The following is a 127,968-nucleotide window of genomic DNA, read 5'->3' as shown; positions in this document are numbered from 1 at the left end:
TTTCTACTTTCTTGACAGATTCAGCTAGTTCATTTTCAACAGATATACAATGTAGCTTAGTTTTCTCTAGGTCAATCAACTTATCTTCTAACACAACATTTCTATTACTTAAAAACAGATTGTTCTCTTTAATCCTACTATTTTTTTTAGCAAGAGATTTAAGAGACACACGCAAATGATACAATTCAGTAGACATGTCATTAAAAGCATCATTGTACTCTTCTTTAGTAAGCTGTGTTAAATCAGTAGTGATTACCTGGTTGCTTGATGAACTAACTTCATTTTCCTCAGAATCAGCCATGAGAGCCAAGTTGACATATTCCACATCTTCATCCTCTTCTTCTCCATCAGCTGCCCAATCCTTTTCTTGAGTAATGAAAGCCCTCTCCTTTTGTTTGAGCAGATCAAAATATTTCTTTTTGTAATCTACTTGGTCAAATTTCTTCTTTTCAGAAGTTAGCTTTCTGCACTCACTTGTAAAGTGTCCACTTATACCACAATTGAAACACTTGAACTTGGATTTGTCCACCATGTTCTTATGAGGGTTTAGTGGCTCTAGTGTTTTTCCTAAATTTCATCTTTGCAAATCTCCTGGACAGAAATGCAAGATGCTCATCAATACCATCAGAGTCATCTTGGCTGGAGTTGTCTTCATTCTCAGCAACTTGCTCCTTACCCTTGCTTGATTCTGATTTGCTTGTGCCATCTTTGGAGTTTGATGTAGATCTCACAGTTTCTTGTCTGCATTCTTTCTTATTTTCAGCTACCAAGGCAACTGAACCTCCTTTCTTTCTTCCCTTCTCCAATACCTCATCCTGTTCCAGCTCTAGTTCATAAGTCTTCAAGATTCCATATAATCTTTCAAGAGTGAAGTCCTTATAATCTTGAGAGTTTCTCAAGGAGACAGTCATGGGTTTCCATTCCTTTGGCAAGGATCTTAAAAATTTAAGATTTGAATCCTTCACCTGGTACACTCTACCATACAGCTTCAGTCCATTCAACAGCTTTGGAATCTATTGAATGTGTCATTTAAAGATTCATTTTCTTCAAAATGAAAATACTCATACTGTTGAATGAGAAGCTGTATTTTGTTTTCTTTTACTTGTTCCGTACCTTCACACAGTAGCTGAACTGTGTCCCAAACCTCTTTGGCAGTTGTGCAATTTATCACATTATCAAACATATCCTTGTCAAGACCATTAAACAAAATGTTCATAGCCTTCTTATCCTTGTGGACTTCTTCTGTGTCTTCCATTGTCCATTCTGCTCTAGGTTTTGGAATGGATTGACCAACAGCAATTGTGGCCGTAGCAACTGTGGCTACTTTGTGGGGAATGTGAGGACCATTCTCAATGCAGTTTACATAACCTTCATCTTGGGAGAGTAGATGAAGGTGCATTTTCACATTCCAATGGTGATAACTGTCTTTGTCAAGAACTGAGATTTTTACTCCAATATCCTTCTCACTCATCTTTGTTAGTTACCAAGATCTTAAACTCTTTGTGTGTCAAGAGCTTGCTCTGATACCAATTGTTATTCCTAGTGGACTAACAATGAGATTTACAGAAGGGGGGTTGAATGTAAATCTCAAAACTTTTTCAAGTTTTGAGCAGTTTTGAAGGCTTTGTGTTCAAGATAAACAAGTGTGTGAATTGCTTTAAGCTAATATAGACAGATATATATTCAAGCACTAATGTAAAGAACACAACAGACCTTAAAAACTTTTCTGGTGGATTGTTGTTCCACCAGAGATGGTATTTCAGAAAATCTGTGATTCAAGATGTTGATCACAGCTGCATCCTAGTACAAACTAGATAATTTTTCTCTCAAGATTTTTCTAAACAGCACTGGAAAAATTCCCTTCTAATTACTAGCTGCTACTTGGTTTATATATCACCAAGTGTACAAGTGAAGACAAAGATAAAAATACAATAATAAAATAAGTTCTCCACTTGTTTCTTCTCCATATCACTCAAGTACTTTGTTGACTATTGCCTCTTTGTACTAGAGTAGAACGGCTGCTTTTTCTGACGTTCCTGAAATTAGGCTTCCACATTTCAGTTATCTCTGTCAACCCATGTGCCTCTGTCTGCTGTTACAACTACCACTTATCAACTGCTATTTAACAGAACATCCGTTGAAGCCTTCATCCGTTGATGGCTTTATCCGTTGATGTGTTAGCAGTTGAAGCTCTATCCGTTGAAGCTTTAGAGACATCCGTTGAAGCTTTGTTTCTCATCCGTTGAAGGTCTTTAAGACATCCGTTGATACCACTTCATTTATACAAAATTACAAGGCATGAAATATTTATAATTGGCCTTCCTATTTGCATATCTTCTAGTAGTCAACATGACTTATATTTTCTCTCAACTTCTAAGAATTATATCTTAAATACAGAGACTGAAATGTGCTACAACACTAGACTTATTTCTAAGTAAAGCTGCACCATCAACGGATAGCCAAAGTGGTCTTATCCGTTGAGGCTGCAAACTCTAAACTTCTACTTAAGTGTTTTGTTAAACATATCATCAAACTAATGCACATATATTCCTAACACCAATAGAGTGAAATCAGTTCTCAATTTGATAATTTTGGACAGTTAAAACACATTAATTCTGGATAGACTGATTACATATAATATCATGGTGGCTTACGAGATAATGTACTACATGAAATGAAAGTCTAAAGGGAAGGAATGATGAATGACATTGAAGCTCGATATGAGTAAGGATTATGCTCATTTAGAATGGGATTTTCTTGAAGCCGTTTTAACAAAAATAGGGTTTGAACGCATGTTGACAGAGATGTTCATAACTTGCATCACTTCTGTTAGTTACCAAATTACTTATGCAGGTAGAAATTTTGGCTCAATAATCCTATAGAGGGGAATCAGGCCGGGTGATCATCTCTCATCCTATCTTTTTCTGATTTGTATGGAGGGTTTCACTGTATTGATAAATGATTTTAAAGCAGGAAATTGATTAAGGGATTACGTGTGGCTCGGACAGCTCCTTCCATATCAGATATTTTTTTATAGATGATTCATATACATTATGCAAAGCTAATAGGGAGAATGCCAATCATATGATAACTATGTTATTCACTTTTTAATCAACATCAGGTCAACAAATCAACATTGAAAAACCATCAGTTGTTTTCATCAAAATACAGGCATCAAGAAGCACGTGACCATAGCTTGTACGTGGCTTACCAAATGCATTTGGGAGAAATAAGAAGGCAGTCTTCAACTTCTTAAAAGATACTTACTCCATCCCAATTTACTTGTTCATTTTAATTACTGCACGTAATATAAGGTGTATTGACCGCATATCTCCGTTAATTATTTTTTAAATTTTCTTGTACTAAATGAAAGTTTAAGATTTAAATTATTATTCACAAAAGAAAAATTAAAAAAAAAAGTGGTCAAGATACCTAAAAATACGCGTAAAAGTCAACGTGGACAACTAATTTGGGATGTGGGGATCAGATTGAAAGAGCGGATTCAGGGGTGGGATAAGAAGACATTGTCAATGGGTGGAAAAGAGATAGCATTGAAGATAGTAGCTCAAACTCTACCTAATTATGCAATGTCTGTATTTCTATTACCTATAAAATTGTGCAAAGAAAATGAGAAGTTAATGTGAAAGTTCTGGTGAAGTTCAAATGCATAAAAAGATAAAAACATTCATTGGAAAATTTGGGACAACATGGCTATGAAGAAGTCTTTAGGTGGGATGGGCTTTCGTAACTTAAGGGATTTTAATGTTGCTCTTTTAGGAAAACAGGGATGACGCCTTCTGTTATTCCTAGTGGACTAACAATGAGATTTACAGAAGGGGGGTTGAATGTAAATCTCAAAACTTTTTCAAGTTTTGAGCAGTTTATAAAGTTGTGTGTTCAAGAAGAACAAGTGTGTGAATTGCTTTAAGCTAATACAGACATATATATATTCAAGCACAAATGTAAAGAACACAACAGACCTTAAAAACTTTTCTGGTGGATTTGTTGTTCCACCAGAGATGGTATTTCAGAAAATCTGTGATTAAACAACGTTGATCACAGCTGCATCCTAGTACAAACTAGATGAATTTTCTCTCAATATTTTTCTAAACAGCTCTGGAAAATTCTCCTCTAATTACTAGCTTCTACTTGGTTTATATATTACCAAGTGTACAAGTGAAAAACAAATATTAAAATACAGTAATAAAATAAGTTCTTCACTTGCTTCTTTTCCTGTTCACTCCAGTACTTTGTTGACTATTGCATCTTTGTACTGAAGAAGAACGGCTGCTTTTTCTGTTGTTCCTGAAATTCGGCTACCACATCTCAGTTGTCTCTATCAACCCATGTACCTCTGTTCGTAGGTACAACTACCACTTATCAACGGCTAATCATCAGAACATCCGTTGAAGTTTTCATCCGTTGATGCACTCATCCGTTGAAGGATGTTATCCGTTGAAGCTTTCATCCGTTGATGCACTCATCCGTTGAAGGATGTTATCCGTTGATGACTTTATCCGTTGAAGCTTTAGAGACATCCGTTGAAGCTTAGCTTCTCATCCGTTGAAGGTCTTTAAGTCATCCGTTGATACCACTTCACTTATACAAAATTACAAGGCATGAAGTATTTACAATTGGCCTTCCTATCTGCATATCATCTAGTAGTCAACATGACTCATAGTTTCTCTCAACTTCTAAGAATTACATTTTAAATACAGAGACTGAAATATGCTACAACACTAAACTTATTTCTAAGTAAAGCTACACCATCAACGGATAGCCAAAGTGGTCTTATCCGTTGAGGCTACAGACACTAAATTTCTACTTAAGTGTTTTGTTAAACATATCATCAAACTAATGCACATACATTCCTAACAATCTCCCCCTATTTATGTCTATAAGAATTGTAGGCATAAATTCAGGGTTAACTTGATGATAACAAAACACTTAACAGATATATGAATTGAAGCTAAGTAGAAATTTAAAAATGCTGCAAAAGTGTATGTACTGGGAGGTAATTGAAGATTTACAGTGTTTCCAAGGACACTCCTTTAGTCTGAGCAGATCATCTTTTTCTTCTTTGTTCCCTGGTTTTCTTTCCTAGCCTTTTGTCATTTTCCTCAATTTGGAGTTGGAGTTGTCTGAAGAATTCAGCTTCATCTTCAACACTGACATCCAACTTAGATTGCATTTCTTTGAGAGTTTCATTGCTGGCAATCTTGAGTTGGTCTTCAAGTCTGAAAAATCTTCTGACTCCTTTATCATCTCTAAATTCCATCAACCAATGAGGTGATTTGTGAATTGTAATTCCCCTTTCTTGAATGAGTAAAGTCCTGGGTAAAGCATTGGGCTCCCTCCAAGTTTTCCTTATATTGGCTATCTTGTTGAGAATTTCAGTCTTGGCAGTTCTGGTAAAGCCAGAATCCTTTTGTATGGCTGAAAAGACTCTAATCAAGGTAGAGTAGCCTTCATCCAGAATCCTGTGGAGAGGCCATGTTCTTTCCCCAGCTCCTTTATATCTGAACACTAATCTCTCTGGTAGCTGTCTGTAGGCAGCTATTCCCCTTACATCCTCCAGCTCATCCAGATAGAGTTCAATGTCTGAAATTTCTTTTATGTCACAGATGTGAACATAATCATCTTTAGAAATGGGTGACTTAGGCTTAGGTTTTTGTTTTTGAGTGAATTTCTTAGAGGTTATGGGAGGTGTAGATTTTGGTTTTCTTTTCTGTTTCTTTGGTGGTGGAAGAGTGGTTAGAAAGGTAGGCAATTTGATAGTGTCCCAATCAATAGGTTCCTCTTTTGGAATGATTGGTTCACCATGGATGTTTATTGTGGGATCAGCAACAAGGGGTTCAGGTATGGAAGATAGTGGTTTAGATATAGATTTGGTTACTTCAGTGTTATCTCCACTCCTTCTATGTGCCTTGACCTTTCTTCTGTTTCCCTTCTGCCATTCCTCTCTTTCTTCCACACTCTCACCAAATATACTCCCTAAAACCTCATCTAGGTTTGTAGACTTGTCTTCACCCCTGACTTCAATCCCTTTTTCTTTTTCAACTAGACTTGACTTTAGCTGTTGTTCAAGCTTTGTTTGTGCTCTTTTGTCAGCCTTTAATTTCTTGGCTTCTTCCTTCTTGGCTATTGAGAATTTGGGATGTCCTTGCATCACACATATGCTCTTTCCCTCTCTTATGATAATAGCTCTATTTCTCCTTACAGCCTCATCCATGGACTTTTTGATATAGGCAATACTCCTGCCTAAAATCTTGTTCTCATCATCTTTTGGAGGAGGAAAGTCCACTTCTTTTAAAGGATTCTTTGTTGAGTCCTTATTGGATCTTTCATTGGGCTTGAGGATTATAGCTTGTAGTTCTTTGGAAGAAGCTTCTCCATCCTTATGACTCCCTACTGGCATGAGCTCCATGTTGATTGGTTCAATTTTTGTGCTGTGTTTCACAGATGTTGATTTGTCTTGTGTAGAACCAAACAACAGTTGCAACCTTTCATCAATTCTCCTCCTTTGCTCTTTCACTTGGATTTCAGCTGCTGCAAGCTGAATCAAATCAATTCCATCAGGCTTGCCCTTGATTTGAATGATTGGAGAAGTAGTGATGGCAGGAACTAGCACTTTAGATATTTTGATTTTTGTAGATGGCTCTCCTTCCCCTTCCCTTTTACTCTCCCCCTTTTTGTTATCATCAAGGAGAGGGGTCAAGCCTTGTGCTTTTGCCAGCTGCATTAGGAGACTGGTTTGAGATTGTTGATTGTGAAGAATGGTGGCCACAGAATCTTCAATAACTTGAACCCTGTCTTCTAACTTGGCCAACCGTTTTTCAGTAACAGATTCTTTCTTCAATCTCAAAACCAAGTCCTGCAATGTACCATAGGGCATGACTGAATCCAATTTATCTGAAGTATAGGTTTTCAAGTCAGCAATATCCTTCCTTAGATCATCCATACCCAGATTCTGCTTCACTTGCTGCAGCTTCATGAGATGCAGTGAGTCCAGGTGAGCTTGAAGGATAGCCTTAATACTTGCATGTGAAGTATTCTGAATGGCCTGTTGAATAGTGTTGATTTGTTTGACTAAAGAGACATTGAATTCCCCTGATCTATACTCCTTAGTCAAGGCCCATTCAGGTAGATTTGGAATTGAACTAGGGCCTTCATCTCCCCCTAAGTCCATGCTTCCATCAAAAGAAATAGAGTCATCATCATCAGAATTTGCTCCAAATTCCTCAGATGGCTCACCAGCTGTAGAAGGCATTTTGTTAATGGCAGCTTTATCCCTTTGAAGAGATTCTGTTGTGTGCACTAGATGTAGTGACCTTTCTGCCTCCTCATTGCCCTGAGCAGCCAACATTTGATAGGCTGTCACAGGATGAGTAAAAGTGTCAGCATCCAAGGAAATATTATCAATTACAGCTTTGTAAAGTTGCTGAAATTGTCTTTCCTTTTCAGCATCATCCACAATCATTGACTCATTAGCAATGGCTGGTTCCACCCTTGTATCTACTGTACCTGCTTTTCTCTCTTTATCTCTATGTTCTTGCATCAGGGGCTCCCCCTGGCTCACACATCTCACTCCCTCACCTTCACCTACTAAGGTGGTACTCCACTCACTCACTTTTGCCATGCTGGAAGAAATAGCATGCATTTTTGAGCTCTCAATCTCTCCTTTTGCCTGGGAGCAACCCAGCCTCTCACTCAAATTTTCACTCCCTTCCCTCAATCCTAAGAGTGATTGCACAGTATTCATGTCTTCTACACTTGGGATTAATTCAGTTATTTGTGTAGAGACTGTCAACGGATGTGGAATATCCGTTGAAGGTGAAACTGATGTTATCAACGGATGACTGCTGTTAAGCTTATCCGTTGAAGAACAACCACTTGTCAACGGATGAGTGATATTCGTTGAAGAAGGAAAAGAAGTTGAAGTTGAAAGTGATATAACTGTTGAATCTGTGTAGATTGATTTGAGATGTGGTGACACAGATCCTTCAATTATATCTGAAAGAATTTGCGGGTGATCCAACAAATCATCTAATAGATGATGATCACTTGTATTTGAGTGGGGCTTCTCCCTGAGTTGTAAAGAGGGAGAATCAGGAATTGATGGGAATAACATATCCACATCCAGAGATGGTGATGAAGTGTTTGGTGATTGATGTGTGATTATTGTGAGAGAATGGGGCTGTGACTCCACATTTATTGGAGTCACATCAAACTGAGTTTGAGAAGGCATAGATACAAATGGATGTATCTGTGCAGTGTGTGCACCCTGTGTAGAAGATTGGGTTCTGGCCTTCTTTCTTCTAATAAAGGCTTTTGTTGGTGAGTGTTTGGCTTTAGTGTCCCTCCCTCGTTTGTTCTTTGTTCCTGGTTGGGAACTATTTTCAATAGTAACATCCTTTTGGGAGGATGCTACTAGGGATGTGCTAGATACCTTTTCAACCACCACAGCTTTTTGAGAAACTGTGGCTTGGCTAGCTTGGGAAGCACTCAACTTTCCTTCCTTATCCTGGGGGTTTCTTTGATGTTCACCCCTCCCCTCACCACTCACACCCTGTTCACTCACCTCAGGGTTAATAGTTGGTGTTACAACTGTTGTCTTTTGAGAAACAACAGAGGTGGATTTCTTTGTCTTGGATTTTGAAAGTTTAGTTTTGGTGACCTTGGTAGAAATCTGTTGGGGCATCACAGATTTCATGGCCACACTAGAAGATAAAGAAATAGAGGGGTTGGAAGAAGTAGGAGTTGTAGAAGCAATTACCTCACCTACCTGAGGTGCATTCATGATTGGTAAATATACCAATGGCACACTGCTGTTAAGATCCATTCTCTTCAAGTCTGCAAGAACTCTTTTCTCTTGTGCCCAGCACTTGAGTTTATTATTCTCATTGATTATGACTAAACCTTCAGCAACATGGTTAGCCAATAACATAAAGAATCTAGCATAATAGATGTTATTAGGTCTATTAGCTTTGTTACCTAATCTAGTACCTAATTCTAGCATCATATAGTTGCTAAAGTTAAAATACCTATCAGAAATAAGCATATAGAACATATTAACCAGAGATGAAGTTATGGCATCAAAATTACTAATTTTCCCAGAGAAAACCTTTATAAAGGCATCCCCAAGGAAACTCCATTCTTTACTAAGGCCTTTTCTTCTAATACTCCCTAAATTAGCAGAGTTAAGAGAATAACCTATGGAATCTAACATGCTGGATACATCACTATCAGTGTGTGGTGTCATGACATTGTTTTCAGGTAATTTAAAACATGCTTGTAAATCATCACAGTTAATACAGTGAGTTTTACCTTTGAGAGTGAAGGAGATAGTCATATCCATGGAGTTGAACTCAGCAGTTGTCCAAAACTCCTCAACTACTTCACAGAAAATTGTTGGGGCTTCCAGCATTGCATAGCTAAGTTTGCAGTTTTTGATGAAGTCCATCATTTTGTGATAATCTGAGTGGGCTTCATTCTTCTCTACCAAAGCTATGAAATTGTTCTTTTCATAGATGAACCCAGATTGAGACATAATCTTCACGACTGGTGCCATTTTTGTGAGTAGAAATTGCAGAGAATAACTTGAGGTTTTTGCAGAGAGAAAATGGTAAATGCTTGAAATTTTAAGAAAGCGTAAAGTAAAAATGAACAATCAGAAGGACTTATATGCTCTCTCAAATTAAAAAAAATAAAAGAAAGATTTATCAATAAATATGCGTTAGTGAATTTCAGTCGTTTAAGAATAAACTGTAAGTATTCTAAAAACTACCTTTAAGACCAATACATACAGATGTATGTATGAGTATCAACGGTTAAGAGAATAGAATCAACGGCTGTTAAACACCTGAATCTATTGATGTGACATTTCAACGGATAAGGCAAATTGTCATCCGTTGAAAGGTACTTCAGTTTTATCCGTTGACGGATAAAAATTCCAGAAATGTATTTGTCTTTCAACGGATAATGACTATCCGTTGATAGAGCAATTTTGACTTTCAACGGATAGGGAACATCCGTTGATGAAATAAACTATGTTAAAAGTCAAATTTGTTCTAGCAACTAATATATTTCAGGCTTCAATTCAAATTGCAATAAGGACATGAATTTTAAGAATAATTAAGCATACCTAGCTCACTTACCAATCTTGTGAATGTTGATTCATCAAGTGGCTTGGTAAATATGTCAGCAATTTGTTGTTCACTTGGAACAAAATGTAGTTCCACTGTACCATTCATGACATGCTCCCTAATGAAGTGGTACTTGATATCAATGTGCTTGGTCCTTGAGTGCTGCACAGGATTCTCTGTTATGGCTATGGCACTTGTGTTGTCACAAAAGATAGGAATTCTATCAACATGAAGTCCATAGTCAAGGAGTTGGTTCCTCATCCATAACACTTGAGAACAGCAACTTCCAGCAGCAATGTATTCAGCCTCAGCTGTAGAAGTAGAGACTGAATTTTGCTTTTTGCTAAACCATGATACAAGCTTGTTTCCCAGGAATTGGCAGGAGCCTGTTATACTTTTCCTATCTATTCTGCAACATGCATAGTCTGCATCTGAATAACCAATTAGATCAAAGCCAGATTCTCTAGGATACCAAATACCTAAATTTGGTGTACCCTTGAGATATCTGAAAATCCTTTTGATAGCAATTAAGTGAGACTCCCTAGGATCAGCTTGGAATCTAGCACATAGACATGTAGCAAACATTATATCTGGTCTGCTAGCAGTTAAATATAAAAGTGAACCAACCATGCCTCTATAACTTGTAATATCCACAGACCTTTCAGTCTTATTTAATTCAAGTTTGGTGGCAGTGGCCATGGGAGTTTTTGCAGATGAACATTCCATTAAATCAAACTTCTTTAAAAGATCATAAATATATTTAGTTTGACTAATGAAAATTCCATCACTAACTTGTTTAACTTGTAAACCAAGAAAATAGGTTAGTTCTCCCATTAGGCTCATTTCATAATTACTTTGCATTAGCTTAGCAAACTTTTTGCAAAGTTTGTCATCTTTAGAACCAAATATTATGTCATCTACATAAATTTGAACAAGTATACTAGAGCCATTAACATCCCTAAAGAAGAGAGTTTTATCAACAGTACCTCTAGTGAAGTGATTCTCCAAAAGAAATTTTGATAAGGTCTCATACCAGGCTCTAGGTGCTTGCTTCAGTCCATAGAGTGCTTTCAACAGATAATACACATAGTCTGGAAAATTTGGATCTTCAAATCCTGGAGGTTGACTTACATAGACTTCCTCCTCTAATTTCCCATTTAGAAATGCACTCTTGACATCCATTTGATAGACTTTGAAATTGGCATTGGCTAAATGGGCTAGAAATATTCTGATGGCTTCAAGTCTTGCAACAGGAGCATATGTTTCATCAAAATCTATTCCCTCTTGCTGAGAATAGCCTTTAGCAACCAGTCTGGCTTTATTCCTTATGATAATGCCATTTTCATCCATCTTGTTTCTGAATACCCACTTTGTGTCAATAGGACTCTTGTTCTTTGGTTTGGGTACCAGCTTCCATACTTGGTTTCTCTCAAATTGGTTCAGCTCTTCCTGCATAGCTAATATCCAATCTGGATCCAATAGAGCTTCTTCCACTTTCTTAGGTTCCTCCTGAGACAGAAAACCACTATACAGACATTCATCTTGAGTGGCTTTTCTTGTTTGCACTTTAGATGATGCATCACCAATGATTAGTTCAAAGGGATGATTCTTGGTCCATTTCCTTTGTGGTGGAAGATGTGCTCTAGATGAGGTGGCCTCAGTATTGTCATGATGTGAGACAGAGTGTTGACTAGTTGAAACTCCCCCTGAGTTGTTGGTCCTTTGCAGGGAACTTGGAGTTCTATCAACTGATGATGTAAATCGATTATCCGTTGATGAACCATGATCAACGGATGCTTCATTTTGTACTTCAACGGATGATGCACTATGTCTTTCAACGGATACTGCATTGCCTCTATCAACGGATGCAGTATTTTGTGCAATATCCAAGGGCAAGTTTTGAATCCCTTTTGAAGTGTCATCTCCATCAGTCTCCTCTTCACTATCATCACAATATATCTCAATGTTGTCAAATTTGAGTCTTTCATTATGTCCCTCATCTGTTAGTCCATCAATCTTTTTATCATCAAACACAACATGCACAGATTCCATAACAATGTTGGTTCTTAGATTGTAGACCCTATAAGATTTTCCAGCTGAGTAACCAACAAATATCCTTTCATCAGCCTTTGCATCAAACTTCCCTTTATGGTCAGATTGATTCCTCAGTATAAAGCATTTACATCCAAAGACATGAAGAAAGTTTAGAGTTGGTTTTCTTCTCTTGAACAACTGATAAGGAGTCATGCCTTTAGCTTGATTGATCAAAGAAATATTCTGAGTGAAGCAGGCACAATTAACAGCTTCAGCCCAGAAATATGTTGGTAACTTTGATTCTTCAAGCATTGTTCTTGCAGCTTCAATTAAAGATCTGTTCTTTCTTTCAACAACCCCATTTTGCTGAGGTGTTCTTGGAGCTGAGAACTCATGCATTATTCCATTTTCTTCACAGAACAGCCTTAATGTCAAATTCTTGAACTCAGTTCCATTGTCACTCCTGATATTTCTAACCTTCAAGTCAGGATGATTGTTGACTTGCCTGATGTGATTGATAATGATTTCACTTGCTTCATCCTTTGATCCAAGAAAATAGACCCATGAGAACTTTGAGAAATCATCTACAATCACTAAGCAATATCTTTTTCTTGCAATAGACAATACATTGACTGGTCCAAACAAATCCATATGTAGCAGCTGTAATGGTTCATCAATTGTTGTTTCAAGCTTCTTTTTGAATGATGCTTTCCTTTGTTTGCCTTTCTGACAAGCATCACACAAACCATCCCTTGAGAATTCAACTAGAGGGATTCCTCTAACTAAGTCCTTTTTGACTAGATCATTCATTGTCTTGAAATTCAAGTGGGATAGCTTCTTGTGCCATAGCCAACTTTCAACTGAGCTTGCTTTGCTGAAGAGACAAGTAATGGATTCTGCATCTGTAGAGTTGAAGTCAGCTATGTACACATTTCCTTTTCTAACTCCAGTTAGAACCACTTTGTTGTCTTTCTTACTAGTGACAACACAGGCTTCAGAATTGAAGGAAACTGTATTCCCTCTATCACATAGTTGACTGATGCTCAGTAAATTGTGCTTGAGACCATCAACTAATGCAACTTCATTAATGATGACATTCCTTGTTGAAATCAAGCCATATCCCATAGTAAACCCTTTGCTGTCATCTCCAAAGGTTATGCTAGGGCCAGCTCTCTCCTTGAACTCTGTGAGCAGGGAGAAATCTCCTGTCATGTGTCTTGAACAACCACTGTCCAAGTACCATAGATTTCTTTCATTTCCCTGCACACCATAAAATCAATCAATTTGATTTTGGTACCCAAGTTTCCTTGGGTCCATTCTTGTTAGCCTTTCTCCTAGACTTCATTCCTCCTGCATCTTTAGACTTAGGTGAGTTTGAGTCAACCTTGGTCTTAGATGTAGTTGGTTGAGGTGTAGGGTTAGTCACAGAATCATTTAGCACATTTGTAAAATTATTAGGCATTGATTGTGCAAACATGTTATTCCATATGGGCATATTGTATGGCATTTGAGGCATACTACATGCAGCAAGATAAGGATTGTTAAAATATGGCATGTTTACAAAATGTGCATAAGGATTTTGTTGAGACATAACAGGCATAGCATGCAGAGGTGATGCAGACATATTAGGCATAGAAGAGGGTACAGTTATGGGAGTCTTCTTAATGGATTTACAATTAGCAGATAGATGATTAACACTACTACAATGCACACAGCTTTTTCTAGGAGCATACCTATCAGGTGTGTAATTGTTGTGTTTATTAATTCCTACCTTCCCATTTCTGTTGGATTTTCTTTTAGATTCCTTTTTATCCTCAACCATCTTGAGCCTATTATTTAACTGTTCTAAGGTCATGTGCCCTACATTCACCTTACTGACATCTTTGGATGTGCTTGCTTCTTCTTTGACAAAGTTCTTTGAAGTTGAACCAAACTTTTTGTTGAGTTTCTTTAGATTCTCTCTTTTAGAAACATCTGCCTGTTTTAATTGAGGAACCTTCAACGAATGCTCCTTTTCTTCCTTCAACGGATAACTTTCATCATCCGTTGATTCCACATCCGTTGACAGTCCATCAATTAATTCTAGTTTCTTTTTATTTTTATTCCAGGCAGTTTCACAGAATGATTCAATTCCTTGGACCTTAGCAATTTGAGCACTTACATCCCTAGATGTCTTCCAGGCTTTAATCACCTCTTGCTCTTTCTCTAATTGATTGGAAAGTATTTCTACTTTCTTAACAGATTCAGCTAGTTCATTTTCAACAGATATACAATGCAACTTAGTTTTCTCTAGGTCAATCATCTTATCTTCTAACAAAGCATTTCTATTACTTAAGAACAGATTGTTCTCTTTAATCCTACTATTTTCTTTAGCAAGAGATTTAAGAGATACACGCAAATGATACAATTCAGTAGACATGTCATTAAAGGCATCATTGCACTCTTCTTTAGTAAGCTGTGTTAAGTCAGTAGTGATTACCTGATTGCTTGATGAACTAACTTCATTTTCTTCAGAATCAGCCATGAGAGCAAGGTTGACATACTCCACATCTTCATCCTCTTCATCTCCATTAGCTGCCCAGTCCTTTTCTTGAGTAATGAAAGCCCTCTCCTTTTGCTTGAGCAGATCAAAATATTTCTTTTTGTAATCTACTTGTTCAAATTTCTTCTTTTCAGAAGTTGGCTTTCTGCACTCACCTGCAAAGTGTCCACTTATACCACAATTGAAACACTTGAACTTGGATTTGTCCACAGTGTCTTTGTGAGGTTTAGTGGCTCTAGTGTTTTTCTTGAATTTCATCTTTGCAAATCTTCTGGACAGAAATGCAAGATGCTCATCAATTCCATCTGAGTCATCTTGGCTGGAGTTGTCTTCATTTTCAGCAACTTGCTCTTTCCCCTTGCTTGATTCCTGACTTCTTATACCATCTTTGGAGTTTGATGTAGATCTCGCAGTTTCTTGTCTGCATTTCCTCTCATTTTTAGCTACCAATGCAACTGAACTTCCTTTCTTTCTCCCCTTCTCCAATACCTCATCCTGTTCCAGCTCTAGTTCATAAGTCTTCAAGATTCCATACAATCTTTCAAGAGTGAAGTCCTTATAATCTTGAGAGTTTCTTAAGGAGACAGTCATGGGTTTCCATTCCTTTGGCAAGGATCTTAAAAATTTAAGATTTGAATCCTTCACTTGGTACACTCTTCCATACAGCTTCAGTCCATTCAACAGCTTTTGAAACCTATTGAATGTTTCATTTAAAGATTCATTTTCTTCAAAATGAAAGTATTCATACTGTTGAATGAGAAGCTGCATTTTGTTTTCTTTCACTTGTTCTGTACCTTCACACAGTAGTTGAACTGTGTCCCAAACCTCTTTGGCAGTTGTGCAATTTATCACATTATCAAACATATCCATGTTAAGACCATTAAACAAAATGTTCATAGCCTTCTTATCCTTGTGGACTTCTTCTGTGTCTTCCATTGTCCATTCTGCTCTAGGTTTTGGAATGGATTGACCAACAGCAACTGTGGCTGTAGTAACTGTTGCTACTTTGTGGGGAATGTGAGGACCATTCTCAATGCAGTTTACATAACCTTCATCTTGGGAGAGTAGATGAAGGTGCATTTTCACCTTCCAATGGTGATAATTGTCTTTGTCAAGAACTGGGATCTTTACTCCAATATCCTTCTTACTCATCTTTGTTAGATTCCAAGATCTTTAAACTCTTTGTATGTCAAGAGCTTGCTCTGATACCAATTGTTATTCCTAGTGGACTAACAATGAGATTTACAGAAGGGGGGTTGAATGTAAATCTCAAAACTTTTTCAAGTTTTGAGCAGTTTATAAAGTTGTGTGTTCAAGAAGAACAAGTGTGTGAATTGCTTTAAGCTAATACAGACAGATATATATTCAAGCACAAATGTAAAGAACACAACAGACCTTAAAAACTTTTCTGGTGGATTTGTTGTTCCACCAGAGATGGTATTTCAGAAAATCTGTGATTAAACAACGTTGATCACAGCTGCATCCTAGTACAAACTAGATGAATTTTCTCTCAATATTTTTCTAAACAGCTCTGGAAAATTCTCCTCTAATTACTAGCTTCTACTTGGTTTATATATTACCAAGTGTACAAGTGAAAAACAAATATTAAAATACAGTAATAAAATAAGTTCTTCACTTGCTTCTTTTCCTGTTCACTCCAGTACTTTGTTGACTATTGCATCTTTGTACTGAAGAAGAACGGCTGCTTTTTCTGTTGTTCCTGAAATTCGGCTACCACATCTCAGTTGTCTCTATCAACCCATGTGCCTCTGTTCGTAGGTACAACTACCACTTATCAACGGCTAATCATCAGAACATCCGTTGAAGCTTTCATCCGTTGATGCACTCATCCGTTGAAGGATGTTATCCGTTGAAGCTTTCATCCGTTGATGCACTCATCCGTTGAAGGATGTTATCCGTTGATGACTTTATCCGTTGAAGCTTTAGAGACATCCGTTGAAGCTTAGCTTCTCATCCGTTGAAGGTCTTTAAGTCATCCGTTGATACCACTTCACTTATACAAAATTACAAGGCATGAAGTATTTACAATTGGCCTTCCTATCTGCATATCATCTAGTAGTCAACATGACTCATAGTTTCTCTCAACTTCTAAGAATTACATTTTAAATACAGAGACTGAAATATGCTACAACACTAAACTTATTTCTAAGTAAAGCTACACCATCAACGGATAGCCAAAGTGGTCTTATCCGTTGAGGCTACAGACACTAAATTTCTACTTAAGTGTTTTGTTAAACATATCATCAAACTAATGCACATACATTCCTAACACCTTCTCCAGTATATGGACAAGCTAATGAGTAGAGTATACAAAGCTCGTTATTACTCAGATAATACTTATTTGAATGCAAAACTAGGATCCAACCCTAGTTTTATTTGGAGGAGCGTTTTGGAGGCTCAATCTTTAATGAAGAAAGGCGTAAATTGTCGAGTTGGTAGTAGCAATTCTATGAAGATACTAGAGGATCATTGGCTACCAGTGGAACACAACCCTTATGTTCAATCATATAATGCTGGTGTAACTAATCAAAAGGTTGCAACTTTGTTGGACATTGATAGGGTCAATTGAGACATAGATATACTATTTGATGTGTGTTGAAGAAGAGGAAACTAATTTGATTTTGTTAATTCCTGTAAACGTAGAAGAAAAATATAGTTGGTATTGGCATTGATATGGGCCAAAAATAAGCCTAGAGACATAATAGTTGTTGTATTAATTAAACCTAATACGGTCTAATGATAAAGTCCAATTAATGAGGCCTGAAACCCTAATTATTTGTTAATTTCGTAACTAATAAATAGGGTGAATTAACAGCTCATTAAAGGTGTTTAATAAATGATATAATTCTGTGAATAGTAGCCTCCAAGGCACCTAAACCAACAAGGAATCTGATTTCTACATCTTAGGACTCTAATGTCCATTCAAAGACAGAGACTTACTCACCAACTCTTCTAACCCTAGTCCAATTCGTGGACATCCAACATCTATATGAAAGGTCTTATCCCATCATTCATAACTATATTTTGGCTTGATTCTCTAAAAATACAGAGATACGTAGGCATCTTGTTTATTTTCAAGATGTTCACACACCCAGCTTTGTCCTTCAATTTGTTCATTTCCTTCTCGAAATCATCCGAGTTAGATTTCCAGGATTTGTCCTGGTGGAGTGCCTCCTGATAGTAGGCATTGCTCTGCACACAGAAAAGGAGAAAAAAGGAATTAGTCAAGAACATACAAAAATGAAAGTGAATAAAAATGAGGAAAGGTAAGAAAAATACCGTAGCTTAAGCCTATGCGCCCATGTGATCGATCCTCTCGATATCACATTATGTGGCTATATCAGTATAATCACAAGGAGTGATGAAGTGGAAAGACCAATATTTGGCGTGTTTAGTGGATCCCTCCACAGTGTCCCCCTTGCGAAAGCCCCATTTGGGCCTATAGGCTTGCCCCTTCAAAGGGAGATCCACATCATCGCCCAACTCCACCTCGGGCACATGGGGCTTTAGAAAAGACGACCCATCAGGCTTGCCCCTTGGGTCTAGGTTAAGCATGTGTTGCTTTTGGCGGCCCATTTCACCATCTTTGGGCTTGTTGATGTTATTTATAGCCTCACATGCTGAAAGAAGAGCATGCACGAGATAAATGTTAATACACAACTAGTTAAAATTAAGTGAAAAAGAAAAACATGGGTAATTGAAATTACCCTTCTTCGAGGCCTGGGAAATGCCAACTCTCTTCAACGAAAATTCTTCTAAGAGAGTCCAAATATATGTTTGGCCGTTATCCGCAATAAGGGCTTGGTAAGCGGTTTCCTCCTCATCAGTTAATCTGATGGTGCCTCGGCTAACGTCGACCACCTTACAAAAGGACCTATGGAATAAGGTGGCCTAATCACCTCCAGTCAAAGTTAATCTAACAAACCCATCCCTCCATTTGAGATTATTCTCATGGATTGAATTTCTATAAAAAATATGGGGGCATTTGGGCCTTTGACGAATCAGAACCTAGCCCATTTGTGTCAAAGGGCTATTGTAAAATTTAAAGATTTTTCAAAAGAGAGGGACTAAAAGAGGGAAGTTATTCCTAAGACAACGAACCATGAAAAAAATTATGTTCCTCCAAATGGAGGAAGCTGACATGGGTTAACTTGAATGTCATCTAACATACGACGTATAAATTCATGAAAGAGAAACCTAAGGCCATCTACTAGGGTCCCCCTATAGATGAACATTGTGTTCCCTTCTCATTGACAAGTTCGGTCACCATGAGTGGCTGGAGTAATTCTAAGGTTAGGAGGAAACTTATATAAACGATTGAAATTCTCTATCCTACCATATAATTCGTGAAAAGTGTTCCTATGATTGTAAGAATATAAGCTAGATAGGGAAAGATATTCATCCCCTCTAACATTAATCATGTCAACGAGAGATGTGTATACAGAAGAGTGAATTTCAATGAGGGTACCTCGTTTGGATGTATTCATCTGTGCCACCCTAGCGAGGTCATGATCCGCCATTAAAATGCTTTGGGATGAAGGCTTGAATTTGTAGGAATACGTGGAAAGGATAAAGATTGTTGAAATTTTCAACAAACTTTCCCAGAAGGTGGTAGGGAGAATGCCGAAAATCGCCTAACGGTGGAACCCTAGATGATGATCATTAATATCCTTGCTAGAAATTGCCTTCTAAATGAGAGAAATGAGAGAATTCTACTAAGAATGAAGTGAGAAATGAGTAAGTCACTCCACTTCAGTCTTACATAGCCATATGAGTGGTAAGTGAATCGACGAAGGACAAGGAAAAGCTGTTAGGGATTCGAGCACAAAACGCAACGGAAAAGCTCCATAAATAAAAAAAATTGAATCCCTACCGCAGGATATATGTATAATGATAGGATAATTATGGAGAATAGGATCATATAACTTAATAAAGCTTTCTGTATGATAATAATGGAAGTCCTGATCTTGATGAATCACAACAGCCCTCCTTGCAAAGATCCGCTCTCCAAAAATATCCACACGGACGTACGATCGTCCAACGATCACCGGAGCTGGTACTAGCCGATTAGATTGCCTCTTTCTCTCTCTTTTTCTCTAGCCTCTCTAAAATGTAGAGCTGCTAGGGTTATTCTTAAAAACGAATTATCACTAGTAACCCTAAAACTATACATCATAATGTATATATAGAGAAGAGATATAATAAGGCTTAACCCTAAACCTAATGGGCTTCTAAAAAAAACCATTCTGATTTTGGGTTTTTATTACTATTAAATTCGAATTCTAATATTTATAATTAATCAAGTCTCACTTAATTAATTTAATAATTAAATTCAAATTAATAATAATAAAATATTTAAATTCATAATTTAAATAACACTCCGTTTTAAACGTTCTTTGTGTGTGACCCTTTAGGTTATTATTACGTTGACAATAATTTTATTTTATAAAAATAAAATTATAAACAATGAGTGGCATCTAATAATACATCATTGCTACCCAAGTAATAATAATAATTGGTGATTCAATTAAACCTTTCGTGAATAATGTACAATGTAATATAATCCATTTAGCCTTATATTATAGATCAAACTCGAGACATGCATTGTGTCATCCTCTGTTAACGTTTAATCCTTGTTTTTCTTGATCAATGAGTAGACTATTAAATAAATCAGTATTTGAGCACGACCATGTATTTTATATTCTTACTCAATCAAGAGGCCAAAAAATATCACTCCTTAATATAGGAGGGCTAAATCTCATCTAGATCATTCATATTTCTCATACGATTCATAATATACCCAATGTCTACTTGTATTATTACGGGGTCAAGGATAACTTTCAATATTATCAAATTGTATTAATTCTCGTATAGAAATATAATGACTTCAGGTCTAAGGACCAATACATCATTATCACTGTGATATTAGCTTAAGACACTATAAACATGTAGTATCTCACAACGGGTCAATCCAGCACCATGTATCTAACACATGTGCCTGTGTTTTGACTTTAGTATCACCATACTTATGATCAATGATATGTGATCATCAGTCAACAAACACACTGGTCTCAATGAATTTATTATCGTCCCTTAACAATAATACTTGACTAGGGACCTTTAGGAATATAAATACTATTCTCATAATCTCATTTCTTAGTCCCGCGCTTAGAGATATAGATTTACATATCATATTCTATGGACATTTATTAATCTAACATTTTATCACAAAAAATAAAGGTATAATAAATTTCTAAAGAATAATCCATAGAATCATAATTAATAATCCAAATACCTCATAATATAAACATAATAGCGTTGTCTTTAGGGCACACACTAACAAAAACCCACAAAGCCAGGGCCCAAAAAGAAAAAAAAACTCGTAAGGTAAAAATATCTAGAACAATCTAGAAGATCTAAGGACGAACGAAACGACAAAATAGGAATGTAATAATTGGACCATAAATCGACTAGAATCCTGGTCGATTAAGAGTAGAATTCTGGTCGAATTTTTAAACGACCAGAGTGTCAAAATTGCCCATAAGTCGACTAGAATTCTTGTCGATTAAGGACATAATTCTGGTCAAATTTCCCCCGACCAAAGTGTCAAAATGGACCATAAGTCGACGAGAATCCTGGTCAATTAAGGGCAGAATCCTGGTTGAATTTCCGCTCGACCAGAGTGTCAAAATGGCCCATAAGTCGACGAGAATCCTGGTTGAATTTTCACTCGACCAGAATGTCAAAATGGCCCATAAGTTGACGAGAATCTTATTCATCTTAGGGCAGAATCCTGATTGAATTTTCACTCGATCAGAGTGCAAAAATGAGCCATAAGTCGACCAGAATCCTGGTCGAAATTGACAAAAAATCCTGGTCGATTAGGGATACATCCTGGTCTAAAAATAGGAAAATCTTGGTTATATTTTTGACATAAAAATGGAAATATTAATGGAAAAAATTCCTGAAAATCAGGGAATTAAAGAGTAATTCTTGAAAATTCCCGAAGGTCGGGGGCGTTGCCCCAGAACCCCCATTGGGGACCACGATGCGTCCCTAAATCCCTAAACCAGGGCGCTACGCCCCTGGACCCGGACTCGCTGACCGGGCAGCGAGACCTCCGAAGTCCCATCATCGGGGGGCATTAACTGATTCAATGCATATTCTAGCGGAGGAAATATATAAGAAAAATGAGTATGGAAAATTTCCAAAAAATTGTTTGAAGCCTCGAGAATGACAAATCGTTGTGAGTGTGTATGTCTCTCCGCACTTTATGATAAAATGATACCCTGAAAGGGCACGAAATGACTTAACTACTACGCAATCCTGTATTAAGGTTTCCTAGAAGTTGGGAGGAAAATGATATGGGTCGAAAATAAGCCTAGAGATATAATAAATATTGTATTAATTAGACCTAATACGGTCCACTGACAAAGCTCAACTAATGAGGCTCAAAATCCTAATTATTTATTAATTTTGAAATTAATAAATAAGGTGAATTAATAGCTTATTAAAGGTGTCCAATAAATGATATAATTCTGTAAATAATAGCCTCCAAGGCACCTAAACCAACAAAAAATCTGCTTCCTACATCTTAGGACTCTAATGTCCATTTAAAGATGGAGACTTGCTCACCAAGTCTGCCTACCCTAGTCCAATTCTTGGACATCCAACATCTATATAAAGGGTCTTACCCCATCATTCAGAACTACGTTTTGACTTGATTTTCTACATACACAGAATACATAGGAATGTTGTGAGGACAAATTTAAGCCATGAAACACAAGCGCAACCATTAATGGCCTAGAGCTCACAAACCCTATTATTAAATAACATAATAAATATAACCTACTTTTCTACCCATACCAGGCGTAAGGACTAATTGAAAAACTACTCTGTTAAAACTGTATATGCTTTATATAAATTTTAATTCTAATCTAATAGCCTTGGAAAAAAAATAATTTAATAGCTAATATTATTTCACGGGGATGGTCCATGGCAACGGTTTTTCAGGAAATCCTTATACAACAAACAACTTTTTAGCCGTTAGATCAACCATCCAACGATTATGATTAAAAACAATAGTTACAGGGACAATGTCCGCGGTCCAGAGAAATTACCTTTTTGCCCGTAGTCACGGACCGCAGACATTGTCTGCGGCCCGCAAGGGTTGACTCAGTCGGTTAAAGAAGAGATAATTATCCCGTTGGTCACATGTTCGAATCCTATGAGAGAAGAATTTATGATTATGTTTTTCCTAAACGAGAGCATGTCGCTTAAGTGAGATTTACCTTGATTCACGTGGTTTGCAGGCTATTGCGTGAGTCCGTAAGTTTTACGCAGTACGCACCCGAAGATATCAGCTGCGGATTTCCTACGATAAAAAAAATATTTATTATATAAGGACTACCTAACAAACCGTTGTCAGGACCATCCCTTGTTTCACACTTGTTCAAAATTTTTACATTATTATCCATCTTAATTGCACAATCCATTTCGACCCATAAGAAATATGAAACAATGAAATAACACACCACAGAAATCACACAACCAAACTACACTTATAAAACTAAGCGTATAAAAGCCGAAAGGTGAGTGACAAGGAGAGATGGACGTTGATTATTAAAAGAACCCCCAGCTTATTTAATTTAAACAACAATAAAAAAAAATGGGACCAAACAAAAAACCGGTTAAACCGGTAATAAACACAGATACATTGAACTTGTTGACATGCAAAGTGCGATGGACATACACACAATGCAAAAGTATAATGTATCTATCATATGTACATAAACGCACATCATCCATCAATCTACATCATAAATCTATACATACATTGTTGTGCAGTTCAGATTCATCCCCTCTTAAACTTGTCGGAATAAAATAGTATTATTACAACAATCTTAAATATATATACTAGTACTTATATGTACATGTACTCTGTGTCTTAACAAAAACTCAACTCTTTCTTCTTCTCTTATACTTTCATCTGCTTTCTCTTCTCTTTTTTCCCCTGCATCCTGGTGGGGTTTTTCTGATGCTTTCAGTGTTGTTGCAAGATCAAATCTTTTTGTTTTTCTTGAGTTTTCTTGTTTTCTTTCATTTCTGCTTCATTTTAGCTCTGTTTTCTGAGGTTTTCATCAAGATTCAGTTATGCCTGCTCTTGTCAACTACAGAGGTATGTTTCTGTTCAAAGATTGTATCTTTTTGTGGTTTTTTTGTGGTTTTTATGTTATGTATTGATATTTGGATGTTTGAATGGTTAGTTTATGTGCTAGGCCATTATTTTGGTGTTTGAATTTATGCTCAGATGATCATCTGTTTGTTGTGTTTAGAAGTTTGTGTTTGGTTAGATATGTAACATATCTGTGCTTGTGCAGTTGTGCATATGATTATATGAATGAAATTAGAATAGTTTAGAAGTTTATGTTTTTTTAATGTTGCTTTGATGGGTAATTAGTATTCTGAACAGAAATGTGAAATTGAAATCAAAGACAGTTTTAGGACTATGCTTAAGTTATTTGAGAAATTGAAAGATAAAAAGTGAAATTTGATTAGTGAAGTATTTGAGTGATTGTATGGACTGGTTTTCTGATGATGTTTGTGATGAATGGTTTTCAGGGGATGATGAATTCTATTCTGCAGGCTCAGCTTGTTCTGCTGATTCAGCTCTGTTCTTTTCTATTGGTTCCAATGTGGATGTTTATGGCCCGTCCAGGAAGAGGGCACGCATTAGCAGCCCGTTTGCTTTTGAAAGCCAGATGTTTGAGGAGAAGAGATCTTCCATTGAAATTCTTCCTGAAGAATGCCTCTTTGAGATTTTCAGACACTTGCCAGGTGGCCAAGAGAGGAGTGCTGCAGCTTGTGTCTCAAAGCAATGGCTTATGATCTTAAGCAGTGTCCGAAATACTGAAATTTACAAGAGCGAGAGCACTCAGGCAGGAGAAGAAGTGTGCAAGTCTGCGCAAGATGTTGAGATGACTACTGTTGATGAAATTAAGGAGGATGACTGTGAGGGTTATCTTACTAGGTGCGTAGATGGAAAGAAGGCAACAGATCTCAGACTTGCTGCTATTGCTGTTGGCACAGCTACTCGTGGGGGACTTGGCAAGCTTTCAATCCGGGGAAGCAACTCTATTCGTGGAGTTACTGACTTGGGTCTTTCAGCAATTGCCCACGGGTGCCCTTCTCTTAGGGTTCTCTCATTGTGGAATGTTCCCTCTATTGGAGATGAGGGTTTACTTAAGATAGCTAGGGAGTGCCACCTTCTGGAGAAACTTGATCTAAGCGAATGCCCTTCAATCTCTAACAAGGGTTTAGTTGCAGTTGCAGAAAATTGTCCCAATTTGACTGCAGTAACAATTGAATCCTGCCGAAAGATAGGTAATGAGAGTCTCCAGGCTATTGGACGGTGCTGCCCTAATCTGCAGTCACTCACTATTAAAAATTGCCCTCTTGTTGGGGATCAAGGTGTTGCTAGTCTGTTGTCCGCAGCTTCTGCTGTTTTATCAAAGGTCAGGTTCCAGGCTTTGAATATTACTGATTTCTCTCTTGCTGTAATCGGGCACTATGGAAAGGCTATTACCAATCTAGTTCTTGGCGGACTTCAGAATGTGAGTCAAAAGGGTTTCTGGGCATTGGGTAGTGCTAGGGGCCTGCAGTCTCTTGAATCATTGCTTATTACTTCATGCCGAGGAACAACAGATGTAAGTCTTGAAGCAATTGGAAAGGGTTGCCCAAATCTGAAGCAAATGTCCCTCAAGAAGTGTTGCTTTGTGTCTGATAATGGGTTGGTGGCATTTGTGAAAGTTGCAGGATCTCTTAAGAGTTTACATTTGGAGGAGTGCAACAGAATCACTCAGTTTGGCATATTAGGCACACTTTCAAACTGCGTATCAAAATTAAAATCTCTAGCTTTTGTGAAGTGCATGGGAATCAAGGATTTAGCTCTGGAAACACCTACTCTAACCCCTTGTGAGTCTCTTAGATCCTTGACCATTCAGAATTGCTTGGCTTTTGGTAGTGCTAGCTTGGCTATCGTGGGGAAGTTGTGTCCTCAGCTTCATCACTTGGACTTGAGTGGGCTTTGTGCGATAACAGATGATGGCCTTCTACCACTGCTGGAGAGCTGTGTGGATGGACTTGTCAAGGTGAATTTGAGTGATTGCCTTAACTTGACCGATAATGTGGTTGCAGCCTTGGCTAGGTTGCATGGTGAAACCCTCGAAGTGCTGAATCTTGAGGGGTGCAGGAAGGTTACTGATGCAAGCTTGGCAGCCATTGCCGACAACTGCTCGTTGCTCAGTGATCTTGATGTTTCAAAGTGTTCTATCAGTGATGCTGGAGTTGCTGCTTTATCCCGTGGAGTGCAGCATAATCTGCAGATCCTTTCTTTGTCTGGTTGTTCCAATGTTTCAAACAAGAGCATGCCTTCCCTTGGAAAACTAGGCAAGAACCTTGTAGGGTTAAATATCCAACTCTGCAATTTAATCAGCAGCAGCGCAATTGAGCTGCTTTTGGAGAATTTGTGGAGATGTGATATCCTCTACGGAGTCAACACCTCTGTGCCCATTTAAATATGCAGATAACGGTGTTGTGTAAGAAGGTGACGGATAGCTCAGGCACATAACTTGATACAAATATAGATAACGGGACAGCAGTAACACTTGCGGCACATCATCAGTGTGATTTCTTTTACCTCAGTGGCTCGGTTGTTTAACAGGAGACTATGGCGGATTGTTTTTTCTCATCATTTTTTGCAGGCTTCCTTGCCGAAAGGAATGTCTAATTCAACTCTCTTGGTCCCCTTCACCGGAGACTGATCCGTTTCATGGCCATTGGTTTTCTGAGAATATCTTCACCCTGTCCTGGTTCGAGGTCTCCACTGGTGGCCCTCAAGTATGCAGTACTAGTCTAGTGTTCTTTTTTACTAGTCCACAGCTTGACTGAGATCAGGTCTGGGGTTCTTGTATAAGTTGTCAATCTTGTTCTTGTTTTTTTCTTGTTGGCTCTGGCCATTTCTACAGCTTGGGTTGCTCAGTCTCAGGGGTTTTGGACATGGCAGCTAGTCCTCTTGTTGCCATCACAACCTTTTTTGGTTGTTTTTTGTGCCAAACCCCATTTTTTTATAGGATGTCTAGTCCTATTTTCTTGAGCATCTCATTGCTGGTGTAATGGTTAGTTATAAAAAATAAAAAAAATCAAAAAAATTAAAAAAATCAAAAAATCAAAATAAAACTACTTTTTAAGTAGTGAATTGATTGTGTGTTGTGCTTTCCTTTCCTTTATTATTTTATGAAATGCATGGTTTATATACGTTTCATCTTTGTTTCTACTGCTGTTATGAAGCTCTATACGAGGGAGCTAATCTATGTTTGATTTATAGGATGATTAACTGTTAACAAAATGTATATTGAGACCTCGCACCCCGACTCCAAATTTAAAAGAATTGGAGTTTGTGAATTGAAAGAAAGGTTTGACGACAAGACAGACCTTTCTTTCGACTTATAGTCATTCTATTGTATCATTTCAAATTCCTATTCTTATCGAAGAGAAGGAACGAGAAAAACGGAAATCTTCCTACCCGAACAACCAATATGAGCTCGAAGCTTCCTTCGTAACTCCCAGAACTTCTCGGTAGTGGCCCTTTTCATATCTTTCTGACTCATTTGGCTCTCATGCTGTTTTACTCAAATTACTTATGATTGATGGCATGGTTTTTTTGGCTCTCTGTAGGATTTTTCAAATAATAACGCAAGTTGAGGGGAAAAGAATAGGCTGCAGGGAAAAATGGCCAAAATTTCGGTGAAGGCAACCCACTCTCCTATCATTCTCTATAATCAGGCACCGACGAGAGCCTCAAGTGTTGAAAGGTGCAACTTGTGGCAACTCACCTGTACTGATGGAAAGAATTGTTTGACCAATTTTTGGTCCCATCTTTTAACTTTTTTTTGCCCTTACAGATGTACATGATTTTGGTCTCTTCAAAGAAAAAGGTATGTAAATAGTAGATAGATTTATGCATAGTAGATCAAAACAGTAAAACAGGTATTGGTGCACTCTTAATAAGTAAGTTTTTAAACACTAATCCTTCAGCTTGTTATTATTAAAATGTGAAAAGGAGCGATAATTAGAATTCGTTGATAGTCTAGTGACAAGTCCTTTTATCGGCCCTTCGGTTTGAGGTAGGAATCCCTCAATCGCTCTTTTAGCATTCAACATTTTCTCGGGGTTTAGTGGTACAGGTTATACTGCTGGGGCAATGGCAGCTAAAAGGCCTAAATAATCTTTCTCTATGGTGGAGTATAAGTATGGCTGTTTCTTGTAGTCTCAGGTGAAGCATACTCATATAACTGACTCCTCATTCTATCAGGGCAATAATGATACAGGAGGTGAAGAAAGTAAAGAATGAACTTTTTGATTGTAATTGATAAACAAACAGTTACAGAAGACCAGATATGGTAAAAAGTAGTTGCCACCTTCAATTATTTGAAAACTTGTTCCCTCACATTGTAACTTCTGTCAAGTCAATCTGAAAATTATGGGTCTAATCTACTGTTTCTTGACTTTAGAGATACCAGTAATATAGTTCAAAGTTCTTCACCAGAGGGGTCCCTTAATAAAGGTTGCAAAACTTATCTTTTTCAGGGCACTACTGCTATTTTGATGGCCTTTCTCATCTCTCCAAGTACAAATTTACTACAGAACTCTCATGCATGATACTGTCATACACATATAAATTAGTACATTCTGTATTGTCATACACATCATAACTTGCATACATGGCTAAATTAAGAGAGTGTCTCAGTTCCCTGAATGTGGTTACTGTGGTGCTTATTCTTCATCTCCTAATGCTTCCTTACTGTTCAGGTGAACATCTTTTCTTGGCCTTAAGGTTCATGTTTACAAATTTATCTTATGCTTTGTGTATGATCTTGTTAGGAGAAAATGATGTGCAGAGTTCGAAGTTACCGGTGAAGATGGCAGTAGGTTCAAGTCCACCTAAATGTGTTAACAAATGCTTAGGTTGCAGGCCTTGCATGGCTGCACTTGTCATTAGTCCTCCATTCAAGGCTTCATCGACATCTATATACGTACGAGATGAGAGCTATTATCTTCTTTCCTGGAAGTGCAAATGCAGAAATAAGTATTATACCCCTTGATACTCAGCTACATAGATTCTTTAGAGCTATATACTACTATTAGTACTCTGCATCAGGTTAGAGTAGAGATTCTATAATTTTCTTGTGTAAATATACTATCCATCGGATTCAGATCATGTTCTTTGCATTTGTATGCTGATTTCGACATTTATTTCTTTATTACAATAATAAAGTATGTTCAAGCATCAGTAATCCTTTCAATGAGGCCATATATATTTACATAGTATTTGAAAAGATGATCTACCTTGATGTCTTTTAAAGAACTTGATCAATCATTACACCGGAACATAGTATTAGGAAGCAGGCTAGGGTGGATTCTGATAAAACAACATTTTGGTGCAGACATTGTGAGACGACACTCCTTTAAAAAAATCAATCAATCAACTGTATCCGGTAAATACTATTTAGGAGGACAATGTATGGAAAGGGTGTATCGTACGTACCTTACTCACTTTTAAAAGAATGAAGAGGTTGTTTTCTAAATTATCTATAACTCTCCCTATTTTGTTCAATGCTGCAATTATCTGCTTGATGATTAGCTTCACATCTGCAGCTGGATGATCTAGATCCAACAAGTTCCCTAATTTAGTTTTCAAATGATATGATCAAGTTCATAGCATAACATTTTTCATCCAAATAATTACTCCCTTTGTCCCATTTTATATGAACCATTTTTTTTGGACGTTTCAAAAAGAATGAATCTCCCCTTACAGTATTCATTTAAGATTCTTCCGACCACACATATATATATATATATAATACACTTGCTTTAACCTCAACTATCTCCTTTTTGTGGTCTATATTAAAGTCTATCGTAAATTTCGGGACGGAGGGAGTAGTAGAGTATAACTTGTAGACCCTTACTTTGTACTTTAATAGACTTGCAAAGCTTAAACTCAATTACAAGAGCAACAGATGTATCACCAAGAGAACAATAAGATACAAATTTCTGGAATTGTTTTGTAAAGTTTACTTCACCCAGATATCTTTCAGCAGATTTAGATTATATGAGGTAAACAAAATTAATAATGTAAACGTGATCAGTGTCATCTTCACAAACCTAATCTTCATTGTTCCATGAATAAAGTTTTCTATCTGATGCATAACTATATGAATATCGAATGTATCTTAAACAGAAAATTATCAGCGCGCAAACGTCTAGGTCAACAGCATACATTATCAGCGCGTTCTAAATATTTCCAGATTGCTCTGCTACATACTTATGCTGCATTATACAAAGAACTGGCCTAAAACAGAAAATTTTCAAAGCTACCAAGTTTTCTTCTTCTGAAGTTTTCAGAGCTGTATCCAAGTCTTTAGCTCGACTTAACGTCGAAAAACAAGGACCTCCTTCTAATCTTTTCTTAACTATCTTTTCTTTAACTGATAATTTCAGGATTAATGGTGCTGCAATCATTTCTTGTCAATCTCCTGTCAGTTTTGGATTCAATTTCAGTTTTGGACTTCACTGTGAATCGTATGTTCCATCCGAAGAAGTGATCGTGTGCTGAAATAGAATTTTGTGTAATTTGCTCACTAGACAGCATATGAACCTCTTAATTGCAACTAATCTATGATGTAAAATATGATGGTGGATATGTTTAATGCATCATCAAGGTAAGTTGCAATCAATTGAAGCAACCAAAGTCTAACTACATTACCCACTTAACTAGAAACTTACTTGACGTACTGAAACACACTTGTCTTATTTAAGCATAAAACTAAAATCATACACAACCATAAAACATTACCAAGAAGACAATTAGACCAAGATGGCACAACAGCAGCCTTGATGAGTTTAAGCGATTCTTCCAAATCATCGCACAGGCTGTAGGGATCAGGTATCGTGTCTTCATCAGTTGATATTACGAAAGTAATTTTATCAGTATAACTGATTACATGAATCATCAGTGCCTGCAGAGTATAGATGTAATCAAACATTAGGCTTTTAATGAAGGCCTAATTTGCTAAAAACACGCATTAGGCTCTGTTAGTAGTCGTGTTTTAGTATAACTCACATTTGGCTGACCGTAACAGCTACAAGCAGGAAAAGCCATTTGATGACCATACAACGAGACTTCCTCTTGAGGATCGGGCACGTTGCTGAACCACAATGTTGTGTTAAAGACGATGTTATGGCAAATAACACCCACAGCCTGTTCATCATTCACACAAGTCATAACATAAGAAAATAATCCGCACTCGCACACACACTATTCACACTTCATAGTGAAGCAAAATTGCAAGAAGATATACAGACCTTGATGCCAAAGAACTTGATAAAATACTTGAGAAAAAGATACGTGAACAGAGGTCCTAAGGAAGCCTTCTTGCGATCAATGACAGCCTTAGCCTGCCGAATATAGTCTAGAGGATCAGCTTGAATTCCAATATTAAATGGGAGGATGACGTAACCAATTTTGTTTCCAAATCTTGCCATTTTCGCCTGTTCCTTGATCCCTTCATCAGTTACTACAACCTGCATTTATATCCCAATAGTCAGCCATAAGAGTTCCAACACAGAAACACACATCATGTGCCTGAGGCTGAGTACTGCGCACTGGGGAGGGAAGCCTATACTTTTAACAGGGTCATCAATAAGTTCTATTAATTGTTAATATTCTAGCCGAGATTGGTAAAATGCCTCTCTGGGGCTAGCCTCCCCTAGTATCTCCAATGTTGTCAGAGAAATAAACTACATATTAAAATGACATAATTTTACATTGATCTTAGTAGATGCTCGTAAGTTGAAGAAATAAACTACATAAGAAAAAGGACATAATTTTATGTTTTTTTCTATTGAATCTTTCGATTACTTACTTGAACTAACTGTAATTGCTAATAAAAGTTGTAAATAGAATATAGATAAGATAAAGAAATAGAAATTTGTATAATACACAAACACACACTCTTTGAAAAAACTAATATATAGCAAGAATCCTGGACTAAAAAGCTACAGAATTACTTTGAAGAAAATGTACAGCAAGGATACCAGAAAGAATCTGATAACTCTTGCTTACTGAACAGCAGATTATAGACATTTTAGACAAGCTCAATGCTCAATGTTTTGCTAAATTATTACCCCGGCACTGGCAGCAGACAATAGACATTCATTTCACGGTCTTCATATTAAACTTTGAGACAAAGAGGCAAATCATGTATATATGTACATTTAAATTTTAAATTACATTTATATTTCAAAATATTGAAATCCTAGAAGCTCAAATAGTTCATAAACAATTGTCGCAACGCAGTAATGGCCCCAAGAAATTTGCTCGAGTATTAACTCAAGCTGATTAAGACAACCAAGAGAGAAACTGAAACCGGAAACTTAAAATATAAATATCTTGCAGTAACAAGAGAACCCCAATGCCAATAAATTATAAAGGCCTGGCAACAAAACCTCTAACAACCATTTTCTCTACCAATTCTTCGTGCTTCTTAATCTGTCCAGCTTTCCTCAGCTGCTGCAAAACCATTTCATACACTGCCTGACTAGGCTTCAAGCATTTTTCTTCCAACATCTCGCAGAAAAGCTTGTAAGCATTATTCCAGTGTCCCATCCCACAATATAGTGATATCAGAATCCGGTAAGTATTTACATTAGGCTCAATCTCACCCTCGTCCATCTCTTGTTTAAGCTTGATAACCATGTCGGCGGACTTTGAATCAGCAAACATCCGCATCAGTATATTGTAAGTCACAGTATTAGCCTTACACTTAATCTCTTTCATCCTTGCAAACAACCTGTGGGCAGAATTAACATCCCCCGCCTTCAAAATACACCTAAATATTGGGTTAAATGTAGAAGCATTTGGCTCGCACCCTTTCCTAACCATTGTATTAATAACTTTAATAGCTTCATCACGATTCTCATCCCTACAATGAGTCTCTATAAGAAAATTATATGTAATAGTATCGGCAGCACAATTAAGCTTCCTCATTTGATTATACACCTGCAAAACCCTCTCCGTCCGTCCAGCCTTCACATGTACTCGCATCAAATTATTAAAAGTAATAGCATTTGGCTTGCATCCAGCATCAATCATCTCAGGCAAACACATCATGAGCTCGAGTAATTTGCCCACACCGACACAAAGCATCAATAACAATAGTATATGTATACACATTCGGCTGAATCCCAATCTCCTTCATCTCCCTAAAAACCCTCTCCGCTTGGGAAATATCCCCAGCCCTACACCAACCATTAACCAAACTAGTATACACAACGACATCGGCCTCAAACTTATCCTTGAAACCATCGAAAAAAGCCTGAGCCTCCACGGCCCTCCTCTTCTTGCAAAGAATAGAAACAACATTGGAAAACGCAATCTTATCCGCTACACAACCAAATTCCCCCATTCTATTAAAAGCATGAATAGCCTCAGTAGCCAACCCAGCTCTGACATACCTCCTAATCAAAACGGAAAACGTAAAATTAGACACCTCAACGTTTCTCGATTTCATAGCCTCAATCAAATACCAAGCCACATCAAAACGACGTAGTTTTCCGCAAAGGTCAATCATCTCGTTAAAAACAAGGGGGGAAAGGGAATTAACAAAATGACCAGCCCACCAATTAAAAAGAGAGAGAGTCTGCGTGAACGGAATGCCATGGCGGGTGGCACCGCATCGGTGAATGACGTGGCGAATAACGTCGGAAGAGAAAGCAGTAGTGTTGATCTGGGAGAAATGGAAAGAGAGAGTGGGGATGATGAGATTGGGGGTAAAATTAGGGTTAGGAATGGGGTTATTGCGGTGGTGAGTTTTGATAATGGAGTGAAGTTGATCTGAAATTAGGGTTTCGGATGGGGTGAGTTGGAGAATGGGTTTGCTTATTTCGGAATCATCATCATCAACAACAAGGTGTGAGTGTGAGTGGAGATGATGAACAAAGTAGCAGTAGTTGTTCATGTACTTGTTTACCTTTGCCTTGTTCAGCATTGCCATCATCTCCATTTGGGTCTAGGGTTCAACATTATACTCTACTTAAGTTAATATTTAAACTATGCAACTCGACCCGACCCTATCATCTCATTTGTCCTATTAAATCACGGCATGCCATGACATCAATTAGTTAGATATGCACTTTCATAATTTGACATGTCTTTTTACTATTTTTTTTATATTTTTAATAATTATTTTAATATTATAAATATCCAGAAATAATAAATATAATTCTAAAATATTTACATATATTTAAATATCTAAAAAATTACTAATATAAATGCGTATTATGATGGTATTTGGTTGTTAGTATCAACTAAATTTAATTTTATATTAGTTCACTGTGTATTAGTAAAACAATTATGTTTTAAATTTTATTATATTTAATTCATAAACGGCATGCCATTTTTTTTTATCGTAGGTAACCCGCAGCCGCTACCCTTCGGGTGCGCACTGGGTAAACCCTACGGACTCACGCAATAGCCTGCAAACCACGTGAACCAAGCTAAACCGCATTTAAGGGACATACTCTGACTCATGAGGCATATTCATAAATTTTCCTTCCGTGAGATTCGAACATGTGACATAAAGGATAGTTATCCCGCATTTGGGCATGCCTTCGAAGAGTCCCGTGACAGGTACTCTAATTAAATGGGTTGCTTTCATGTCATTAACTCTTAATAATTCTATAAATTAATATTTTATAAATTATATGTAATTAATAATTTTTTTTAAATTCAAATAAAAAATTGTTAAATCCTAAACTAATAAAAAAATTTAAATTTATTTCTAAAACCCAAAAGGGGATTGGTAAATCCTAAAATGTTAAAAATTATTAAATTAAGTTACACCCTTAAATTTTAAAATTAGATGATTTAAAGTTTAAATTTTTGGTTTTTAGGGCTTAAACCCTAGATTAAATTATGGTTTAGGCTCTACAATTACTCTACATCCTAAACCCTAAATCATCGTATCTTTCATTAATTTATTTCTTTTTTAATATTTCCAAAATCCAAAAGGTGTTTGGTGAACCTTAAAATGTTAAAAATTGTTAAATTATGGTACATCATTAAATTTAAAAACATTAATTTAAAAATGATTGTTAAAATGTAACATTAACTAGCGTTTTTGGCCCTAAAATAACACACAAATAAAGCTTAAAAGATAGATTGAAAAAACAACACATCAATGCTACTTGAAGTAGCGTGAGGTGAACTGTGCATCTTAAAATGGCTCTTAACGCTACTTCGTGTAGTGTTTTGTCTTATTTCCAAAACCGTTATTGTTGTGCAAGACATGCCTGTACTATAACAAGACTAAGTCAAATTGACAACCCTAAGTAAGTTATATTGTAATCTTAGTTTGCATTTTGTATTGTAACATTTAAAGTTGTAAAAATGTCAAAGGGCGGACTAGAGTCCTTTTTTGTAAACAGTATCAAGCCTATGAATTCTATCTGAAAGAAGATCAAGAAGATCATGCCTTAGAAGAATTATGAAGAAGCTTGGAGTTGAATAAATTTGTTTTGAGAAAAATGTTCTAAGTCAAGATCTCTACAAGTCACAGATTTAGTGTTATAGAGAAGTCATTAGAGAACTCCAGAATGACTTATAGAGAAGTCAGGAAAGCTACTAGAGAACTCAGAGATATCGACAAGTCAAATTGAAGACATGAAGATTGGAGACATCGACAAGTCATTTCTTCACTAGAGAACTCAGAGATATCGACAAGTCAAATTTCACTAGAGAACTCCGAGATATCGACAAGTCAAATATCACTAGAGAACTCTGAGTTATCGACAAGTCAATTAGTCACTAGAGAACTCAGTGATATTGATAAGCCAAAGTGAAGACATGAAGATGAGAGAGCTCGACAAGCTAAATTCTCTTATAGAGAATTCAAAGACCTCTACAAGTCAAAACAATTATAGAGCAATGAGAGATCTCGATAAGTCATTATACTTATCGAGATGTCAAGTTCTCTATATACCAAACTGGAGATGAGGTAAAACTCAAAGTACAAAGTGCAGACCAGTTCAATATCCAAGATTAACAATCAACAAACAATCTAATCAAGTTGGATTGACAAATCTACAAAATGCCGCTTGAGGTGTGCAAGATCAAGTGTGAAGATTAACTGACAAAGGAAGATTAAAGTTAACACAGTATGCAAAGATATGCTAAGCCATGCTAAGCCAGAAATGAAAGATATGTTTTTCCTAAAATGGATTGATTAATGACAGTTTACTAAAGTGAATAACATCTCTTATTATACACTGTGTAAACCAGTAGTTAACTATCATATGAAGTTAACCATGGTCCTTTATTAGAAGTAACAATTTAGATTAATAAAATCTTGTATTCTCTCAAGGAAGAAGGTAAGCTCTTTAGCAACAAAGAGCCTATAAATTTTGTAACAAAATATTCTTAATTTTAATATAAAATTAAGTGAGTTTTGAAAGATTTGTGTTCACTGTTATTGCTTGTTTAATCTCAATATTAACACATCTCACTGCAAGATTTAATTTACTTTGTTCATAACCATAAACACTTCAAGAAAAGTATAAAAACACAAAAACACATTCACCCCCCTCTGCGTGTAATTCATTATCTAACAGTTATTTTTCAAAAATAACATTTTGGGCATTTTTTACTAAAATAATGACATTTAGATCCATTTCTCTTTTTAACTTCTCTTCCGATATGAGTTCCGAGTAACCGGGTTCGAAAATGATTTTATACGAATCGGAAAAAAATGGTTCGACTCCAAGTGCTTGAGGTAAAACCCGAGTTTTACCTTCTTAAATTTTTATTATTTATTTTAAAAAAATCCCAAAAAAGACCAAACATGATTTATATATGTTTTAGCTTTTTTCCCCCTAAAGTAATGATATTTATTAGAAATGATATGTGGTTTATTTTTAGAAATTATGTTTGATATCAAAAGTCATCTATATTTGAACTTTATTATTTCCGGTGCGTTATTAATTTACTAGGGTTGAACCATTCAGTTGTTACTAAGGCTCTTTTTGATATTATTATTAAAAATTGTTGTACTATTAAAATAAGTGTTGGTAAAAAAAGTGTTATAAAAGTCAAATGACTGTTTGGTAATATTTTTGATATGTAGATATTTTTTTTTATCGTAGGTCACCCGCAACCGCTGATGTGACAAATTAAAAATAATAATGTTTTTGATGAGTTTTGATGGTAAAATCTTTTTTCAAAAACATGGGGACCGGCTTTCTCCAACGTCAGCTTTTGGGTCAAAAACACTTCTCACAAATCATCTTTTAAAATTTGCCAAACAATTTTATAACTATTTGAAACAACAATAGCAAACGCATCCTAAGCAATCTATATTTGAACTAAGGAAATAAAATGGTAGATTATAGTAAGTAAACATTTCCTTAATAGGGTCTACCATTTCCTTAGTAAATAAAATGGTAGATTATGCTAAGTAAACATTTCCTTGGTAGATTAATTATACTTGGTAAACATTTTATTAGTAGGATTATATTAAGTAAATATTTCCTTAGCATGATTAATTTCCATCATTATACTTAAATCTTACTAAGTTTCCTGAGTAAACATTTCCTTAGTAGGATTATTACATAATTTTACGTTTTATTAGTATATAACTATATATGAGAGAAATAATTCATAAAAAAAATAGCCAATGATAGCCGATTAGTTATCCGAGTACTCATTCCGAGTACTTTCCGAGTTCAAAGTACTCATTTTTCCAAGTCGCACCGATTTCCGACTATTAAAACCTTAAATTTAATAGACTTGCAAAGCTTGAGCTCAATTACAAGAGCAACAGATGTAGCACCAAGCGAACAATAAGATACAAGCTTTTGGGAGTTGGTTGGTATTCTATCCGTGGTCAGAGTCATCTTCACAATCCTAATGTTCATTGTTCCATGAATAAAATGTTCTATCTGATGCATAACTAAATGAATATCGAAAGTATCTTAGATAGCTGTAGAGTAAACGTCTAGTTCAACGGCATTCATTATCATCGCGTTCTACATACTTATGCTGCATTGTACAAAGAACTGGTCTATCAGCTGAAAATTTACAAAGCGACCAAGTTCTCTTTTCAAGAAGTTTTCAGAGCTGTATCCAAGTCTTTAGCTCAACTTAACGTCGAAAAACAAGGACTTCCTTCTAATCTTGTCAATCTCCTGTCAGTTTTGGATTCAATTTCAGTTTTGGACTTCACATGAATCGTATGTTCCATCCTAAGAAGTGATCGCGTGCTGAAATAGAATTTTGTGTAATTTACTCACTAGACAGCTTATGAACCTCTTAATTGCAACTAATCTATGATGTTAAGTATGATGGTGGAAATGTTTAATGCATCACTAAGGAAACTTGCAATCAGTTGAAGCAACTAAACTCTGATTACATTACATTCTTTACTAGAAACTTACTTGACGTACTAAAACACACTTGTCTTATTTAAGCATAAAACTAAAATCATACACAACCATAAAACATTAACAAGAAGACAATTAGATCAAGATGGCACAACAGCAGCCTTGATGAGTTTAAGCGATTCTTCCAAATCATCGCATAGGCTGTAGGGATCAGGTATCGTGTCTTCATCAGTTGATAATACGAAAGTAATTTTATCAGTATAACTGATTACATGAATCATCAGTGCCTGCAGAGTGTAGATGTAATCAAACGTTAGGCTTTTAATGAAGGCCTCATTTGCTAAAACACGCATTAGGCTCTGTTAGTAGTAGTGTATTAGTATAACTCACATTTGGCTGACCATAACAGCTACAAGCAGGAAAAGCCATTTGATGACCATACAACGAGACTTCCTCTTGAGGACCGGGCACGTTGCTGAACCACAATGTTGTGTTGAAGAAGATGTTATGACAAATAACACCTGCAGCCTGTTCATCATTCATACAAGTTATAACATAAGAAAATAATCCGCTTCATAATGAAGCAGCTCAATTGCAAGCAGATATACAGACCTTGATGCCAAAGAACTTGATAAAATACTTGAGAAAAAGATACGTGAACAGAGGTTCTAAGGAAGCCTTCTTGCGATCAATGACAGCCTTAGCCTGCCGAATATAGTCCAGAGGATCAGCTTGAATTCCAATGTTAAATGGGAGGATGACGTAACCAATTTTGTTTCCAAATCTTGCCATTCTCGCCTGTTCCTCGATCCCTTCATCAGTTACTAGAACCTGCATTCATATACAAATAGTCAGCCATAAGAGTTCCAACAGAGAAACACACATCATGTGGCTGAGGCTGAGTACGCGCACTGAGCAGGGAAACCTATACTTTTAACAGGGTCATCGATAAGTTCTATTAATTGTTAATATTCTAGCCGAGATTGCTAAAATGCCTCTCTGAGGCTAGCCTCCCCTAGTTTCTCCAGTGTTGTCAGAGAAATAAACTATATATTAAAAAGGACATAATTTTACATTGATCTTAGTAGATGCTCGTAAGTTGAAGAAAAATGTTGCTCTGAGTCGAATGTTCTTTGGAAGATAATTCTTCTCTTTCTCCTGGTCAGTCACTCCATTATACTTCTGGAGCTCACCTGCATAAATGAATGCATAAAATTCAGTTTACACTCTCTTTATTGAAACTGGAAGCTGGAGTTCTTAGTATTTTTTACCGTATCGCCTATTTAAATACCGAGACAGACCAGCCTGTGTTACCCCGAGCACCACATCGTTTATCGTCTGTATCCATAAACCCCAAAAGAATTGTTAGTCATACCAACAAACACTCACGCAATGCCTTAACGCATGCACATAATTGAGTCCTGATCCAAAATCATGTAAATTTGATTTTTGAAAGATTAAACGAGACTCGAGTCAGGTTATATGAATCTTACGCAATGCAGGGCACTCTTCACTGATTTAAAGTCCTGTAAATTTAAGGTACGGCGAACAAAACGCCGGGGCTTAAGCTCAACTCCTGCAGGCCCTTTAAGTGGAGTCTGAGTGTCTTTGAGAAAAAATGCAGTAAGAACAAACACGAAAATCGCTACGAGTGAGTTCCACAAAATGTAAACAAATCCTAAACCCGTACAGTTAAGATGATTGGATTTTTTGTTCATGCCAGGAAGCGTAGGCAAGACGGAGGGATCGGATACTTGTCGAGAATGAGCAAGTATAAGAGCCATCAAAGACATGCCATCCCCAATCGAGTGGTGAATGCGGTAGATGATCAGAGCTTCGGCCTCCGAGGTTTTGACATTGAGGAGGTGAATATCCCACAGAGGCTTAGAGTTTGGAATGTTGGTTTTGCTTAAATTCGATAAATAGTCTTCGACAAATTCATCAGCACCGTCCATGTTAGGATCCAGCTCCGGAACTATAACATGATTTTCGATATCAACTTTTGTAGGAATCCATTTCAGCTCACCACTATGTTTGTCTTTAACCTGCACTCAAACATATGAATGTACTTATTCATGCATGCATTTTAATTACGTTAAGATAATATGTAGTGTATCACTACAAGAAACAGTCCTTTCCGACCGTTTTAAACCCGACCGACCAAAGTCCGAGCACAAAACCGAGACAAAACCGACCGAGACTTGCAAGCTAAAAAAATAACATAATTTTTACACTAGTTCCGTCCTAAATGCCTCATTTACGTAGTGGATATGGAGAAACGTACTTGCAAGCTAGAAAAGCGAGGGTGTTTGAGAAGAGCATGAATCAAAATGGGTTTTATAACATCAGGTTGGAGTTTAATTTTGGAGCCCATGATAGCTACGATGTACACATTGGAGCCAGGTTGGTGAAATAAGCGAGCAACAGGACTCAATGGCTGTTCATCTTCATCATTTCTTTCAGGAAATCTCAAATTTTGTCTGACTTCTACTTTTTTAAGAGTTCTCAGACTTGGAAATGAGTCCATTGATAATTTGATAGATGATCTGAGAAATGAGTCCTATATACTTGAAAGTGAGTCCTAGGTATAATAAGGAAAATGATATAGACACAACCCAACTCTTTTTTAACCTAAAAAATCCTACCCAACATAAACCGAATTATAAATGAGTTGTTTCTTGATCAACCCGACATAAATGGGTTGGGTACGGGTTACAAATATTTTACCCTAACCTAACCCAACCGATTTATTAATATATCATCCATAATTTTATATAATTTTTTAAGTTTGATATGTATTTACACATCTTCTCATATGTTTTCACGTAACTACTAAAATAGTAAAATATCTAAAATGGGTCGTGTATTCTTTTTTCCATCTCCAATATCATATAAAGTGTCCGTTTGAGAAATTTTAAAATAAGTAACTAATGATTTAAAATGAATAAGAGACTCGTAAGTGATTAGTAGTTAGTAGATTATTACTTATAAGTTATATTACTGTTTGGATAATATTACTTATAAATCATAATTTTTTTACTTAAATGAACTATAATGAATAATTTTTAAATACAATTATCTTAATTTATGAATTTTAAATTATAAAAACATTTTAAAACTTATATTTTAAAATCAAATTAAAAAAGGTAAAAAAATCAAAATAAGTTGAGATAAAGTATGCTGTTACTAACTTTCAACTTATGAGGTTATAAGTTGCAAATTCAACTTATAATTTGGGTCGACAAACACTTGTCGATAAGTTGTTATGGGCTTATATGTCATAAGTCGACTTATAAGTTAGAGCTAAACATGTGACAACCCGGGTCAAATCCCGAGCCTTTTTCGAAAACCTAGTCAAGTCCCGATTACGAGTCCGAAATAAGCTGAAGCATACTGTCCCGAGTGCAGCCAACTTGGGTTACGACAAGCCCACCACAAGCCCCCAAAAGATCATGATTTGTTGGTGCACATAGTAGTAGTACTTTGTCTTATAAACTGAACAGAAGTTTCAAATCTTCTCGATGTGGGACTGGGGTGTTACAAAACAGGCCCAAAGATTCCTAATAAATATGATAGAATTTTATTTATTCAAATAGTAAATTTGCTGGTAATGTATAACAATTTTTTATTTTTTTTCCCTTTTTCTCAGTTAAAATTGAATTATTTCTTACCATTTATAAATTATATTTCGTTGATTACATTAATTTAGGTAAAAATTTCTAGATATACAGGTGTAGGTTGAAAGTCACTATTTAAAAGTTATGTCGTTAGATTAGGACGTGTAAGTAATATATTAAATATGTAAACATGTCATTTTCATGATAAATTCTGGGAGTGATATAAAAGTTATATTTGGAACTAAGGTCAAGTAAAAGGCTTGTCTCTTTAAAAGTGACGTTTAAGTAATATATTAAATTTGTAGACATGTGTTTTTTGTGAGGGTGCATAATTATATTTTTTTGAAAATGTGTGTAGATGTCAATGATATATTATGTCTTAAAAATGACTATGGGGTGGCGTAGTTGTGCATGTTGATGGTACCTATGATTTCATAGATCTCGTATATTTAGAAATTTGATATCAACAAAATTTGAGTTTCATCGTCGGAATCAAGATTTACAATAGTGGTTATTCACCGGAAAGCCGCCGAATTTTGTTAAAATTTGAGTTTTAACAAAATTTGTGTTTCTCTAGTCAGTGAACCTCGGTATAGCCATGGTTTACCCAAATGTTGGATGCATCCTTATCCCCTGAATGAGGATCCCCCACCAAATTATAAGACAAGTGATCCCAAATTTTTGTGTGTAAAGTATATAATACTCCGAAATCTCCCAACGAGAAGACCCATTGATAAAAAGACAGAACTCCCAAAGAACACACTATAGTTTACCCCACATCCCCAACGAAGACACCCATTGACTACAAGAAGATGCCTTTCTTCCCGACATACCCCTGGAGGTCTCTAATCACGGACACCGCCTTTCTAAAATTGCATTATAGTAAGGAGTTTTTCAATAAAGTACCTGCAAAAATATGTTAGTAATAATCATCCATTGTCTTCCTAAAATCACGGAGCATCCAAGGAAACCGCCAATTAAAAGCCCATTCTTGTCCATCAAACCTTTAGGGCGCACCCTAAGTTGTTTAAGGAGAAGGGCTCACCCTAACTCTGTCCACAAAAACTTAATTTCTCGGTCGTCCACCCAAATTGAGTTCAATTGACCCGTTTTTGACCCAAAAAGTTCTAATACCAAATTTTGGTTATAACATACTCCCTCTGTCCCTCTCAATTCTTTATATTTGAGAGGGATGGTTCGACATACATTTTAAGGCTCCTATATAGTATAGTTCCATAAATTATTATTTCTTTTTAAAAAATTTCTTAATAAAAATTTAATGTTTAAATTTTATTGAGAAAAATAAATTTTTTAAAATAAGTTATGGAATTATACTTTAATACGCCTTAAGATACATGCCGAGCAGTGAAAAAAAACGTAAAGAAAAAAGGGGGACGGAGGTAGTATAACTTTTATATATTTTATTTTGTACATTTGGTTTTTAAATAGTATTTATGGTTTAAAATGTGAATTCCTTTTAGTTTAAAAAAATGAACAGGTATGTAGTGTTTTTAAAACTAAACATTTACTTATAATAAAATAGTGAGATTGTTAATAGATTTTGTATTTTTAAAAAAAAATAAATTGTACTATTAAGATTTTTAATATAGTATGTCTAAGAAGTTCAAATTTTTTCAAATTGGAATCATTTTGTGTTGTCAAAACTTGGTTTTTATTTCAAGAGTATGTTTTAGAAATTTTAAATGTTTATAAATTAAAATTATTTTATGTTGTCAAAATAACAATTTACTTACTTTTCCTAAAATGATAATATTTTTTTACAAGTAAAACACATAGAAGGATATGTCATATTGTAATATATAGGGCTCAAATGAATATAGTCATTTGTGAACCGAATTTGGGATCGACTCGTTTAACTAAACTCGGCTTGGTTCGTTTAATTAAATGAGCCAGTCTTAAACATTAAAATGAGCTCAAATAAGTAAACGAGCTGAGCCGAGCTTTTTGTTTGTTCGGCTCAGACTCGTCTCGTTTAGCTAGACTTGGCTCGGACTCGGTAACTCGAACTCAGATAAAGTTCATATATATTACAAATAATAAATTATTACTAATCATTTAAATATTTTTATTAGTATATTTTTTTATAATTTAATAATAATTTAAATTATTTTAAATTATTTATATATTTTCCTAAATTTAATATTTATTTTTTTTCGTAAGAAAACTATTAAATATTGTTATCATGATATATTCATCTCCAATTCTTCACATTTCTGGAAACACCAGTAAGTAACTTGTAATTTACGTAAACAATATTTAAGTGAAACATCAAAACGTAATAAAACCTTGACATCAACAGTTTAAAAAATAATGTACGATTTCTAAAGTTACGAATATCTCAATAATTTAAAATAAAATCAGATATATTCTTAAAACTCGTCTTGAAAAAATAAATGATAAGATTAATAAACAAGTGTATAGGGCTGTCAAATGGATAATTCGGATACGGATCTGCATCCGTAATCATCGGATTCGAATACGGATAATATCCGCTTTATTTCGGATACGGATAATATCCGCTTTTTCTCGGATACGAATGCAGATATTTTGGACGAATATTAGATTTTTTAAATTTTTTTTGTTACCCTTACCGTTTTGACGATGATTATAGAACATTTTCTACGATTAAATACGCATAATATATTTATATATGTATAAAGTAAGTGTATAATTATATAAAATTTGTATAAACATATTATTTAATACATTTACACACACTATGTATAAACTTAAAAAAATAAATTTTAAATTATATATAATTTTATATTTATATAATTTAAATATCCTATATGTATTTAGTTTCGGATTCGTATTTCCCGAATTCGGATACGGATAATATCCGTTTTTTCTCGGATACGGATAATATCTGTTTTTTCTCGAATACGAATGCGGTTTTTTCGGACGAATATCGGATTTTTTGAATTTTTTTGACAGCCCTACAAGTGTAGAGTGTGACTATGCGTATGTAATTTTAATATAAGACTAGTATTTGATCTGGATACAACTTGTAAATTTTAATTATACTTTAAAGTTAGTCGATTGAAAATACATGGGAACTATTAGGGGACAACTCGACTCGGCTCGAGTTGAACTCGGATCGGTTCGATTATTCGTGAACAAACTCGTGTTCGGCTCAGGCTCGGTTCCTTTATAAAAGAGCCGAGATTGAACATCATTTCGTGGTACTACAAATTAGTGGTATAAACTCAGTGGAATGAACATTAGTCGTAATACAATTCATGGTATTGCAATCCGTAGTATTTAGGTCCGTGGTATTATATTCCTTAGTATTTAGGTTCGTGGTATTATATTTCGCAGTATTTAGGTCCGTGGTATTACCTATCAGTGATATTTGAATTCGTCAAATTTATTTCCGTTGAATTAGTTCAAATACAACGAATATGTTATTTATTACCCCAATATATGACACGGTTGGAGAATCGGTCGAGTTTAGTCTAATATGCTTAATACCACCGGTTTTGTCCCATGGAAATAACCCGTTTTTCTTGTAGTTTATTCGTCTCAGTTCGGCTCATTTTATAAGAAAATTAAGCCCTGCTCGAGCGGAACTCGGTTCGGTTTTGATCGTTTGCAGCTCTAGTAATACATGTATAAACACTAAAAATGCTTATTTTAAAATAAAGTAATAATTTATATAATATGATGAATTTTAGAATTCACCAAACACTCTTTTGCCTAGATCATCATTATTAAATGCTCAATATATTTTGAGTTACTCAACCATATTCGACCCGTAATATTTATTAAAGATTAGTTTTTCAAATATTTTTCACCATTGTTGTGAAAAGGCCAAACATTATTGATATTTGATTAGCCGTGCTAAATTGCTAGTTGTGCATTGCATTATTGTGTAATAAATAATAATTGCTCGAACAAATTTTTGCGCAACTCACACATCAATTAGAGACAACCACATTCAAGCTCGTATGTAGAACTGAATCGATCAAGGGGTCCATGATTTTATTTATTACTAGCTTACGGCTAGTGCGATGCACGAGTCTTGGTTAAATATTTATATATTTTTATTTTTATTTTATTTAATTTTATTAAAATTTTATATAAATAATTAAATACTAAATAATGATTAAATAATTATACTTTGATTGTGTATAATTTTAAGTTAAGTTCAAATAATATAAATAGTATATGATTAATGAGATCTATGTAAATTTTTGTTGTTAGTGAAATTCAAATCTGAAAACTTATATGTATCTTTATAAATAATAATATAAATGTTTTTTGTTAACGGGATTCGAACCTGAGAACTTTTATGTATCTTTATAAATAATAATATAAATGTTTGTTGTTGACGGGATTCGAACCTGAGAACTTATATAACACATTTTTTTAGTTTTTGGATCTAACGGTTCTGATTATTTGATGATGAATATCCGACGGTCAAGATGGAAAGGGATAACCAAAATGAGGATTAACCAAACTATAAATTATACCCCATTCCGGTTATTATAGTATAATATAGATTGAAAAAAATATATCAAAATAACCATTATGCAACAAGGATGGTCCTAACCACAAACGAATCAAGGACAACACCTAGAGCCCTCTGCAGTTAATGACCTCTTACATGTATATTTTTTTTAAATATAACATGCACCAAATACCTAAAACACAAACATGAAATAAATTATACTCACCCCGTCTCTTTTTTCTAGGTAATATTAAATTTAGGTAATATAACATGTTCCTAGTACTGCTAATAAAAATAGTAGACTAGCATGAGAGGTAGGATCTGAGACTTGAGAGGCAGTGAGGGATAATGGGCAGGTAGGTTATTAATGAACTTCGCTTGAAATCATAACAAAAGGGTTGTTAATCTATTGATCTTATAATAGTTAATAATATTTTTTGTAACAAAATAAATGTATTTACTTATTAGTTTATATACTATAAAATATATTATATTTTAAATATATTTTGCAGTTAACAATTGCGATTTTATAATTTTAAAAAATTTAAAACTGCATCCAAATTGCAAATAAGCGATCATAAAAATTTTAATTCGCAACTAACCCGCGTTTAAAGATTATCGGTGCAAACGGTTAATGCGGTTGAGCGGTTCGTCTGTACATCACTACTAGTAATTATATTTCAGCATAACTCACACTTGGTTGGCCATAACAACTATAAGAAGAGTATGTTACTTGATGACCATTAAATAAATTTTCTGAACCAGGCACATTGCTGAACCACAGAGTCCTGTTGCAGAATATCTTATTGCTAATACACGCGCAGTCTGTTCAGTATTTACACCAGTATTAGACAATAGGGACTAAATCATATTATGCGATGGTCACCAACAACCGATTATTAGCAGTATACTGTAGCGCATAAACAACTGCTGTATCTAAAATGATGGACCCCATACATGCACACGAAAATTCCTACCGTACATATATCATGAAAACTTTGCGCGACATAATATGTTGCAACAATTGCTTTCCCTTTTCCGTGACCAATCGTCATATTATCATGTATATTTTACTTTTTTCATAGACATTCATCATAAATGATTAGAACCGGCTAAAACAGTCTTGTCCACACATAAAAATAGTCATCATAGTTAAACAAAAAAAGATGTTCATTAAAAAAAATGTTTAGAGATACGTAAACCTAACTAGTACTGTAGTATCAAATTTAGGTAATGTAATTATGTGTACGGACCTTGACACCGAAGAACTTGATAAAAAAACCTTAAGAAAAAGATAGGTGAGTAAAGGTTTTACGGAAGCCTTCTTGTGATCGCAGACTTATTATCAATATAAAGAATTACTGGACCTGGAAATACCTCAGAAATTTGGCTCAAAACTTTGTGTAACCATATACCCCGACACGCAGCCGCGGTAGCCGCCATGAAGTCTACTTCACAAGACGATAAAGCCACACACCGCTATTTTTATGAAACCAAAGTGATCAAACTCTCGTTTAAGTAGAAAACCATTCCAGCCACCTATGCTTTTTCTATCATCAACATTGCCTCCACAATCCCGTTAACAGATAATCTCCTCGACTCTTCGTGTATACCAATCCATAATTCAGAGTCCCTTTTATCCATAATCTGGGATCCATCGGGTAGCTTACTGGTTTGCACCCTGCCATGCCAGCTCGTTCCAGGATTTTCTTTGCATAAGCACTCTGTTTGATCTCGATATACCCTTGACCTTGTTCAACCTCTATCCCAATGTAGTAAGCTAGCTGACCCATGTCACTCATATCGAATTCCTTGTTCATCTGCTTTTTAAAATTTGCTATGCTGTCAACTCGAGTTCCAGTGATCAGTAAATCATCAACAATCACTCCGATAATCAAAACATCACTCCCTTCGCGTTTTATATAAACTGCATGTTCAAATGGACACTTAGCAAAACCATGGTTAATAAGATACTTACTAAGGCGCACATACCAAGCACGGGGTGCTTGCGAAGGCCGTAGAGAGCTTTGAATAATTTATAGAATTTCTTCTCTTCTCCTGCCCTTTCGAAACCTTGAGACCGAGCAACATACACTTCTTCAAGTAAGACCCCATTTAAGAAGGCTAATTTCATATCAAGATGATGCACCTCCCATTCGTTGTTTGCAGCAATACCTAATAGCAGTCGTACCGTCTCCATTCTTGTCACCGGTATAAACACATCTTGAAAATCCACTCCAAATTTCTGTACATACCCCTTCGCAACAAGACGTGCTTTGTGCTTTATCACCTTCCCATTTGTATCTTTCTTTGCCTTGAAAACCCATTTTAGGCCAATTGCTTTGTGGCCTGGGGGTAAATCAGTTAGTTTCGAAGTGTCATTTTTCTCTATAGCTTCTATTTCAGCTTGCATAGCTTCTCTCCACACTTTTTTTGCTGCTTGCTCATATTAGATGGCTCATCAACTTCAACCAACAGTAACTCTTCTTCAACTGCTTCAATTTCCTCCGTGGTATTGTAAATATTAGAAATACTTCTATATCTACGTGGCTCACTGCTGCTGCTGCTCGAGGCCTCAGAACTGTAGCCTCCTTCATTTTCACTCCCAAGTGAACTCATACTCCCAGACTGAGAATCATGCAGTGGGCTCTGTATCTGATTTCCTTCATCTGTGTCATAGCTTGGTGTATCACCTTCGACATCAAATACGGTAAAATTACCTGTAACTTTACTAACTCGAGCATCATTATTTTCTTCACCATCCCAAGGCCATTTTTTATACTCCTCGAAAACTATATCTCTGCTAACATGGACTTTGTCTCCAACCGGATCAAAAACTCGATAGGCTTTGGTGCCTGCCTCTTTGCCAAGATACACAACTGGTTTACTTCTATCATCAAGCTTTCGAGCATGAATCCCTGGTGTTTTCATGTGACCAACGCATCCAAATATTCTAAGATGGTCCAGATTTGGCCTTTTTCCCTTCCAAGCCTCATATGGAGTCTGTTTTGACAATGCCCTTGTGGGCAATCTGTTCAAAATATAAACTGTGTGCCAGACTGCTTCTCCCCAGAAAACTAATGGCATTCCTTTCTCTTTTAACAAACTCCTAGCCATGGCAGCCACGGTCCTATTTCGACGCTCAGCCACACCATTTTGCTGTGGCGAGTATGGCGCCGTATAGTGTCTCTGGATTCCCATAGTCTCACAAAACCGCGTGAATTCTATTGAGCAAAACTCTCCTCCTCTATCAGTTCGAAAAACTTGGATTTTTCTCTTTGATTAATTTTCTGCAGCTGCTTTAAACACCTTGAAAGCACTCAAAGCCTCGTCCTTCGTTTTAATCATGCACACCAACATTAAGCGACTAAAATCATCAACTAGCAGAAGAAAATACCTTTTTCCAGCAGAGGTGGGAGGAGAAATAGGCCCACACAAGTGTTCATGAACTAAAACAATTCCAGCACTTTACCCTACTTCAGTCCTCCGCTCCTTGCTCTGTTCTCATCGAAGCTTACGGTACTCAGCGGCATAGAGGCCATAACCAAAACAATTCCAGCACTTTACCCTACTTCTATCTCGTACAAAACGTTCACCATCTCGAGCACGTATTTTCAACCATTCTTCTCTAGTATGTAACAACTGCCCCTCAGCATTTTCTCGTTTCTTCCATTCCTCCTCAGTAAGGAGAAGCTTCAATTCGCTTGTTTCAGTTACACCTCGCAATCTTTCCTCATGGGCCTTCAGGGAACCCACAACTTCCTCCATGGTCATAACTTCCAAATCCCCAAACTGCTCAATAGCTATTTGGAGGAACTTTGACGGAACCGCCCTAAGCAATTTCTTGACCACGTAAGTCTCTTCTACTTTCTCTCCAAGAGCTCGTATATTAGTAACCAAGCCATTTAGTCTCATACAAAACTCGTCCAACTGCTCCGTATCCTTCATGTTTAATGACTCAAACTCAATCCTCAAGTACTGAGCCCTAGATTTTTTTGCTTTATCAGCACCCAAGCATACTGTTTTGATTGCCTCCCATGCATCCTTTGTCGTCATTTTGTCAGCCAGCGACAACAAAACATCCTCAGGAATTTCTTGATATATTGCCGCCAATGCTAACTTATTTGTTTTTTCTTCAACAGCTACTTTTAGATCCTTGGGTTCGATAGCCACCCAAACACCTTGTTCCTGGAGAAACACTTTTATTTTTAGTGACCACACTGCGTAATTGACTTTTGTTAACATCGAATAGTTCAGGGCAACGTGACTGTCTTTGGTTTTGGTCGACTCCATTGACATCTCTCTGGGCATATATTTTGGCATACACAGTGTTTAAGGCTCTGATACCAGATTGATGAAAATATTTGAATGTAAGCAGCAGATAATATGAGTTGAACTCGATTTTGTATTAAGAGAATAACTGAAAGTAGGATTTACTCTATTACAGACTCAATAACATACTGAAAGAAAGAAAGCAAAGATAAATACCACTCAAGAGAAAGTGGCAGCTACAAACAAGGACAGTTCCTATTATTTCTCTAAACAACCCTGATAAGACTCAACTACTGCATTACTCACTCATGCTGATACAAACTCGCTAGACCCAACCGAATTATTCAAAACAAAACATTATTAACGTTTAGATTAAAAGTCCAACATATGTTGCCAATTTTGTTCCCAAATCTTCTGGTTTTTGTGCCCTTCATGATGGATGGATTCAGGTACAACCTGCATTTAAAAACTACCTCGAACAGTTCCAACTGATCGAGAAACACGAAATAGTTGTTTATGTGTGTGTCCAGATCTTAGAAAATGGATTTTTCTATTGTGTGCCCATGTGCGTATAAATTTATAATTTATTTCGATATGTGGAATTGTTGTGAATGCTTAAAATCTTATAAAGTTATGGCCCTACCAACAAAATGCAGGAGGACCTTTGAGTGGAGTCGAACTGTCTTTGAGAAAAAACGCGGTAAGCACTACTGCAAACATGTAAACAATGAAGCACATGCCGCTATACAGTGAAAGTTGTAACTTGTTAAGTAACCGGTCGCTCTAAAATTTCAAAATATCGAAGATTCGAACATGATTTTATACTCTTTAACACATCCCCTCAGTCCTACGATACTTTCATACCGATAACATATATGACTAATACTAATATCCAATAACCAATAACCAATATCAATACAAATAATTAAATAAAACAAATGGGCTTGTGGGACTCAAACCCGAACCACCCCGTAAACCGAACTCTGATATCATGTTAAGTAACCAAACGCTCTAAAATCTTAAGATGTCCGAGGAATATCATGTTAAGTAACCAGTTACTCTAAAATCTTAAAATCTTAAGATGTCGGAGAAAAACCCGAACACGATCTTATGATCTTTAACAATAACATATCTTTTAGCAAATATAGATAATACGAGGTAAACATAATCAGTTAAGAAAGAAAAGAAAACAACAACCTTTTGAATAGATTATATTTGTATAGAAGAGGAGAATAATGTCAAATGATCTGAGGAAGTATCTCCCACCATTGACCATAAAGAGTAGGTGAACTCTAAGAGTATACTGAATCCGCAATTGTTAAGAAAATATATGACCCCCAACTGTTTAAGCCACTTGAAACAAATGTCAATGCTGCAAGATGAGGAACTAACTAATACTGACCTAAACTATAAATTGTAATCAAAACAACACAATCATCCAAAATCCAGAATTCCTGAAACTCGCAGTCACACAATAGCCATGAATGAGCAATATGCACAAACGCAAGACTATCACGTGCAAATTTTATTGTTAAATTGCTCAGAGATCTCAAACTGCCATGCTTGTGCAAAAGAAAATTCAAAGCAGTTGGACCATCTTATAACACAAAATAGTGTAAGGCTCTTGGGAGTTGGTTGTATTCTACGCGAGAGAAGTCAGAGCCATCTTCACAATTCACAATTCACAAACCTAATCTTCAATGTTCCATGAATCAAGTGTTATATCTGATGCATAACTAAATGAATGTTGGAAGTATCTCAAATAGCTAGTGGTAGAGTAAACATCTAGGTCTATGGCATTCATTATCAGCGCGTTTGAATTATTTCCAGATTGCTCTGCTAGTTATAGAATTCGATGTAAGGCAGTGAAATGAATTGGATATGAATGTATTTCACGTGAACTAAGCATCTGAAGAAGTGATTGCATGCTGAAATATTATTTTGTGTAATTTATTCATTACACACCAAATGAAGCTCTTAATTGCATCTAATCTATGATGCTAAATATGATGGTGGAAATGTTTAATGCATCATTAAGGTAACTCGCAATCAATGGAAGCAACCAAACTCTAAGTACATTACGTGCTTTATTAGAAACCTTACTTGACGTACTGAAACACACTTGTCTTATTTTTAGCATCAAAACTAAAATCATACAACAAGAAGACAATTAGATCAAGATGGCACAGCAGCAGCCTTGATGAGTTTAAGGGATTCTTCCAAATCATCGCATAGGCTGTAGGGATCAGGTATGGTGTCTTCGTCAACTGATAATACGAATGTAATTTTATCCGTATAACTAATTACATGAATCATCAGTGCCTGCAGTGATAAAGGAAAAACAGATGACACTCAACACTTTGATATCACAAAGAGTAAAATAAACTGAGTGCAATGATCTGATACATGAGATAAGAACATATAGCAAAGGATACTAAAGCCTGTTTCTTAACCACCTCTTTGATTGATCCTAGAAATGCAGTAAAACAGAATAACACCAAAAACAATGTAACCATAAGGGGCAGATGGAATAACAGGTGGAGACAGATAGCAATGTGGTCCTCGATAGGTGATTTTATTGCATGCATGTTCCATGTTAAGGCAGTGAAATGAATCGGATATGAATGAATTGACGTGAATTAAATTTGTGTAATGCTTTTCACTCTTAGATTTCTTATCAAATACGAGCAATTGAGAACGCAACCATTGATGAGGTGTGATATAGCAGGAACTTGTTGAGCCTGTGGGAAGGCTACTTATCCATCCAAAAACAATGCTATTTGAGATATTCGTCTATTAGACTATTAATGAAGGCCTCATTTGCTAAAACACGCATTAGGCAGTACTGTTAGTAGTAGTGTATTAGTATAACTCACATTTGGCTGACCATAACAGCTACAAGCAGGAAAAGCCATTTGATGACCATACAACGAGACTTCCTCTTGAGGACCGGGCACGTTGCTGAACCACAATGTTGTGTTGAAGAAGATGTTATGACAAATAACACCTGCAGCCTGTTCATCATTCATACAAGTTATAACATTAGAAAATAATCTGCACGCGCACAGACCTTGATAATGAAGCAGCTCAATTGCAAGCAGATATACAGACCTTGATGCCAAAAAACTTGATAAAATACTTGAGAAAAAGATATGTGAACAGAGGTTCTAAAGAAGCCTTCTTGCGAGTAATGACAGCCTTAGCCTGCCGAATATAGTCCAGAGGATCAGCTTGAATTCCAATGTTAAATGGGAGGATGACGTAGCCAATTTTGTTCCCAAATCTTGCCGTTTTCCCGCGTTCCTTAATCGCATCATCAGTTACTACAGCCTGCATGTATATATCGTCAATATTTTGATGTCAGAACTAGGATGTCAGAACAACCGGGGCTAAAATAAAAAATATCGTCAATATTTTGATGTTAGCCATCCATAAAAGTTCCATTAATTTTTAATATCAGACTGGGATCCGTAAAAATAACTCTCTGGGGCTAACCTCCCCTAGTTTCGTCAATGTTGTCCAGAAAAATAACTTCACTACAAAAGAGGATATAAGTTTACATTGATCTTAGTAGATGCTCGTAAGTTGAAGAAGAATGTTGCTCTTAGTCGAATATTGTTTGGAAGATAATTCTTCTCCTTCTCCTGGCCAGTTACTCCATTATATTTCTGCAGCTCACCTGCATGATGAATGAATACAAATCAGTATACATAAATTTACTTTCTCAAAACTGGGAAGCTGAAATTCATAATTTTTTTACCGTATCGCCTATTTAAATACCGAGACAGACCGGCCTGTGTTACCCCGAGCACCACATCGTTTATCGTCTGAAAATATTTTGTCGAGGTTTCAGATGCATACATTTGAAAATTTGATTTTTAAAAGATTAAAATGTGACTCGAGTTAAACGTATCTTACGCAATGCAGGGCATTCTTCACCAGTTTAAAATCCTGTAAATTTAAGGTTCGGCGAATAAAACGCCGGGGCTTAAGCTCAACTCCTGCAGGCCCTTTAAGTGGAGTCTGAGTGTCTTTGAGAAAAAAAGCAGTAAGAACAAACACGAAAATCGCTACAAGTGTGTTCCACAAAATGTACACAAATCTAAAACCCTTAAGGTTAAGAAGATTAGGTTTCTTGTTCATGACAGGAAGCGTAGGCAAGAGGGAGGGATCGGATACTTGTCGAGAATGAGCAAGTATAAGAGCCATCAAAGACATGCCATCCCCAATCGAGTGGTGAATGCGGTAGATGATGAGAGCTTCGGCCTCCGAGGTTTTGACGTTGAGGAGGTGAATATCCCACAGAGGCTTAGAGTTTGGTATGTTTGTTTTGCTTAAATTCGATAAATAGTCTTCGACAAATTTATCAGCACCGTCCATGTTAGGATCCAGCTCCGGAACTATAACATGATTTTCGATATCGACCTCTGTAGGAATCCATTTCAACTCACCACTATGTTTGTCTTCAACCTGCACTCAAACATACAAATGTAACTAATTTCAGCTTAGGAAACGGCACTTGCATAGCACTGGCTTGCATAGTACTTGCTTAAAAGTGCCATGCAAGCTAAAAAATTGATGCAATGCAAGTTAAAATTTGTATTAGTGTAAAATTATTTCATTACAGAACTTTATACTAGTTCCGTTTTAAGTGCTCCAGTTATGACAGAAAATTTTACGATAGTAATTTTACATTAGTTCCGTCCTAAATACTTCCTTACGTCGTAGAAGTGGAGAAACGTACTTGTAAGCTAGAAAAGCGAGGGTGTTTGAGAAGAGCATGAATCAAAATAGGTTTAATGACATCTGGCTGGAGTTTAATTTTGGAGCCCATGATAGCTACAATGTACACATTGGAGCCAGGTTGGTGAAATAAGCGAGCAACCGGACTCAATGGCTCTCCATCTTCATCATTTCTTTCTCGCCAGACATTTACATTATTAAGAGTTCTCAGACTTGGTAATGAGTCCATTGATGATTGATTGATCAGACCTTCAGCAAGCTGTAATTGATGCAGAATTGCAGATAAAACATGGCATCATATCCTATATATAATAAATTCAAGAAGGCAGAGATGGACCACACAATAGGGGCCAGAAAAAATAACATAACAGTATATTATTAATGAATATAAAAATGACGAATTTAATGTCGGTTTTGGGTTTACACCTGCTACACAACACGAAACGTAAATAAATATTAAATAAATTTATCAAAATTATATGAAAACATATATCTTACAATATATTACATATAATATTTACGGAAAATAGATACAAAATAGATTCAAATTTAAATTTTTATAAGAATTGACTACACTAGAGTCTTTATGACTTATTTACTTAAGACTCGACCGGTAAAAACTTAATATTTAAATATATATTTTATTTATATTTATTTTTATTATTAATTTTAAATTACATGAAACACACATAAAATAAAGATACACAAATACGAAACGAAACGAAACGAAACGAATCATTAACTGTTCGGTTTTGAGTTAGACATTCATGATACGAAACACGAAAGAAACGAATTGTCAGCTCCATTTGTTGACGTAGAGTGAGCAGTTAGTCTAAAAGAAACTTTGACTCGGGCGAAAAGCTTAAATCACAGCTGGTATCATACAATTGTTAATGATTGTGTCCGAAAAGCCTATCTATAAATAATATTGCGACACATTAATTTGTTAGTTAAAACTGCATATTCTATGTTACGTTCAGGGGAGTGGGAATGTGGCATTCCTGATTTTATTCATTGTACTTTGAATTCTGGATTCTGAAGTTGTTTACTTAAGTAATGCAAGTTGGTTTTTATTAAAAAAAGAAAGAAAGTAGCAGAGTGAATAATATTTCTTGAGTTACTTGACCTGTTTTGTCCAGCATCAGTTATTAGATATGAATCTTTCAGCTAACTATTCCCATTGTAAGTATGCATCTGGCATTGGTCCCTTCATGGAAGTGAATGCAAATATTGCCGACACTTGTTTGCAGTGAATGCAGAAAGTATGTAATATTCATGCATGTGCCATTAAACAGCTTGATCACCAAGCCCCTCCTTGCCATCTTCAAGACTCTGCTGAAACAACACTATTGCTGGGGATTCAATTAGGTCATGCAATTATGACAGTTCACCTAACACCTAAAGTAAGAAAGGTTGTGTGCTTGAGTAGAGTGTGGTGGAAATGGAATGCAGAGGTAGAGAATGAGACAATAAATGGGACATCAATTCAGACCTCCAAATCCAAATATTTTCTGTTTAAAAATGATGCAATGATTAATGATCGTGGCATCATTCACAATAACTTATCCTCCTGTCTAGCTCACATTACTAGAAAAAGTAGAATAGCTAGACATCACTCTTTAGATCATATAAAAGCTATTCAGAAAAGATTGTAATGTAGTTTTTGTTTAAAAACAGAGAATATACATTGGGTTGTAATCCGGAACCGATGTTAAAGATATTATCGGTTGTGAACCAATGTCATATAGGTACCTTTCTCTACACCCGCATAAACATCGCTCTGGAAAACGTTTAACATCGGTTTCTGGCCGATGTCTATTGAAGTTTTTCTAGTAGTGTCACCTCATGATTTTTTGGCATGCATAAATACTCGTTTATAAGATTATAAATTATATTTGTCAAAAAGATAAGTGAAACATTTATGATATGAATGCGCCTTACAAATAACCATATTTCTCCTTGCATGAGCAAAATCATAGGAAACAAAATTAAATCCATACTCTTGTTACTTACAAATAACCATCTTTCTCCTTGCATGAGCAAAATCATAGGAAACAAAATTAAATCCATACTCTTGTTACTCAGTATGTGCCTTCTCATGCACTACTTCATGATATATTAACGGGATATATATTAACACTTTCTTAGAGTTGCATCCAAGTGTTATAGAATTCGATTCCATTAAGATATATATCTTCCTTTCCGTTTAGGTGATAATGAGTAAAATAGACTGAGTGCAATGATCTGACAAATGAGATAAGAAGAGCTAAGAAAGGATACAATCCATTACAAGCTACTGAGATGCAGGGCGTCATCTCAGAACCCTAGTCGAAATCAGTTTATGGTGCCCTAATATACATATATCATGAAAATTCATATATATATATATTTACTTGAAAATGTTAGAAATTTTTGGGATTCTTGAGTGTCGGGGCCCTATACGCAAGTCTTGCTCGCCTATAATAAGGGTCACCCATGTTAAGTGGTGGTAAAAAAAATGTAACCATGACAGGCAGATGGAATGCCAGGTGTAGAAATGACAGGTGAAGATAAATGGCAATGTGGTCCTGTGGTCCTCAATAGGTGATTTGATTGCAAGCATTTTCCATGTTCAAGCGGTGAAATGAATCGGATATGAATGAATTTGACGTAAATTAAATTTGTGTATTGCTTTTCACTCTTAGATTTTTTAAACAAATAAGCAATTGAGAACGTCAATTGGGAATGTAACCATTGATCAGGTTGCTGTGTAATAAAAATTAGGGTTTGTGAGTATTTAATGTCAGGGTTTGTGAGTTTTGAGTTTAATGGTTGAGCTTGCGGTCGTGGACTGACAATCCTCGCAAGATGCCTACATATCTTTGTGTTGTAGAAAATCAAGCTAAAACGTAGTTTTAGGTGTTAGAGATTCGAGCACAAAACATAACGGAAAAAGTTCCATAAAGCAAAAAAAATCGAATCTCTACCGCAGAATCTATGTATAATTAGTGAATGATTATCGAGAACGGAATATGTACCTTAACGAAACTTTACAAGTGACTATAATGGAGGTCCACGATCAATGAATCACAGCGACCCCTTCACACAAAGATCCGCACTCCAAATATGTCTACACGAACGCCTGATCGTCCAACGATCACCGGAGCCGGTACTAGCCGAAATATTTGCCTCTCTCTATCTCTCTTTTCTAGCCTCTCCATGTGTAGAGCAGCTAGGATTTTTCTGAAAACGATTTTCAACTACTTAACCCTAAAATTATATACATCATCATGTATATATAGGGGAGATAGATATATGAGCTTAACCCTAATTCGTTTTGGGCTTCATGTAAAATCAAAACTGATTGGGTTATTAGATTAAAATTTAAATTGTGATTTAATTAATTAAGTTCAACTCAATTAATTAAATAACCAATACTGAATTTATAATCATATAATTTAAATTCAAAATTTAAATTAGAACTCCTTTTAAACGTTTTTAGTGTGTTACCCTTTAGGTTATTATTACGTTGGAAATAATTTTAAATTTCGAATTCAAATTATTATACAATGAGTGGCATCTAGTAATACATCAGTGTTACCCAAGTAATAATAATAATTGGTGATCCAATTAAATCTTTCGCGAATAATGTACAATGTAATATAATCCCTTTAACCTTATTTATAGATCAAACTCGAGGGATGCATTGTGTCATCCTCTGTAACGTTTAATCCGGGTTTTTCTTGATCAATGAGTAAACTATTAAACAAATCAGTATTTGAGCACGACCATGCATTTTATAGTCTCACTCAATCAAGAGGCCAATAATATCACTCCTTAATATAGGAGGGCTAAATCATATCTAGATCATTCATATTTCTCATACGATTCATAATATACCCAATGTCTACTTTTATTATTACTCGGTCAAGGATAACTTTTAATAAAATCAAAGTGCAATTCTCATATAGAAATATAATGACTTCAGATCTAAGGACCAATACATTATTATCACTGTGAGATTAACTTATGACACTATAAACATGTAGTACTCACAGCGGGTCATTCCAACACCATGTATCTAACACATGTGCCTGTGTTTTTTACTTTAGTATCACCATACCTATGATCAATGAGATGTGATCATCAGTCAACAAACACACTAGTCCTTATTTATTATTATCGTCCCTTAACAATAATACTTGACTAGGGACCTTTAGGAATATCAAAACTATTCTCATAATCTCATTTATAAGTCACGTACTTAAAGATACAGATTTACATATCATATTCCAATGATATTTATTAATCTAACATTTTATCACAGAAAATAAAGATATAATAAATATCTAAAGAATAATCCATAGAATCATAATTAATAATCCAAATGTCTCATAACATAAACATAATAGTGTTGTCTCTAGGGCACACACACTAACAATCTCCTACTTGCACTAGAGCCAATCACCCATGGAACTAGTAAGACCATCGTGTTTTTTCTGCGACAAAACCTTAGTCAGTGGGTCTGCAATATTATCATTAGTATGCGCTTTACATATATGTATATCTCATCTTTCGTTAATCTCTTGAAGAAGGTGATATATCCTAAGTATATGTTTTTCCCGGGAATAGGACTTTGGTTCTTTAGCCTGCGTGATGGCTCCATTATTATCACAGTAAAGATCAACTAGATCTGTCATAGATGGAACTACACCAAGTCCCGTTATGAATTTCCGTATCCAAACAGCCTCCTTGGTTGCTTCACTGGCAGCAATATACTCAGCTTCCATTGTAGAATTAACTACTATCTCTTATTTTGAACTCTTCCAGCTTACAGCACCTACATTTAGGAAAATTACAAAACCTGATTGAGATACAGAATCATCTATGTCTGTCTGGAAGCTAGCATCGGTGTAACCCTTTACAACTAGCTTCTCATCTCCTCCATACACCAATAATGAATCCTTAGTCCTCTTTAATTACTTAAGAATATTCTTGATAGCTGTCCAGTGACCCTCTCCTAGGTTAGACTGGTATCTGCTCGTCATGCTCAAGGCATACGAAATATCATGACGAGTTCATATCATCGCTTACATTATGGATCCAATTACCGAAGCATATAAAACTTTTCTCATACAACCCTTATCATCTAATGATTTAGGGTAGTTATCTTTTGAGATCACTATCTCATGAGACATGGAGACATATCCCCTTTTTGACTCTTGCATCCCAAAATGATGCAATACTTTGTCAATATATGTACTCTGTCTTAGGCCGATTAATCTCCTTGATCTATCTCTATAGATCTTGATCCCTAATATATAGGTAGCATCGCCTAAGTCCTTCATCAAGAAACTATTTTCCAACCAACTCTTAACAGCCTATAGAGAAGGTATGCCATTCCATATTAGTAATATGTCATCTACATATAGTACTAGGAATGCCACATGACTCCCACTAACCTTCTTGTAAACACATGGTTCATCTTCATTATGAATAAAGCCAAACTCTTTAACTGTTTCATCAAAACGACGATTCCATCTCCTTGAGACTTGCTTTAATCCATGAATGGATCGAAGCAACTTACAGACCATTTTAGGAAAATTTAGATCAATGGAACCCTCAGATTGTATCATATATACATCCTCTTCAAGGCTCCTCTTTTAAAAAGCGGTTTTGACATCCATTTGCCAAATCTCATAGTCGTAGTAAACAGCCATTGCTAGTAAAATTCTAATGGACTTGACCATAGAACCTGTTGAAAAAGTCTCATCATAGTCTATACCATGAATTTGTTTGAAACCTTTTGTCACTAGTCGCGCCTTATAGGTCTGTACTTTACCATCCATGTTAGTTTGCTTCTTGAAAACCCACTTGCACCCTATAGGTTTTACCCCTTCGGGTGGATCAACTAAAGTTCATACTTTATTTTGATACATAAATTCCATCTGGAATTTCCTGGCCTCTATCCATCTCTCGGAGTCTAGACTATTCATAGCTTCTTGGTAGGTAAGAGGCTCATCATTGTCTATGAGCATCACATCATCTAGAGTAAAGAGAAATCCATAATATCTTTCTGGCTCATGACGAACCCTAATAGATCTACGAACAACCTGGGTTTCTGGAACATGAACATCTTGATGTTTATCCTGCCCATTTTCCAACTCCAGTTCAATTTTATTTTGTACATCTCGATCTTCATCGAGATCTATAGTCCTCTCACTATTATTCTTGGAAAGTAACTCTCTTTCAAGAAATACAACGGTCCGAGCAACAAACGCTTTGTTCTCAGTAGGATTATAGAAACTACACCCTTTTGTTTCTTCAGGATATCCCATAAAATAACATTTATCCGATTTTGGTCCTGGCTTATTAGACACCAAACGTTTCACAAACGCTTCGCATCCCCATAATTTCATAAACGATATGCTATGACATTTCTCAGTCCATATCTCATATGGAGTCTTTTGAACCGATTTAGTTGGAACTCGGCTTAGTGTATATGTTGCCGTTTCTAGAGCATAACCCCATAAACTTATTTGAAGATCTTCTAGACTCATCATCGATCGCACCATATCCAACAAGGTACGATTTCTCTTCTCAGAAACTCCGTTCCATTGAGGCATTCCAGGAGGAGTAAGTTGTGATACGATACCACACTCCTTCAAGAAACCTTTAAACTCCAGGCTTAAGTATTCTCCCCCACGATCGGATCGTAGAACTTTTATACTTTCACCTGTTTGCTTTTCCACTTCGGCCTTGTATTCTTTGAACTTTTCAAAAGAATCGGATTTGTTCTTCAAAAGGTACACATATCCATATCTACTGAAATCATCAGTAAATGTAATGAAGTAGTAAAAGCCACTTCTTGTCATCGTATGCACTGGACCACATACATCACTATGTATAAGTCTTAATCTTTCGATGGCCCTTTCACCTTGTCCAGTAAAAGGAGCTTCAACCATTTTGCCAATGAGATAAGATTTGCATTCTTCGTATGATTCAAAATCAAACTTATCCAAGTAGTCATCTTGATGTAACTTGAAAATACGTTTCTCATTTATGTGACCTAAACGACTACGTTTGATTTGAGTCTATCATCTTAATACGTTTATTATCATTACTATTTACATTATAGACTTAAGTATCAAGATCAAGAACATATAAACCATTAAACAAACGTGAAACCCCGTAGGTAACATAATTCAATATATGTTACACACCTAACAAAATGCGTATTACTTAATGTTTTTAAAAAAATATTAAGATATTACGCATCTCTAAAATATGTAATAGTTTTTATACCTTTTTTAAATGCGCGTTATATTATATTAAAATAGAATATAACAGTCAAACAGTAGTTTGACTAGTATTTCTTACTAGTGTTTAGTCTCATATTCATGCTTTGATTTTGTTTAAATATTTATGAATGATCCAACTGTACGGATGTCAAGATCTATATATTCTGGTGATATGACAAAATTTTCAGAAAAAATAAATAAATTTATTTTGTTTGTTATTTTAACAATCAACCAATAGCTTGAATAATACTTCCAACTAGTGTTTACTCCCATATTGATGTATAGATTTTTTTAAAAAATATTTATGAATAATCCAACCGTACGGATGTTAAAATCTATATATTTTAGTGGTATAACAAAATTTTTAAAAAAAAATATTTTTGGGTTGCTATTTTAACAGCCAATAGTTTGACCAGTATTTCTTACTAAGGTTTAATATATAAGTAGATTATTTTTTAAGTACACTCTTCATTTTTGACAATCTTCTCATTCGTATGGTTGTTTACTCAAAACATTTTTTTAAAAAAATAAATAATATAAACCCTCATGCAGACCCTAAACTTCATGTTTAATTATAAAAACTTGGTTCTCATAATTATTTAATTAGAAGATTTTTTATCACTTTGATAGCATCATCTGCGTATGTCTTCTTGATATAACTATTTTTTATATATTTATTCTAACTAATTAAGATTTTTTTTTAATTTTTATCAAATATAATAAAAATTAAAATTAAACATACTTATATTATTTATATATATTCCTAAATAATTTTTTTAAACAATGAAAGTGTCCTTCAATTTAAAATTTTCTTTGCATTATATGCACTAACCATTAAAAAAATACAAAACAATTTTTTTTAAAAAAATAGAATTTTCAACTGGTTTCGGTTGCATTTAGCTAAATTTTACCATTTTTGGTCGAATTAAGTAAAAAACTTTTAGTGTTTTTCATTTGGAAGCAAATTTGTTATTTTCATTCATTTTGAAAAAAGCGAGATATTTCCCGCCCAAACCATTTACTAAGTTCGATAAAAAAAATGGTCGAATTTATTTTTCAAAATTCAAGTTATTAGCGTGAAGTTTCCCCCTTTTTTTGGCAGAGTACTAAATTCGACCGAATAAAAAGTCGGTTGAATTTAGTTGCTAAATTCAACCGAATAAAAAATTGAATTTATCTGTTAAATCAATTCAACCGAATAAAAAAATCGGTTGAATTTAGCTGCTAAATTCGACTGATTAAAACGATTGCTCCTTAATTCGATTGTAAATAGTCGAATTTACTTGTTCCCCTTAAATTTGACCAAATATGATAGAATTTAGCTGCAGTCATTTTTAGTTGGTCGGAAATATTCTGACTTTCTTGTAGTGTTGCCTCTTACGTATCATTTCTATTTTTTAAAAATTAATTAAATGTAATACGCACCTAAGATATGCGTATTAAACTTACCCTTTTTCCGCCCGCAAGGGTTGACTCAGTTGGTTAAAGAGGGGATAACTATACTCTTGTTCACATGTTTGAATCCCACGAGACGAGAATTTATGATTATGCCTCATGAGTCAGAGCATGTCACTTAAATGCGGTTTACCTTGATTCACGTGGTTTGCAGGCTATTGCGTGAGCCCGTGAGGTTTACCCAGTGCGCACCCGAAGGGTAACGGCGGTTTCCCTGCGATTAAAAAAAAACTTACCCTATTTCCCAAAGCGTATTAGACCAATTTTTTTCATCCCTCGTGTGCGTAACATTTACTTTCTATTAAAAAATGTAAAAATATACGTAATATACATTCATGATTTGCGTATTAGCTATTACTAAAAACTAGTAGATAACCGTGCGAAGTACGGGCCGAGATCAAAATATCAATATTAAATAATGATTATAAAAGTTTATTTTATTTTTTATTAAAACATGTATAATAATTAAAATTGTACGATTATTGCAATTTTTCTTTTTAAATTATATGTAGTTTTCATCAACTCAAATCTTATTAGAACAACAAACTCAACGTTATTATGTATCTGTTGTTCAAAAAGACATAACTAATATTTTACATCGAAACTTTAGTCGCAACAAGATTGATGGATAATTTAACAAAAAATTAAATTAACATTAGTAAGTAATTGCATATTAAATTTCTCATTGTTAGCTGAATTTGCGTTTTTAAATAGTTTGTGATTGCATAATTTTTTCTTATAAAATATTTATTATGTATGTATAACTTTGCATTTGGTGCTAAAATAGAATTCCGTAGGTATGAATCTAGAAATTATAATGTATATACGATTCCGTTGATATAAAAACAATATTATAAATATGTGGTATATAAGAATCAAAAAATGGGTAAAATATTACATATAGAATTATAAGTCAAATATGAATAAAAAAAGAATAAAAATGGTTTATTTAGAGCTATAGTAAGATTTAAAAAGGGGTGAAACCAAAAGTTCGTAAAATCGAAAAGGGGTGAAACCAAAGTATCCCATAAAAGATGGTTTCCTTATTAATTAATAATAACACTGTTTAAAGAATTTCATTTTATTATTTTAATAAAAAATAAAAAAGAATTCTACGAAAAATAGAAATATCGTAATTATAATATGATTCCAATCTATATTTTTTTTAAAAAACATAGAACTCTACATGAAAGATAATTATATATGTGAAACCAAAATACGGCGTATCCATACTAAGATGAAACCAAGTAATCTATCAAGAAATAATTTAGAGTTCTACGAAATTAGAATTGTAATCATATTACGGTTTGTACAATTTTATTATTTTCTAGTGGTGAAACCAATATACAGATTTTATAATATTCATACCATTTTGTTAAAATGGAATTCCACCAACAAATTAAAAAATTCTAAATTTAGCCCGCAAGGGTTGGCTAAGTTGGTTAAAGAGAGGAAAACTAACCTCTTGGTCACATGTTCGAATCCCACGGGAGGAGAATTTATGATTATGCCTCCTGAGTCAGACTTAAATGTGGTTTACCTTGGTTCACGTGGTTTGCAGGCTATTACGTGAACCCGTAGGGTTTACCCAGTGCACACCCGAATGGTAGCGGCTGCGGGTTACCTACGATAAAAAAAATCTAAATTTAAAAAATTCCAATTTAAACACATGGCATATTTACTTGGTCGTGGTTTATATTTCTCGGAATCTATTTAGTTGAGCCAATTTATGGACTTATTTATTTTAAAATATAATTAAAAAAAGGATTCAAACCTATGAAAATAATAAAAAATCATGGCTTATAAAAAATTAAAAAATGAGGAAAAATAAAATATATAGAATTATATGTCATATATGAATAAAAAAGGATAAAAATAATATACTTAGAATTATAACATGAATCATAAAAGGTGAAATCAAAAGGTGGTGAAACTAAAAAATAAGTGAAACCAAAGTAACACTTAAAATAGATTTCATTTATTAATAAAGAAAAGGGGTAAAAATAATACATATAGAATTATAAGTCATATAGAAATCAAAAAGGATAAAAATAATATATTTAGAGTTATAACATGAATTATAAAAACTGAAAACAAAAGGTGATAGAACCAAAAAAGAAGTGAAAACAAAGTATCACTTAAAAAGTTTATTAATAAAGAAAAACGGATAAAAATAATATACTTAAAGTTATAACATGAATATGAATGATGAATAATAAAAAGTTAAATCAAAAGGTGCTGATACCAAAAAATAAGTAAAACATATATCACTTAAAAAAAAGATTTCGCTTATTAATAAAGATTATTAATTATTAATTATTAATTTCAGGCTTAACAGGATGGTTTCATCCGCGCCAATAATCCTGTCTACCTCCTACAAAAAAGCGGTATTTATGTTTTTCACCTTTTTTATTTATCATTCAATAATATCATAATAACTAGTATCCAACATACATTAATGTAAACACAAAAATAATTACGGCCATTTCCCACATATTTGATTGAACAAAGGCCTAACAACCCTAAAAGATGCATCAGCGATCGTTTTAAAGCAACTCGGAAAGGCTGCGTTGATCAGGCAAGAAATCTTAACATAACTTAGCAGCAGCCTTAATGAGTTTTAGTGATTCTTCCAGATCATCACATAGACTGTGGGGATCAGGTATGGTGTCTTCATCAGTTGACAAAACAAAGCTTATTTTGTCTGAATAACTAATTACATGTATTAACAGTGCCTGCAGTATTTAGATGTAATTAAACGTTAGCTAAGTAACAGATGAATTAGGCTTTGTTAATAATATTTCAGCAGAACTCACACTTGGTTGGCCATAACAGGTGCAGGAAGAGTAAGTTACTTGATGACCATCAAATGAAATTTCCTCTCGAGGCCCAGGCACATTGCTGAACCACAGCGTTGTGTTGCGGAATATCTTACTGCTAAATACGCCTGCAGCCTGTTCATTATTTACACCAGTATTAGGCAATAGGAAACATAACTAAATCATATTATGAGATGTTTACGGGCAATCGATTGTTAGCAATAAACTTTTTGCTAAATCTAAAATTATGGGGCCCCATGTATGCACACCAAAAATTCTACTGCACATGTGTAGTGAAAACTTTTTGCGGTATGATATGTTGCAACAATCGTTTGCCCTAACCAACCCCCATCATATTATCATGTATATTTTACTATTTTCTTAGACATTCGTCATAAACGGTTAGAACTCGCTATAACAATCATGTCCTCGCGTTTTAAAAAAAAGTTGTGTTAGTATAACAAAATAATAAAAAATATCGTTTAGCTACACGTAAACCTAACTTATATTTTAGTTACAAATTTTGGATAACGAGGCAACAAAGGATTTGTGCAGTGATGGAGCTCTTGTCTCGTTTGGAGGAGAGTCCTAGGGTTACTGAGCCAAAAATAAATAAATTTGGATAATGTAATTATGTGTACAGACCTTGACACCAAAGAACTTGATAAAAAACTTGAGGAAAAGATAGGTGAGTAAAGGTTCTAAGGAAGCCTTCTTGCGATCAATGGCAGCTTTAGCCTGCCGAACATAATCCAAAGGGTCATCTCGAATCCCAATGTTGAGAGGAAGGATGACATAACCGATTTTGTTCCCAAATTTTCCAGTTTTTGTGCCCTCCTTGATGGTACCAGATACAGCCTGCATGTATACCAGTAGTTAGCTAATTTATATGCATCTTAAAATGTGTGTTGAACACTCTATCAGAAACGATAACAATTGGTCGGGACTGAGGGAGTACAAAATAGAGGAGCCAGAATGTAATTTTACGTTGATCTTCGTAGATGCTCGTAAGTTAAAGAAGAATGCTGCTCTGAATCGTATATTCTTTGGAAGATAATTCTTCCTTTTCTTCTCCTCAAGTGATACTCCAGCATCGTTCTGGAGCTCACCTGCGTGAATGCATTTCAGTATACATGAGGATTTAACTACAAACTACGTTCTGTTCATTTTCATACTCGAGAAGCTAGAGGTATAGTGCCTATATATTACCATATCGCCTATTTAGATACCGAGACAAACCAGCTTGTGTTACTCCAAGCACTACGTCGTTTATAGTCTGCAAACATACACCCGAAAAAATTACTTACTGTAGAAAATTAGAGATGAAATCTGTTAGAATAATATAAGATCCTGGAAAGGGTCATTTTCTAACACCTTAAGTTTTTAGAGTAACTAGTTCCTTGACAAAATCTACATATACGATCTATTGAGTTTAAAAGACTAAAAGGAGACTCAATTTGTATCTTACACAATCCAGAGCATTCTTCACTAACTTAAAATCTTGTAAATTTATGGTTCTGCGAACAAAACGTCTCGGTTTGAGCTCAACTCCCGGAGGACCTTTGAGTGGAGTCGGAGTGTCTTTGAGAAACAATGCGGTGAGAACAAACATAAAGACAGCTACGAGAGTGTTCCATAACACGTACAGAATGGATACAAAATCCCCAAGTTTACGATAACTAAATTTTCTGTTCATGGCACCTGGAAGTGTTGGCGAGGCAGAGGGATTAGAGACTTGACGAGAATGAGCAAGAACTAATGCCAGCAAAGACATGCCATCGGCAATGGAGTGGTGGATGTGGTAGATAGCCACAGCCTCCGCGTCTGAGGTTTTGACGTTAAGAAGGTGAACCTCCCACTGAGGTTTCGAGTTTACCATCTTGGTTTTACTTAGGTTTGATACATAGTCTTCCACGAATTGGTCTGCACCGTCCATGTTGGGGTCCAAATCCGGAACTATAACATGTTTTTCTAGATCAACATCTATTGGAATCCAATTCAGCTCACCAGTTTCTTTGTTTTCAACCTGCACCAAACAAATGCATGTACTCAGATATCATTTTAAATATTTTCATTAGAGCAGGGGCGGCGTGAGATTTAGGAGGCCCTAGTCAAAATCGCTTTAGGGCGTCTTGTCGTAGATATTGTTAACTATATGATCTTATTGGAGCCTTCCTCTAACACCTTAAAGTTTTAGATGAGCTGATTACTCAACATGGTATCAGAGCATACGGACTAAGGTTCGATTCTCAATCACCCCCAATATTCTCACAATTTATTGTGGGCACTAAAGGCAATTATGCCCCAAAGATGAGATTTTAGATGAGTTGATTATTCAAGGTAGGTAAATGTCAAGATACGTACGTACCTGCAAGCTCGAAAAGCGAGGGTGTTTGACAAAAAACTGCATCAAAATGGGTTTAACGATATCAGGCTGCAGTCTGGTTCTGAATCCCATGGTGGCTACGATGTACACATTGGACCCCGGCTCGTTGAAAAACTGAGCCATTGGGCTCAATGGCTGTGCATCTTGGTCATCTCTGCCTTGCAATCCTAACTCTTGACCATCTCGCCGTGTTTTAACATGCTTAAGAGCTCGCAGACCTGGTATAGAATCCATATTGTCGATCCTTCCGCTAACTATATCCAAACCAATTACATGTACATGCATATTTATAGGGCAGTGAAGATGCCGAGAAGGTTATAAGGAACTCGATTTAACGATTAACTCGACACGACATCATTTCTCTCAGTCCTATTGTTTCTGTCTCCGCTTGTTTGATTGCTTGGATTGTTCAAACAACATTTATTACATATCTTCCAGGCTTTCAGGTAGATAGCCTAATTGGGGGTTGTGCATTAATGTTTAACGCAAATTCGTCCGACAAATCTCTAAGTTTAACGAAACAACCTAACCTTCATTTTGATTATCGGATTTTCAAAGCTCTTATATCGTTTTCAGTAGCTAATTTAAACGGAATACTCGTATTCAATGGCTGCATTGATCAGTAACTAACTGAATAAATCGGCGCATCCAATATAGCTTTTGTTTTATTAGGTAAGTACAACTTTCTTTGTTAGCTAGTTGACGAGAACAGAACAGGGGAAGCCATTCATTGGATACGGAGTAAGTTTGCTTTAGAAACTCAAGGCAGACGATTTGGTTCTCTGTAGACTGTAGATGCTTAAGGGCTCCTTCGAAAGGGAAAGAATCGAATGCTTTCAAAGCATTTTTCACAAAATAAAAGACAATGGAATTAATAAGAACCGGTGCAACTGCAAACAGTTAGCCCGTAGAATCTGTTGCATACAGCTCTGAAGATGGTCTACACTTTACAAGCTTCAAGTCCTACGGCTAGAGGAATAACCGGACACCTTGTAATCAAATCTGACGCCTAGTGAGCTAGCAACTGAACTGAAAAGTACAACTACATATTTAAAACCTTAGGGTGGCAGAGAAAATCCCGAACATGATCTTATACTCTTTAACACTCCCTTCAATCGTACGATACTTTTCTAAACCAAGCTCTGATACCATGTTAAGTAACCAGTCCATCTAAAACCTTAAGATGATAGAGGAAGACCCAAACATGATTTATACTCTTTAACAATATTCTCCTTCTAAAAAAACTTATGAGATACAAAATGAAGCTACTAGTTCAACATAGCTAAGTACTTGACAAGTAAAGAAACCTCTGAGGGTATTTACGCTCATAATGCAATTACGTTTCATCCGGGCAAAGTAAATTGTGGTTTTGATGGAATCAGCCTACCAGCATGGCCTTCATTTGGCAGTAGGAAAGTTTTCGATTTTTGAATTAGGATCACACAAGAGGTATGGCATCCATCTATGAATTTTACACACACATCATATAGGCAAGAACTGTCCGTTCCATTCTGATCAAGCAAGTTTCCAGTAACGATTGTTATCGTAGGATCTACAGACGCATCTCGTACGTAGTGCATCTGAAATGTACCGGTAATACTTTTGGTTACGTACTATTGAAATCAAGATGCAAGCATAATAAAGAAACTTAGCTTCTCTTACTAACATGAGGCGTAGGTGCGAATATAATCATAAGTTTGCTTTTGTCATTGGCTTTAGATTGTGTATGAAACAGTGATAATGAATCTGCAGAAGAATAAGATTCTACTTCTCTTTATCATCACTTCCTTTACATGTAAATCTTAATACAATAAACCAAGCAAGTAGCCAAAATATATAGGAACACAAAAGTGGGTATATATACATTTCTCATTTTCTCTTGATAACAAGATGACAAGTGTTTTACCATCCAAAGGTGGCTCGACTGGTTGAGTCCAGGACTTTAGACCATCTCTAACGCAGACCCGATTACTGCGTTGGCCTACGTTGGAAACCGTGAAATGGATCTGTTTTATTAATTCTGTGTTGGAGCATAAGAGTAAAGTTGTCCAGGGTCACCAAGTCGGGCTCGGCCAACTTCTATAATTTCTGTAATTATATAATATTTTATATTTTTAAACTGTTTATTCAAGTGTATAGCTTGCGAGATACCTAATATAATATATTTAGATGGGTCTGATATGAGAAGTTGGGCTCTTGCATTGCAGCAGCGTTGTGACTATTTTCCCAACCTTTTTGACCCCACATATCAGCCATGTAAGCCAAACTAGTCCCCGGACAAGAGTAAGTGAATTGTCTCCAATGGAGGGGTTATTTCACGTTTTTCGAAATATTAATTTATTCATATGCTAGATTCTCTTATCTATAGTATAATGAATTTCTTTTTTTATAATTCGATAATGATAATTTATATTATTTATTTAATTTGTTAATAAAATTATAATAATCAAATTAAAGTGATTAAAATTTATAAAAATATTATTAAAATACAAAACCCGAAATTAAAATGTACCATATAATTAAAAACGTCAAGTAAAAAATGTCACACAAGAAAACATTAAATTTAAATGTTACAACATAAAAAAAATTAACGATTATTATGGAACTGCAAGATATGCTCAACCAAGTCATTTTGCAGCTGACGATGTATCCGTTTATCACGCATCTGCATACTGTTTTGGATATATGTTTCATACGGGACAAAAGGTTCTTCACCCCAAGTTTGGTTCTGGTAAGCCATTTGTTGCATCATCATAAGTAGGTAGTGGACCAAATTGGGTGGCATATGTGTCCCTCTCGTCTTCAAAAATCATATTATGTATTATGATGCACGCTCTCATGATTCTCCCAATATCTGCTCTATCCCAGAAATGTGTCGGACCACGTACAATTGCGAAACGGGACTGTAACACACCAAACGCTCGTTCAACATCTTTTCGTTGGCTTTCTTGATATTTTAAAAATAATTTTCTTTTCTCACTTTGTGGACGTGGTATTATTTTAACGAATGTTGACCATTCAGGATATATTCCATCGGTTAAATAATATCCCATATTATAATTGTTTTCATTGATAGTGAAATTTACCTCTGGAGCACGACCTTGTAGCACATCATCAAATACCGGTGATCGATCTAAAACATTGATGTCATTATTTGATCCAGCAACTCCAACAAATGTATGTCATATCCATAGATCAGATGAAGCAACCGCTTCCAATATAATTGTTGCAACTCCTTTGTGACCACTCATGAACATTCTCTTCCATGCTTTTGGACAATTTTTCCATTGCTTGTGCATGCAATCAATACTTCCCATCATACCAGGAAAACCACGAGCCTCACCCATCTGTAATAGGCGTTGCACGTCACTTGAGTTCGGCTTTCGTAAATATTCACCCTCGAATATCGTAATTACATTGGAGACAAATTTTTTCAAACATTCAATCGCGGTACTCTCTCCAATACGAACGTAGTCATCAACAGCATCAACAGATACACCGTATGACAACATACGCATTACTGCAGTGCATTTTTGTAAAGGTGATAAAAACAAACAAGAAAAGACAAACTCTAGTTTCTTGCCATAATTTTCTCAAGCAACTTTGCATGAGCCTTTCGCTGAACGTCATTCATTTTAGTAGTATCTGCCATAATGACTTGTAAATCCATCTCCGATTGTTTCGCCTCAAGCTCCCTTATCCGAATTTTATTTAATTTATCCATTATGTCCATTTTTCTTTCGTGATTAACTTGTAAAGATTCCCATTCATCAACTTCTGCAGCTGTGGCCTTTCCTTTTCCTCTCATTTTAGTTGCAGCTTTTGTACCCTTAGGACGAACCGGTTCAAATTCATCAGATGTTAGTGTATCGTTATTTCCTTCTGATGAGTAAGCTCCAGAACTACTTAATTTAGTTCTTTTAGAACTTGCACTAGTTGGAGGAGCTCTCCACTTGGGATGTCGACGAAGCTCACGTCAATGAAGCTCAAAGTTAGACTTCTTCTTGTAATTAGTTAAATGATCTTGGTGAGCTTTCTCAATTATTTTGTCCAAATTTGAACCGCTCCCGATTTTTCGCTGAGCCTCATCAAAACACACACCAAATTTCTGAGCACCTTCATTTATTCTTTGTCACCTTTTTTTCATTACCACCACTCCTCTTTTAATGACACCAGGATTATCTTCTTCACAATATTGATGAATTCGGTTCCAAAATGCTTCGGCTTTTTGATCCGTACCGATTAGTGGATCAATTGGCACATTCAACCATGCACTTATTAAGAGTTTATCTTCAACCCACCTCCACTGACCGTTAATTTCTCGTAAATCTTCGGTTTCTTCGCAATCATCATTTAGATCAATAATATTTTCGTGACCAAAAGCCGGCACTTGCGCTTCTGGAGAATTTTGGATATTGGATGGTGTTTGTTGGGTTTCAAATTATGGATTTGAAAATGGAGGAAAGGGAAATTGATATGTAGAATTTTGAGGATATGAAAATGGAAATTGGGAATTCTGAGAATGTGGAAATTGATACTGAAAATTTGAATTTTGAGAATTAGTAAAATTTTGTGAATTCGGAAAATAGGGACTTGGATATGGATATGGATATTGAGGGTTTGGATTTTGATAATTTGAATTTTGATGATTTGAAGATGGGAGATTATTTGGATTCATCTTTTTCGTAGGATTTTTTTTTTATGAAAATAAAAAGTATGAATAAGAAAGAGAGAATTGAGAATTTATATAGAAAAAAAAATCCGTTAAAATTGTTACCGTTTTAAAAGTTTACGTTAGAAATGTATACGTTGAAAGTGCAGTGAGTAACAACAACTTTGAAAAAGCAAAACTAAAACCAGCATTTGATGTGATGGCTAATTAAATAAAAAAAGTAATGAAATGGGTCAATCCCGGCATGAAGGGACTGCCCACTTCTCTCTTTTTTCATGCAGCGCTGAAGGAGGACCAGTTTGCATAATAAAACCACTTCACGTGGCTCGAGGAATAAAAGGACCCCGCGTTGCGGGTGCTCTTAGAGCATCTACAATGTTGAAGGCCCATTTTTCACACTAAAATGATCCATATGATACCACGTAATGTAAAAGTAGAAAAGATGGAGAACTGGACAAATGCATACAACGTCAAGTCCCAGTTGCAATAAATATGAGACCCAAACTATCTATTATATTATATGTATGCACTTCCTTCTGTGTCTCCCCTTCAAAATTACAATAAAAAAAAATAAAAAATAAATTAAGAGGGACGGCCCAGGACAGTGGGACTGACCGTTTTATTATAATTTCATACAATGCAAATATTTGCTTAGTCAGAGACCCAGGGACATTTCCCTGAGTCCCCATGCACCAAATGGGCCTGCACTGTGAATGCTCTTAGGGACTTACTACCCCAAGGTCCCACGTTCGATTCCAGTGGACACTCAGAACTTGGGTGCTGACCCTGAAATGTGAACAATTAACATATAAATCAGTAAAGTCATAATTGTCTTCTTCTACATTTTTTTTCTAATTTCGGAACTTGACAATAATATTTGCATTGGTCGATATCATTAATACATTCCCTCGAAAGTTTCATTCAAGTTCCGAAAAGCTAGAAACTACTCATTCTTTCTATCAACTCAACTCAAATTGTTTTCCCCTTGAAAGTCAAGAATCAGATACAATGTAATCATATAAAATGGACCACTCCCATCTTTATACAAGTCCAATAAACAGAGCAAATAGAACCACAAAAGAGGTAATACTTGAAATGCTTTAGTGGCTTTAGTGGAGAGAACTTGTTCATATATAATGGAAGATATGATCAAAGTACCAGTATATGTTGTTCAGTGGTCCTGGAGTTTCTTTAATCAGATAGGTAATGGTTTGTGAGGTGTGTTCTATGTGCTCAGACATTCTCATATTTGAAAGAAAAAGCTATAATTCAACTTTCTTGCTAGCTTGGCTTGAAAATTTGATGGACCATTCTTAAGGAAACAAAAATATTTACTCTCTGTATTTATGGAAAACCAGAAGGTCGGTTACTAGGAATCATTAAAAGATTGATCACCAATGGAGAAACTATAACTTCTTTCACATATTCTTTTGCTATACATGACTTCCTAGTAGACAGAATGGAAGTGGCCGCCTCCGGTATATGTCCGAGCGGATCCGGGAAATTTTCGTTGGAGCACTGAGTTTATTTTAGTGTTATATTTTTAAATTTTGAGGGGCATTTTTGTATATTTTTTGAAATGAATTATGGTCAAAAAATATTAAATATTATCTTTGTGACTTGTGTCTCACTACAACAAATATGAGTATTTATGATCACTACAACAAATATGAGTATTTAAGGGAATATTAAATATTATCTACCGTGAAATGAATTAAAAATGCAGTAATCAGTTTACTATGGAATTTTTATTTCATCATAAGTTAAATATTTTATTATTATTTTATTATAAAATTTAATTATAAAAAGGAAAGTAAAATTGAACTTATTACTCGAACAAAAATGACGAAAAATTTTCGTAGTAAATGACATAATTCGTTGTAGTGACTCCACATTGTTTACAAAATATTTTGATTTTCTAATGCCCGATTCCGTGATTGCGTACCTGAATAATCGGTTAAATTCAATTGTACCGATCCCCTATTTCTAAACAATCATCACAATCGATCAATTTGTTACAATCCGAATTAAATTATCATTTCTCTAAAATGGTACTGCTCTTATATATTACAAGAAACAAGGTTTTTTTCAGTCCATTCAAGTTCAAGTTCCGAAACTATACAAATATGAATACGAAGTTAAATGAGAGCCGAGTGTTTGTTAGGTTGCAATGCATACTATCACTGATAAATACTAATCAAACTGCAGTTTCCACATTTTTATCAATAAAATCAATGGAAGCTGAGACAGTGTCACAATTGACGATTCAATAAGTTGCTAGAATTAGGGTAAACACTTAACATCGTATAAATAGCTGGATATGGTACAGCTGAAAAGACATTTCATGAAGATCACAAATACTCCTACTGGGTATTTAGTACACACACGTTTACTGTACGGTTTATCGAATTTCAGTTGTCTGAAAATTTGTTCTTGAAATGGAAATGACTGATAGCTACTGTTTGAATTGTTAGCCTTTAAAATTTATACAGAAAACGATGTTTAAAACCTAATACATAATGATCATCCCCATCATACACTAACGCTATCAGAAGAGAAAAGAAAAGAACGAAAAAGAAATTTTTATAATTTTTCTTCGTGGTCGTGTTTTCGAGTTTTTTAGGAGAGAAGAGAAAAAATTAAGAGAAAAAATTTTCAAAATTTTCCACCCAAAAATGGGATGATTTAGGAAGAAGCTTTCGCATACTTTTTAATATATTTCCCTCCAAAACAAAACTTTCAAAATTTTCTCTGATTTACAAAAAATAACTTGGGAACATTTTAAAAGAAAAATTTGCTTCTCTTCTCTAATTTTGGGAACATCCGGTGTCGCTATATTTAATTTTGAAGGATATTCTATGTAAAAAACATAAAAGAATTCAAAATAATTAGTAAAAAGGAATGATTCAAAATCCACTTTTATAGAAGAGTTTAAACTTGAGTCTGATCCAGCTGCTGAATCATAATTGAAATATGTGAAACAAGTTTACTGCATAAAAATATGGATATTCATGCAAGCAACTTTTCTATTTAATTTTTTCTAGCATTATATAATGTAGTATATTTCTCTTATGTATAATGTTTATTTATGGTAGTTGTGAACTGTGGTTTAGTTTTTTAGAATTCTTTAACTGTCCTAAATATTAAAATAATTATTATCGACTTATAAGTTGTAAATTTAACTTGTAAATTAGGTCAACAATAAACTTTTACTGCTTATAAAACTTATAAATTATAGAACAGGACCTGAGATTCTCAAGAACTTGAGACAAATAATATTACAAGAAAGCGGGAAAAACATGTAAGGCTTATAATGTCCTCAAATAAACAAAGAGAAGCATGCACTACACACAGCTCAAGGTTGTTGTCTTGAGTTCAGAATTTATAAATTTATCAAGCAGATTAAAGCTGTAAGACAACATTTTAGTACTTGTTGCATACTAAGAATTCAAGCATTGTGTATCACTTGTTCAGAAGTGCAGACCTCGGCATGCAAAACTTTGCTGCAGCATTCTGCACATAAATACAAAATTCAATGTCAACTAATAGGCTCTCTGAACATCCAGTTTCCAAAGCATAACTAACCCACTGTTTCAGGATTTAAAACCACTTAATCATATTAATTCATTAAGAAGAAACAGAAAATATAAATATTTTAATTTGTAGCTTCTGGCTATCTAGGTAGTACTGTAGTACTTTTTCTGAATTATTTTAATAAAGTTTAGTAGTCTAAGCCATCTAAGGTATTGGTCAAACTCTAATATGATCATATGTACATGCAATTAAAGCTTGAGTGATTTCTTTTGTTGTACTAATTAAGTTAAGCATTATAATTAGTTGCAATTAGAAACAAATATAGAATTAAAAAAAAACAGTTCCTGGCATTTGGTATTTATGGACTCGGAAATATTCCATCCATTCCATTTTAACTCTTTTTGATATTTTTACACGTAAATTGTGATGTTAAAAAAATATATTTAGACATTATTATGATTTCTAATATCTAATATATATCAAATAAACATTTAGAATTCAAACTTTATATTACTATAAAAATATTAAATTTTATGTCAAATTTAAATATGAATAACCTTTTTACGTCTTATTGTGCGAAACTCCAAATATTAATTAAAATGGGACAAGGTAGCAGTAGTAGTAATAAAATACACTTGATTGTGGAACTGCACATATGGAGGTAGAGGACTATGTCAGAAATGCAAAGATTTTATACCATATATATTTATATGTATATATATGTAAAAGAAGCTCCTAATTTACTCTATGTGATGAAGAAGAAGATTGAAAGTAGAGTAGAAAAGCTGCAAAATATAAATATACCTCATCAAGTTTAGATTGGTTGTTATTGCTCTCCAGCATTAGTCCAAAATGAATATGAGGGAAATGTGCCCACTATATCAAACAAGCAAAGTTCACACTTCATAATTATTCCCCACAAATCCACAATAGTGCCTCTTGTGCAAAGAAAAAGAAGATTCAGAAAAAGAAAGCAAATATCGAACTTACGTTCTTTGCAGCAGTACTGAATGCTTCCCTGTGACTGATATCTGGATTGTTGGCCTTGATCCTCTGAATCTCCTCTCTACATTTTATTATTTTGTAAATATTTGAGTTCTAATATTATTCTGTGCTTGTTAAATACCAGAAAATTGATTAAGAAGGGTAAAAAAATGTGTTTGTTTCGTTACTTAATGAACTGGTTATACGCAGAGGGAATTCGTTGCCTCTTCTCCGGAGCTGGAAAAGGAGAGAACATGTGATTAGTAACACTCTTTCAAAATTAGGGTAAAGTACTGTTTAATTTCATAACAAGGGGTTATATTAGGTAATTAGCTTTATCCACGTACGTCGATTGACAACCCGTTGTTCAGGGGGGTTTATTGGCTGTTGTCGAGTTGCAGGCTTGTTACTGCTTCTGCCTGAGGAAGAGGAGCTTAAATCAATCCTGTATTCTGGAGAATACCCATTGTTTGGCGCCTGCTATTCAATAAACAAGTGGCTATCCATAAGTATAAGCCAAGGAGAATGATGAAAAAATTAAGTGGTTAAACTCCAAACAAATTAACATCACTTGATTATAACGTTAAGCTTACTGCAATATTATGTCGGTTATACTTAGCAAAAGAAAATAATATATTACTTGGCTTAATGACCTTTTCGGCCTCAAATTTCGCACCAGTGTACTCATAAAACCCTAAATTTTATAAGCTTACTTTTTCAGCCCTCGGGTATCCAAAATATGCTTTTTTATCCTGGGACCGGAAAAAAATCGGGTGAAAACCGGCCGGTCTAAAAGGTAAAAGGTTACGTTTTCAGTACCCGAAGGGCAAAAAAGTACGGTAATAAACTACAGGGGCTGATGGGTATATTGGTGTAAAGTTTGAGGTTTAAAAAGTTATTAAGCATATATTACTTATATCACAATGTATTTGAAACTCACCAGATAGTCTAGTAATAAAGATTTATCACATGTGGTTCATGTATGCTAAAGAAAATTTAAAAGCAGCCATTTTGATTTAAAAAGTATTACTCCTTAAGTGAAAGAACATTGAAGTGACTGAATCAGTTGAGGCAGAAATACTAAATTTGAAACCCAGAGGATTATTTAGATTTGAGATCCAGAGAGAATCTGACATTTAAGGAGACACCATCAAATTATTTTATTCCAAAAATAAAAACTAAAAACTAGATCAACCCAGTGTGTTTTTATAAAGCTGTTTCCTAAGTTGAAGGCAAAAACTGATGAAAAGAAATCATGAAAATCTAGTAACTCTGTCAATATATCAAATCCATCAGAATCCCTAAACCCAAACAAGGGGCATTCCAGTAAATCCGCATAAAAGCTAAAAATTAAAACCCTAAATTAGTAGCCTAGGTCAAGATCCAGGCAGCTACTCTGGAAAAAGTAAACATATATAATATGGCATTTAGTTATGGCGGCTGTTAGCTGGATTTCTCAGATGTAGCTAGCAACCTAGCTAAAACGACACAGATCTGTGTCGTATTTATGTGGAGTCTAGTAGATTCTCTCGAAAGAAGTAATGCCCACATAACTATAACCTAGATTTCAGAAGCTTATGTCCATTATTTTTTATAGATCCCCCACAAATTTAGCTGAGAGAGAGAGGGAGAGAGCGGGAGAGAGCGAGAGAGGGAGAGAGGGAGAGAGAGAGAGAGAGAGAGAGAGAGAGAGAGAGAGAGAGAGAGAGAGAGAGTATTTAACCTGAAGCTGGTGTGGTTGCCAGGTGGACAGTGCCTGAAATGCAGCAGCAGCCATGTTGACGGACCACAAATTTGAACAGTGCCCGCATCGGACGGTCACTATGTCGTACAAGCTGCTGCATGGAACACTTACCTGCCCAATTTCACACAAATTCAATTACTACAACCAAGATAATTTGATAACATACAGAAGATATATATGAATATTTTACCTAATTTCGTTTCGAATTTCACAAAGAATTATTAGACAAAATGAACTTAAAAAATTCGATTCAACCAAAACGATTTTTATATACATCACTACAAGAAACAGCGTCTTTATTGACATCAGAATCGGTCGTAATTCAGTAAAAAGTCGTGATTCGTAAATATTATTACTGATGGCAGGGACCGATGTACACCACTCAGACGAAGAGGCCAAGGAGTTGTCTTCATCAGTTTATCAAGTGCTTGTTTTGTGGGAGCTAGATTTTCAACCACACTAAATTTTAACTTTTAAATCACTTTCTTCACATACAAAAACCTACTCAACATCATTTAAACAAGAAATTGTTGAATTAATTTTCTTTATTAACACCTAGTTGTACTTTCAGGTGTTGTCTTTATTGAGTACTGCAAAAGAAGTAAAGATAGGAAACTGAGTAGTCTCATGAAGATGGAGACCTCTCACTACATAAGAAAACAAGAAACTCATAAATGAAAGAGAAAAAGAAAATATAATCCGATCTCTGCTACACAGCTTTAATCAGGACCTAAAATGATGTTTCCTTACCACTCACAAACAAAATAAAATTACATATAAAGAAGATCGCTACAAGAAACAGAGTCAGAACCGACCGAAAAACGGTCGATCGATATTAGTGCAACATATAGATGATTAGTTGAGATGTATATATGTATTTATATTTACAACAAAAGAAAGAAGATAATGAGATAATACCGCGAGAACTATATTGCAAAAGTTGCAAGGAATGTAACAAAGTTGTTCAGTAGTTGCAGAAACATTGATGCAGCTTGACATGATTATTACAAATCTCTCTACCTTCAAAAACTACACTCAATCTCTCTCTCTCTCTCTCTCTCTCTCTCTTTCTCTCTCTCTCTCTCTATCTATCTATCTCTCTATCTCAATCTCTCTATCTCAATCTCTCTCTCTGACTCTCTCTCTTCTTTGCCTTTGAAGATGGGCTGTATACAACAGCACAACCTGGTTTTATAAGTACCCTACAAGAGAGAAAAGAAAAAAATAAAGAGGTAAAGGATCCAAAGGGGTAAAATATGGTTGAGTTGAGAAGGGAGTATTATAAAATTTATACTTCCAATGTATTACTTGTTTATGTACTACATATACTCATAAATGTGTGTTAAATATATACACGAAAACACACACTAAAAGGAAAAAAAAAAGGGCTAGCTTAGTATAAGGAGTACTAGAAGTAGTGCCCACGGCAGGCAGAGATTGTTGGACTGGTATAGGAAAAGATAATGTTGTATTAACTAGCTATTCAAGCACCCTTGCTCAAATATAGGGAAAAAACCCGGTTCAGCAGTCTCTAAAAAACCGGAACACTACAATAAATTTGATCATTTGCAACGAAATTTTTACATTGAAAATGTCGTAATTGATCCTCTTATGATGGACAAATTTTCTAGTTATGACAAAAAAAATCATCATTTTTGGTCAAATCTTAAATTCAGATTTTCATCACAAACATTAATTCACTACAAGGAAAACTGGCTCAGACAAGTGTTTTAACCCGTTATCTGATTCCCTGAAAACCCGTTGTTTATTGAGCCGCCGTCTCTTACATGGATCAGACAACGATTAGAAACAGTTGTGTGAGTCATCGCAGACAACGACCAACTATGAGTCCCCGTTGTATTACAACCAAAACAAACAACGTCTTTCCATAAATTTTGTTGTAAGAAGATTTATTAGACAAGTAATGTTAAAAAGGTTGTGTATGTGGTCACTAAGAGTTTTAGAATAGAACATAACACACAACCCTTATTCAGATATATATATATTGTCCTCTACCTTAACACACAATTCAAACGATAACCACCGTTGTATTACAACCATAACAAACAAGTATTTTCTATATATTCTGTTGTAACAAGTATACTTAGACAAGTTCTCTTGAAAACGTTGTGTATGTTCTTACTAAAAGTTTAGGAGTAGAACATAACACACAACCCTTATTCAGATATATTTATTGTCCTCCACCTTAACACACAATTTTCAAAAGATAAAATTTTGTTGTCTTACAACCATACAGACAACCCCTTTATTTTAAATTTGTATTGTTGGAATTGCTTTATACAACATTTTTTTATCACTTGGTATTGTATGATTATGTTTTGCACTTATATTTTAATGTAGAAAGTGTTGTGTGGTCTTCAAGGCATAATTCTTTTTATTCTTAATAGCATTGTTGGACAATGGATAATAGTTAGTTTTGTTCAGACAATGGTTTTTTATTGTGTGAATCTTCTTTTAACAAGGTTTAGTTTTAAATAGCATTGTTATATGTTATAAAACATGATGAGCTTGGTCTTTATAAGTGTTGTGTGAGACACAATATAATATGGTTATTGTATAACTTTATTGGCTAAAAGCTCCTCAAACAATGGTTTTTCAAATTAAAATTAAACACAACATTATAAAATGAACATGCCATAAAATTAAAACCCAAACTATCATTCAGATTACAAGCAAATTATCACCATTACACCAACAATCAACCATCAATCCTTCTATTACACCAACAATCAACCAACCCTCCATTACATGAATCCACTAAACCAATATTTAACCATTGCAACCAAGAACTAACTTATAACCAAGTTTTATCTTAAACAAAACAAGACCATTCAAGTAGAAAGCAAAATATTTTCAGGTGAACATATCCACAAAAACGCCAGTAATTATAAACAACGTTTAAATAGAGTTAACTACCATGACTAGAACTCCCAAATTTCAACACAAATATGTTCACAACTCAAAATACCCAGCAGCACTGTATGCAAGTTCAAGTGGCATGCTTCTTCATGAAGTACTTTGTCCATTCAGTCTTTATCTCGTTCAGTTCTTTCATGCCATAACTTAGGTTGCTTCTGCGTAACCACTGAAACATGGATGTAAAAATCACATTTATTTACCACAATACACTTGGATATAGAAAAAAGAAAGATAACTATAACATTACCTTCTCATGAAATTTTAATTCCATATCGGCACAAATCTCTTTCATGTAACCCATTATAAACAAACCACAATCTTTGCTCCCAGTTTGGACAGGTACCCCTGGAGAACATTAAAAACTTTATATATGTCTAGCTACACTATTCTTGTAGAATAGAGAAATTGATAAAATATACTATATTTACCCCCAGATTCTCCCAAGATATTTCTTCTTTAAAAACTTCTTTGCTTTTTCCTGGTAGAGTTTGATGGCACTATGAAAATATAATATAGATCAATTGTAAGTCATATTTGTATTTAATTATTAAAGTGATTGTAGTCGAAATAAAATTTTAATATTGTACTCGTTTGTCAATCACTTATGTCCATTCTTCACTTGCAATCCTGCGCTTCAGTGGGTCCATGTGGTAAACAGTTTGTGAATCTGGATTTACAGCAGTTTGCGTCCAATGATTCCTGATAATTTATGAACAACAAAATTTACAATAACATACAGAGATGATGATATACAAAAAACAATCTTTAAATAAGGAATATATTATTTATTATAACAGGTACTAACACAGCATTATATGGTAGCAGGAAAATTTGTCCTGGTTTAGCATTCCTGAATCTGATAGATAGGGATTTTGACCTCTCTCCTGGACTACCACAACCAAGTGCGCCTATCATCCCAGGATCAACAAACGTTATCATGTCAACCATCTTGCACTTTTTCAAATTCTCTTGCAATAAACTGTTAAAAATTGGAGATACAGATTATGAAAAATTCAAAAAAAAACTCAATAAGTATTCATAAAGGCAACAAAACTTTAGAAAAATGCTTACTTGATAAAAATGTAAATGGTGGACCCTGATAGCTCACCCCCAGAGCACAAAGCGTGCACATCCGATAAAAACAGCGCATTCTTAGCAGTTACTCCAAAAACTTCTTGGCATAGATAAAAATAGTTTATTTGTCCATCAGCTAGGGCATTTTTTGCCCAAAGCCACAGACGTTTCAAAACAGGGGGATAATTCGCACCCATGTCCAATACATTATCTGGTTCCGGGACACAATCTTTTACCTTCTTCCATTTTTTCCCAGTAGTTTTCTTGCCTCCCTGAATTGAAAATATAAAAAGAAAATAGAGAATGCAAAGTTAAAGAAAGTTGACATGTTAAGTAATTGAAAATCTAAATTATGTTTTTATTCTTTACTTTTAAAAAACAACATAAGTTTCAAAAGAATTATAATATAAACAGATTTAATTCATTAATATGTAACAAATTAAAAATTGCATCATTATTAATTTAATTATCAAACCTATTTCCAACATTTTAACAAAAATAAATATGTGACAACCACCACAAAATCAACACTGAAATAAGGGGAAAAAATTATTATATATAAAACTGAACCAAACAATTATTCAACCTAAATACATGAGAAACAATATCGCGAAAACTTACCTATATATAGACCCGATATTGTAAAAATTAGTTTACTAAGTTTAAAAATATACTTGCATATATATATAGAGAAAATTTAACCTTTGGACTTCCTTTCACTGCAGCGGCGCTTGTCTTCACTTCCATTATGAGGTTTCTCGGCCATGCAATATATGTTCCCACAGCTTGTTCCACCGTCACGATCTCATCTTGGATTGGGAAGGGAATCTTTTCAGATCCTTGGAATACACGAGTGATTGAGACCCGTATATTTTCTTTTTCCAGTTATTTCCCATGAAGAACCTGACACTTAGTATCAACTGTTGCATAAGCAACGATATTTGTCGGGGAGCCAATTGCTAATTCCCACTATGTGCATCCTTTAACCTCCAACACCTCCTCATTATTAGGTTCCAGACACACATCCTCAACCAACATTTGATTATCCTCAACATCAACAACCTTGAGAGCCTCGCCATGTTCCTGAATATGTTCTTCGCCATCCACCAAAGGTTTCTCCTGAATATGTTCTTCAATATGTGTTTCCTTACCGATACCCACATTTTGAATGAGATCCAGTTTTTTCTTTACACCTTGCAAATCAAAGTCCTTCAGAATGTCATGTGCTCCCTTGGAACAACTTCCTTGTTGAGATCCAATATTTGGACTTAACCCAGTTTCAATAAGCTTCCCTCTTATACCAGCTTTCAGCTTTTGAAAGTCTGCAACCCAAAAGGCATCTCGCTTTTCAACTATCCTTTCCGTCTCTTCTTTCATAAATTTCTGAATACCCTCTTGAATCCTCTCCTCTATTGTCCTACATGTCTTCTTCTGCCTTGGAAGATGAAAGTATGTAGACTGCTTCACAAAGCGCCCTTGTCCACGCACCCGTCCTCTGTGTTCAGGGCTACCAAGCACCTTGGTCAAGATATCATCACTGCCTTCCACAGTCACCTCCCCTTCACTAACTCTTTGTTTCATTTTCCCCTAAAAATTTGATAAATAATAGAAGTAATTAACCAACAAAACAGATATTTGGTGATAAAAGAATATATTAACAACAGAAATAAAAACTTACAATCGCCTGAGCAATTTCTTTAACTGCTTCTGACTTGAAGTTTCTATCTTTATCTTTCCTTGCACGAATCCAGCTATCTGATCTATCTATCTCCATTTCAGGGTCAGCTTGAGTCTCCATCTGTATGAACATGTTTAAAATATTATACAATATAATCGAAACAAAAGAATTGAAAAAAATTATATGATGTACGCGTGAAAGAAATATATTTCATGAGAACTAACCATTTCATGCTCTAGGTTAGAATAGCCCTTTCGAGAAATACAATGTGGATATAAATTCAGACTCCTCCTTAGTTTATGTTTTTTGTGGATGTCCTTGGAGAAAAAAACACATAAATGTTAGCAACATAGTTTCTTTCGCTAATTACTTATGCTACGTGGGAATTTTATAAAATAAAAAAGATTAAAGAAAAAACTCACTAAAAATTCATCAGTTAGACGGCCTGAAAAAAAAATATCCCAGTATGCCTTCTCAATAAAGGAGTAGTCATCCGGAGGAAACTTTAACAACTCAGGTTGATCTTTATTAGGAATGATATATTCAGTTGTTAAACGGCTTTTAAACTCCCTCCATTTCTGGCATGCCGATTGCAGAACAAGCTTTCGTGCTGATGGTGGTACAATGTATGCCATCTACGTACATAAATAAACAATTTTATTATCACATGTGTGTTAACTACAATTGGCAGTCATAATTTAACACAAGTAAAATTCTTAGTTGATTTTGTAGATGCAACTTCTTTTACCTGCACACAATCCCAAATCTTGTTTTTTCTTTCTACCGGAACACGTAACCAACTGTCATACCATATCGGGGCTTTTGTTCTGGCAAGAACCCCAATATAAGACTGCATTTCTTTAGCAGCATCCCCATATGGCTCACCCTTTTTATTAAATAGCACCTCAAGCTTAATTCCCAGCATCTTATGCCTAACAATCCTATGCATCGTAACTGCTCCGCGTTTTAGAAGCTTAAGTCCCTCTTGTTTGGTTGCTGTTTCTTCCACTCGTTTCCTTTTTTAGATAATTTTCTTTTTAGATTCTTAGAAAATCCATTCTTCTTTACTGATTCAGGGGATGAATTCCGAAGGCAAGACTCCACTGGCTTTTCCTTCACAGGTTCAGACACCGCCTTGTTCTTTTCTAGCGCCCCTGCCTTTATTTTTAGTTCCTCTGTTTTGTTCTTCATAGGTTCAGGCTGAATCGGCTTGCTCATTTTTCGTTCCTCTGTCTTGTTCTTCACAGGTGTGGACTTAACCGCCTTGCTCATTTTTGGATCCTTTGTCTTTTTCTTTACATCTGTCTTATTCTTTTTTAGTGCCTTGATAAGGTTTTCACTAGTTCTACGAGGATCGGATTTTGTTTTTCTTGAAGGCACCATAATTAATCTACTCTTAAAATATTAAGTTTAATCTAATTGCTTCACACAAAGCCAAAAAACTACATGAATATCAGTTGAATACAATTATATTAATGAAGGTGCTAAGGACACTCATGTGGCATCTCTATTAATGCACCTAAAATGTTTTCATTTCTTCTACATCACTTCAGAGAAATAAACCTAAATCTACAACTTTCACAACCCAAAATATAAACACATTAACTTATTAAATAAACCCTAATCAGATTTCATAATCCAAAAAAACATCAGATTCAAGGCATAAAAAATAAACCCAAATCATAAATAAGCCCCAAGTATAAATAAAAAAACATCAGTTATACTACACTACCATCATACCCAAATCACAAAAATAAGTGCATGCATATCAATACCCCAATCGATGTTCAATTTAAAATAAAATATAAACCCATATCATAAATAAGCCCCAAGTATAAATAAAAAAACATCAGTTATACTACACTACCTTCATACCTAAATCACAAAAATAAGTGCATGCAAATCAATACCCATATCGATGTTCAATTTAAAGAGAGGGAGAGAGAGGAGGAGAGAGAGAGAGAGAGAGAGAGAGAGAGAGAGGGAGAGAGAGAGAGAGAGAGAGAGAGAGAGAGGAGAGAGGGAGATTGAACCTGTATCGTGACTTGTGAGAGTTCTGAGAGGAAAGAAAAGAGAAAATGGAGAATGAGAGGGAAGTGGAGTGGGGAGTGAAAAAAGAAGGGGGAAATGAAATAATTTAACAGCTCAGATGCACTCCAGGTAAACTACTTTAATCCAACGATATATAATGTTGCCAGCAAAACAAATAAAGTAAAAAGTAAATTAGAAAATGGTATAAAAAATTGTGGGCGGAAATTCAAAAATTTTAAACTCTTGTCTTAAACACATTCAGACAACGGATTTACATAAAATAGTATTGTAAGAAACATAATTACCCAGCAAAAAAGTATTCTAATAAATACAACGGTTTTACAGTAAAAACCGTTATTTTATAAGTACTAGGATAACGATTTTACAGTAAATATTATTACGAATTATTATGCGAATAATAGTGTATAACGATCTAATTTTAACATCAATCATGCTATCTTACAGTAAATAAATGTGTTTGGTTTGTTATTTTAACAGTCAACCGGTGTTTTGACCGGTACTTGTAACTTGTGTTTAGTCTCGTACTAAAGTTTCTATTTTTTAAAAAAATTTATAAATGATCCAACCATATGGATGTTAAGATCTATATATTTTACTGATATGACAAAAAATTGAGAAAAAAATAAATTTATTTGGTTTGTTATTTTAACAGTCAACCGGTGTTTTGACCCGTACTTGTAACTTGTGTTTAGTCTCGTACTAAAGTTTCTATTTTTTTAAAAAGTTTATGAATGATCCAACCGTACGGATGTTAAGAACTATATATTTTAGTGATATGACAAAAATTTGATAAAAAAATAAATGTGTTTGGTTTGTTATTTTAACAGTCAACCGGTGTTTTGACCGGTACTTGTAACTTGTGTTTAGTCTCGTACTAAAGTTTCTATTTTTTTAAAAAAGTTTATGAATGATCCAACCGTACGGATGTTAAGATCTATATATTTTACTTATATGACAAAAAATTGAGAAAAAAATAAATTTATTTGGTTTTTTATTTTAACAGTCAACTGGTGTTTTGACCGATACTTGTAACTTGTGTTTAGTCTCGTACTAAAGTTTCTATTTTTTTAAAAAGTTTATGAATGATCCAACCGTACAGATGTTAATAACTATATATTTTAGTGATATGAGAAAAATTTGATAAAAAAATAAATGTGTTTGGTTTGTTATTTTAACAGTTAACCGGTGTTTTGACCGGTACTTGTAACTTGTGTTTAGTCTCGTACTAAAGTTTCTCTTTTATAAAAAAGTTTATGAATGATCCAACCGTATGGATGTTAAGAACTATATGTTTTAGTGATATGAGAAAAATTTGATAAAAAAATAAATGTGTTTGGTTTGTTATTTTAACAGTTAACCGGTGTTTTGACCGGTACTTGTAACTTGTGTTTAGTCTCGTACCAAAGTTTCTATTTTTTAAAAAAAGTTTATGAATGATCCAACCGTACGGATGTTAAGAACTATATATTTTTGTGATATGACAAAAATTTGATAAAAAAATAAATGTGTTTGGTTTGTTATTTTAAAAGTCAACCGGTGTTTTGACCGGTACTTGTAACTTGTGTTTAGTCTCGTACTAAAGTTTCTATTTTTTTAAAAAAAATTATGAATGATCCAACCATACGGATGTTAAGATCTATATATTTTACTTATATGACAAAAAATTGAGAAAAAAATAAATTTATTTGGTTTGTTATTTTAACAGTCAACCGGTGTTTTGACCCGTACTTGTAACTTGTGTTTAGTCTCGTACTAAAGTTTCTATTTTTTTAAAAAGTTTATGAATAATCCAACCGTACGGATGTTAAGAACTATATATTTTAGTGATATGATAAAAAATTGATAAAAAAAATAAATGTGTTTGGTTTGTTATTTTAACAGTTTACCGGTGTTTTGACCGGTACTTGTAACTTGTGTTTAGTCTCGTACTAAAGTTTCTATTTTAATTACAATAGACCTTACAACGGTTTGTTTTAAAAAGTCGTTATATAACTTGTTTTCAGACGATTGAACAGTGTATCTGTTATACAACGGTTTTTAAAATATTTGTATTGTCGTTATTACTGTGATACAAGGGATTTGGCTGCTTTACCGTTGTCGGATTTGTTTGTTAAAAAAAGCACAAAATGTGTGGTACTCATTAATAGCCCCAGATCTTTGTCTTAAGCCATTCAAACCTCCCAGATCTTTGTCCTAAGCCATTAATTTTCTAGCCTTTGACTCGATTTCTTCATCTTCTTCACTCGATTTCTTGAATCGATTTCTTCATCTTCTTCACTCGATTTCTTGACTCGATTTCTTCATCTTCTTCACTCAATTTCTTCACTCAAGCTCTTCATCCTCTTCATCAAAATAACTTCAAAAAAACTCGATTGAAACCATAACTTCATCTTTTTTATTGGGTCAGTGTTAAGGTAATTACTTCATCTCCATTAAGTTTAATTTCATTAAATTTTTAGGGTTCTTAATTATATTTGGGCAATGTTTAGTGTTAATTTTTATTTAATTTGTATTTACAGTTAGTAATTAGTAGTAATTAGTAGTACAATTAGTAGTACAATTATGTGTTAAGCTCATTAGTTGTAACTTCTAATTATGTGTCATATTTTGAATTAAAACATATGGACAGGTCTTGGTTAAAGGCAGATAGAAGAACAAAACAATTCAAAAAAGGAGTCGAGGATTTGTTGTTGTGTGCATTTGAGAACGGATTTAGTGAAAATAAAATATGTTGTCCATGTATAAAATGCGCACATAGTAAACATTGGCATGCTCGAAAAGTAAGGGACCATCTTTTTCTCAATGGTATCGATCAAATGTACAAGTGTTGGATTTGGCATGGAGAGTGGAATACAGAAGGAGGTGAGCCTACCACTGAAGGGACGGGCAGTTCAGAATCGGTAGATCAAATCCCAGTCGGTAGAAATGATGATGTATCCCTGGACTCCTCGGAAATGTTTAACCATATTCAATCTGAATATGAACCTCTTTATCCAGGATGTGAAGGATACACTAAGATGAAGGCTTTGGTAAAGCTTTATAACTTGAAAGCAAAATATGAAATATCTGATACTTGCTTCTCTGAAATGCTACTTTTGGTCGGGTCTATGCTTCCACAAGGCAACACATTTCCTTCTTCATCCAGTGAAGCTAAAAAAAGCTTGTGTGCCTTGGGAATGGAGTATGAAAAAATACACGTATGTCTGAATGATTGTTTACTATACCGTGGAGAGAGAGATGAAGATGAGACGAAGTGCCGCATTTGTCAGGCCTCTCGATGGAAGTTAAACAAAAAGGAGATGAATTGGAAGGGATTCCTGCCAAGGTTTTATGGTATTTTCCATTAATACCACGTCTGAGGAATTTGTTCAACTCACCTCAAACATCTAAGGACTTGACTTGGCATGACAGGGAAAGGTTAAAGGATGGTAAATTGAGATACCCTGCTGATGCACAAACATGGAAGGAAGTCGATGCAAGGTGGCCAGACTTTTCTTCAGATCCTAGAAACTTACGGTTAGCTCTATCTTCTGATGGATTCAATCCTTTTAGTAGCTGTAATCTTGATTACTCATGTTGGCCTGTTTTGATGTCAATTTATAATCTTCCACCATGGCTTTGTATGAAACGGAAGTATATTGTAATAACCCCAATTTTTGAGAAATTTTGAAACCCTTATGAATAGTGTTTTTGCTGAACGAGAAAACTTTTCATGCCACGCTATGTAGGGGTTCTGTTATTAATCTTATGGGATATTATTAGTACTCTATGTGGTATATAAGTGTATGTAAAGATCGTCAGAATCCAATTCCGAACACTTTGATTTTTCCCGGAAATCCACAAGATACGGAGAGAATTGAGTATAAGGTAACAGGATAAAAAGGATTGAAATTAAAGGATTATAGGAGAGGATCATAAAAGGAATATAATATATTGAGAAAGGTTAAGGGAACCTAAGTAATAAGATCCCGGGTATGATCCCTCAAATGATAAACGAGAACGAAAGATAAGCGAACCGTAAAACAAATAAGTGACCAAGAGACAAGCTTGTACAAGAAGCCAGGGATTGTGACATCATCAAACCACAAGGTGTGGACAAGTGGGAGCATAATGACATGTGCAAGGTGACACAAGCATGACATAGAAGGGAAGGAAGTGTGGTTGAATTATAACCACACAAAATCAAGGTTAATTAAGTCATTAACCAAAAACAACACAAAAATCAACCAACCAAGCAAATCATTTCATTTTCATCAAACAAAACACAAAAATATCTTTCTTCCCAAGCTAGCTCTCGGCCCATTTCTTAAAATTTGAAGATCCAAGCTCCACCACTTACTATTTAGCAAGGTAATTATCTAAGCTTCCCTATGGATAGTTACATACTTCCTATAAGTTTAAGCTTCTAATTCCAAGCCAATCTTTTTCTATAAATCAAGGAAGAAGATGGTGAATAGTAACCTTCAAGAAATAACTTTAGTTTTCTTGAATTTTTATGAAAGATTAAGGTTATACAAGCAAGGATCAAGGTTCTTTAGGCATTCAAAGCTCTTATGTTGTGTTAAAAAGCTTCAAGGAAGGTATAATCTCTATTGAATGTTAAGAGCATAATATGAGTATTTTAGTTCATGAGAGGCTTGATGGTTGTGTATGTAGAGATTAGTGAGTTTTGGGATGTTGTTGGATTGGTAAATGTTGTTGTTTTGATTAAAAGAACTTAAGTATGGTTAAAGTTAAGCTTAGGCATAAGTATGAATGTTAAACTTGAATTGGTTGGGGCTGTTATGATGTGTTTTGGATGGATGTTGGTTGTATGGTTGAATTGAGGTTGAATTGTGATGGTTTTTGAATGGTTTAAATTTGGGAAATCGCGTAAACATAGCCGTCGTAACGTCCGATTTTCTTTAGACTGTTTTTGTGCATAACATTAGGACCCGAGAACCCCCTGCTAGATTATGACCATTGCCATGTCTAGATAGCTCGTGTTACGAGCTTCGTTTTGATATGTAGTTCGTTCGATTCCGATGCACGGTTTAGGAGAAACGACCGTTTCAAGTAACGGCGTTTCGCGAACGAAATATTTCCCCTCGCCTTACTTTGAAACATAGGTTAAAGACCAAAAAAGGACTAATTGAAGTATGAAACATTTATGGTAAGTGTGTTAGGCAGTTGGTAAGACACTCGCGAAGGAATCGCCTTAAAACTCGTAAAGGTTAAATTATTAAAAATGGTGGAGCCGAGGGTACCCGAGTGACTTAAGCGAATCAGTGAGCGCAAAACGAGCGTTAGAGTCTAAGTTAGTTAAGGTATAGATTTACAAGTGACTTTGGTTTAATTCCAACTTACTTGTTGCTTATAGGTTACCAGACTCGTCCCGAGCCATTCGTAACCCCCAGTCGCTCAGGCAAGTATTCTATCCGTTATACTGTTGCTGTGATGTAAATATATGTATATGCATTATCTTGTGATATTGCATGATTGTTATTAGCAAATTTTGCGATATATTGGAGCATGCTAATATGGTATATATGCATGTCTGTTTCGTAATCTGGTTATCTATCTGTTGATTTCAATGCTTATAGTTGCATAATACCTATGCTAGAAATAAGCAAGTAGTTGCGGATACCCTTAGTATAGGGGATAAAAGGTGAACATATTTCTAAACCGGGAGTCGATATTCCCGAGTATATTATATATATATATTTATTTATATATATATATGGATATAGTTTTTAAAACTATGGATCGAATAAGGTTTATTCGATACCTTTATTCTATTATTTGAATATTATTTGAATATTCATTCGAGGGCTTATGACTCAGTTTATTTTATTATTTGAATATTATTTGAATATTCATTCGAGGGCTTATGACTCAGTTTATTTTATTATTTGAATATTATTTGAATATTCATTCGAGGGCTTATGACTCAGTTTATTTTATTATTTGAATATTATTTGAATATTCATTCGAGGGCTTATGACTCAGTTTATTTTATTATTTGAATATTATTTGAATATTCATTCGAGGGCTTATGACTCAGTTTATTTTATTATTTGAATATTATTTGAATATTCATTCGAGGGCTTATGACTCAGTTTATATTATTATTGAATATTACTTGGATATTCATTTGAGGATGTATGACTCCTTTATTTTATTTAATGAATATTATTTATAATATTCATTCGAGGTATTATGACTCCGCTTATTACTGAAATATATTCTTTATTTCATTAGAGAATAAAGTGTTAATAATCAAACTTATTTTCGATTATTCAAATAAAGATAATACTTTCATATAAGTATATCTTTGGTTATTTAATACTCGTTTCAAGTATAAGTTTTAAAACTTCTACTTCAATTATTTTTATAAAAAATTATTCTTTATGGGAATATTATTTAAATAATAATATTCAGTCATTTTCTAAATATTCTGGGGACTGATTTACTTCATTAAATCAGCTTTACTCCAAACACTCTTTAAAGTGTTTTCGAGTCTTCAAAATGATTTTTAAAAGTTAGAGCGGATCCCAAAACTCATTTTATATTTAAGATCTTTCTTTTTAAGGGGATTTAAATACTCGCTTAAAACCTGAGGGATCCGGCTCTGTGGTGTATTTTATATTCGCAACAAGGTTGCAGTTTTGGTAAATGAATTGATTACTTACCCAACGTTCGGGAAGTAAGTCCATCTATTGAGTCGGCATAAGCAACATGGGCTCAGTGGGCGTCCATGATAGTGTAAGTGGCTCAGTGGGAGTCCATCAAATGCAAAAGTGGCTGAGTGGCAGTCCAGCATAAGGTCCTAATTATGACCAGGGTGATGACCAGTGGGGAATTCGTCCATCTACTAGTAGAAAAGGTTACTTATGGGTATCTTTGCCTGATCAGCAAGATATCTGGTTTATGCCAAAGGTTTTCTTTTCCTTCCAAATTCATTGGATATTGCAACTATGTTCATACTTTACATAACAGAGGTTCCAGGAAATGTTTTAGAGATATATATATGTGGATATATATATATCGGGACTAAATAAAGTATCTCATAACTTTTTCATTCAATAATATTTCAAAGATTGAATCTATTCAAATCTTGTCTTGTAGTCTCATCTATGTGATGAACTTTTGAAACTGATTATAACTTGAACGGTGGTAGTTCAAGTAGTATTGGGAAAGATATAAGTATATTGGGGTATTTGGTAACCTCATCTTTTAAACTTATATCTAATTAATAATTGTCTTATGAATGACAAAGATTTTCAGAAAAACGTTGAGACAAGGTTAGATATATGAGATCACCTTGCAACGATATTTTTTTATACAGTTATACACTGGGACTTTGTGTATATTATGCATGGAAGAGGACTTCCAATATTTTGAAAAGTATATATGTATATATACTGAATATTTTGCGACTTCATCGCATTAAGATATCAAACTTGGTTCATTTCTTTTGACCAAGACTTTCATGAGTATTATGAGTAGGCTCATATATTGTAAATCATTATACATATTATTTTGGTGGGCTTGCTGCTCACCCTTGCTTTATTTCTTCATCACACAACAACAGTTAGGAAAGATGACCAGACTCCAGCAGACCCAGCGCAAGCGCGTGGGAAGCGTCCCGCGTCTTCCCGTTGATGTTGTAGCTGCTATAGCAGCAGAGGTAGATCTATTGTAGATCAGACCATCTACTTTTGAGAATCAATTATGTATAATTATAACTTGTGGCAAATAATGGCAATTAACTGTAAATTATCAAGTAATCATTTTGGGTTGTAATAACTTTTAAATTGTGGATTCAAAGACTTGTACTTATTTAAATTTCATCTCTGAGACTATAACGGGTTGTGGTGTGTGTTAGTGTGGGGTCACAGCATAAGGTTATTTATTATTAATTAAGTGAAGTGATATTGTGGAAAGAAAGACCGTGACGACCCGGATCCCCGACCCCGGATCTGGGGGTGTTACATATATAATGCTATGCTTGTTGATATCTGGACCAACTCAACCCGGAAATGATATTGATGTGTTTCTTCAACCACTTATAGAGGATTTAAAAAAGTTGTGTCATGGGAAACAAGTGTACGATGCTTACAAGAATGAGCAGTTTTTGCTAATAGGCATCTTGTTATGGACTATTAGTGATTATCCAGCCTATGGTAACTTGTCGGGAAATATAATCAAAGGGTATAATGGTTGTCCTATCTGTGTTGATCAAACAAAAGCTACAAGGCTTGTCAATTATCGTAAGTGCGTGGTCATGAGGCATCGAAGGTGGTTGCTCCCTCATCATCCTTATCGTCGGAAGAAACAAGATTTTGATAACACCGTAGAAAAAGAAATAGCTCCAGTTCCATTAACCGGAGAGGAGGTACTTGAAAGAGTGCAACATTTAAAGGGACATGTCTATGGTAAAACACAACGCCAACCACGATTGAAGAAAGGTGATGCTCGACCTGTATGGAAGAAGGTTTCTATATTTTTTGAACTTGAGTATTGGAAATTTTTGCCGGTTCGACATGTTCTCGATGTGATGCACATCGAGAAAAATATATGTGAATCTTTACTCGGTATGATGCTTAATATACCAAAAAAGATGAAAGACAAGGAATCTGTGCGCATTGACATGGCTGAAATGGGGATTAGAACAGAACTAAGGCCAAAAACTCCGGGGATAAAGGAGAAGTTACCATTGGCATCTTGGAATCTAACCCATTCTGAAAAAAAGGTTGTTTGCTCATCCTTCCTTGGCATGAAGTTGCCTGATGGTTTTTGTTCTAATATTCAGAACCTGGTTTCAATGGAAAATCTTCGTCTTACCGGAATGAAATCTCACGACTGCCATACGATTTTGCATCACTTGCTCCCAATTACGATTCGCTCGTCACTACAAAAACAGGTCAGGAAAACTATTATCAAGTTTTGTCTATTTTTCAAAGCGATCTGTAGTAAAGTTATTGAGGTTGATAAGCTGGAGAAAATGCAATCGCAACTGGTAGAAATTCTTTGTCAGCTTGAAAAATACTTTCCTCCCTCGTTGTTTGATTTAATGTTTCATATCTCGGTTCATCTTGTAAGAGAAGTCGAGCTTTGTAGACCAATTTTCCTTAGGTGGATGTATCCTTTTGAGAGATACATGAAGACATTCAAGGGATATATAAGGAATCGAGCTCGTGCAGAAGGTTGCATCGCTGAGGCCTATATTGCAGAAGAGGCAGTTGAATATTTGGTGGATAATGAAGAAGTGACAATTGGGGTACCAAAAAAAGGCAGGCATACCAAGGATTCTATTTGCAAGCCATTATCCGGTGCAACGATTATAACCCCGAGCTGTACTGATTTGCACGGAGCACATTTATGTGTTCTACAAAATACCACTGCTGTTAGGCCATATAATGAGTAACTTCTTACACTTTCTCTCTCCTTACTTGAAAAATTGCATATATATTTTCTGTCATTAGTTCAACCAACTTATATTGTCTTATCTTTAAATGCAGTGAACACATGGCCTTTTTAATGACAAAATATCCGGAATATGAAAATGATGAAATGTGGCTTAAAAACAAGCAAAATGAGACATTACCAAAATGGTTTAAGGAAAAGGTATTACGTGCGTCGTTTGATGTATTTTTTTCCCACTGTTTTACAACTTACTACCTCATCTGAATTATTTTACATATTTGAATTCCTTTTTTTCAGATTGCTTCAAATTTGGCCAATGAAAAAGAGATATCGGCCGAGATAAGGTGGATTGCATATGAGCCCAACAAGGATGTTCCTACATTCAGTGTCTATAGAATGGATGGTGTTACCTTTAGTACCAAGGATCGCGATGATATGCGTCAAGTTCAATGCAGTGGTGTGTGTGTAGAAGCAGACACAATGGTTGTGCAGGGTAAGGATCAAAATATTGAGCACATATCACATACATATTACGGAGTTATAAAAAGTATATGGGAGTTGGACTATAATCACTTTAGGGTCCCTATTTTTCTTTGCAATTGGGTAGATATAAACAAAGGGATTAAGGTCGATGACTTGGGATATACATCGATTAATTTGAATAGGTTGGGTTTTTTGAATGATCCGTTTGTTTTAGCAAAACATGTTAAACAAGTTTGTTATATCGACGATCCCTCTGAAAAATTATGGTCGGTGGTGTTGAAATTGCCCGAGAAAAAGTACCATGAAGATAATAATGATGCAGATGAGGAATCCGTCGAAGTGGAACTCGAGAATGACTGTTTCATGCCCAATTTTCCCGAGTTAGATGATAGTGGTGATGACATGGATAGTTACATGCGGGATGTTGATGAACTAATTCAACTTTCTTGAAGTATTTTTATATGTACTTTCAATTACTATACTTTGTATGAACATGCATAATAACTTTGGCTTGGTTCTGTTATTTATTTTCAGTTCTTGATTGTTGGTTGATTTGCTTGTTGCATCTGGTTTGGGTGGTTTTCCTTGTTGCCTTTGGTTTGGCACGTTTGCCTTGTTTCTGGTAATGTTTTTAAAAAAAATCACCAGACTAAGACAACGGTTTTATTGATTAGCCCATTGTCTGAAAGTATAATCTACAACATAGAAAAACACTTGTATGTCGTTTTTAATTCAGACAACACTTATACTTGTACGTTGTTTGACATCATCTTAAATTACCAACAGAAAAAACAATTGTTTCATTTTTACAACTGTTAATTGAGACGTTGTCTCAATATCTTTCAGACATATCATTTAAAAATCGTTGTGCAAACTTACTCACTTGCACACCATGAAGTTAGAAAGTGTTGTCTGCCTCTAAGAACTAGACAATGGATTTTATAGCGTTGTGGTAATGCTATAAGTTTGTCATTCACACAACATGAGGTTTATGAAAAGATTTGTCTGACTTGTTTTACTAGACAACAGTTTTGTTTTGCTTGTAGTAATATATATCAGTCAACGCCTGTTTTTTGGTTTTTAAAAAACTGTTGTATAAAAATTCTGGGCAACAATTTTTCGGCCAAGCGTTGTGTGATGGGTGTTGTATGATCGCGTTTTTCTTGTAGTGAATTTATCGCAAGTACAAATTTTGTCACAAATATCTAATTTCGTCACATGTATAAATTTTATCTAAAAAAATATCGTCACAAGGTGATTTTTTTGTAGTAAGTTTTGAGTTTAAAACCACAACCTAGCAAGAATTTAATTAAAAATAAATTATTATAAAGTAATAAATATTCGTCGGAAGTAACCCAAAATTTTCTTCATAAGTTTGTTTCTCATGAATTAGCCATTTTCTTCCACCTAATTCAAGTTTTTTTTTGCCAGAGAAATAGATACTTTCATTAATTCAGATCATTCTCAAGTACATGAATAATTTCTGAAGAGACATCATTTGTCTTCAATATGCGGTCAGCTACAGAATAACTACAGCTTACAAATGCATGAGCTAAACTATTCGCGGATCGCTTTACAAACTTAAGGACTACGCCTTTGTCTTTCACTTCCATCATAAGGACCCTGCACTCCTGAACTATGACTCCAAAGTACGATGACATTGCTGCACTACCTCTGATAGCTTGGACAGCTACAAGGCAGTCTGTTTCCACCACTACCCTCTGCATCTGCCTTTTTTTGATCCAACTCAAAGCCTCCCTTATGCCCATGGCTTAAGCACATTCTGGAGTGGTTCTTCCTTCTTTACAGCTGGATCAAGCTTCCAACAACTCTCCTTTATAGTTTCTTTCAGCAAACGCATAGGTGTATCGATTAGAAGAATCATAAACCTCAGCATCAGTATTTATCTTAGTCGTATTTTCAGTTGGAGGAGTCCATAGCTCATCACCGTCGTCTGGGTTTAGAAATCCCCAAGATCAATCGAGAAATTTGTCCTGAGCTTCTTTCCATTGACTAAGAGCCACTCTAGCTGAATGTATGGCTTCTGCTACTTCCATGCACTTTTGATTCCTCACTAAATCGTTTCTACACTTCCAACTCGTCCAGCAAAGCATAGCACCCATTTGACGTTCATCACTACTACACACATTGTAATCATTTAAAGCCCAATCTGAGAAAGATACCTGAGTAGTATTGTCATTTCGAGTACCAACCATTCTCCAGCAAAATTTTGTGAATGAGCATTCTAACAACAAGTGGTTCACAGTTTCCACCTCACTGTTGCAGAGAGCACATACCACATTAACATTAACCCATTTCATTCTAAACATGTCCCTCGTTGGAAGACACCCCGTAATAGCACGCCACATAAAATTTTTGATTTTTGGAGGAACTAGTAAATTCCAAAGTCTTTTCCAGAAACTAGTATTACCAATTTGGTTGGGCAGGTGCTTTGATTCTTGAAGCAAAATATATGTTGTTTTAATTGAGTAGTTCCCACACTTCTCTTTTCTCCAATACCAGCTGTTTATATTCCCACTTGATAGCGGAGTAGCAAGAATAAGATTGACATCTCGTCCTGTAAAAATATCTTTAATCAAATCTGCATCCCACTGCCTCTCATTAGGGACCATCAAAGCTGATACTGTTTGACCTTTAATAGACTCACTTTCAGTCATTACAAACGGATTTTCAGTGCTCGATAACCACGGTTCGTTCTCAATTTGCACTGATCTGCCATCACCCACTCTTCGCCCCAGACCCTGTCTTAAGAGATGTTGAGTTGCTAAAAGGCTACACCAAACGAAACTCGGATTTGCACCTAATTTAGCACCCAGAAAACTCTCATTTGGGAAGTATTTTGCTTTGAATATTCGAGCCACTAGTGAGTTTGGACTTGTGACTAAACGCCAACCTTGCTTCCCTAGTAAAGAGATATTAAACTTATGGATGTTTCGAAACCCAAGACCTCCATACAACTTTGAGACGCACATACGCTCCCAACTCATCCAATGAATGTTTTTTTCTTTCTTCCCTGATTTCCACCAATACTTGCACATTAATATGTTCCATGTCTTTACACATCTGTAGCGGCAGTAAGAAGACCGACATTGCATAAGTAGGAATTGACTGTGCTACTATCTTGAGTAAAACTTCTTTACCGCCCCTGTTTAGAAGACTACCATCCCAACTTTGAATTCTGTTGCTAACTCGGTCCTTCAAATATCCTAGGACTTCCGTTTGATTTCTATTCATACAATTTGGAAGTCCGAGGTATTGAGTATTGGAGTTAGCTTCGCGAAAACCCAAAATTTCAGTTACTGCATCCTTGATCCCCTGCTTCACATTTTGACTGAAAAAACACTAGATTTGCTTGTGTTTATTTTTTGTCCAGATGCTTGTTCGAAAATAGCTAGAATCTCCATTACTTGTGTAGCTTCTTCTTTAGTGGCATGACAGTATATATAACTATCATCCACGAAAAATATGCGGGACACTGATGGCCTGGCTACTCTAATTCCTTTGATCAGACCTCATCGTTCATAAGACTTGATAAAAGCTGATAAGCCCTCCATACAGAATAGAAACAGATAAGGGGAGAGAGGGTCACCTTGACGCAGACCCCTATGAGGAATTATGTTTCCAAATTCTTTACCCGAGTGAGCTATCGTATACCGAGCTGTAGTCACACATTGCATGAAAAGATCAGTAATTGAGTCAGCAAAACCCAATTTAAGAAGCATAGCTCTAATATAACTCCACTCCACCCTATCATAGGCTTTGCTCATGTCGAGTTTCAAAGCCATCCATCCTTTCTTGCCTCTTATTTTACGCTTCATATAGTGGATAATTTCAAAAGAAATCAGAAAGAGATTAAACGACCTGGAATGAAGGCACTCTGCTCTTCAGAAATAATTAAATTAAATACTTCTTTCAAGCGATTAGAAAGTACCTTTGATGCGATCTTGTACTTGATATTGCAGAGAGATATTGGCCTAAGACATGCCATGTACTGAGGATTTTTCTTCTTCGGGACAAGGACAATATTGGTATCTGTATACTGCTCTCCTAGATTACCTGTATCAAAAAATGCCCTGACCATTCGAATCACATCACCTCCAACTGTTTGCCAATATTTGTGATAGAAGCCCGGACTCATCCCATCAAGTCCCGGGGATTTATCAGAGTGCATATGGAAGATTGCTTGCCTTACCTCTTGGTCCTCAATATATTTCAGCATAGCTTCATTCTGCTCGACTGTGATTTTCCTATCAATACAGCTGATAACTGGATTCCAGTTTGACTCCGATAAAGTAAACAAACTACTAAAATATTCTATCATTAACTCCTGCAAACCCCCTTCCCAATCCACCTGATTTCCTTCTTCATTCAACAGGAACTTTATTTGATTATTCTTCCTTCGGGATCGAGCAGTGGCATGAAAAAATTTGCTATTCTTGTCCCCTTCCCTTAACCACAACTGCTTCGATCTCTGTTTCCAAAAAATCTCTTTGAGTAAGAATTTCTGATAATTCCTTTGTTGCACATTGATGTCTTTGGATGGCTTCCATATCTCTTCGCCCCTTAGTATTTTTTATGACTTTCTTGCACTTCACGATCCTCTTACGAAAGTTACCAGTAAAGTCTTGACCCCAAGCAGCCACTTCTTCAATGCATCTGGCTATTTTTACTGGCAAACTTTGGTCCTGGTTTTTACTCCACGAGTCCCTACAATTAATTTGCAAACTGGCTCACGAAGCCAAGCATTTTCAAACTTAAGATTTCTAATTCTTGGTAAGTCAGTAGATACTATTGGCTCGAGTAATATAGGACTGTGATCCGAGGTTGAGATCTCAAGATTGACTAATCTTGCATCTTTAAACAAATTCAGCCACGAACTAGACATTACAGCTTTGTCAAGACGTATTTCAACCCATTTGTCTGTGATGTGTCCTCTTTCCCACATAAAAGGGTAACCTTGGAGCTCCATATCATGAAGCTCATACTCTTCTAGCACCTCATTAAAACCATTAATTAACCATGAAGGATACAAAGGACCGCCTCTTTTATCAGCTTGACCCAAAACTTTGTTCATATCGCCGGTTATTACCCAAGGAAGCTGATTGTGAGTATATAGATTTCGAATAAGATCTCGGGTTTCTCTACGTTTCAACCTGTTAGGCTCGCCATACAACCCAGTTAGTCTAAAATGAGGCCACCCTTGGATTCCAACAATCGCGTCTATATGGTTGGTACTATAAGACTGGACTGTGATTTCTTCCTTATTCCTTCAGAACATTGCCAACCCCCCTCCCTGCCCCTGACAATCAACAGCAAAGTCACCTTCAAAACCTATTCTTTTTCTTACATTTTCAACCTTTTCTTTTCTGTAAAGAGTTTCACTGAGTAAAATTATATTGGGCTTCTTTTGGATCGTTTGATCCTTTAGGAATTGAACAGCCCACAAGCAATTCCAGCTAAAGGTTGTCATAATCCTATGCGGGCCCGACTTTCAGAACCCGCCCCAAATCCGTTTTTTAGCCCACTAATTAAAACATCTTGATCCATATTCTCATTTTCTGACACATGCCCAATTTCCGTATTAAAACCTATAGATTCCTCTCCATCATAATTTTTCCTTCTTTTTTTATTTTCCACAATAATACTTTTGACACCTGTATCGGATTTCCCTCCATCAGATATATCCCCTTTATTTGAAATTCTTGATTTACCGCTCATCATATCTTTCTATTGTGTAACACCTCCAATAATTTTATCATCCTTATCTATCACCGAAAAATCAGGAACTGAAACTACATGCTGAACAACTTTGTCCGGCACCGGATTTCATTTATCTCCTGCAATGCCTGATGATTTCGGCGTGACCTCTCCACCATTTCTCAGCCACTTCGAACCTATTAGATTATTCTATCGTCGAGGTTGAGCTCTCATCCACACTCCATATGGCTTGACTATCTCATTCTATGGTGTATCAAATAATTTGCTGCAAAACTTATCTGTGTGACCGATGATTCCACATATGAAGCAGAACGTTGGAACGTTTTCATACTTAAACGTAATCCAACTCCATTCATTCCCAATTTTATGAACTTTCATTCTCCTTTTTAATGGCTTTGTATCTTTTGTCACATAAATACCAATTATATTATATCTTTTGTCACATACATGCTACGTACACTGCCACCCGCAATTATAATTGGAATAAGAGCATATATAACTTTGTTTCTCATGAACCAGTCATTGTCTTCCATCTGATTTGTTACATTCTGTGAAAGATGAAATCTTATTGAAGAAGAAAGTCAGTACAAAATGAGTATTCTAGTTTACATATATACAGATCTATTCAAATTTATGAAAATGGAGGGAAAGTCTGTTATTCTAGTCTAACAGCTGGCAGCTTAGTATTTGACCTATCAGAATAATCTAGAGAGCTTAAACTCTGTTGATGAGGAGGTCTTAATATGTCAATAGCCCCCTCAAGTTAGGAATGATTTTTTGTATAGAATTAACCATTCCTAACTTGGAAGATAATAACTGTAATTGAGGAGAGGGAACATTTTTGATAAGAATGTTTGCAAGTTGATGTTGTGTAGGCAGGTAAGTAAGTTGAATGAGACATTCAAGCACTTTATCCCGTATGAAGTGACAATCGACCTCAATGTATTTCGTACGTTCATGAAACATTGGGTTTTTTGCTATATGGATAGCCGACTGATTGTCACAGTGCAAGGTAACCAGAAAAAGATCATGTACACCCAACTCTTGTAGTAATCTCACAGTCCAAGTGACTTCTGAAGCAGTTGATGCCATGGCCCTGTACTCTACTTCAGAACAGGAATGATAAACGGTTGATTGTTTTTTTATTTCCAAATAATGGGTGATTGTCCAAAGAGTAAGACATATCCAGTGACTGAGAGTCTAGAATCAGGACTTGAAGCCCAATCTGAGTCAGAAAAGGCTTGTAATGTCAATTTATCTGATCCTTTTAACAAAATACCTTGGACTGATGTATGATGAACATATCTCAAAGTGTGTAAGAGAGCAGCATAATGAGAATCATAAGGATCGTGCATGAATTGGCTCAGCAATTTAACAGAATAACTCAAATCAGGCCTTGTATTAGTAAGGTAATTGAACTTTCCTAGCAGAAACCTATATAACTCAGGATCAGATAATGGTGTACCTTCAGAAGCTGTAAGCTTGAGATGCAGTGGTAGAGGAGTAGCATCCTTAATACTAACATCAGCAAGACAAGAATCAAGTAGATCATGTGTAAACTTCTTCTGACTGAGAGTTATACCATCAGGAAAATAAGATATTTCAATTCCTAAAAAATAATATAGTCTTCCAAGATCCTTGATACTGAATGTATAATCTAAATGATTTTTAATATGTTGTATATGAGAAGAATTGCTTCCAGTTACAATAATATCATCCACATAAACACCTATGATTATAATATCATGATCTGTTTTATGAATGAATAAACTATAATCACTTTTTGACTATTTAAAGCCTTGATGAATAAGTTACACGGCTAGTTTGGATGACCGTTGTCTGGATGCTTGTTTCAAACCATAAAGAGAGTTCCTGAGTCTACAAACTCGATTGAGAGGATTAGGTATACCTACAGGAACTGTCATATAGACCTCTTCTTGCAAATCACCATGTAAGAAGGTATTATTAACATCTAGTTGATGAATATTCCATTTCTTGCTAGCTGCTAATGCAATGATACATCCAACTGTTGACATCTTGACAACTGGACTAAAAGTTTCTAAATAGTCTATGCCATATTTCTGATTGAATCCCTTAGCTACAAGCCTGGATTTGCATATTTCCAAAGATCCATCAGCATGTTACTTTACTTTAAAGACCCACTTACAGCCAATGGGCTTCTTTCCTATAGGTAAATCAACAATATCCCAAGTATGGTTACCCACAAGTGCTTGTATTTCTTTTCTCATAGCTTATTTCCAAAGGGGATGTAAAGATGCTTCTACATAACAAGAGGGTTCCTTAATGACAGATTGTGCAGCTAGCAGACTATAACAAGATGTAGAAAGAACTGAAACAAGTACAAGGTTGCACCAGTTATATGAGGCAGAGAAGGCATATTGTGATGATAAATGACAGTGATAATCATTCAGATATGATGGTTATGACTTATTTCTGTGGAATGTCTAACGGGTTATGAAATGACCTGCTCTTCACTTAAATCAAGTAAAGAACTAGAGTTTTCTGGATTAGAACTAGAAGGTATAGAATTGCTTATTGTAGATGGAGGAACAGGTAAGGAATATGGTGTATTAACAACAATAGGATCATCAGATGATGAAACAGGAGAAGTCATTGCTGGTAAAAAAACCTCATTCAAAAAATTAGATATGTGGCACATAAAATGGCTTCACCCCAAAAATTTTCAGGAAACTTTGCTTGAATAAAGATGGCTCTATCTGTCTCAAAGAGATGTCTAAGCTTTCTCTCCACAACACCATGTTGTTGTGGAGTATAAGCATAACTAATTTGATGCATAATTCCTTTAGTTTGATATAAAGATTTAGCAGCACCTTCACAGAGTTCTGGTGCATTATCACTTCTAATGCATAAAACTGTAGACTTAAACTGTGTTTCAACATATTGAATAAAATTTACCAGAATTGCAGGTGCATCAGATTTGAATTTAAGCAAATGAACCCATGTATGTCTAGTAAAGTCATCTACTATTGTAATAAACTGAGAACATCCTGACAAAGATTTAGTTTTATAAATCCCCCACAAATCAATATGAAGTAACTCAAAAGGACTTACAGTCTTAATGAAATTGGATGGAAAGGATTTCCTAGTTTGTCTAGCAGCATGACAAATATGACAAACAGTATTTAATTGACAGTCTTTAACTAGCAGATTTGGAAATATCATCTTCATCTGACAGAAAGGTAGATGACCCATCCTGATGTGCCATATCTGAGTTTTTTCAACAACATTAAAATAATAAGCATTGACTGTATTATCCAGTTGTGGAGAGACACTATACAATTCATTTGTTAATCTATCAAGAAGAATCTGAGGTTTGTTCTGCAAAAGGTCCTGAATGTAACAACATTCATTAGTAAAGTTAACTTTACAATATAAATCTGCACATAATTTGTTGACAAAAATCAGTTAAAACTGAAAATCTGGGGATTATAAGACTCCTTGCAAGATGATATCACTGTTTAGTTTTACAGTGCCAGTGTGTTGAACTTTGACTCTGCTTCCATCTGGAATTGTTATAAAGTTATCCTTTTCTTTAGATTCTTCAAATTGATCAAAAATCTCTAAATTTGGGCAAATTTGGTGTGTGGATCCACTATCAATTAACCAAATATTGTGATGAGTGGAGAACGAACAAAAATTACCTGCCAATAAGGCATGTTTTGTCTCAGCAACTTGAGCATTTAATGATCCAATTTTGTTTTGAGAAAATAAATTCATTAGCTGATTGTGCTGATCTTGAGTTACAGGTTGGTTACCTACATTATCTGATAAATCTGAGTTTGGTTCTTCAGTTTGATTGTGAGACAATGCAACAACCATCTTTTCTTGTCTATTTTGGAAGCCTGGAGGAAATCCATGAATTCTGAAACATCTCTCAATACTATATCCAGAAATTTGACAATTAGTTCAGAAGTAAGCAGGCTTTTGGTTCCTTTTGAAGCCAGTAATATCAGTTCTAGAATCAGCTTTGTAGCCAAATTTTGAGGTATCCGCTTCCGTCTTGTAGATTTGTTGCCTACCATTTCCAGAAGAGTTGTTTGATCTGTTAAGCCCATAGTTCCTTGATCCTGAATTGGTCCTATATTTGTATGCATAAAAAGCCATGGCTTGATTTTGAGGCACAAAAGAGAGTTCGTTGTGTTTTTTTATGTGCAAAGAGTCTGTATGTTTGTGCAATTATTGGCAGATGCTTCATCATTAACACATTGCTCCTCACTGTTCCATATTTATCAGATACCTTCATCATAAACTGCAAGATTTTCTGTTATTCCTAATGAACTAACAATGAGATTTACAGAAGGGGGGTTGAATGTAAATCTCAAAACTTTTTCAAGTTTTGAGCAGTTTCAAAGGCTATGTGTTTAAGATAAACAAGTGTATGAATTGCTTTAAGCTAATACAGACAGATATATATATATTCAAACACTAATGTAAAGAACACAACAGACCTTAAAAACTTTTCTGGTGGATTGTTGTTCCACCAGAGATGGTATTTCAGAAAATCTGTGATTCAAGAAGTTGATCACAGCTGCTTCCTAGTACAAACTAGATAATTTTTCTCTCAAGATTTTTCTAAACAGCTCTGGAAAAAATTCTTTTCTAATTACTAGCTGCTACTTGGTTTATATATCACCAAGTTTACAAGTGAAGACAAAGATAAAAAGTACAATAATAAAATAAGTTCTCCACTTGTTTCTACTCCATTTTACTCCAGTGCATTGTTGACTATTGCCTCTTTATGCTAGAGTAGAACGGCTGCTTTTTCTGATATTCCTGAATTAGGCTACCACATCTCAGTTGTCTCTGTCAACCCATGTGCCTCTGTTTGTAGGTACAACTACCACTTGTCAACTGCTATTTAACAGAACATCCATTGAAGCCTTCATCCGTTGATGGCTTTATCCGTTGATGTGTTAGCAGTTAAAGCTCTATCCGTTGATGCACTCATCCGTTGAAGGATGTTATCCGTTGAAGCTTTAGAGACATCCGTTGAAGCTTTGTTTCTCATCCGTTGAAGGTCTTTAAGTTATCCGTTGACACCATTTCATTTATACAAGATTACAAGGCATGAAATATTTACAATTGGCCTTCCTATCTGCATATCCTCTAGTAGTCAACATGACTTATAATTTCCCTCAACATTTAAGAATTATATCTCAAATTCAGAGACTGAAATGTGCTACAACACTAGACTTATTTCTAAGTAAAGCTACACCATCAACGGATAGCCAAAATGGTCTTATCCGTTGAGGCTACAAACACTAGATTTCTACTTAAGTGTTTTGTTAAACATATCATCAAACTAATGCACATATATTCCTAACATTTTCTGTTCTTGTTGTTTTATCTGTAACCTTTGAGTTAGATTACATGTGCACAACTTGCAGGTGCAACGAGGAAGTGGATCGGCATCTTCAAGACCATCCCACAAAGTCTTGATTTCAGTAAAAAATTCAGAAACAGAATCTTGTCCTTGGTTAATTTATGACAGTTATTGTTCCAAAGAATAGATTTGTGAAACCGATGCAAAACCATATCGATCTTCAAGTTCATTCCATATTTCATGTGAAGTTCTCATGAATAACACACTTCTAGCAATACTTTCATCTAGATTGAAAATTAGCCAAGAGATAACAAGATCGTTGCATCTTGACCAGTATTTAATACTCATCAGATGTAACTTCAGGTACAGGTATAGCTCCATTCACAAATCCGATTTTATTCTTTGTAGAAAGAGTTAACATCATCGAACGTTTCCAATTATGAAAACCAGTGTCATTAAACTTTATGGATACTAACTGAGTTGTAGAAGCATCAGATAGATGAATATAGTAAATACTTGAAGGATCTTGATTTGTTTGATGTGTCTGATTAGTTGTAGTTTGATTTGTTTGTGTAGTCATTGTGTTTAGGCTTTGAATAAGGTAAGAAATGTTTTAGAGGTAAGAGGTGTTTCAGAGTAATTTTGACAAACACTTAGTGTGCAACAATTTAATAAGAAATGAGAACTGATCAGTGATTTATAACAGAATTTCTCAATAAGGAAACACAATCAGACAGAAATTTAGCATTCATAGATGATGAACATTCACAGTATTAGAAGAATTTAGTGATTAGGTTTAGTAATCAATTTTTCAGATTTCGAAGCAAGAACAAAGAGAAAAGTCTACAAAATTGTTCAGATAAGACGAAGAACACGCGTTATCACACAATCACTAAGAACAATGTATATATAAAAAAAACACGCATTCAGTTTGTCAAGAAATCGAAGATTTAACTCTAATTCAGCAATCTATAAGAGATCGAATGAACCTGATTTTATGTATGAGTGATGATTATGTAAAATCAATAGTAAAACATCGAAGAATGATGAAGAACTTATGAAATCGCCATTTAAATCGTCTACACCAGCTCTGATACCATGTTACATTCTGTGAAAGATGAAATCCTATTGAAGAAGAAAGTTAGTACAAAATGAATGTTCTAGTTTACATATATACATATCTATTCAAACTTATGAAAAATGGAGGGAAAGTCTATTATTCTAATCTAACAGCTGGCAGCTTAGTATTTTACCTATCAGGATAATCTAGAGAGCTTAAACTTTGCTGATGTAGAAGTTTTAATATGTCAATATGAATCAAATTAATTTCATAAATACTAATTATATTAAATGTTTTGTTATATATATACTACGTACACTACACATGTGAAAGAAAAATCGTAACGTATTATGATTGAAATAGGAGTATATTTAAAGTTGCAAACATATAAAAATTATATATATATTTAAATCGCAAATATAATTTATTTCGTAGGAAACCTAGACTTTCCGATACTGGTAGCTTTTTCATTTGAAATTGGACACACTATTTCATATCATCATTTCCAGTTAAAAATGGTGTCGTTTTTGTCAATGTAATCTTATGTTAGAAAAATGGATTTTAGATCATAATTTTTATTATGTTCTTGATGATAATCCTAAAATCAAATGATTGGAAGTTGTTCCATGATATGTGAACTTAAACTTTTATGTATGGTTTTAAGATTTTTTCTTAATGAAATCCATAGAGAATTAGAGTTGAAGTTAGCTTGAAAGAGCTTGAAAAAATTGAGAATGTGTTTTGTCCCGCATTAAAAATAAATAAAGGGGGTGTAGGCTTTATATTGTATCACACACATGGGTAGTGTACAACTACTAAGGTGTGTGATGGTGCATTGTGTTCTTGTGTGCTTCACGCGCGCGCACACACCCGCGCACGCGCGCCGCCACCCCGCCACGCACCGCACCGCACCGGACCGGAGGGCGATTTGGGAGAATGTCTCGGCGTCTCGCGTACGCGAGGTGACCTGGGCGAGGATTTTATTTATTTGTGATTTAATATTATAATTAGAATTTATTTATCAGTTTGGGCTGGGTTATTACTGTTGGGCTGGGTTCGGTTTCTGAATTGGGCTGAGTCACTTTGTAAGTGGGCTTAGTCAGATTGAACTTGGACATTTGATATATAACTTGTGATAATATATTCAAATTAAAAATTAAATCTTATATAATGTGTGAGATAAATGCAAAACTGTTACATTTTATTTTTCATCAGTTTTGATTTATTTAATAAATGTGCAGTTTAGTTCTAAAATTAATTAGGGTGACCAATTACACTTACCCTCTAGTATAAATAGAGGATTAAGTTGTTGAGTTTTACACACCGCACCTACATTCTCTTTTTCTCTCTGCTTTCTCTTCTCTCCCAAACACTATTCTGTGAGCTGCTGATTTTTCCGGCGACTGAGGTGCTAGTCAGAGTTGGATTTGTTGTTGCTGTGAACATCAAGTCCTGAGCTGTTTTATCCTGGAGGAGGCATTGCAAGCAACCCAACGCAGCAGGTGCGGGCAATTATCTCTTCAAGAGCAGTCAGGGCTTCGAGCAAGGTCTGGCAACTCAGCTGATCATTTTCTTGTTGAATTGTACCTGTTTGCTACCACTATTTTTTCTATTTCTTTTCACTGTGTTAAAACTATGGTTACTGCTACGCTTTCTGGTCTTTCTTTGTTTTTCTTGTTACTGATATGAATGATGTTAACCTACATGTTTTGTTTCGTTAATTGTTATCTTGGTCTTGACTTGCTAAATATGTTATATAATTTCCTCTATGTTGTTGTAATGTAATTATTTCCAACATCTTATATAGTTACAGTGGCAAAATAGAACCTATGAAATGTGGTTTGATATGCTTCATTTACCTTATAAGATATATCATATCTTTTCTGAAATACTAATTTTACTAATTACCTTATTGTCATAAAAAAAATTACTATTTGTCTTTGACTAATTAAACTAAACCATGGCCTTTTTACTACAACAAAGAGTAGTGCTAAATTTCTAAAAATCTTTTTTAAAAATTTTATTAAATGATATGGCTAGCATGTAACGGATTTTGATACTCCCATTATATTTTTAGGAAAGTTGATACTCCCTTTATTCCGTTTTATCTGTTTTTGACTTTTTCTCACGTAAATTGAGGATAACTACAAAAAAGTTATTTTTAATATTTATATCAAATTAAAGTTTAGAATCTAAGTTTTAATTTGAATAAAATTTATAAGTAGAGTGCTATATTACAAGTAAACTTATAAAAATCGTTAGAAAGACTGCTAAACGAAGTTCCCATTTTTGGCTAATTGGATTGCCTAAAACGCTATGAAACAAATAAATGACATGACCAGTCAGTGTTTTAGTTAGATGTGTTTTAGTTAGATGGATACAGTAACTTGGAAGATTTTACACTACATCGTATCAAACTGAAAAACATGTCGTTGACGAATCAGATACGCTTAGGTTTCAACTCATCAATTCAAAACTGAGCAATTATGAAACTGTAAATTGGGTTTTGGTGTAGTAGTACATGTGAGCCAGAGATTGTGTGCCCTGCAGGCTGCAGCCACTTGCCTAATGAAGTTTCCTGATCTTGCTAGCTACTAGCTAGATAGTGTACTATGCTCTGTACATTGAGCTTTCCTATTTTTAGGTAATGGTTTCAGGTTTAGCCTTTTGTGTTTTGAAAATACTGCATTCATTTTTCCAGCTTTGTTTGTACATTGAGTAACAAATTTTGGATTCCCAACATCTAGCGAATTCCGAATTCTTGTAAAAGAAGCGAGAAAGATAGCAGTACTGGATTAAGATGTTAACATTAAGATGTTAACATTGTATATATTTGGAATTTTTATATGAACAAAAACAAGCTGGTCAACAATATACCCGATAATTTTGAACACGGGACGACTTACACGACACGAAATGACACGAAAATTTACTGTTTTTGTTTGCCTTTTTAATATACAACACGAGAACACACGAACACGAGATTTAGTATCGATTTTGTGTTTTCCCTTCGAATACACGACACAAAGTATACGACATAAATAAATGTTATAATTAAATATTAATATTTATAATAAATATATGTATATTTATTATACAAATATGCGTATTTATCTTTAAAACAATTATTTAATTTTATAATCTATATGTAAATGTGATCTAAATATATATTTTTAATATATTTCATAAATTTGTTATCTAAAAACTTATATTTTTATTTATTTATTTCAATTAATATTAATATTCAATTTTACACAAAAAACACAACACGAAACGACACGAAATGAAAGTATATGAACACGAAAGTATACGAACCCTAAACATGTCGGTTTTGTATTTGACCTTGAAGTACACGAAACACCAAAATATACGACACGGAAGTATACGACAAGAACGATTTTCCAGGTCTAGTCAACAAAGAGTTGTTACAATTGGTTGAACTCTTGTTCCTTCACCGACACTAAAAGTTTGACTCTTTTATCATCTCTTAGGTGTGAATCTGTAATTAATTAGGATATAAATATTTTTTTAAAAAAATATTTTCAGAAATACGTTACAATCTTAAATGCAACATTTGCAACCTTGTATGAAAACCAACATTTGCAATTTCGAGCAACATTTTATGCACCCACATATGCAATACTGTATTTCTTTGAATAGGTTAAAAAACATAAGTATTTTTCATAAATTTTCAAAAAAAAAATAAGGCAGAGAATAGAACTTGGTAACTTTTAGTAGCATTGATGCCCTTCATACGCGCAAGTTGAAAGTTAGGGCATAGCTAGCATAGTCGTTTTCTGTACAACAAATAAGTAACCATCCAGCCAAACATAGTGCACAGTGGAGCCCCCATACACATTCTTGTATACTATATTCTTCTTTTGTTTATTATTTTTGTAAAACCAAGGTAAAATATCAAAATTTAATCTCCTCTTTAAATTTTAATTGTGAGTGCATTATTAGCTTCCACCTTTTTTCCAATTATTGCTTGCCAATGAAGAGCGATTCTCTGTATCTAAAGTATAAAGACTTATTGGGTGTCAATAATGTGATAGCTACAGTGGGGTTCGTAATAACTGAATATATATATATATATATATAATAAATGAAAAAAAAATGATTATTATGGACATATTTACGTTCACATAAATATTTTTAATATGTCCTCACGTGTACGAATAAGAATTGTGATAACTAGTGACTTTTACAAATTTTAAAATTATTAGTTTGCATCAAATATTTAATTTACCGAATTTGAGTTTTTAATTTTTCAAAAATTCATAAGTAAAACTAAAGAGATTATCAAATTTCACAATTCTCAATTTTTGTCTAGTTAAACACAATTATATATATCTACCGTCTTTTTGATAAGGTCCGAACTCTAGATGAGAAAGGTACCACTACACCACTACACTAAATAGGTGATGATCGGTGATACGATTATCATTTTAACGCTACAAAAAATAGAGATTATAAGCGACTGTTATAAATATGACCCATCATGCGTTGATCATTTTTATTCTTTTTCCAACTGAATATGGCTGATCAATATAACTGACGGTAATTATGTTCATAAGAAGTTGTTGCACAACTCGATCGATTTAGGGGATATTTGTTTGATGGTTAATGTGTCCGGTTAACGGGAATTGGAATCTTAAATTCATGTGATAATTTTTGGATTATCAATTTGGTGGTGGGGAATAGGAACTCCATTCTCTCTTGGTGAATAAATCAAATCCACCATATTTTATAGATTTCTATTTCATTCTCATTTCTATTAACCCATATTTTCGTACCATTCATTCTCATTCTCATTCTCGATTCTTATCCTATAATACATCCAAACGCTTCCTTGATGTTATTTTTGAAAGAAATGTTAAGGAACCAGCTCATCTAAAATCTCAAGGTGTTAAAGAATGGCCCTTTCCAGGATCTTATATTATTCTAACACTCCCCCTCACTCGAAAGCCCATTTATGGGTCGAAGAGTGGATCACGGGCGCCCATCTTTGGGGCATAAATCGAACCTTAGTTCTCCCGCCAGCCTAAGCTCTGATACCATGTTGAGTAACCAGCTCATCTAAAATCTCAAGGTGTTAGAGAATAGCCCTTTCCAGAATCTTATATTATTCTAACAAGAAATAATCTTTCTAGTTGATTGCGTGACATAGGTAAGAGATAAAAAAGGTTACACATGGCTTAAATGTTACACATACTTTTTCAAGGGTGGGAGCTAGGAAAACCGAAGGTGGTTGTTGCCAATAATGTGCAACATATATTCCCCTCCAATTAGATACTTTGAAAAATCTGAGGATAAGAACATGTCGCCAAAGAGAACTAGTGCATAGATTTACGTACTTTATTCTTTTTAAAATCAGGGTCGGAGCAAAAAATTTGGGGCCCGTGCAAAATCTGAAAATTAGATTCTTAATTTTTAATATAAATTTAAAAGAGGTGTATTTCGATTAATAAAATGAACTATTAAAATATTATAAGCAAAAAGTATATTTTGACCATTCAATTAAAAAAGAAGTTTTTTTCGTATGTTTTAGAACAAAATTTTCTAAAACACTTTCAATATTCACTTCATCCAAAAATGCACTTTCGATCAAGTTTATTTAGCCTTTATTGTGCATTTATCGTCACATTGTTTGTTTATAAATATATAAGGTACTAATATTTTCGGGAGCCCTATATTTTCGAGGTCATGTGCGATAGCTCACTCCACGTTCCTTCAGCGCCCCCTCTGATCAAAAGTAGCAGTACTTGAATCTCTCAAAGAAATTGTTCATGTGAACTTTCAAGTCGTCTATTTTTGAATATGTATGTCATATTTAAACGTTGAGTTAATTGCATTTTGCGACCCCTACCTTTCATTGAATAACAAAACTATATATTTACTTTCAAAAATACAGTTTGCAACCCCTAACTTTAGACATCAAATACAATATGCATCCTTTTAACCATTTTGTTAAAAATATTTATATTGTGGATGGTAAAATTGAAATTCAGCAAAATATTTAAATAATTTTTTTAATTTTTTTAAATTAAACAAAAATTTAGAATTTCAAATTATAAAAATAATATTAATGTCAATTATTTTATTACTCAATATAATTTTTAAATTTTTTAAATATAGATATATTTAGAAACTTTATGATTATATATATAAACATATATTTTGCTTAATAAATATATTTTAAGTATTTAGCGTTATGATTAATTTAGAATATTACTAATAGAATATACCTATAATTTTTTTCATGTAAAAAATGTATTAAAATAAATATTTTAATTAATTTGAAATTTTAGTTATTAATATTAACATCTCAATTTCAATTTTAAAACCGAAAGGGATGCATGTTGTAGTTGATATTGAAAGTTAAGAGTTGCAAACTATATTTTGCAAAGTAGGTATACTGTTTTGATCTTAAATGAAAGGTGGGGGTTGCAAATTACAATTAACTCTTAAACGTTTTTACAAGAAAGAGTAGTACATACATACTTCCGCATCTCCTTCTATATATTAAAGGGTAACTATAGGCAGATTAAGCTATTTTAATGACTGTAAAATTATCAGTTTACCCTTTTATTTTTAAAAATTACAAAAGTGACACTCTATATATAATTTAAGCTAAAATTAGGAAATTGTGTATAGAAGGAGATTCCAATCCATAACCTTCTGCTGTAAAAGTACATATCACTACCATTATGCTACATGTCTCATTGAGTCCTTTTTAAAAATCTTATTAGATAAACTATATCGTCACTTTCAATCATAATCTTTTTTCATTATTTTAACTTTAGAGTAAATAAAATGTTGCTTTACATTATTTATTTAACGCCATTTTTTAAATTTTCGTAGTTTAACTTATATTATATCTCCTTCTATATATTAAAAGAGGATTAGGGATAAATTAAGACATTTTAATAGTGGTAAAAATACAATGTTGCTCTTTTATGTTGGAAAATTATAAAAATGTCATTTCTCACACAATTTTTGTTAAAAATAGGTACATTGTTGTATCTACTAAACCCCAAATCTCCTACTCAAAAACTTTATGTCACTATCATTGTACTACATATATTCTTGAGTTTACATTAAAAATTTTATTAGATGAGCTACATCCTTTTTTTAACAAATTCCTTTTTATTACTTTAATTTTTGAGTAAGTAAAATATTAGTTTATATTATTAACGTGTCTCCTTTTTATTTAGTTTTTGTAGTTTTATTACAAAATTTTAAAAATGTCACCACTTCAACTGACCTTAGTCCTGATTGGCTGAACTCAACGCAATCCGGACTGGGGGGCAAGAAAAGCACAAATTCTTCTAAGGACAACCAACTTTAGTCTTGCTGGCTGCACTCAACGCAACCCGGACTGGGTGGCAAGAAAAGCTCAAATTCATCTCAAGAAATCAAGCCTTAATCCGGATTGGATGAACTCAACACAATCCTGACTAGGGGCAAGCAAATCTCAAATTCTTCTAAGGACGACTAGCCGAACTCAACCCAATCCGGACTAGGGGGCAAGGAAAGCTCAAATTCTTCTAAGAACAACAAACCTTAGTCCTGGTTGACCGAACTCAGCGCAATCCGGACTGGGGGCAAGGAAAGCTCAAATTCTTCTAAAGACACCAATCAAAACCTCAAATTCATCAAACAAGCCCAAATTTACTCCCCCATCCAGAAAATCTGCATAAGGGAGTGGATGGCACATGATAGTACATATTATTGGGAAAGTATCAAAAATAGTATATAACTACTATACTAACACAATGAGACAGTTATATAATCAATAACAAGAACAAGGCAATAGTACCAATAATGAAAACAAAACACGAAGGTCGTAAATAAAATATAATCAGCAACTGTAAAAGAAAATTAAGAAGGGAAAGAAAGCTTAGCGTAATGAAGCTTTCAATCACAGCTGAGTCACCAATCCCTCAAGAGGAAGAGGCTGTTCTTGAAGAGTTTATTGCCCTCACTTACTGTGTTCAGAGACCGCAAAAACCCTCCCAGGATAAAACAGCAACAGTACACCGGTTCACAGCAACTCGATGTACAAACAGCGATCAGACCTCAGTCGCCAAAAAACCTATGCTAATCTGTATAAGTTTGGAGGAGAGAAAAAGAGGAAGAAGAAGATAGCTAGGGTTTTTACGTATGTATATTTCAACGTCAATCAACCTCTATATTCCACAATGTTTTGTTCAGTATATATATTACATCCCAAAACATAACTGAATATATTACATTAATTAAAATAAATATTCTGACTTAAATTCCATTTAATGAATATTTCCAGAAATGTAATAGTCGGTATCAGGATTTAGCCCATCAGGATTTACACTTAGCATCAATGGATAATGCACTCAGCAATTCCATCAATGGATAATCCATTTTGTGCATCAATGGATAATCCACATTGTACATCAACGGATAATCCACATTGTGCATCAACGGATAATCCACATTGTGCATCAACGGATAATCCACATTGTGCATCAACGGATAATCCAAATTGTACTTCAACGGATAATCAAAATTGAACTTCAACGGATAATCCACATTGAGCATCAACGGATAATCCAAATTGAACTTCAACGGATAATCCACACTGTTCATCAACGGATACAATATTCACATTAAAAACAATATAATAAGTCAGTAAATATTTTAATTAAACATTTCAAGCTACTAACTTAAACTCAATTTCTTTATGGATTACACTAAGAAAATGACTTAGATCCAAACATGAAAGTTTAAGTCCTCATAACAAGGAACTACTTCCAACAATTAGTTTTAGGAAATTACATCAAGAACATGTCTAAAACATGCCTCAAACTTTCCATTTTCTAACAATCCCCCACAAATCCATACAGAATTGCATATCAGATTTTATCATGACTTGCTTTTCAGAGTCGGTACTCTCCCGGGTTTGAACCCTCCTAAGTCCTCTACTTCGATGGCTACCGGATATAGATGGAATATTTCACCTTGAATCTTTATCCGTGAAGTGTAACCACACTCCATAGACGATGACAAGTCAAAGGCTATGGTCAGATCTACGGCTTAGAGACATTATGGTCTTGTCTCGATCCTGTTAGTCGAATGTTTCAAGGAATAACCCTTTCCTCTAATTACGACCACACAATTGCATTCGCTTAGCTGGGCATCTCCAAAGATGTACTGCTAACATCTCGTCTTTCGACATGACCCCATTCAGAGTTTACAAATTCTGACACAGTATTTGGTCCATCAGAATTTATTAAATCCTGATCCAAAACTGTTACAATCAGAGTTTGTTTAAAACTCTTGCTAACTAGCAGTCTAAGTACCTCTAAAGGTTTACAGGGGATAGACTTAGATACATAAGTATCTAAATGTATATGATAGAGGTACTACCAATTCATCCTTACAACTTGTTATTACCACATTGAATACACTTCGAGGGATCTCCTCTCAGGTGTATTGGGTTCCCGCTGTTGATGAATTATGATGGGTTATCAGTCCCATCCCCAACCTAGACTTAAGGACTACACCATGCTCAAGCCCTTTAGTCAGCGGATCAGCTATATTATTCTGAGTTCCTATGAACTCTATAGCAATAATCCTATCAAACACAAGACCCCTTATAGACTTAAGCCTATCTTGGATGTGTCTCTTTGTTTTAGCATTATACTTAACACTTCTGACTTTGTCGATAGTTGTACGGCTATCACAATGAACAGAAATGGCAGGAAGCGGTTTGCTTACTACAGGTAACATGCTCATGAGTCCATGTAACCATTCAGCCTCCGTCCCCGTGGCATCAAGTGCACACAACTCAGCCTCAAAAGTAGACCGAGTAATCAAAGTCTGTCTAGAAGACTTCCAGGACACTGCTCCACCCGTAAAGGTAAACACATATCCAGTCACTCCATTGGAACCAGATTTCTTAGCTATCCAACTTGCATCACTGTATCCCTCGAGTACCCCCGGAAATCTCCGGTAATGCAAGCCAAGAGAAATTGTTCCCTTGAGATATCTAAGAACTCTATCCAGTGCCTCCCAATGAGTCTTGTTCGGACAGCTTGTATATCTAGCTAACTTAGACACGGAATAAGAAATATCTGGTCTAGTCACATTAGCAAGATATTGCAAACTCCCAATAATCTGAGAATACCTTAACTGAGACACAGGAATACCTGAACTATTCTTGATAAGGCCAACTTTAGGATCGAATGGAGTACTAGAGATTCTACAATTTGAATAACCATACTTCTCAAGTATAGATTTCTCTATATAATGAGACTGTGACAAGGTTATTCCATCGGTTGATCGAGTCAACTTGATCCCAAGAATCACACTAGCTTCACCCATATCTTTCATCTCAAAATGCCTTTTTAAGAAACTCTTTGTCTCATTAATAATATCAATATTAGTTCCAAACAACAAAATATCATCCACATATAGGCACACAATCACACATTCATTTCCTCTAACCTTATAGTAGACGCACTTGTCACTTTCATTAACTAAAAACTCAAAGCTCAAAACAGTTTCATCAAACTTCTTGTGCCAGTCTATAGGAGCTTGTTTTAGGCCAAATGGATTTGACTAACTTACATACTTTCCTCTCGTTACCAGAAGCAACAAATCCCTCAGGCTGATCCATATAAATCTCTTCTTCAAGGTCACCATGAAGAAAAGCTGTCTTTACATCCATCTGATGGATGATAAGACCATGTACGGAAGCCAATGCAATAAGCAATCTGATTGTTGTCATTCTAGCAACAGGAGAGTATGTATCAAAATAGTCAATTCCTTCTCTTTGCCTAAAGCCCTTAGCAACTAGCCTAACCTTGTACTTATCTATTGAACCATCAGGGTTTAACTTCCTCTTGAAAATCCACTTACATCCTATAGTAGAACACCCAGGAGGGAGATCGACTAACTCCCATGTTCCATTAGAAACAATAGAGTCCATCTCACTTTTCACAGCGCCTTTCCAGTGCCTTGACTCCGAAGAATCCATGGCCTGACGGAAAGTTAAAGATTCGTCCTCGATATTGTAAGTGATGTAATCACTTCCAAAGTCCTTGACTAGCCTTGCACGCTTACTCCTTCTAGGTTCCTTTACTTCGTTAGGAGTAGAGCTACTACTGGGATCCGCCCCCACATTCGTCATCCTTTCTACATGATCGGGAATGGAACTCGATGTGCGAGTGGGATCATCATCAGAAGTATCTTGTGGTATACCAGTCTATATAGGGAACACATCCTCAAAGAATGTTGCATCACGAAACTCAACGATCGTATTCGCCACAATACCATCTATGTCAGATTTTAAAACCAAAAATCTTATAGCAATTGTGGTTTCAAGATAGCCCAGAAAGACACAATCAACAGTTTTCGGTCCTAGTTTCTTTCTCTTGTGTTCAGGGACAAGCACCTTGGCAAGGCACCCCCACACACGAAGATAACTCAAACTAGTTTTACGCTTTCTCCATAATTCATAAGGAGTCTTATCCATGTGTTTCAGAGGGACTCTGTTCAGAATATGGCTAGCCGTATTCAGAGCCTCTCCCCACATGTACTTAGGCAACCCCGAATTAATCAGCATACTGTTAATCATATCTTTAAAATTTCTGTTCTTTCGCTCTGCCACCCCATTAGACTCAGGTGTGTATGGAGGAGTCACCTCATGAACTATACCATTGCTTGCGCAAAATTCATTAAATGAGGTACTCGTATACTCACCACCTCTATCTGACCTCAACCTTTTAAGTACTTTGCCAGTTTGTGTTTCAGCTTCATTTTTAAACATAATGAATTTATCTAGTGCTTCATCTTTATGTTTAAGCAAATAAACATAACAATATCTACTACAATCATCTATAAAGGTAATGAAATATCTACAATGATCCTTAGTCAACACACCACCAAATTCACATATGTCTGTGTGTACTAAATTTAACAAGTCAGAATCCCTAACAACATTATGAAATGGTTTCCTTGTTAATTTAGCAGTCACACATACTTGACATTTAGTTTTCTTATCAATGGCATGCTTTGGAATCAACTCTAAATTCATCATATTCTTTAGAGCACCAAAATTTAAATGACCAAGTCGTAAGTGCCACAAATCAGATGATTCTTACACAATTAACAGAAGGTGCAACACTATCATTAATAAAACTGCCCAAAACAGGCTCCACATTTATTAAAAATAAACCGTCAGACAAGTAACCCTTGCCATAAAAAGTACCAGTATGTGTAATAACTACTTTATTACATTTCAGAGAAAGTTCAAAGCCATTTGTAACTAAAATGCTTCCACTTATGATGTTTCTACGAATAGAGGGAACATGATGCACCCTAGTGAGAGATAGAATCCGCCCAGAAGCAAACTTCAGGTCCACGTTTCCAATTCCAAGCACTTGAGCAGCACTAGCATTCCCCATCGTCACTGTCACTCCATGAATCTGTTGATAAGATACAAACAGAGTAATATCAGCACAAATATGCACATTAGCTCCAGTATCAATCAACCATTCATTAGACAGATAAGTGGAAAGTAGTTCAGGATTGTAGTTAACATACCCGTCGTTGGCTTCAGAGGCAACAACCTCACCAACAACCATGTTAGCCACAGGCCCACTAGTGGTTGCAAGTCCAAGCACAGTGTTTGCTTGAGCTACCACTCCAGCTTTCTTTGCTTTCTTCACAGGACAGTCTTTACTCCAATGACCAGCATGTCCACAAGACCAACAAGGTTTGTTTGCCTTTGGTTTCTTAGCCTTGTTCTTGTCATTTTTCGGTTTAGTGTTATCCTTCTTACTGACAGATTTCCTTTTCTGCCCAACAGTCACTACGTTCACCTTCGAACTACTCCCATGTTCAACAGGCATCACATGTCCTTGTTTGGACTTGTGTTGTTCCTGCACAGAGATGTCCAGCATAAGGTTTGTCCATGTGATCTCTCCTTTCTGTCTTTTCAGGGAGAGAGCAAACTCCTCCCAAGACTTAGGAAGCTTTTCAATCACAGCCATCACCTTAAACTTCTCAGGTAAGTCCATTCCAGACTCACCCAAAGCATGCACCAACATCTCAAACTCATGTACTTGCTCAGTCATGGACCTGGTATCCACCAGCTTGAACTCAAGAAACCTCGCCACAGAATACTTCTCAAGATCTTGAGAATCAGTATTATGGGTTTGGTCCAGCTTCTCCCACAACTGCTTAGCACTATAAGCATCCGATGAATAAACATCAAACAGAGTGTTCGCTAAAGCAGCCAGAATGGCAGCCCTAGCCACCCCATCCTTCTCAGCCCATAGCGCATAAACAGTCATAGTTTCAGGCTTTTCTTGATCCACAACAGGATGATCATACTGTACCACCGGCCATAGACCCTTAACCGTTAACCAGAGCTTCATCTTTTTCTGCCAGCGAGAAAAAGAAGCCCCCCCCCCCACTGAATTTATCCGGCATGCCCGATAAATCAATAGGTTGTGGAAATCTGTACTTGGTCCAATCTATGGTGGACGCAGTAACTCCAGAACCAGAACCAACAATAACAGGAGTCTCACCAACAGGAGTATCAGTTTCGTTAACCATCTCGTTAAATAGCTATATAACAAATAAACTCTTCAAGATTGTTGGGAAAGTATCAACAATAGTATATAACTACTATACTAACACAATGAGACAGTTATATAATCAATAACAAGAACAAGACAATAGTACCAATAATGAAAACAAAACACGAAGGTCGTAAATAAAATATAATCAGCAAATGTAAAAGAAAATTAAGAAGGGAAAGAAAGCTTAGCGTAATGAAGCTTTCAATCACAGCTGAGTCACCAATCCCTCGAGAGGAAGAGGCTGTTCTTGAAGAGTTTATTGTCCACACTTACTGTGTTCAGAGACCGCAAAAACCCTCCCAGGATAAAACAGCAACAGTACACCGGTTCACAGCAACTCGATGTACAAACAGTGATCAGACCTCAGTCACCAAAAAACCTATGCTAATCTGTATAAGTTTGGAGGAGAGAAAAAGAGGAAGAAGATGATAGCTAGGGTTTTTACGTATGTATATTTCAACGTCAATCAACCTCTATATTCCATAATGTTTTGTTCAGTATATATATTACATCCCAAAACATAACTGAATATATTACATTAATTAAAATAAATATTCTGACTTAAATTCCATTTAATGAATATTTCCAGAAACGTAACAGTCGGTATCAGGATTTAGCCCATCAGGATTTAGCCCATCAGGATTTACACTTAGCATCAATGGATAATGCACTCAGCAATTCCATCAATGGATAATCCATTTTGTGCATCAATGGATAATCCACATTGTACATCAACGGATAATCCACATTGTGCATCAACGGATAATCCACATTGTGCATCAACGGATAATCCACATTGTGCATCAACGGATAATCCAAATTGTACTTCAACGGATAATCAAAATTGAACTTCAACGGATAATCCACATTGAGCATCAACGGATAATCCAAATTGAACTTCAACGGATAATCCACACTGTTCATCAACGGATACAATATTCACATTAAAAACAATATAATAAGTCAGTAAATATTTTAATTAAACATTTCAAGCTACTAACTTAAACTCAATTTCTTTATGGATTACACTAAGAAAATGACTTAGATCCAAACATGAAAGTTTAAGTCCTCATAACAAGGAACTACTTCCAACAATTAGTTTTAGGAAATTACATCAAGAACATGTCTAAAACATGCCTCAAACTTTCCATTTTCTAACACATATAGCTCCTGCAAGGTCTAGTCCTGGACTCCTAACTCCATATAGCTCCTGGAAGGAATAGTCCTGGACTCCTAACTCGGTCTAGTCCCGCGCACTACTAGTCCTGACTGGCCCAGTCCCGCAAGCCCAACCTTGAGAAATCCCAGCACGGGAGGCACTGGCCCAAGCACACGACAAGGACAACTGTCACACATCAATCATGAGAATAATCAGGGCACGTGTCAGAGGATCCTCAGAACATTACTCGACCAGTCCCGCGCTGACACGTGTAAAGTATCCACTCCAACCAGGTGTCCTTCGCTCCCAGAACCGACAGCTACGATTTAAAGGTACCAACCCCAAAACCCTATTTTTGGGCTATAAATAGCCAAGAAGGTAAAGTTTTGAGGTTAATCACTCTCTCACACTCATATACACACACAGCAACCCTTCATTCATATATATCTCCATCTTCCCTAAAAGCGAGTTCTTACTCTCACGCCGGAGGCGCCGCGGGACCAAAACCCCCCCTTCCGGTTTTGTTTTGTAGGAACCCCACCGCAGCTACACCTCCACAACAGCGAAGGATCCAGCCACGACGTCGAAGGAGCGGCCCCGCCACCAGGAGTTATCACTACTAACTTAGAATTTTTAGAGCACAGTTATGATATCAATTATTCCGTTCATGTAAAATTAACTCAATAACTCAATTTCACAAACTCAATTAATTACTCGGAGAACACGTCCCAACCTATCATAATTCGAAACACAAAAATAATGTCAATTAGATTTCTATTTTGTTAATGGGTGTGTCCCGTGTGTCCATGATCACACTCTATATACTAAATTTCATTTATTTTTTATAATTTGACTTATTATTTTTGTGCATATAAGAGATCCCTCATTATTAATGAAAATGAGTCAATCAAATTTTACCATCTAATTTATTAACGTATATTCTTGAACACACATTAAAAAATCTGTTTGTTAATTACTCCTATAATTTCTTTCAATAATAGGTAGTCGCAAGCATGAAAAGGTTATTTTAAGTTATATCGAATACATTTGACATATTAAGTGTGGGCGTATCGCAGAACCAATTTTTCCGGTACATACTTAAGTTATTATGACCCAAATTCAAAATTCGAACTTTTTAAATCATGTTGACTAGATTTTTCAAATTTATTATAATAAGTACCTGAAAATTAGTAATTATCTAATCTTCAATTTATGATCATATAATTATAAATAAAATTGATTATGACTCAAATTATGAAAAATTTATTAACAGAAAAATAGAGACACTTAAACTTTTTTAGTGAAGAATACATTATAAAATATATATATTTATACCTTAAAATTTAATAAAAAAATCATTAAAATTTTGTTTAGGGGATGGATCCCAGCTAGAGGTGGCCAAACGTGCGGGTTCGAACCGCTCATTCGGGACCGGCTCGTACGGAAACCGTAAAATATTCGGCCCGATTCGGGCCGGTTCAAACCCGCACAACCCGCCAAAAGAAGCGAACCGAATACGAATTTAATTTTAAAAAACCGGGACCGGCACTAACCCGCACGAGCCCGCACAGGCGAAACCCGCACGAGCCGCACGAACTATGCAGACCGCACAACCCGCACAGCCCGCACGGGTGTGCATCACGCGCTGTAGAACAAATATTTAATGTATTTTTTTTAATGTTTTAATATTATTTGATTTGTAATTTTTTTAATGTTTGATACGGTTTGTTCCGTTTTTTTAGAGAGGAGTCCTCTCACATCATTTGTAATTTTTTTAATTAATAAAATTTATAAGAGGTACCGTCCTCTTTTTAACCAAAAACTTAAAATAATAAAATTATTAAGTGTTACATTTTATTAATTATATTATGAGCTTATATTTTAATAAATATTGATATACTAATTTCGAATAAATTATGTAAATAATTTCGAGTTTTCTCACACATTTAATTAAAAAAACAGATTATGTGACATGATGGATAGGGATGCATTTATTCGGCCTGGGGAGATGATGAGCTTATATGTCACATGGACATCAGATGTCAGCAGACAACAGATATAAATAAAATCAATTCAAGTGTCAAGCCCGTGAACCTGTGAGCTTTCAGCCTGTGAACCGAGTAACCCGCCAACCCATGAACCGCCTGGCACGCACACGACTTCAGTGCCGAATCCGAGTTACTTCCTTTAAGTTCACGCACAGCCCGGCCCGATTCGGTCAGTTCAAGTGCTGGTTCAGTGTTCAGTTTTCCCGGTTACAACCCGCTTCCAACCCGGCCCGGACCGCCCGACCCGCACGGTTGGCCACCTCTAATCCCAGCTAGGCCCTGCATGAATCCCCTGGTTACACTAATCTGCAAGTTATCACATTATGAGAGAAAATAAACATTGTATTATGAGAAAAAGAGAAAAGATTAGTTACAGAAGCACAGTAAGGAATTAACTACACAAGAAAAAAAAAGTCAAGTGCCGAAAGAGTGGGCTAGCAAAAACACCTGCGCCTGAAAGTAAATGCTCCTTTTGAAGCTAGGCAACGCAGGTCTAGTTAATACAGCAATCTATTGTTATATTATAGCTGGTGTTGTATGCTTCGCTTTTCTGATCACCTCTATAAATGTCATAAACTCGACACTTCTTTTTCACTTTTTATTGCTCTCCTCTTGGCTGTATTTACATGTGTGCCAATTAGTCACCACCATCACATTTTCCAATTTACTGGTCACTCCGTCCCTAAAAACGTTTTCTATTTGTGTTGGACACGATTGTCAATGCACATTTTTGATTGTTAATATTTTTAATTTCGTATTAGTATTAAATATAAAAATTTCATTGTATTAAAGTACTCATAAATACGAATCTAAAAACATCACTCATGACTATATTGATATTATAAATTAGACATAAATTAGCAGTCAATCGCTTATCATGAATAGAACAGTGTAAAAAGTCAAAATGGGAAACGTAATAAGGGACGGAGGGAGTAATGACAAAGCTGTTCAATAAGATTTAAATTGGGTACTTCTTCTCTCTTATATTATGTGTCATGATAAATTAATGGTTAAATTATTTGAGTTTGACGGTAAATTATACTTAATATATAATTAAATAAATTTTAAAATTTATATCATTAAAAATATATTTTATTCTCTTTCAAATATATTTTTCAA

The 127,968-nt window shown here is 35.1% G+C and overlaps 7 protein-coding genes and 1 pseudogene across 10 annotated transcripts; 2 read left to right on the top strand and 6 right to left on the bottom strand.

Annotated features, from left to right (window-relative positions):
* Positions 1-23,665: 23,665 nt before the first annotated feature.
* Positions 23,666-26,725, top strand: LOC141700012 (EIN3-binding F-box protein 2-like). Its single transcript, XM_074503782.1, has 2 exons — positions 23,666-23,920; positions 24,364-26,725. Exons 1-2 carry the CDS (start codon positions 23,896-23,898, stop codon positions 26,316-26,318), a joined length of 1,980 nt encoding a protein of 659 aa, XP_074359883.1. The 5' UTR covers positions 23,666-23,895; the 3' UTR covers positions 26,319-26,725.
* Positions 26,726-27,801: 1,076 nt separating this feature from the next.
* LOC141700014 (wax ester synthase/diacylglycerol acyltransferase 11-like) lies at positions 27,802-40,814 on the bottom strand. 3 transcript variants are annotated; one of them, XM_074503785.1, is made up of 10 exons: positions 40,520-40,814; positions 39,729-40,280; positions 39,507-39,573; positions 39,310-39,428; positions 38,848-39,066; positions 38,626-38,763; positions 30,656-30,818; positions 29,348-29,466; positions 29,149-29,265; positions 27,802-28,864 (listed from the first exon to the last, which is right to left on the bottom strand). In XM_074503785.1, exons 1-9 carry the CDS (start codon positions 40,760-40,762, stop codon positions 29,173-29,175), a joined length of 1,713 nt encoding a protein of 570 aa, XP_074359886.1. In that variant the 5' UTR covers positions 40,763-40,814; the 3' UTR covers positions 27,802-28,864; positions 29,149-29,172. The 3 variants fall into 3 exon arrangements, with proteins under 3 accessions (XP_074359886.1, XP_074359885.1, XP_074359884.1); XM_074503784.1 differs by lacking the exons at positions 27,802-28,864; positions 29,149-29,265; positions 29,348-29,466; positions 30,656-30,818 and adding an exon at positions 38,185-38,522 and having other exon boundaries at positions 39,729-39,841; positions 39,926-40,280; XM_074503783.1 differs by lacking the exons at positions 27,802-28,864; positions 29,149-29,265; positions 29,348-29,466; positions 30,656-30,818 and adding an exon at positions 38,186-38,522.
* LOC141700013 (uncharacterized) lies at positions 32,218-33,922 on the bottom strand (annotated as a pseudogene).
* An 11,699-nt stretch (positions 40,815-52,513) lies between the features above and the next one.
* Positions 52,514-55,601, bottom strand: LOC141700004 (wax ester synthase/diacylglycerol acyltransferase 11-like). The gene is made up of 7 exons (XM_074503775.1): positions 55,340-55,601; positions 54,514-55,065; positions 54,356-54,422; positions 54,156-54,274; positions 53,707-53,925; positions 53,472-53,609; positions 52,514-52,917 (listed from the first exon to the last, which is right to left on the bottom strand). The coding sequence occupies exons 1-7, from the start codon at positions 55,565-55,567 to the stop codon at positions 52,771-52,773; spliced, it is 1,470 nt and encodes a 489-aa protein (XP_074359876.1). The 5' UTR covers positions 55,568-55,601; the 3' UTR covers positions 52,514-52,770.
* A 10,775-nt stretch (positions 55,602-66,376) lies between these two features.
* Positions 66,377-69,506, bottom strand: LOC141700011 (wax ester synthase/diacylglycerol acyltransferase 11-like). Its single transcript, XM_074503781.1, has 7 exons — positions 69,261-69,506; positions 68,361-68,918; positions 68,102-68,168; positions 67,880-68,001; positions 67,538-67,750; positions 66,890-67,027; positions 66,377-66,808 (listed from the first exon to the last, which is right to left on the bottom strand). The coding sequence occupies exons 1-7, from the start codon at positions 69,399-69,401 to the stop codon at positions 66,662-66,664; spliced, it is 1,386 nt and encodes a 461-aa protein (XP_074359882.1). The 5' UTR covers positions 69,402-69,506; the 3' UTR covers positions 66,377-66,661.
* A 2,954-nt stretch (positions 69,507-72,460) lies between these two features.
* Positions 72,461-72,796, bottom strand: LOC141700006 (uncharacterized). The gene has a single exon (XM_074503777.1). The coding sequence runs from the start codon at positions 72,794-72,796 to the stop codon at positions 72,461-72,463; it is 336 nt and encodes a 111-aa protein (XP_074359878.1).
* Positions 72,797-77,157: 4,361 nt separating this feature from the next.
* On the bottom strand, positions 77,158-81,589 carry LOC141700017 (axial regulator YABBY 5). 2 transcript variants are annotated; one of them, XM_074503786.1, is made up of 7 exons: positions 81,131-81,589; positions 80,192-80,323; positions 78,816-78,948; positions 78,657-78,705; positions 78,475-78,550; positions 78,289-78,360; positions 77,158-77,463 (listed from the first exon to the last, which is right to left on the bottom strand). In XM_074503786.1, exons 1-7 carry the CDS (start codon positions 81,209-81,211, stop codon positions 77,413-77,415), a joined length of 594 nt encoding a protein of 197 aa, XP_074359887.1. In that variant the 5' UTR covers positions 81,212-81,589; the 3' UTR covers positions 77,158-77,412. The 2 variants fall into 2 exon arrangements, with proteins under 2 accessions (XP_074359887.1, XP_074359888.1); XM_074503787.1 differs by having other exon boundaries at positions 78,816-78,945; positions 81,131-81,555.
* Positions 81,590-95,937: 14,348 nt separating this feature from the next.
* Positions 95,938-98,297, top strand: LOC141700005 (uncharacterized). Its single transcript, XM_074503776.1, has 3 exons — positions 95,938-97,361; positions 97,460-97,565; positions 97,662-98,297. Exons 1-3 carry the CDS (start codon positions 95,938-95,940, stop codon positions 98,295-98,297), a joined length of 2,166 nt encoding a protein of 721 aa, XP_074359877.1.
* The last annotated feature ends 29,671 nt before the right edge of the window (positions 98,298-127,968 follow it).

Source organism: Apium graveolens, unplaced genomic scaffold (genome assembly GCF_009905375.1).
Source record: "Apium graveolens cultivar Ventura unplaced genomic scaffold, ASM990537v1 ctg1631, whole genome shotgun sequence".
Classification (NCBI taxonomy): Eukaryota; Viridiplantae; Streptophyta; class Magnoliopsida; order Apiales; family Apiaceae; genus Apium; species Apium graveolens.
Note: the sequence above shows the minus strand (reverse complement) of the source record. Positions and strands in the feature narration are given on the sequence as shown.

Coding starts and splice junctions, on each gene's coding strand:
- LOC141700017 (XM_074503786.1), bottom strand. CDS start 81,211: ATGTCAAGCTGCATCAATGTTTCTGCAACTACTGAACAACTTTGTTAC. Junction 80,324..81,130: donor TTTGCAATATAGTTCTCGCG/GTATTATCTCAT, acceptor GAAATTGGGCAG/GTAAGTGTTCCATGCAGCAG. Junction 77,464..78,288: donor ACCAATCTAAACTTGATGAG/GTATATTTATAT, acceptor ATTTATGTGCAG/AATGCTGCAGCAAAGTTTTG.
- LOC141700012 (XM_074503782.1), top strand. CDS start 23,896: ATGCCTGCTCTTGTCAACTACAGAG. Junction 23,921..24,363: donor TGCTCTTGTCAACTACAGAG/GTATGTTTCTGT, acceptor AATGGTTTTCAG/GGGATGATGAATTCTATTCT.
- LOC141700014 (XM_074503785.1), bottom strand. CDS start 40,762: ATGGACTCATTTCCAAGTCTGAGAACTCTTAAAAAAGTAGAAGTCAGA. Junction 39,574..39,728: donor TGAAGAGTGCCCTGCATTGC/GTAAGATTCATA, acceptor TTATGGATACAG/ACGATAAACGATGTGGTGCT. Junction 29,467..30,655: donor TTGGTCTAATTGTCTTCTTG/GTAATGTTTTAT, acceptor TGTTGGATCTAG/ATCATCCAGCTGCAGATGTG.
- LOC141700005 (XM_074503776.1), top strand. CDS start 95,938: ATGCTATGCTTGTTGATATCTGGACCAACTCAACCCGGAAATGATATT. Junction 97,362..97,459: donor GCTGTTAGGCCATATAATGA/GTAACTTCTTAC, acceptor CTTTAAATGCAG/TGAACACATGGCCTTTTTAA. Junction 97,566..97,661: donor CAAAATGGTTTAAGGAAAAG/GTATTACGTGCG, acceptor CCTTTTTTTCAG/ATTGCTTCAAATTTGGCCAA.
- LOC141700011 (XM_074503781.1), bottom strand. CDS start 69,401: ATGGCTCAGTTTTTCAACGAGCCGGGGTCCAATGTGTACATCGTAGCC. Junction 68,919..69,260: donor CTCGCTTTTCGAGCTTGCAG/GTACGTACGTAT, acceptor TGTTTGGTGCAG/GTTGAAAACAAAGAAACTGG. Junction 68,002..68,101: donor GTATCTAAATAGGCGATATG/GTAATATATAGG, acceptor GCATTCACGCAG/GTGAGCTCCAGAACGATGCT.
- LOC141700006 (XM_074503777.1), bottom strand. CDS start 72,796: ATGCGTATGTTGTCATACGGTGTATCTGTTGATGCTGTTGATGACTAC.
- LOC141700004 (XM_074503775.1), bottom strand. CDS start 55,567: ATGGACTCATTACCAAGTCTGAGAACTCTTAATAATGTAAATGTCTGG. Junction 53,926..54,155: donor GAGCATCTACTAAGATCAAT/GTAAACTTATAT, acceptor ATATACATGCAG/GCTGTAGTAACTGATGATGC. Junction 52,918..53,471: donor GCTGTTATGGTCAGCCAAAT/GTGAGTTATACT, acceptor TTATCACTGCAG/GCACTGATGATTCATGTAAT.